This window comes from Entelurus aequoreus, linkage group LG06 (assembly GCF_033978785.1).
Source record: "Entelurus aequoreus isolate RoL-2023_Sb linkage group LG06, RoL_Eaeq_v1.1, whole genome shotgun sequence".
Classification (NCBI taxonomy): domain Eukaryota; kingdom Metazoa; phylum Chordata; class Actinopteri; order Syngnathiformes; family Syngnathidae; genus Entelurus; species Entelurus aequoreus.
In genome coordinates, this window is record NC_084736.1 from 55,677,304 (window position 1) to 55,792,303 (window position 115,000).

A 115,000-nucleotide genomic window follows, 5' to 3' on the forward strand; every position below is an offset into this window, starting at 1 on the left:
GCTTACGCTTGGATTTGGGTACCTCCAGGATCAGCTGATCAGCTGACCTGAGGGACCGGGTGGGGGCATAGAGGTGGAGCAGGGCAAAACCATGTAAGGATTTAAAAACAAGTAAGATAATTTTAAAATGGACTCTAAAAGACACAGGCAGCCAGTGGAGGGAGGCTAAAACAGGAGTAATGTGCTCTCTTTTTCTTGTGTTTGTTAAAAGTCGGGCAGCTGCATTTTGGACCAGCTGCAGACGCCTATACTGGCTCACCTGCACTGGCTTCCTGTGCACTTAAGATGTGACTTTAAGGTTTTACTACTTACGTGTAGCTCCATCCTATCTTGCAGATTGTATTGTACCATATGTCCCGGCAAGAAATCTGCGTTCAAAGAACTCCGGCTTATTGGTGGTTCCCAGAGCCCAAAAAAAGCCTGCGGGCTATAGAGCGTTTTCTATTCGGGCTCCAGTACTATGGAATGCCCTCCTGGTAACAGTTAGCGATGCTACCTCAGTAGAAGCATTTAAGTGCCATCTTAAAACTCATTTGTATACTCTAGCCTTTAAATAGACCCCCTTTTTAGACCAGTTGATCTGCCGTTTCTTTTCTTTTCTCCTCAGCCCCCCTCTCGCTTGTGGAGGGGGAGTTACACAGGTCCAGTGGCCATGGATGAATGAATGAATGATCTTTATTGTCATTGTGCATGTACAGGTACAGGTCCAACGAAATTTAGATTGCTTCCCTGAGGTGCTTTGCATTTTTTTTTAAAAAGAAGAAACCACACAATATACAAAAACAACACAATATACACAATATGCAATATACAATGTGGCCTAAGACCACTCTAGGAGGCAATGTAAAAGAAAACGAGACAGTAAAAATTGTATAAAGTGACTAGAGAGGAGTAATGCTGAATCCCAGTGTGCTAAGGGGGTGGGAGTCAGTATTTCCTACCTCCTATGCTGTGCAGGCTTTTTATTGTGGATTAATTGTGTGAATAAATATGATAAATATTGTCCAGTTGGCATGTAATCGCTGATTGCACAGTCCCGGATCGTGATTGACCGGTGGCTTCCTCATGTTGCACGTGAGGGAATTTTTTTTTTTTGTTTGTTTTTTTTACAATTTAGCTGCGTTTAGTGCAGTTATGGCCCGGGGGTAGAAACTGTTCCTGAGTTTATTTGTGCGGGTTCGCATGGTTCTGAAACGTCTGCCGGAAGGCAGCCGATCGAAGTGGCTGTTGCCGGGGTGGGATGGGTCCTTGAGTATGTTGGCTGCCTTCTTCAGGCAGCGGGAGTTATACAGTTCTTCCAGTCCAGGGAGGGGAGGGGGCACCCGATGATTTTTTGGGCCGAGTTGACGACCCTCTGGAGAGCTTTCCTCTCTGCTGCTGTGCAGCTGCAGAACCATACGCAGATGCAGTATGTGAGGATGCTCTCCACAGAACAGCGGTAGAAGGACACCAGCAGATCCTGTCTCAGGTGGAGATTCCTGAGTACTCTCAAAAAGTAGAGCCTCTGCTGTGCCCTCTTGACGATGGCCTTGGTGTTGGTCCTCCAGGACAGGTCCTCATCCAGGTGAACTCCCAGGAAGCGTAGGGATGAGACTCTTTCCACACAGTCCCTGTCGATGTACAGGGGCTGTATGGTAGTTTTTCTCCTCCTGCTGTCCAAGATCACTTCCTGGGTCTTGAGCTGGTTCAGCTTCAGGTTGTTCACCCTGCTCAACACTGCCAGCTGCTCCACCTCGTCCCGGTATGCCGTCTCGTCGACCCCAGAGATGCAGCCCACCACCGTTGTGTCATCGGCAAACTTTATGATGTGATTGCCGGGGTGGGTGGCTGTGAAGTCGTGGGTGTAGAGTGAGTAGAGCAGGGGTCTTTAATCCAGAGACAGGTGGGGTTGGATATTCCGAGGTCTGCTAGCTTGGTCACCAGTCTGTCAGGTAAGATGGTATTAAATGCAGAGCTGAAGTCTACAAAGAGCAGCCGTACATAGCCCCCCCCTCCATGTGGGACATGGCGGAGTGGAGAGCCGTAGCGATGGCGTCCTCCGTAGACCTGTTGGCTCGGTAGGCAAACTGATGGGGGTCCAATGCGGGCGGTAGGGATGAGAGGATGTGGGTCCGGACCGGTTTCTCGAAACACTTCATTGTGATGGAAGTGAGTGCCACTGGCCGGTAGTCGTTCAGACAGCTGACAGTGTTTTTCTTTTTGGGGACCGGGATGATGGTGGAGGTTTTCAGGCAGGATGGGACGGTGGCCTGGGACAGGGACCAGTTGAAGATGTCGGTGAGGACACCAGCCAGCTGATCAGCGCAGTCTCTCAGCACCCGTCCGGAGACGCCGTCCGGTCCCGCAGCCTTCCTCTGGTTCACGGCTTTCAGTGTGCGTCTGACCTCGTGTTCCGTCACTGAAAGGGTGAGGCTGCTGTGGTCTGCCGAGTGAGGTGTGACTGCTGATTGAGGTGTGGCTGTTGGGTGAGGTGTTGCTACTGAGTGAAGTGTGACTGCTTCCGATGGTGTTACCTCAAAGCGGGCGTAGAAGGAGTTCAGCTCCTCTGCCAGCCGGGGGTCTCCCCTGCCGGCCGGGAGGTTGCTGGGCCTGTAGTTGGTCATGTGCTGGACCCCCTGCCATACCCTCCTGGAGTCGTTGCTTTGGAAGCGGTCCTCAATCTTCGTTTTGTAGTCCTCCTTAGCCTCCCTGATACCACGCTTCAGGCTGGCTCTGGCAGTGCTGTAGAGCTCCCCGTCGCCAGATCTGAACGCGGTGTCCCTCTCCCTCAGCAGCCTCTGCACCTCTCTCGTCATCCATGGCTTTGTGTTGGAATAGACTCGGACGCGCTTATCCACAGTAACAGAGTCTGTGCAGTGTTTTATGTAGCCCAGTACTCCTGATGTGTATTTCTCCAGGTCCTCGTCTTCAAAGACCTCCCACGCAGTGGTGTCAAAGCAGTCTTGCAGCTTTTCAGTGGCACCTTCAGGCCAGGTTTTGATGGACTTTGTTGTGGTGGGAGCACTTATCCGGGTGGGGGTGTATGCTGGGATGAGTAGCAGGGATGTGTGGTCTGACTGGCCCATGTGTGCTAAAGGTTTAGCTCTGTAGCCCAGTTTAATATTTGAGTTAACCTTGTCCAGTGTGTTTTTGCCTCTTGTGGCACATTTTACATGCTGGTGTAGTTTGGGGAGCACTACCTTCAGATTAGCATGGTTAAAGTCTCCTGCGATGATATGAGCAGCCTCCGGATACATGCTTTGTTGCTGGTTGATTGTATCATGCAGCTGACCTAGCGCCGTGCTAGCGTTAGCATCTGGCGCTATGTACACTGCGGTTAGCAACACAGCATTGTATTCCCTCGGCAGGTAAAAGGGTCAACATTTAATAGTCAGATATTCTAGATTAGGGGAACAGTGGCTACTCACAATGCTTGTGTGTGTTACCCATGTGTCCTTTGTGAATATTAATAGTCCTCCTCCACGCGATTTCCCTGTAGCCTCTTTTGTCCTGTCCAGGCGGTATAGAGTGTAGCCTGTTAGCTCGATAGCTAGGTCCGGGATGGATGAATGGAGCCAGGTTTCTGTGACTACTAGCACGCAGCTATTCCTCACGGTGGTGTTTGTTGCTACCTGTAGCCTCAGTTCGTCCATCTTGTTTGCAAGGGATCTTGCATTTGTGAGAAATATACTCGGCCGTGGTGGTCTGTTCGGTCGTTGTCTTAGCCTCTCCAGCAGACCAGCTCTGCAGCCTCGTTTCTGTTTACGTTCTCTACGCCGCCTGCGGCGCTTTGTTCCGGGTATAGTGTACCATGGAGATCCGGGTTGTCTCGCAATTTCTTCCGGGATGTTGTTTACAGGGATAAACTCGGCCGTGACGGCGCTTTCTCCGGGAGATCCGACTTCTATGAGATCCTGCCTGGTGTAGACGTTGTTTGCCCGACATGATGTAAAAAGTAAAATAACAAAGACGTACATAAATAACATAAAAAAGCACCGAACGGGAGAGTGTTGAGCCTCTGCGACTAGTCGCGACGCCATCTTGAAACATCAAAAAAGTGCTGGCTGTCCAGAGTCGGGACCCGGGGTGGACCGCTCGCCTGTGTATCGGTTGGGGACATCTCTGTGCTGCTGACCCGTCTCCGCTCGGGATGGTTTCCTGCTGGCCCCACTATGGATTGGACTCTCACTATTATGTTGGATCCACTATGGACTGGACTTTCGCTGATATGTTGGATCCACTATGGACTGGACTTTCACAATATTATGTCAGACCCACTCGACATCCATTTCTTTCGGTCTCCCCTAGAGGGGGGGGGGGGGGGGGGGGTTACCCACATATGCTGTCCTCTCCAAGGTTTCTCATAGTCATTCACATCCCACTGGGGTGAGTTTTTCCTTGCCCTTATGTGGGCTCTGTACCGAGGATGTTGTTGTGGCTTGTGCAGCCCTTTGAGACACTTGTGATTTAGGGCAATATAAATAAAGATTGATTCATTCATTCATACATTCATACATTCATACATTCATACATACATACATTGTGGTACCTGATTCTCACCAAGACACAGGATTGGGTTTGCAGCAAGCCGAAAAGGGCATTTATTGTACAAGTCTTTTTAGGAAGGGCGGGGTGTGGAAGTAGCAAACTTAAGTTGTCCATTAATAAACATAAATATCTCCCATCTGGGGCTCTCAGTCCTTCACACAGCACACTTCTTTAAAGGTCAAAGGTCATTGCCTATAAAACAATAGAAACACAACATAAGTAAAACATTTCACTAATAATGTCCTTAGTGGTGAAATAGTGGATGTCTCAACTTACCACCTGATGCACCTGCCTTGACACAGAGGACAGCCAGACCTGAATGAGGCAGAGTTAAGAAAGGTTTGTAAATCAGGGCTCCACTGTAATTAAAAAACAACTTGAAAAATGATTTGTCTAAGGCAGTGGTTCTCAAATGGGGGTACACGTACCCCTGGGGGTACTTGAAGGTATGCCAAGGGGTACGTGAGATTTTATTTAAATATTCTAAAAATAGCAACAATTCAAAAATCCTTGATAAATATATTTATTGAATAATACTTCAACAAAATATGAATGTAAGTTCATAAACTGAACATCAAATCAAGTAGGTTATCCCATTCATTACCATAAACCCAGAGTTTCCCCCATGCCATGATGGTTTGACTCTCACTAAAATGTCTGTCAAAAAGAACTGTGAAAAGAAATGCAACAATGCAATATTCAGTGTTGACAGCTAGATTTTTTGTGTACATGTTCCATAAATATTAATGTTAAAGATTTCTTTTTTTCTGAAGAAATGTTTAGAATTAAGTTCATGAATCCAGATGGATCTCTATTACAATCCCCAAAGAGGGCACTTTAAGTTGATGATTACTTCAATGTGTAGAAATCTTTATTTATAATTGAATCACTTGTTTATTTTTCAACAAGTTTTTAGTTATTTGCATTGGCGTTGTTAGGCCTATTTTAGGGGGGCTCAAGCCCCCCTAAAATATTCTTAAGCCCCCCTAAATAATTTGGTGTTAAAAAAATAAATTAAAAAAAATCTTTTTTATTTATTTTAAATTTTTTTACAAATACATGGCGACATATTCATTATAAAGTGGCCCGAATATGAGTTTAAATAAATAATCATATAACCTGTCATTATTCACTCCGTTTCCCCTCACTTCATAGCGTAAGGTAGAGAGCCCCTTTAGTGCATCGTTATCCAATCCATTCCCCTTGTTCATATAGAAAATGCCCACATCACTCAAAATCCAGTCCGCATTTTCTCTGCGACCTTGCTTGCAGTCCTTGGACTTGTTCATATAGAAAATGCCCACATCACTCAAAATCCAGTCCGCATTTTCTCTGCGACCTTGCTTGCGGTCCTTGGACTTGTTCATATAGAAAATGCCCACATCACTCAAAATCCAGTCCGCATTTTCTCTGCGACCTTTCTTGCGGTCCTGCAGGTGTACGAAGCACATTAGCACACAGCACTGCAGAACAAGAACGTGAACGGATGCTGTTGCGGCGATCTGCCTGGAGGTGCGGCTGAAGGTGTGTGTGTGACAGCGGCTGTGCTGCTGCATGCGCGTCACAGCAGAAGCGCTGCATGCGTGTCACAGCAGAAGCGCTGCATGCGCGTCACAGCAGGAGCGCTGCTCCGCGGCGCGCCTCACCAGGTGCGCTCTCCAGCAGGTGAGCGCAATCAGACTGATGAGCAGCGCAGACAGGACAAAGCAAACAAATGCACCCGTTTCATTCAGTGTGCAGGACGGAGCTGAGAGCAGCAGAGACAGAGACGATCACTAAAACCACGAAAGCACTTCACAAACGCATGGGAAAAAGGACTCAAACCAAACGGACTACCGGTGAGCTCACCTCTTTCCACTGGACTGTTTAATCATGATCCGACTGTTGAAGTTTATGCGCTGTGATTGATGGCAGAGCTCAACTTCAGAAGAATGTTTATTTAGATCATTGAACTGTTAAATAAGGTACAATTGGTGCTTATTTTGTTTCTTTTCTTTATCTTATTCACCACAAATATTTGTTTTACTTGTAGAGACAAGAAATGGGCAATTAGGGCGCTTAAAGCCTTGTAAATGTAATTTGAAGTATATTAATATAGAGAGTGGATTTTGCTTTATTAAAAGGCAAAGTAAAACATTTAATTCATGTATAAAAATAGTATTTCTGTTAAAAGTGTTTATGTTAAAAACTACAGTAATATTGGTTTAAAATGCTTGATTTCATATGAATTAATAGAGAAGTGTCAAGTTAAACTTGTTGTAGAAATTCATGTCTAAAGTCTGTATAAAATAATTTAGGCTAAAACTTAAGGTAAAACACGTTGCTTTAAAAGTAGATGGTTCTAACATGTGAACTATATTTCTGTTTATTTAATGCCTAATTTACCTTATTAATCTAAGTTAATTAAGTTAAGTGAAATGCTGGTTAATGTGTATTAATTAATGTTAAAAATGTACTTACCTTTATAAAATACCTGAGTTAATGTACTTACTTTGTTTGTTGCAAAATGCTGTATTTTATTTAAAAGCTTTTATTCTTGTGTGTTTAAAGGTTTTTCACCTTCCAAGATTCCAGTTAATAAACTGAAATACGAGTGAAATCCTGAGCCTCATCGAGTCCTTCCTTTTCAAGTGTGGGAAGCCATGTCGTTATAAATACACCTGACAGTGAAAAACCGTCTGTGACCAGCAAAAGACTCCACTTGCGGCCACCACCGAGAGGGAGGACACTCCACCTGGGGCCTGGAGGACAAAGACTGCTGTCTGTCAGCCAAAGAGAGCAAGATGGCTGATCCAAAGCCAACAGATGAACTGAAAGTGGAGAGGGCCACAGCTAAGAGACAGTTCTCCCGCCTTGCCAACAACATTACGAGAACCTACATAGAGATGTCTAAGGAGGAGTTACAGGAGAACTTCAAGAAGCTGATGCTAGAGAGCTCTCGTGTCTTCGAGGCAAACGAAGAAGTGGAAGCCGCTTACATGGCAGACGCTGAGGAGCTGAGCGACCCCCAGAAAGCCGACATAGCAAAGACGGAGAAAGAATGTGAGCAGAAGACGAAAGAAGTCAAACTCCTAATCCGAGAGACGCTCTGGACCACATATGGAGAAAAGGAACTTTCCCTGGCTCTACAAGTTGCAGAGGCCGAATTCAGGAACGTCTCCTTCCAGCCAGACACAACTCTGGAGGCTTGTGAGTTCATGCTGACCCACCTACAGAAGTTGGTGGACAAGGCAAAGGAAGCGCACCAGAACTGGAACCACTGGGCTCCGCTTGCCGAGAAAAAGGACTTTGATTACCGTTTAAGAGAGCTCGAGGTGGTCCTTCCCAAGCTGGTGTCACAGAAGGCCCCCCTCATCCAAGCAGCAAGTATAAAGAAAGACGCTGGACCCCAGCCCATCTCAGCCCGCAGCTCAGCTCCAGTGGCAGCGATAAAGCTAAAGGCCACAGCCTTACCAAAGTTTGCCGGCAACCAGCGAAACTACTACAGATGGAGGAAGGAATGGGAGGCTCTGCAGAAGCAAGGTGAACCAACCGGATCTTCAGAGGTTAAGAAATTCCAACTACTGGATAGCCTTGATGAAAAGGTGGCCAGGGAACTACGTCTGTCAACGTACAGCTCAGCAGATGAGATCTTCAGAGTCCTGGAAAACCGGTTTGGGAACCAAGCCAGCATTGCTCTTGAGATCATAGAAGAGCTACAAGCAAGACCATCAGCCAGGAGCGGCCATCCAAGGAAAATCGTAGAGCTCATCCAAACTGTGGAAAAGGCCCTTTATGATCTAAACGAACTGGATAATGCAGACGCCTTAAAGAACCCACTGGTGATTAGATCCATCGAGAGCAAACTCCCAGAAACTCTGAAGAAAGACTGGCTCACCTATGCTGCTGACAGAGGAAACACTGTTAACCCCCAGAACCGCTTCGACAAGCTCATCACATTCCTAAAGTCCCAAGAATCTATATATGAGCAACTAGATCAACTGAGCAACGTCTTTGAACCCGCCAAGGAGCAGACTAAGCTCATCAAGTATGCCAGAACAAAGTCAGCCAAGTCCAGCAGTGAAACAGCAGGCTGCATCATTTGTGGTGACCCAAAGCACAGAAGAAGACTCTATTTCTGCAGAAGGTTTAGGATCAACCTAAAGCCATCGGAGAAGAGGGATGCAGCACAACAGCTCGGTGCCTGCAAGAGATGTCTCGAGGTCCACAGCAGCGACCCCTGCAGAAACACCACGTATCTGTGCGGGAACCCAGAGTGCAAAGACCAACACCATTACCTTCTCTGTCCAGTTGCCAGACCCCAGTCCCAAAGAACACCTAAATCCAGTCCAGTGAGAGCTGAGGGGAAAAGATACACCGAAGCTCAAAAAGACTTCCTATCCAGGCTTACCCCTGAGCTGGCGCAGCAGTGTCGAGACACCTTCTGCAACGTCACATCCAGAGCATACAACACCACAGCAGTTGAAAGAGGTCTTCTAGAGGAAAATGGCTTGCATGAGTATCCAGTGATCCTGATGCTCTTTGATGTCACTGCCAACGATGGACAGAGAATTGGGACCCTCATCGACCTGGCATCAGACACGAACTATATAACACATAGAGCTGCCAGCAAGTTGAACCTGAGAGGTGAAGATGTGACACTGGTGGTTTACGGCGTTGGAGGGATGAAGGTGTCTGTTGCAACTAAGCGCTACCTCCTCAAGATTCGGGTCAACACTCCGAGAGGGACCCTCAGGTCACATCAACTAATCTGCTATGGCCTTGATAAGATTGCAGAGTTTCACAGACATGTTCCAGCTATTAAGCTACAGAAAATCTTCCCAGATGTTCCCCTAAGAGACCTTGCTAGACCCAAAGAGGTGCAACTCCTGATCAGCCACAAGGAAGGCCAGCTAGTACCCCAGAAGGTTCGTTCTGTTGGCAACCTTGTGCTCTGGGACGGCCCCCTCGGCAAGACGATCGGAGGCACACACCCGGACCTCTTTGAAGAAGTCACCTTTTTTTTTTAAACTTAAATTTTTATTCTGTCACATGCATACATATATCAACAGGGTCAACATCTTACAATATATACATAGTCAATTTATATTCCATATCAAGCATTTGTGGTGTCATTTTCCTGAGTTTTGTATTCAGTCCATTTTGTCCATTTCTCAAGAAATAGTTCCTCCTGTATTCTGAGTCTATGTGTAAATCTTTCCATTACATATAGTTCTTCCACAATGCACAGCCACTGTTCACAGGTCGGTGAGCTGCTACTACGCCACAGTCTTGTAATTGCCTTTTTGCTGGCTGCTAACAAAACCTTGACTAAATAGAAATCATCGAATTGCATATATTCCTGCGTCAAGTTTCCCAAGTATAGTATCATACTTGTTTTTGGAATGTCATATTGTAGTACTTCTTTTATCACTGACCACACGTCATACCAATATTTTTCAATATTGGGACAGTTCCAGAACACATGTTCGTGGTCAGCGTCCATATTTCCACATAGCCTCCAACATGGTTGTTTCTTTGCTGCGACTCTTCCGCTTATTTTTGGAGTTATAAAGTATCTAGTCATGTTTTTCCAGCAAAACTCCCTCCATACCCTAGAACTCGTGGCCGTGCACTGCGTTTTACAAATATTATACCAGTCCTTTTCAGTGATCTGCTCCCCAAATCCTCTTTCCCATTTCTCTTTAATGTACATGGTTGAAGTCCCCTTGCTTGTCATCAATCCCTGGTAAACAGCTGAGATCACTCTACATTTTTTATTATTATAAGCTTGTACCATTATTCTAATTAGCGGGTTCATTGATGCCCTTTTAATTTTTTTAATATAGTAGTCCCTTATCTGTAAATACCGGAAGAACTCACCTTAATGGCCCACACATCAAAGACACACTTCGCAAGATCCATGAGAACTGCAGCAGTCAAATACAGTGAACTCATCTGTAGAGATCCAATCTCCTGCCAGTCTCCCGACAAGCCCCACACCCAGTCCAATACAGCCACTAGCAGCAGAGACTTTCTGAAGTGGTGGAAGTGGGAAAGTATTGGAGCTGCTTGTGAGCCAAGATGTGGAGGATGTCGCTGTGGGAATTGCCAACCCGGGGGAAAAGAAATGACACTGGCTGAAGAAAGAGAGATGGAGATAGTGAAGAACGGGTTGATGTATGTGAATGGAGACCATCACAGCCCTGATCCCCACTGGCATGCCAAGTATCCCTGGACAGAAGATCCAGCATCTCTACCCAACAACAGGAGAGCGGTTGAAGCCACATTCCTCAGGACAGAGAAGCAGCTGGCAAAGGAACCGGAGTTGAAGACAGCCTACATGTCACAAGTCCATGAAATGCTTCATCGCAAAGCTGCAGTGAAGCTATCCAAAGAGGTTCTGCAGAGTTGGACTGGGCCAGTGTGGTACATAAGTCACCTGATTGCACCAAATCCACATTCAGTCTCCACCCCAGTGAGGCTAGTATGGAACAGCAGCCAGAAGTACAGAGGCCTGAGTTTGAACGACATACTAATCAAAGGTCCTGACGTCCTGAACCCAATCAGAGCTGTCCTACTGAGGTTCCGAGCTGGTGTCTTTGCTGCCCTCGGTGACATCCGCAAGATGTACAACTCTGTCTGGTTGGAAGAGAGAGAGGTCCACCTGCACAGGTTCCTGTGGCGTGACACTGAAAAGGCTGAAATAGAAGACTTCGCCATAACAAGGGTCAACATGGGAGACAAACCTGCTGGTTGCATAGCCCAAGTCGCCATGAGAGAGACCGCCAACTTGCCTTCATTCAAACACTTCAAAGAAGAGAAACGTGTGATAGAGGAAGATGCATATGTGGATGATATCCTGACCTCTCACAACAACCTCCAGCACCTCAAACTCCTCACATCCAACATCGAACAGATCCTTAAAGCTGGAGGATTCATCATGAAGCCCTGGGTCTACTCCGATCAAAGTGGGAGGAAAGGGCCGAGAGGTGAGAAGATGGAGTCAAAGACCATGATCCTGCCAAACCAGCTCACTGAAGAGGATAACAAAGCCCTCGGCCTTGGTTACACCATTGAGGATGACACACTACATGTCATGGTTGCAGTGAACTTCTCCAAGAAGAAGAGGAAAATGCGCCTTGGTCAGGACTTACTGAGAGATGAAGTAAGAAGACAAACCCCAGATCCATTCACCAGAAGAGAACTGTTGAGCCAAGTCTCTGGTCTCTATGATCCACTCGGCCTCGTGGCTCCTGCAAAGCAGAAGGGAGCCATCCTCATCCGAAGAGCTTTTCAAGAAGCAAAAGTCATGTACTGCATAGAAGACACCTGGGATGCCGCCTTGTCCAAAGGACTCAGAGAAGATGCCATAAAGCTCCTAGAAGACTATGCAGAGCTGAGCCAACTCAGATTCACCAGACCCCTGACACCACCAAATCCACGTGCAAAACCAAGTGGCATCACCTTCTCTGATGGCAGTGAGCACGCATATGGCGCTGTGCTGTACCTACGCTGGAGCTGCAGCCATGGTGTTGTTGTGAGGCTAGTTGAATCTAAGGCCAAGCTGACCCCTCTCGACCACAAGGGTGACCCTGTGAAGGCGGAGATGTGTGGAGCAGTCTTTGCCGCCCGGTTGAAGAACTACTTCCAGAGACACTGCCGAATCGATGTTGAGAAGTGGTACCATCTCGTCGACAGTCAAACCGTCCTAGGCGCAATCCAGCGGGAGAGTTATGGTTACCAGACCTTCTTTGCTTCATCGAGTCCTTCCTTTTCAAGTGTGGGAAGCCATGTCGTTATAAATACACCTGACAGATGCAAAATGGACATAAGAAACTTTTTCAAGAAAATAAGTATTCATCACTGCTCGTAGTAAAATGTATTAGCTCCACTTTACACCAGGTCTGTGTTTGACAAAAAGTTACATTTGCGCTCTAAAACAATGCTGCTACTTAGTTAGCCTGAAGTGCATCATGAAGGTCCTGCTAATTTATAAAGTTAAATGTGCACTCTTTTTTACCATTTGCTATCTTTGGGGTTACTTCCTTCTGGAGCATCAGCTGTGTTTCTCACTTTACATATGGAGGAGAACAGGAGCTGAGCTCATTCACGTATGACTATCATCAGTAGATAATAATAATAATCACTCCACAACCCCTATTGACCTGTAGGAGTCAGGGCAGAGGAGCAGAGAAAGTGAGAGGAGAGAGGCCTCTACTGGAAAGGTGAGTAGGAGAATAATGATACATATAAATAAATATTAAAACATTTTTTTTTTAAATGGCTTATCTGCCCCAAGTGGAGGAGTTCAAGTACCTCGGAGTCTTGTTCACGAGTGAGGGAAAAGTGGATCGTGAGATCGACAGGCGGATCGGTGCGGCATCTTCAGTAATGCGGACGCTGTATCGATCCGTTGTGGTGAAGAAGGAGCTGAGCCGGAAGGCAAAGCTCTCAATTTACCGGTCGATCTACGTTCCCATCCTCACCTATGGTCATGAGCTTTGGGTTATGACCGTAAGGACAAGATCACGGGTACAAGCGGCGGAAATGAGTTTCCTCCGCCGGGTGGCGGGCCTCTCCCTTAGAGATAGGGTGAGAAGATCTGCCATCCGGGGGGAGCTCAAAGTAAAGCCGCTGCTCCTCCACATCGAGAGGAGCCAGATGAGGTGGTTCGGGCATCTGGTCAGGATGCCATCCGAACGCCTCCCTAGGGAGGTGTTTAGGGCACGTCCGACCGGTAGGAGGCCACGGGGAAGACCCAGGACACGTTGGGAAGACTATGTCTCCCGGCTGGCCTGGGAACGCCTCGGGATCCCCCGGGAAGAGCTGGAAGAAGTGGCTGGGGAGAGGGAAGTCTGGGCTTCCCTACTTAGGCTGCTGTCCCCGTGACCCGACCTCGGATAAGCGGAAGAAGATGGATGGATGGATGGATAGCTTATCGATAAGCCATTTGTTTTATTTATTTCTGGGTGGATCATGTTGACTATTGGTCCTCCTAATTGTCAATCATTCTGGTGATGTTACGTAAGGACATATATATATATATATATATATATATATATATATATATATATATATATATATATATATAATTTATATCATAGATTGTATTTGTAATCTACTTTACATTTGATTCCAAATCTCAAAGTGCTACAGAATTACAACCATTGCCGTTGTTAGGCCTATTTTGGCGTTGTAATAAATAAATAAATAAAAAATGGCTTATATATAAGCCATTTGTTTTATTTTTTATATATATATATATATATATATATATATATATATATATATATATATATATATATATATATATATATATATATATATATATATATATATATATATATATATATATATATATGTCCTTACGTAACATCACCGGAATGATTGACAATTAGGAGGACCAATAGTCAACATGATCCCCAACATCCTCTAGTATACCTTTAAGTCTTTCATATATAAATATATATATATATATATATATGAAAAACCCAGACACCATAACCATCTTTGTAGTCATTTTTCTCCTGCGTGGACTTCCGTCTTCCTTTACAATGAGTGAAGCTGCACGAAACCTTGTGTCTGCAATTGTAAATAATTTAGTTTTTAAGTTTTGTGTTTCTTGTAGAATCTATATAAAGTAATATACATTAGCCTATTGTTAAAATAATGAAAAAAAACATCATTAAATATATTTGTTTTATTGTATTGTTACATTAATAGCTGTTGTAATATTATAGGATGGCTTGTTAAACATTTCATAGGATTTTCAGAGGGAGGAAAAACCAAGACATTTAATATAAAATGTAAAATGAATAGATACATAAAAAGAAAAAGAAAAAAAATTGTTAAAAGCCATCGTCCCGTGCATTTTTTTTTACCGTCCCAAGCCCTGGAAGTTACATTTTATTGTTTGCATTATTTGTTTCAGCATTGTACTTTGAAGATGGTCCCTCAGCTCTTTGACAGCTTTGGCTCTTTTTCAGATCAGCAGACGGACTCTAAGTCTTTCTTATTTACAGTATATATAAACGTTTCTCATTTCTATTCAGACTTCCATATATATTTCATTTCCTTAACGGCTTGCCATAATATATATATATATATATATATATATATATATATATATATATATATATATATATATATATATATATATATATATATATATATATATATATATATATATATATATATATATATATATATATATATATATATATATATATATATATTATATATAAGCCAAATTATCCCGATCCAGATATTACTTTAATTCAAGATTAAGTAATATTTCCAGGGCTTCAATTTACAACCATTTTAGTCACATATGTGCTCAAAATGTAATCTGTGCAACTTCAAAACATTTGGGAACAAACAATGATTGTATTGTGAGCTAAAGTCGTGGCATAAGCCTCTATGTTGTGAATTAATAACATAGAGGCTAATGCCATGACTTTCATTGTGTTTCGGTGTATCTTGAAGGATCTTGCAAGTAATTGTTTCTTGTTGATGCTGTAAACAAAATGTCACTGTGCAAACCCATGTTTGTTGTTGTACTGAACACAGATTAAAAATAAACCGACTGAAATAATAATAATAACAATGAATAATTTCTAAGTCTTTGTTAGCCGTTTGTGAAGATTTGTGCTCGTGCGCTACGTTCGCTCGCATCCTGTGCATCTCCTGGGGGATAAGCCCCCCCTGTCCTTAAAAGCTAGTGACGCCCCTGGTTATTTGTATATCTTTTTTTCCACATAGTTCAAGAAAGACCACTACAAATGAGCAATATTTTGCACTGTTATACAATTTAATAAATCAGAAACTGATGACATAGTGCTGTATTTTACTTCTTTATCTCTTTTTTTCAACCAAAAATGCTTTGCTCTGATTAGGGGGTACTTGAATTAAAAAAATGTTCACAGGGGGTACATCACTGAAAAAAGGTTGAGAACCACTGGTCTAAGGAATACTTATTAAAGTTAAAACGACTTTTGTCAATGTACGATTAATCACGATAAATCATGAGTTAACTACGGACGAAACGCGATTAATGGCGATTAAATATCTGACTCTCCAGTTTAGAGAGTCATTGCAATGACTCATCCTTCCTACGTACAGAAGACATATGTACGTTCAGCAGTGTTCATCACACTTTGCGTACTTGTGACTCAGCCAAGGAAAACATGTGAAATCCAAAGTGAGAGAAGAAACGAGGTAGAACGTAAATCAGCTGTCTGTGAAGAAGGCATAAGCGCAGTCTGGCAGATTGGATCAACAAATGTCCTTGCTGGGTTCATTAAAAGCAGCTGCTTCAACACGCACAGGAAAACAACCTGTCAACGCCCAATAAACTGGAAAGGGGAAAATGACGGACGTCCAGAAAGAAGAGAGAAAGACAATAGTGCGGCTAGGAAGGAGACCAAATCCTTCATGGTTAAAGGAGAGCACATGAGTTACCACGGTGATGTACAGCATCCATCCATCACTGTAGGAGGAATACATTTGATCTGAGCAGGGCTGCAAGGCAGATGCATATTTGATGAGGGTTGTAAATACTCCAAAGTAACTGTGTGGAAGTAGGAAGTCATCATTTCTACAAGACTGTTTACTTACATCCATCAAGATCATCCTCCCTCAAATATACGCTGCCAAATATACTTTTGCATTGGGGAACATATGTACTGTATTTATTGTGGCCCTACAGTAACCAGCCCTGTGACATAAGAGTACATTTTCTGACCTGCCCAGTATTAAGGTTATTCATCTTTCATGTCATCCATCTATCCATCCATTTTCTACCGCTTGTCCCTTTCGGGGTCACGGGGGGTGCTGGAGCCTATCTCAGCTGCATTCGGGTGGAAGGCGGGGTACACCCTGGACAAGTCGCCACCTCATCAGCTGAGTTGAATTCACATGCATGGAGAGATGTTGGTGACAATTAAAGCAACAAGTTAAAAAAAAATGTGTTACCATAAAATTGAATTGTAATCTAATAAAAGTTTGCAAACAAAAACAAGTTTTGGTTGCACATATTTTTTTGGGTTACAATGTATTTCATTATTATTTTTGTAAATGTTTTTTTTCCAAATGTTTTTTGATCACCTCTCGAGGGCCTTTCCACCGTTCACACTTAAAAAAGAAAAGGGAAGTCACAGAAGTTGTTTAGATGTAAAACAACACAAAATTAAAAGTCACAAAAAATAAATACATAAATAAGCAAGTAAACCGTGGGAAGGCCATATCAGAAGTAACAAAAAACAAACAAACAATAATGTAGGATCAATACAGAAAATAATAAAGATAATAAAAAATGAATACACCTACAAAAAAGATGGCAGTTTTTTTTCTCGATTTTTTTTCTTCTTAAATGTCTAAATTATGATTCAATATATGTCAGTAAAGGTTTCCAAGTTTGTTCCCATTTATTCATACTTGCAGAGTTTATAAATCGTATTCTTTCAAGAGTCATTACATTCACAAGTTCATTTAGCCAGTTCCTGAAGTTGGGTGCAGATGGGCTTTTCCAGTCTTTGAGAATGAGTCTTTTGGCCAAGACCGTCCCAAGCAGCAACACGGCTGTAATATATTTTGGAAGTTTTTGTGTTTCTGAAGACCACCCAAACAAGATTATATCCCTGTCAGGGACAAGTTTTCTCTGATATACCCCCGAGTAAAAAAAGAAAATGCTGGACCAAAATGATTGAATAATTGGACATTCCCAAAACGAATGAGACAGTGATCCTTCAGCAGATTTACATTTATCACAAAGTGGAGATGTATCAGGATAAAATTTGTGTAATAAGACTTTGGAGTAGTAAAAACGATGAATCACTTTAAACTGTATGAACCTAAGTCTGCTGTTAATTGAGCAATTGTGAATTTGAGAGAGTGTCCGTTCCCATTGCTGTTTGGCAGGGGCGGATTAAGAAATTTTGGCCCCCTGGGCCTGACATGGTCTTGGCCCCTCAAACCCCCGCGCGTGTGGGCGCACACACACGCACGCACTATGCAAGAAATACTGTATACTGTGAACAGACATGCACACTGTACTGTACAGAAGAGTGCACATACTGCACACACACTATTAGGTATACCACACAGACACTGACAAGCACAGGTTTCACACAGACACAGGGGGAGGGGATAAATGGCCTAAAAATAAACATTTTTGAAAATGATTACGCCCACTTCAGTGATGGTGCATTGGGTCATTTGAGAGATATTATGTATTGGAAGTTGGTAGCTATCATGAAATAAACCCCCCAACCCACCCAAAAAACTAAATCGGACATGATTTTTGCCCCCTTTTCCTCCCTTCTATCATTAAAAATAAAATAATATCTTAGGAAAACACATTGGCATAACGGCAGCTGTGCAGCAAATTGAGGCTCAAAGTCTGTATCTATTTGTGGTTAAGCTTGAGGAGAAGGAGAAAGGTAAAATGATAACATGCATCGGAGAGCACCACAAAGAAAGGTGTAGGCCAGTTCATGGTACAAGGGCTGCATGCAGGTCAAGATAGCCCATTTCCAAGAATGCTATAGTGGCTGGACAGGCACTGGACATGTCCTGAACTCAGTGTCAGACGTGGCTGCCGAATACTTGGATGAAGTGAAGCAGCTGACAGATCTCATGCTGCCCCATCTGAAGACTGTCCTGGCCAGGCAGAGGATGGATGAGGAGACCTTCCCAATGGACCCTGTCAGTGAACAGGCTAGTAACATTGATGGCACCCCTGTGCACAACATTGGGATGGAGAGACAATGTGGCAAGGTGGACTACAAACTGAAGAAGTTGGGCACACTGAACGCAGTCAATAGGTCAATAATTTTACAGAAGAGCCAGGAGCTTCAGAGGTTTCAAGGCAGCAGCACAAGCAAAAAGGGAGGTTGAACTCAACTGGAGTAAATTCATGAAGGCAAAATTCGAGAGTAGGGCAGATGAGAAACAAGAGATGGCTCAAAGAAAGGAGAGTAAGAGACTAGACATGCTGGACACACTGAAATCTTTTGATGGCCCCTTCACGATAGTGGGGAAGTTGAAAAGTTCCTTGTGGATGAAAGTCTGCACAAGAATGCAAAGCTGCAGAGAATGAAGCTTGAGGTTCAGTTTGCCAGAGAAAGCACCAAGCTTCTGCCTAAAGTCAATCCTATCTTCACAATCCAGGTGACACTTCCCAGAAATGGCAAAAGTGCAATTCTCCAAGTCATAATGGATACTTAGAATTTTATGGTGGTGGTAAGTATTCATGAAAACAGGTAGCCTAACATTAGTGAATGGGTGAATTCTGGAAATAACCTAAAAATCTTACACAGTGCACCTTTAAGCAAGGGGTTTCTTTCGTGCTTTCAATTTTGCAAAATCATCCACCACATCATTGAAGTCCAACTCTCTTGTCAGCTCACTCTCAATTGCCATTAGAGATAACGCATTTAATCTTTTCTGAGTCATTCTTGTGCGCAGCTCATTTTTTACTCTTGACAAAAGAGAGAATGAGCGTTCTCCCTCACAGTTACTGACCGGTAGAGTGAGAAAAATCTGTAGCGCAATGTATGTATTAGGAAACGTAGGCTGTAGTCCAAAATGTATTATTGTTTTGAGCAGTCCTGAAGGGGTCCTCTCCTCATCAGTGTTGTTGAGCTGTATAAAAGATTTGAACTGTATAAGCTCCTGTCCAAGACTTTCATTGAGGTCAGATGGGTATGATTCAGTGAGAATCTTGGCCTTGTGAAGGACTGAAGCATTGGACTCTGTATCCAAAGAGAAAAGGACACTGAACAAATTGTTCAGATGTTTGTAGGCCTCCAGACGGTGATTAAGGCTTGAACTCAGTTGATCAATAGAGGCAATAAATGTCTCTATTTGAAACAGTTGCCTTCCCTCAAGCACAACATCTGGGGATGCTGATTCATCAGCAAACTTTTTACGTTTCCTCGTCCGTTCAGCCCTGTAAGATGGGGTGCCACCCAACATGTTTAAGGCTTTCTGCTCAAAATGATCAAATAGATCTCTTTGGGAGAGAACAAAGGTGCGCAGAGATTCCAGCAATCTAACTGCTGTACCAAGGTCCATGTCTGCTTTTTGAAGTTGCAGACTTGTGGCCTGAAATCTGGACAGAACAGTGTCCCAAAAGCCTGCCATGAAGGCCATCTCAAGTGAATCCAGCTTCCGCACTAGACTGTCAGCTTCAGTTCGTGTGTCTCGTTTCTCTGTGTCATCAGTGGAAATAACCTGTAGTGCTGCTTTTATTTTACTGTAGTTCTGCCACAGTGCTTTGGTAGATTCTGCACGGCAACTCCAACGCGTGTTGGATAAAGCTTTAAGTGTGAGATCTATGTTGGAATTGCCAAATACCCTGTCCCATCGGTGTGTGGATGCAGTTGTGAAGTTGTAAATAGACTGAATCAAGTCAAAATACTTAGAGACTTCATTTCCACATCTGTCAATGCTGTTGACTCCCACCAAATTCAAAGAGTGAGCTGCACATGGAATATAGTGTATTAATGGGTTGCTTTTCTTTAAGTGAGCCTGCAACCCATTATACCTCCCTGACATGTTGCTGGCATTATCATAAGCCTGCCCCCTGCAATTTGACAGCTCTAACCCTAGATTTTCCAACACAGACATGACACAGTTAGCCAAACTTTCACCTGTATGGCTAGTAATGGGCTCAAAACCCACAAAGCGTTCAACAACACTGCCCTCTTTGCTAACAAAACGGAATATGAATGTCAATTGGTCCACATGAGATAAATCTGGGGTTGAATCCACAATGATAGAGTAGTATTTGCTTGCTTGCAGTTCATCTGCTATAGCCTGTTTGGTTTTTGCACCCATCAATTCAATGAATTCCTCACAAATGGTGGAGGACAGATATGAGGTATTACCTCGACCCATCTGCCCAAACTTTCTGATGTGATCCTTTAGAAAGGGATCAAATTCAGCCAGGACCTCCAGAATACCAAGGTAGTTCCCATTGAGAGGAGACCCTAACGATTCATTTTTACCCCTAAATGCAAGGCCCCTTTCTGCAAGGAATTTAATGACTGCAACAACTCTTTGTAACACCTGCCTCCAATAGCTGCTCTCTGCCTGAAACTGTTTGAACAGGTCTGCATCAACTGTGGCACCTTTGGCGCGGTTCAAGACTGCTTGCATGCAGGTTATGTGCTCAGCACTTCGCTCATGTTCACCAAATCTTTCTGAGTGTTTCCAATCACAATAGCCTGTCACAAAAGAATGCGTTTTTGGGGGAAACAGTTTGCATGCAAAGCAGTAAACATTACCAGTAGAGGGAGAGTACATCAGCCACTCTCTTTGTATTCGTTGTCCATTGGGCAAGTGTGAAGTAAAATGTTCATTGTTTAGGCATCGGGTTTTGCCTCCTAGCCCACTGTTCCTCACAGAAGCTGGATAATGGCTGTGACGGTTGTGAAATGATTTTGCACCTCTTTGAATAAGAACTTCCTTCATTGACTCAGTGAGGGTCTCAGCCCATTTAGCGGGATCACTAGGTAGAGTTGTCACTGTAGATGGTGTTGAAGAAAGATTCAGCTCATTTTCTATGCTGTCCAGAGGTGCAGTGACCTCACATTCATCCGAGCAACTGGCTACTGCTGAATTGGTTGAATCATAAGCATCAGAAGCATTTGGTTCAGTGTCTACACTTGTAGTGGTCTCAGGATCTTGGGAGCTACATGCTAGCTCAGGTGCATTGCTAACCTTAGCTGAATTTGCAGTAGCATTTATAGAATTGCTTTCAGCAGATGTCTTTGTACTGAAGAAGCTGGAGATATTTGGAACACTCTCAAGTAAAACTGATTCCTTTTTTTTCTTTTCTTGCTGAATTTTTTTTCTAGCTCCTCCACTTAAACGTTTATGATCCATATTTCCCTTCTTTCTTTGCACATTGGCTCTTTGCCTATCACAACAGATAAACCAACTATGTGTGTGTGTGTGTGTGTGTGTGTGTGTGTGTGTGTGTGTGTGTGTGTGTGTGTGTGTGTGTGTGAGTTTGTTTGTGTGTTTATGATCGGTGCTGCTTCCTTCAAGTGTGTGAGGTGATTTAGAAAACTAGCAACCCAGCATCAACACTCCAAAGCAGAGAATAACAGCTTACTAGCATAGACAATTGAGAGCAGAGAATCAACTGATTCGTCTGATAGACAGCAGGAGAGCAGAGTGGTCAGTGATGATCGAATCAAGAAAATGTCTAAATGGCAAGGGAACAGACTGATTTGTACTGAGGAGAAAGAGAGAGAGAGCCAATTACAGTGAAATATATTCCAAAAGAGCCAAGTGACTAGCTGAAGGCAGGGACAAATGCCTTGGAGTGACCAACAAGAGTGCAAAGTACCAAATGGCAAAATGTGGAAAGACCAACAGGCAGATCTGCTTTTACCTCTTATCTTCACAACCAAAAAGTTGCTAAATGATGTTTTCAGTCGCTAGCCAGGTATGGCCAAAAGACGCGAAATCTAGCGGCAAAGTCGGTCAATCACACTGACAGTGAAACAAATATTTTGAAAAGATAATAATTGTACACCTTTGTGCACTTTAGTCTTCTATCTAAATATTTTCACAAAGGACACCAAGGCAGCTTGCTAGCTATGATGGGAGCAACAATGTCTGATAGACAGCAGGAGAGCAGAGTGGTCAGTGATGATCCAATCAAGAAAATGTCTAAATGGCAAGGGAACAGACTGATTTGTACTGAGGAGAAAGAGAGAGCCAAGTACAGTTAAATATATTCCAGAGCCAAGTGACTAACTGAAGGCAAAGACAACAGCCAGATACCTTAGCAGAGACCAACAAGAATTCAAAGTACCTAATAGCAAGATGGCGAGACCAACACAATAAATTGTATTAGGATTTAATTTATTAACGTTAATCTTAACAGCCAAAAAGTTGCTGAATAATGTTTGTAGTCGCTAGCCAGGTATGCCCAAAACAAGAGTCGCTAAACCTAGCAGCAAAGTTGCTTAATTGCAACACACTCTAGGATTCAGGGGAATTAAGGATAATAAAGATATTAATTGTACAACTTTTTGTACTTTTTTTCTAGTTTTTTGAGTCGCCAGCCATGTATGGCCAAAAGTCGCTAATTGAATGCCAACGTTGCTTAATCGCCAACACACTGGGACTCACTGAAGGACTGACTGAATAAAAAAGATAATTAAGATAATTGTGTACTTTTCTCTTCTGATATTTTCTCTAAGGACCCCAAGCTATCTGCAAGCAGCAATAATGTCTGACAGACAGGAGAGCAGAGTGGTCAGTGATGAATGGCAAGGGAACAGGCTGATTTGTACTGAGGAGAAAGAGAGAGAGAGAGCCAATTACAGTGAAATATATTCCAAAAGAGCCAAGTGACTAGCTGAAGGCAGGGACAAATGCCTTGGAGTGACCAAGAAGAGTGCAAAGTACCAAATGGCAAAATGTGGGAAGACCAACAGGAAGATCTGCTTTTACCACTTATCTTCACAACCAAAAAGTCGCTAAATGATGTTTTTAGTCGCTAGCCAGGTATGGCCAAAAGACGCGAAATCTAGCGGCAAAGTCGGTCAATCACACAGTGAAACAAATAATTTTAAAAAGATAGTAATCGTACAATGTCTTGTACTTTTGTCTTCTTTCTTAATATTTCTCAAAGGACACCAAAATGTCGCTATCTGCAGGCAGCTTGCTAGCTATGATGGCAGCAACAATGTACCTTAGAGTGACTGACCAACAAGAGCTCAAAGTACCTAATGGCAAAATGTGGAGAGACAGACACAATAAATTGCATTAAGATGAAGAGAACTGTTGCTATTATTAATCTTAACATCAACCAGAAAGTCGCTAAATGTCACCAGCCAGGTATGGCCAAAAGTCGCTTAATTGGCCACACACAGTAACAGAGAAACTAACAAAAAAAAGATCATAAAGATAATAGTTGTACAACTGTGTGTACTTTTGTCTTCTTTCTAAATATTTTCCCAAAGGACACCAAAATGTTGCTATCTGCAGGCAGGAGCGTGCCTATGTTCCCCGGGTCCTATGTTCCCCGGTTGTTCCTGGGTCTTTGTATGCGACCGGGGAACTTAGGACCCTTTTTCTAAAAAAGGGTCCTATGTTCCCTGCATTGTATCTGGCGAAATTGCGAAATTGTGCCCTGACCAAAACCATCCCTAAACCTAACCTGTCACAGGGCGTTGTGGAGCACTTTTTTTGGCGAAATTGTGCCCTGACCAAAACTATCCCTAAACCTAACCTGTCACAGGGCGTTGTGGAGCACTTTTTTGGCGAAATTGTGCCCTGACCAAAACCATCCCTAAACCTAACCTGTCACAGGGCGTGCGGCAGCAGATAGAGCAACTCAAACGCGAACTTCCTTCCTTCGACAACTTAAACGCGTCTCTGTCATGCGTGTCTGCGTGCGTCTTACTTAGTCGCGCATTGGAAGCAGCGGGGAACATAGAACCCTTTTCTGGAAAAAGTGTTGTACGTTCCCCGCAGCGGGGAACATAGAACCCTTTTTTTTAAAAAGGGTCCTTAGTTCCCCGGTAGAGGGGAACATAGGACCCGGGTAACATAGGGACGGGGAACATAGGGATGACCCGCTGCAGGCAGCTTGCTAGCTATGATGGCAGCAACGATGTCTGCCAGACAGGAGAGAGTGGTCAGTGACGATCGAATCGAGAAAATGACAAAATGGGTCAAAGACCAAAAAGTTATTAACTGACAGCAGTGACAAATGTCAGACTGTAAACTTTCTCGAAAGAAAAGGACAAAATGGGAAGATGCTGATAATAACAGCAAAATGGAAAATATAAGAATTTCCAAGTAATGCTCAACTCAAGTGTGTGTGTGTGTGCGCGCGTTAAACTTCTTGTTGAATGATTTCAAATTATCTCTGAGTCTGAACTGAGGGAAAGGAAACCAAATTTTGAGCAGTCTCTCACGAGTTCAAAATACCAAATGAGGAGATTCTAAAAGAACAGACCGGTTTATGAAAGACTTGATGGGGGAGGGGCACAGCTAAGAATACTTGAGTGAGATTCTGTGATCCAAATTCGAGATAGAGCTTTTTGATAATGATAATTTGTCAGAGTAAGGTTGTGTAATCAAAATTTGAGAATGAGCTTTGTCAATCAATCAAGAATATTTGCATTAAGTTCTGTGATCAAAATTCAGAAACAACCTTTAATAATTGATAAAGAATATGTGAGTGAGGTTGTGTGATCCATCCAATTTGAGAATTAGCTTTGATAATAATGATTGAGAGCCTCTGGCCCTCTGTGGATCATGGCCGCGGGGCCAATTTTGCCTGGCCCCTTGGGGCCTCTGTGGGTCGTGGCCGCGGGGCCAAGTTGGCCTGGCCCCTTGGGGCCTCTGACCCTCTATGGATCGGGGCCAAGTTGGCCTGACCCCTCGGGGCCTCTGGCCCTCTATGGATCATGGCCGCGGGGCCAAGTTGGCCTGACCCCTTAGGACCTCAGGCCCTCTGTGGGTCGCGGCCGCGGGGCCAAGTTGACCTGGCCCCTTGGGGCCTCTTACCCTCTATGGATCGTGGCCGCGGGGCCAAGTTGACCTGGCCCCTTGGGGCCTCTGGCCTTCTGTGGCTCGCGGCCGCGGGGCCAAGTTGGCCTGGCCCTTTGGGGCCTCTGGCCTTCTGTGGGTCGTGGCCGCGGGGCCGAGTTGGCCTGGCCCCTTGGGGCCTCTGACCGTCTATGGATCGTGGCCGCGGGGCCAAGTTGACCTGGCCCCCTGGGGCCTCTGACCCTCTATGGATCGTGGCCGCGGGGCCAAGTTGGCCTGGCCCCTTGGGGCCTCTGACCGTCTATGGATCATGGCCGCGGGGCCATGTTGGCCTGGCCCCTTGGGGCCTCTGGCCCTCTGTGGGTCGCGGCCGCGGGGCCAAGTTGACCTGGCCCCTTGGGGCCTCTTACCCTCTATGGATCATGGCCGCGGGGCCAAGTTGGCCTGGCCCCTTGGGGCTTAAGATTATTATTTTTGCAAAAGTAGTTTTGCTTGGGTCGCGGCCGCGGGGCCAAGTTGGCCTGGCCCCTTGGGGCCTCTGGCCCCCTGGGCCTGGGCCCGGTAGGCCCGGTCATTAATCCACCTATGCTGTTTGGGTATTGTTATTCTTAGTTCCTGTTCCCAGGCTCTTTTAACACCGTCTGCTGATGTCATGGGCATAATGAAGCAGCTGGCAAATTTGGCGATAAGCTTTTTACTTGTGGGTAATAAATTTTGTAATTCTAAGAGAGGGTGTTTTTCATTTACCAGATGATACTTTGAAATGTTTTCTTTAATAAATGTTTTTGCCTGCAAATAGCAAAACCAACTGAATTGGGACAACTTGAACTTGATTCGCAATTGCTCAAATGATGCAAGACTGTCCTCGACAAACATGTCTTTTATGCATTTAATTCCATTCAAGTACCAGTTAAAAAAAATTCTGTCTGTTATCGATGGAATAAATGCATGATTGTGAGACAATGGTGAATACATAGTTACATTGGAAATATTCAATTGTTTTTTAATTTGAGAAAGAATTTTGATAGAATTTCTTACTACTACACTATGGCTTGTTGATTTAATAGAAGAGACTGGTTTAGTAAAAAGTAAAGATAGCAATGATGTGTAAGGTTTAACTAATGACTGCAGTCCCAATTTCAGCCACAAGGGAGCAGAATTAAGTGATTCATTCTTTGGGAACCCCATCTTCCAATAGGTCAATGTGTTCAGATTTGATGCCCAATAATAATTTTTGAACATTGGGAGACCCAGCCCCCCTTCCCCTGTAGATCTGAATAAGTGCTTTTTAGATATTCTGCGTTTTTTATATCCCCACACAAAATCTAGAACTAAAGATTCAAGTTTTTTGAAAAAATCTGCAGGAATTAGAATTGGTAAATTTTGAAAAAGATAGGTAAATTTTGGCAGGGTAATCATTTTGACAGCATTCACTCTACCCAACATAGAGAGGGGTAGGGTCTTCCAATACTCTATACACACTTTCAATTTCTCAAAAGCTTCAGTAAAGTTCAATTTTAGTAATGATTCATAATTTTTAGATATTTTTAAGCCGAGATAGGATATATAATTTTCTGCAACTTTAACTGGGTTTTGACTGATCTTAACATTATCTCCAAGGAACATAAGCTCGCTTTTGGACCAGTTTATTTTGTAACCAGATATTTTACCAAAAGAGTCTACATATTCTAAAAGAAGTGGTAATGCAATTTCTGGCTCAGTAAGTGTAACAAGTACATCATCTGCATAAAGTGAAATGAGACTCTCTGATGTGCCCACTGAAAATCCCTTAATATTAGAGTTCATTCTTAAACCAATAGCCAGTGGTTCTAGGGCCAAATTGAAAAGTAAGGGCGAAAGGCAATCGCCCTGTCTCACGCCACAATGTAATTCAAAACTATCCGATATTACATTATTAGTTATGACATATGATTTTGGTGCAAAATAAATTATTTTAACCCATTTTATATTCTCCCAACCCAAATAATTTGAGAACATGAAGTAGATAAGCCCACTCAATTGAATCAAAAGTTTTATGAGCATCCAGAGTCAGGACGGCTGCCTTTTTGTTTCCTATGCAGTCCGAGTACAACAGGTTCAATAATCTCCGTACATTGCCAAAAGAAGGTCTGTCCGGGATAAAACCAACCTGATCCGGATGGATAATTTCTGTTATGTGGTTGCTTAACCTTGTTGCGAGTACCTTAGTTAGTATCTTATGGTCTAGATTGAGCAGGGAAATAGGTCTATAATTGGCTGGATCGAGTGGATTTTTTCCCTTTTTTGGTATTATACATATATGAGCTTCACACAAAGAGCTTGGAAGTTTATTGTTTACGAAAGAGTCATTTAACATTCTTAATATTATAGGGGACAGTATTTCACTAAAAGCTTGATAAAACTCTGCACCAAATCCATCTGGACCAGGGCTTTTATTCACGGAGAAAGATTTCAGTGCTTTTAGCAGTTCTTCAGTTGAAATAGTATTGTTTAAAGAATTCTGATGGTTTGGACTCAGTTGAGGTAGATTTAATGGAGTAAAAAAATCATTTAAATCATTAACCGATATAGCTGAACTAGATTTATATAATTCTGAATAAAAGTCTTTAAAGACATTGTTGATATCCTGTAAATCTGTACATGTTTCACCTGTTTTTGAGCATATTTTGTGGATAGCAGCTTTAGCTTGATCTCCTTTGAGCTGTCTAGACAGAAGTGTTTGTGGTTTATCAGATATTTCAAAATGTTTTTGTTTATTTTTCAGTAAGAGTTTAGATACTTCCCTGTGAAGAAGAGAATTGTATTCATTTTTCAGTTTCAGCATCTTATTATAGTCAGACTGCAAAAGAGAATTTATATGAATTTCTTCCATTTCTTTAATTTCTTTTTCCAGTTCTTTATCAATCAATCAATCAATGTTTATTTATATAGCCCTAAATCACAAGTGTCTCAAAGGGCTGTACAAGCCACAACGACATCCTCGGTACAGAGCCCACATACGGGCAAGGAAAAACTCACCCCAGTGGGACGTCGGTGAATGACTATGAGAAACCTTGGAGAGGACCGCATATGTGGGTAACCCCCCCCCTCCCCCCCCCCCCCCCCCCCCTCTAGGGGAGACCGAAAGCAACGGATGTCGAGTGGGTCTGACATAACATTGTGAAAGTCCAGTCCACAGTGGATCCAACACATCTTCTGCGTTTCAGTCAGTTTTTGTTCGAGCGCTTCGATGCGGCGCTCATGTTCGGAACCTTGCTGCTGCATGTCATCCACTCTGTTGGTCAATGCCGCTTGCTTGCTTGTAAGAGCCTCAAGCATTTCCTCAAGCATGTCAAAACGTTTGTTGATAGACTCGAGTATTTTATCCAGCAACTTCTCCAAAGTTGATGACGCCATCTCAGCGCCAGCCTCGAGCTCGTTTATGGCCACAGGTGACTCTGATTGCTTCCCTCTTCGTGTCTTGGGCATAATTATTGTTATGTTGTCTTGATAGAGTATAACTCACCCAGAGTGATAGGCATGCATATAGTTAGCCAAGCGTTGTAAGTTTTAAATAAAATAAAAAAAGCAGAATTTGAGTTAAATCTTAAAGTTTTCACCGGTGTTACCGCAGAGGCAAACTACTGCTTGCGCATCTTAGCCACACCTCCTGCAAATATTTTTGTTTGCAAACATTTTCTTTGTTTGCAAAAATGTTTTGTTTGCAATTTGTGTTGTTTACAAATATTTTATTGTGCAAATATTTTTGTTTGCAATTTTTGTTCTTTACAAACATTTTTATGTTTGCAAATACTTTTGTTTGCAAACATTTTTTGTTTGCAATTTTTCTTGTTCACAAATATATGTTTGAAAATATTTTCTTTGCAAATATTTTTGTTGTTTACAAATATTTTTGTTTGCAAATATTTTTATTTGCAAATATTTCTGTTCGCATATAATATTTTGTTTATAACTCTTTTTTGGTTGTATTTTTTTGTTTGCACATATTTGTTTTTGTTTGCAAATCTTTTTTGTTTGCTAATCCTTTTTTTACGCAACCAATGCGTAGAAAGACACACATTTATCAGCAGCCAAAAAATTACAAAGATTTGCAAACAAAAATAATATTTCCAAACAAAAACAATGAATTTGATTTTTTCTTTTAAATATTTTCATTTTCTTTGCAAATCTTTATTTTTTTTTGTTTACAAATCTTGTTGGTTTGCAAATAATATTTTGGTCGTATTTTTTTTTTGGTGACGACTCAATTTCAGTCTTGTGGGTGGGGCCTTCTCCGAACAATTTGTTAGAAGCCTTTTTGATTGGTTAGTCTAGAATGATGACGTGACCACATGGGCGTGACTGCTGACACATGTGGAAGTAACATTCAAAAGACGAGCTAGGTGATACTGACCAATCAAAAGGCTGCTAACATATTGTTCAGAGGAAGCCCCGCCCACTAGATTGAAGTTTAGTTGTAACAAAAAAAGGGGTTTTTAATCCAAAAAAAAAAAAGATATGCAGCCAAAATGTTAAAAAAAAAAAAAAAGATTGTACCACAAAAAATAATCTGCATCAAAACATATTTTGTCTGAAAGTACATATATTTTTTAAAATTTAAGAACCATTATTTTTGTTTCTTGTGTAGTAGAATTTCTGACCTTTGACCTGTATTTCATGTCTGTCAAGAAAGCACGCTCATTTAATTTCTCTTCTATTCTGTGCTATTGAATGAACCGGGTGTGGGACAAAAGTGAATATTAAGTCGTGCCAACCTGTCTACAGAATGTTTTGATTGTTTAAGTATGATTAAGGAATCCAAGGATGTTGCAAAAACAAACATGTCTCAGACCACAAGAGTGACGCACGAGGAAAAACAATGACGCACGAAGAGACAGATAAAAATGGCAGGAGACCGGGACTCGAGAGAGATTGCTTTTTGTGAGTCCTCCGGAAGACGTTGTGTGTCTGCATGGACAGCTCAATCTGACTTGATAATGGGTAAATAAACTTTTTGTACTAAATTCACTTTTGTTGCTGTTTAAGCTCTGGACAATCCACCACACTTGTTAACAAATAGCAGTTTGCAAATATACTTTTGTTTTTATAATTAATGTTTTGTTTGGTTGTATAAAAAGACACTTCTCTCCAATCGTATATGTACTATGTAGTAAAAAAAATGGCGTCGTTACCACTTCAGTATGTACCATATTGGCGAAGAGATTTATACGCCCCCCTGCCCCCAAACAAACAGGTTGTGCCAACAATATTTCTCAAAAAGCGAGTCAGAGCTTTTCTTCCTGTCACTCACACACACCAGCACCTGGAGAGCTGCAAGTGTCTCAAAGGTTGTCAACAACAGAAGACTTGTGAGAAAATGATGATCAATGAAGCAGTCAATCAACTTTACAGATTTTTAATTGCAATCTACCGGTTCTTATTTCACTAATGTTAAAATAGATCATGCAAATTGAATTGCGTCCTAATTAAAAAATGTTGTCTTATATTCTGTGTCATTGCATTAATGAAGCTCCTCTATCTAGTGGGAAAGTGGCAGAACTTCAACCCCAGAATAGGACTTAGATCAGACACTTTTGGCCCCCTGTTGAGATCATAAATATGCTCATAAACACACACAATGTCGACATAGAAACTGTGACTGCACACTAAAACGTGAGTGGATCAATCAATTAAAAAAAAAAACACAGGTGAAGAACAGGGGCATCAATAGCTTTTAAGGACTAAGCCCCCAGGAGATGCACAGAATGCGAGCGAACGTAGCGCACGAGCACAAAACTTCACTGGGTTTTTCTTATATATATATATATATATATATATATATATATATATATATATATATATATATATATATATATATATATATATATACATACATACATATTAAGTATTTCATACATACATATACATATATATACAAACCCCGTTTCCATATGAGTTGGGAAATTGTGTTAGATGTAAATATAAACGGAATACAATGATTTGCAAATCATTTTCAACCCATATTCAGTTGAATATGCTACAAAGACAACATATTTGATGTCCAAACTGATAAAAAATATTTTTTTTTGCAAATAATCATTAACTTTAGAATTTGATGCCAGCAACACATGACAAAGAAGTTGGGAAAGGTGGCAATAAATACAGGTAAAGTTGAGGAATGCTCATCAAACACTTATTTGGAACATCCCACAGGTGAACAGGCAAATTGGGAACAGGTGGGTGCCATGATTGGGTATAAAAGTAGATTCCATGAAATGCTCAGTCATTCACAAACAAGGATGGGGCAAAGGTCACCACTTTGTCAACAAATGCGTGAGCAAATTGTTGAACAGTTTAAGAAAAACCTTTCTCAACCAGGATTTCACCATCTACATTCCGTAATATCATCAAAGGGTTCAGAGAATCTGGAGAAATCACTGCACATAAGCAGGTAAGCCCGTGACCTTCGATCCCTCAGGCTGTACTGCATCAACAAGCGACATCAGTGTGTAAAGGATATCACCACATGGGCTCAGGAACACTTCAGAAACCCACTGTCAGTAACTATAGTTGGTCGCTACATCTGTAAGTGCAAGTTAAAACTCTCCTATGCAAGGCGAAAACCGTTTATCAACAACACCCAGGAACGCCGTCGGCTTCGCTGGGCCTGAGCTCATCTAAGATGGACTGATACAAAGTGGAAAAGTGTTCTGTGGTCTGACGAGTCCACATTTCAAATTGTTTTTGGAAACTGTGGACGTCGTCTCCTCCGGACCAAAGAAGAAAAGAACCATCCGGATTGTTATAGGCGCAAAGTTGAAAAGCCAGCATCTGTGATGGTATGGGGGTGTATTAGTGGCCAAGACATGGGTAACTTACACATCTGTGAAGGCGCCATTAATGCTGAAAGGTACATACAGGTTTTGGAGCAACATATGTTGCCATCCAAGCAACGTTACCATGGACGCCCCTGCTTATTTCAGCAAGACAATGCCAAGCCACATGTTACATCAACGTGGCTTCATAGTAAAAGAGTGCGGGTACTAGACTGGCCTGTCTGTAGTCCAGACCTGTCTCCCATTGAAAATGTGTGGCGCATTATGAAGCCTAAAATACCACAACGGAGACCCCCGGACTGTTGAACAACTTAAGCTGTACATCAAGCAAGAATGGGAAAGAATTCCACCTGAGAAGCTTAAAAAATGTGTCTCCTCAGTTCCCAAACGTTTACTGAGTGTTGTTAAAAGGAAAGGCCATGTAACAGTGGTGAACATGCCCTTTCCCAACTACTTTGGCACATGTTGCAGCCATGAAATTCTAAGTTAATTATTATTTGCAAAAAAAAAATAAAGTTTATGAGTTTGAACATCAAATATCTTGTCTTTGTAGTGCATTCAATTGAATATGGGTTGAAAAGGATTTGCAAATCATTGTATTCTGTTTATATTTACATCTAACACAATTTCCCAACTCATATGGAAACGGGGTTTGTATATATACGTATATATATGAAAGACTTAAAGGTATACTAGAGGATGTTGTGGATCATGTTGGGTATTGGTCCTCCTAATTGTCAATCATTCTGGTGATGTTATGTAAGGACATATATATATGTTTATATATATATATATATATATATATATATATATATATATATATATATAAATATATATATATATATACATATATAAAAATAGTGCTCGATACCGTGGTAGAGCGTAATATGTATGTGTGGGAAGAAAAAAAATCTCCTGATGATTGAGGAAACCCCTCATGAAACAGGCCTGTAGAGATGAAATAGTCTTGTGATTTTTTTCCCCCACACATACATACATACATACATACATACATACATACATATATATATATATATATATAAATATATATATATATATACATATATAAAAATAGTGCTCGATACCGTGGTAGAGCGTAATATGTATGTGTGGGAAGAAAAAAAATCTCCTGATGATTGAGGAAACCCCTCATGAAACAGGCCTGTAGAGATGAAATAGTCTTGTGATTTTTTTCCCCCACACATACATACATACATACATACATACATACATACATACATACATACATACATACATACATACATACATACATACATACATTATATATATATATATATATATATATATACACACACTACCGTTCAAAAGTTTGGGGTCACCCAAACAATTTTGTGGAATAGCTTTCATTTCTAAGAACAAGAATAGACTGTCGAGTTTCAGATGAAAGTTCTCTTTTTCTGGCCATTTTGAGCGTTTAATTGACCCCACAAATGTGATGAAGTGAAGTGAAGTGAAGTGAAGTGAATTACATTTATATAGCGCTTTTTCTCAAGTGACTCAAAGCGCTTTACATAGTGAAACCCAATATCTAAGTTACATTCAAACCAGTGTGGGTGGCACTGGGAGCAGGTGGGTAAAGTGTCTTGCCCAAGGACACAACGGCAGTGACTAGGATGGCGGAAGCGGGGATCGAACCTGCAACCCTCAAGTTGCTGGCACGGCCGCTCTACCAACCGAGCTATACCGCCCCAGATGGATGCTCCAGAAACTCAATCTGCTCAAAGGAAGGTCAGTTTTGTAGCTTCTGTAACGAGCTAAACTGTTTTCAGATGTGTGAACATGATTGCACAAGGGTTTTCTAATCATCAATTAGCCTTCTGAGCCAATGAGCAAACACATTGTACCATTAGAACACTGGAGTGATAGTTGCTGGAAATGGGCCTCTATACACCTATGTAAATATTGCACCAAAAACCAGACATTTGCAGCTAGAATAGTCATTTACCACAATAGCAATGTATAGAGTATATTTCTTTAATAAAAACTCCATTGAATATTGAATTGATAGATTTAAGACTGTCATGCCATGCCAAATGAAGCGTTAGCGGATATAAAAAAAACATTTTCACTGTGGCAACATTCAGGATGAAGAAACAAGCTGCGAATGCAAGTCCAGCAGTCTTTGGTCCCCGTTCTTTTTGGCGTGCTCCAAAAGAACCTGCAGAAAATAATTTTTTTTTGGCACATTAGGTGGAAAGTGTTTGCATGTTTGAATGTGCAGAGTGAAGATAAAACTTAGCATTGTGCTTTACATGAATTAATTCCTGGTCGTTTTTGCAATGCAGGTGTCTGAGCAGGTACCAGCTGGCCACCTGCACCACAGTCACTGAGACTTCTTGACAGGGGCCATAAACCAGCTTCTCTAATAGTCGCCTTTTTTCTCTGTAAAGGACAGACGGAAGAAGAAAACCCCACACACAGTATAATTGGCAGCACAGCAATGGTAGCATGTAGCATTTGTGTCTATTATCCAATGAAGGGCAGCCCAGAGTAGAAAGAGAGAATAAGAAAAGGGACCGATGGGAATTGTGGGAGTCAATTGTTTCCTCTTAGGATGGCGTTTGATGGTTGGCCGTGTGAGTTCAGTTGTGGTCAAGAAAGACGTGTACATCCTATTAGCCTCTGGATCTCTACACGGTCTCACCAAAGAGGGCTTATTCAGCCGTGAGGGAAAACCTACTTTTTGATCTTGGGATCTTATAAAGAGCAAGATGACAATGCATGTTGTAGAGGAAACTATTGTTGAAAGTGACAGGATTTGGCACTGACGCTCAATGTTCAGGCTCAAGTCCTGCGGATCATTTGAAAGAGGCATCAAAGGATGATGAAAGCCCCCAAAAAGTTGGAAAAATAATAATCTATTAAAGAAAAACTGCACTTTAAAAAAAAAATGTTGCCCGTCATCTTCAAATGTGAGACAAGAACACGTCATTCCCTTTTCTCTGCGTTCTAAATGGTGAAAAACTGTGCGAGGTAATGAGGATACGATCTATTACGAGCATAAAGCCTTTTAAAATAAATTTTTGTGTACATGCTGTAGGTATGTGTGCAATGCAGTAACAGGCATATGCATCACAACATGTAGTAATTACAATATTTTGGTCATTTAAATCATTAGCGTAACATCTTTCCTGGGCACATTGACTTTATAGAACGCAACGATCACTACTAAAGAGAGCACTGTCGGAGTTTGCTGTCACTAATGGCGGAATTCATCAGAGCCATAAAGCGTTATCGTGTGGCACTATTGCTAAATGGTTCAAATAAAAATATAAAACATTGACTTACAATGTCAGCTCCAACTGGGATGCTTGTATCTTTCAGCACTTGTGCTCTCCTTGAGCTACTAAATTCACTTCTCATAAGAAATACTTTTGAGCGACGTTGTTGGACCTTAAGCTGCGTTCCATTTGTTGAGAGCCATATAGTATCAAGTTGGTAGCGTGTGGATTTTCAGAAGATGACCAACGTCCTGGCTTGGTGCCACAACCTTCTACGATACATATGATACATGGTTTATAACCTAGCATTAACTGAAAGGCAATACAGCAGCAGCAGAAGCAGCTAAATCAATTTTTTTTGTCTTTATTTCATGGTGGGTTGCAACCAACGTTATTAGCAGCTCAAAGTAGCTAGTAGCTGGCTACTCGCTTGTGGTCGGTGTGAGCAAGGTGATGCCAGAAAAGTAGTTCCTCTGCATTAGCTCTTACAATAACAATATCGCTATAGTTTGGATAATTAGCAGGTCAAGGCATGTAACAAAACGTTGTTGCCGTTTTTTTAAAGGGCTTTAAAGGTGTAATAGATTAATTACCATTACCTGTATTATTAGCCGCCTCATTCTAGCAGATTTTTTTCTATTTAGAACACAGAGAGAGTAAATGTAAAGGTTTTATGGAGGAAATAGTTTGAACCTGAAATAGATCCTTCATATTTCACTGGAACATTGATTAAATATCCATGATAGAATAATGCTAATCCCCTACCTTTTATTTTTTTGGGTAATGTACTGGAGCAGGGCCTGAAAGAGCACAGCCACAGGGAGAGACGAGCCCAGCTTCAGGGCCTCTGTAGTGGCTTGTCTGACGAGATCTATCTGGTCATTTCCTGGGACTCCTGCCTGTGAAGTTTAGAAAACAACAAAACCACAGAGGCTAGGACGAACGAGGGCGAGTCACGGCGGTGATGGCCGATTGGCTGTAGATGGTTTTAGAAAGAGCTCATGACCAGACTCACCATGCAGGGCCGCAGGGCCACCAGGGCGAGTCGCAGCAGACTGGCTACTTGGCTGCTGTGCAGGCCGAGCTGCGAGGCAAGCTGCAAGCTGCGTTTGAGCGCCATGACTGCCTGGACCAGCAGACCCTGGCTGCAGTACACGGCAGCCAACCACTGGGAGATTGTAAAGAAATGGTGATGAGGACACAGGAGTTTATATTAGGGGTGTCCCGATACGATATTGATAACGGGCATCAGTCTGATGCCATCAACAACAACAAAAAAACGATGTTGCAGTTTTAAAACAACAGTTGTCAGTATAAAAAAGTAATAGTTGCATAATATTTACAGACACAAAATCTCCGAGGTAGAAGCGTATTAGTTAGTGTGCAATAACATGTCGTGAATTATTGTAGGTGTCGCCAAAAAACGAATTACTACACCCCTTCAAATATAAAGAAAACAAAAGTCATAAGGTGAAGTGTTTTTCATATCTGCTATTGTTCAGTTCAGTTCAGTTTCAGTTTATTTGGAACATGCATACGATATACAATGTAATGCATCACTCATTTCCAGTTTTTTCATTACAGCACGTCCGAAAAAGAGGAGGAAGAAGCTGAGCTTATTTAATCCTACCCCTTTTCATTCCATAGCAATTTTATCCCATTTCCTTGTTCTCTGTAAAAGAACAGTAAATAAATAATATACAATAGTAATAACCTGATTCTCGCCAGATCATTGTCGTTCGCTGAGCTCCACACATTGATCTGGGAGTTCTCAATAGGAGATGTATTTCAGAAGGCGGGGCCTTGTAAAAAAAATCATTGAATGTGATTGGATAAACCACTTGTCCGTTATCTTGAATGACGTGCTATTTCAACCACTCACATGGAAATCAACCCGTGATGCTGATGAGAGGGAAACTGGGAAATCCAAACCCGGTCAGAAGAAGAGCCAAAACATCGTTGCCACCAATAAATGCCTTCAAAACCGTTCTCTCTTCATCTTTTAAATAATTAATATTCGATCAATGTCGCAAAACATTTGCTTTAGTAGAATCAATGTCAGCACACGACTCCTCAATGTTGTTTGAATCAAACAGTCCCTTCGGGGCTACGTCACATCTATGAAATCCTCTACGGCGATCCTGATTGGTTCATTATTTTTTGCTATCTGGAAGGGGTTTGCAATGACCTCGAGCCCAGATCCTTGTGTGCAGCTCAACGAACTACAAGGGTCTGGCGAGAGTAAGGTTACCATAGTAAGTAAACAAATATCAAATACATAAATAATCTTTATCTCAAAAGAAAAATAAAGGGTTCAAGATGTTCATCATAATTGTTGTTTTGTGTACTGTGTGAACACTTGTAGTTTGAACAGTCTCTTCAACTGTATCTTATTGGTGCTTTGTTTGATTTCTTTGGTTAATCCGTTCTCTGAGTAATTTATTTAACTTCATCAAGCTTTTTCTAACATTTTACACTACAAAATGGTGAGAGTATGTACAGTGGAACCTTGACTTATAAACCCCTTTATTTGCAAACTTTTCTGTTTACAAACTTTTAGATTGTGCCAAATATGCCTCTTTGTGCAAACCACCCTCCCGCTCTTTTCTCTCCTTGTGTGAGCGTCCCCTTTGCCAATGTTAATGTACTAAAAGTGGATTCTACTTGTCAAAATGTTTATTATTGTAGCAATACGGTTGTTAAAGTTGTGAGGGCACCGAAGGGATTTCTGTGTGTGCGCGCGTGTGTGTTGGCAGAGCAGCGCGTACACAGTTTAGCTTGTCATAGTTGTTTTGGCTTATAATTAGGGGACAGTCTACCCGAATGCAGCTGAGATAGGCTCCAGCACCCCCTGCGACCCCGAAAGGGACAAGCGGTAGAAAATGCATGGATGGATGGTTGATTCATCACCTCCTTGTTATGTTTATTGGATATACAGTACTGTATAGCACTTAATAGTGTGTTCAAAGTATAAACACCTTGATTAAAATATGGACTTTTGTCAAGGCTGAAACCCATTATTCATATTTACATTGTTTCTAATTAAAAAATTTGCTTCCCTATACAAACTTTTGGATTTACAAACCCTGTTTAAAAAACAATTATAGTAAGTTGGCAAATCAACGTTCCACTGTACTATGAATGGTGCTGATATCGTACTGGCCAATACTCAAGGCTCTAATGTCGGTATCATATCAGAAGTGTTTAAATTGTATCGGGACACCCCTAGTTTATAACAGTAATACGTTTGGTTCTAACAACTGAAAAGTACACCATTGCATATTTACAAGATGTATTTCTTGCAGTACCTTTAAACTGTAGTATCTTTTTATCATTAATTAAAGAGAAATAAGCAGCAATGATATTTTGATATTGTCACTGTAGTCCTTAATATAGTCAATTTTACATTTAGTAAGTATCAGTTAAGTCTACAGTCATAATACCCCAACATACCACCAGAAAACACAATACATGTAGAGCAAAAATTAAGTGTGCGAACAAAGACGTGATTCAAAACTGCCTAATGATGACAGTGAGAGATCATCTTACGTGCAGCGCCCCAATATTGGAGGGGTTTAGCATCACAGCATTGCTGAGCTGCTCCAGCATGGACTCTGAGAGGAGAGTACCGCCGCGAGTCTCAAGGAGACGCTGACACTGCACTTGTCTGAGTGACAACATGATTGCGGTACGCTCTGGGGACACGTTCAGCACCTGGAATCGAGCAAAGGACAACCGATAATGACGGACAGAACAAACACCAATGCATAATCCCTGTTTACATTGCATAGATTGGAATGAACCCTGTTTTAAACTGAAACAAATATTACCTGTGAGCAGAGTGCTTCTGCCTGATCTAGCTGTCCGCTTAGCAAGAGGCCACTCACTGCCTGTTGGAGTACCCATTCTTCTAGACTCTGGGCTAAGGGCCGCTCTGTCTCAACGCTACGCACTGAAATACAAAAAAGTGTTAGGAGTGTAAACTGAAATTAGGGATCGGTACTGAATTCAGTACTTTTATAAGCACCGCCCGATCTCTCTCGGTACTACCGGGTCTCGATTCACGTAATATCAAATGGTGCCATATTTTGATACTTTTGTTGCATGTGACGTCACATCCAGGTGCAGACTAAACATTGGCTCAAGGAAACAATAATTTTGGCAGCACTCAGCCAAGCTCCCTCTAAATAATGTTGCCATTTTTAACACCAACAAAGGAAGTATACTTGGAAGAAAACGCTCAAACAAAAAGTAAGGCTCCAATATTCCAAAATGTGCGAGCTTCACCACAGACAGGCTACAATTAGCATTAGCGATTTTACATGACGATTTCAACACCTTCAAATTTGGTAATAAAAACTACAACTAAGATAAATGTTAAAAGCACAATACGAACAGTATAAACAATTTGTAGGGCACAACATAACACATTAATCTTTCTGGAAAAAGCTACTTCCTATTTAGGCATACCATAAACAGCCTATACAGTACTGCCATCTAATATCTTGGCAACTGCATTGTAAATAAGACTCAAATGTAATCAGAAAACAAGATATAACAACTGGACAGCACAGTTACCCTAATCAGATCATTGTAAAATGTTCATTATAAAATAAAATGTTATTATAAAGCAATTAACATGTATTAACACACAAAAATACCGAAATTGGTACCATTGAGTACCAGTATAAATTTCCAGGTACCAAGAAACAGTTCAAATGTGACCAATATGGGACACAACATTGAGTACAGCTGCAGTACTATCATTAACTAAGTTAAAGTTAAAGTTAAAAAAAGTTAAAAAGTTAAAGTTAACTAGCAAATGCATATACAATATGGCTAAAAATAAACACGCATACCTTTCTCAGAAACCACTGACATTAGGGTTTGCTCTAGACCCTGCCTACAAGCAGCTGAGCCACAGAGATAAGAGGAAGTGTTTTCTGTGTGACAGGCAGCCATTAATCCTGCCCATGCAGATGGATCATCTGTAAGCAGAGGAATTTTAAGAGTTGAACAAAATCATTAAATGTAATGTAAAGGCCTCCATTAAAAGAAAGAATGCTTCTGAAAAGTCCCATAAACAGCATGGCACTATGCAACATATTGGCTCCGCTAAGACTGTTGTGTGTATCTATGCAAGTTGCAATGTGTTAGTAAATGTACCAGGACAGAGCAGCACAGCTCGCTGCATGGTCTTCAGGGCATTCCTCTGAGCATCCTCTCCAGAGTGTCTCCCATTGGCCAGCTGGTTCACTCCACTGTACAGCAGCGCCCTCTGTCAGCAAATAGATTTAAAAAAAAAAAACATGTTTCATTGCGAACACATTGAAAACTACTGTACACTGCTCTGAATTTTTTTTTAAATTCTTGTATCGTGGGAACTAATCCCCTCATAGTATAGCTTTGCCACATAATATATGCAATGTGATAAACCACTACAAAAACGAAAGCTGCCTACTATAATTATTTAGGCATTTTTATGTTTTCATTTTTTTTTTACCTTTCCCTGGGTCATACTGGAGAGACAGGCAACATGTCCGGCCATTGCTCCTCCCTGGAAGACAGCGTGCAAAAGCATGACATTACATTTCAGCAAAGTTGGACAATGTATGTACAGTATAGAGATCAACCAATTATTGACAGGGCAACATAAAAGATTTCTCTGCCAAGAATTTCAAACTTTGTGTAAATATCTTGACAAATATGAGATTTATAAAATAACGGAGATTCCAGACTATAAGCAGCTATATTTTTCCTACACTTTGAACCTTGCGGCTTATAAGACTGAGTGGCTAATTTATACATTTTTCTTCGCTGGCGGCCATAATAAAAAAAATATTTAAAAAAAAACAAGCAAAAACACTGAGAGGGTGTTTTATTGTTTGTGCTATGGCGCCATCTTTTGGATGAGTTTGCTTACAGCAGGTGCTGCAGTGTCCTTCCATTTAAAGAAGGGCTTTTTTTTTTCAACCAGAGTGCCGTTAAGTCTTCTAGCCGTCCATTGCGTTTTACTCTTATGGATTCTTCATTCATCACTCCAAGCAACATTTGTAAGTTTGACAGTGTAACTAAAACTGGTTATACGTACTAAACCGTCCCATGTGTGATGTCTGTAGGAGTGTTTTCATGCATTTGTACGTGCTATCGTGATGTAATGACGCTAGAGTTGTTAGCGTTAGCTAGTATGCTAACACGTCCATGAGTGTCTGTGTTAATGTTATTAACTTGTAATGGCATTCTTTTTTGTATTGTTTCAGTTTCACAAATTCCTCAGTAAATTCATTAAAACGCCACCATGGAGTTAGTGAGTCTGTTTAGCTGTTTGAAGAGCTAGCTTCCGCGGCTAGCGGGTCCATTTTACTGCCGTGTTACTTACAGGCACCGAAACAATTAAAGTATGTCAATAAACATTTACAAAATATTTCTGTGTCAATAACTCATTTCACATGGTATATAACTATGGCTTATGTGTGTGGCTAATATATGAAAACATACATTTTTTTCCTTCTAAAATTTAGTGGGTGCGGCTAATATCCTGGTGCGCTCTATAGTCCGGAAAATACGGTAAGTAGAGAAGAGACAGCAGCTCACACATTCTCATACTTTCTGTAACATTCAGGAAGAAATTATGTCGGCCTGCGGGAAAAATGTCTCAAGTATAAGCTATGTGAAGGAGCTCAGAATTATGTTTTTATCTTTAAACATTACAATGATTTAAAATCCATTAACTATTATAAAATTGTATAAAAATTTATAAATGTTGAGTTAGTGTGGCATAGAGAATTCCCATATTTTTACAAATGTTCCCAGGAGATTTCACATGTTTAGAAATTTAAAGGTTTATGCTCCTCTTAGACACACGTAATGAAGGTGTTTGTGAAACATCCTAACGTTTTTTGGTGCTAAATTAAACATTTTATCGAAAAAAATAAAAATTTTAAAGCGTTGTGCAGCTGACGTATACAATTCATATTTAAATAACCTTTTACTGCAAATAAATATTGGCTCCAAATACCGATTATCGGCCCCCTTAACGACTAATAATCGGTATCGGCCCTGAAAAAACAGTTTGGTGGATCTCTAGTACAGTATTAGTAATCTATGTTCATAGGAGTGTGTTGTGTTTGCAAGAAGCTTACATTAGCTTTCCTGGGGTAGTATTGTGGTACCAATCTGGACAGCAATGACCACAGAGATGGGTTACCAGGATAGCTAAAAACAGCAAATAGAAAAAGGGCAGTTATTTATGTGTATTCAGACATAATGCATGTCCCTTGTTCAGCTATCTGTAGATATGATACTTGTTTCCCCACCTGTGTACAGCTCTGGAGGCCTCTCTTTGCACAGCACTGTAGTTGCCCTGCAGGGCCAGTAAGGTACAGGTGAGAAGACATCTCTGCTCTACAACAGTTGCACAGGAAGAACCTTGTTTGAGCAGCTCTGTGCGTGCAGCCGCGGCTAGCGTGACATCATTGTGGGCCAATCCAAGGGCACATAAACACAGCAGGGACTCTGGAACTGGTTCCTTCAACATGGAGCTGCGAAGACAGAGGTTAGATGGTCAATCAGCATGTAGATGAGCAAAATACAGGCGATATATTATCATTATGTAGAACTGGAGTAGGAGACAACTGTATATTCTCTACATGCTTTAAACATTTATATTGGTGCCTTTACTAGCTTTCGACTTGGGAAATGCAAAACCGCACAGCAAGCTGATTGGACCCACCATTTGAATAGCAGGGTCTTGGCAGAGTCCAGATTACCCTGCTGGTGCTGCAGCAGTGATAGAGCTGTCAAGATGTATGCTGTTTCCTTTTCACTGGAAGCCATCGCCAGGGCCCGCTCGTAGGCTACAGAGCACAAGTATAGAACCCTTTGCAGTCACTCTGGCATGTCACATACGTTCTCACAGGGCTTCAGAGCTGTTACTCACCGCTACTGCTCTCTGGGATGTGTCCAGCCTTGCAGTATGCCAAAGCCAACCCTGCCAGATCACTGAGCTCCTCCAGTGGGGTGGAGTTATAGACATGGACGGCTTCCTCACACCGGCCACAAGCGCTGGAAGGACCAATATAAGGTTGTCAGTCATCTTACGACAGTGGGAAATATCTGTAAATACTCTTTACTCACCATAAAGCACGTGCGTAGTTGCTTAGAGCAAAAAATAGCTGCTCTGTGAGGGATGTGGACCGAAGCAACTCAACAGCTCTGAGTAGAGACAATATCAATCAAACACACAAAAACAGAGACAAATAAATGAGCTATTGGCTCAAAGGAAATGTTATGTTTTGATTGTTGGTTTCATAGTTAGGTTTTATATTAAGGGTTATTACACCATAACTATACAGGACTGTCTCAGAAAATTAGAATATTGTGATAAAGTTATTTATTTTCTGTAATGCAATTCATTACACATCAACTGAAATAGTGCAAGACTTTTATTATTTTAATATTGCTGATTATGGCATACAGCTTAAGAAAACTCAAAAATCCAATCTCAAAAAATTGGAATATTTCCTCAGACCAAGTAAAAAAAAAAGATTTATAACAGCAAAACCAAATCAAACATTTGAAAATGTCAATTAATGCACTCAGTACTTGGTTGGGAATCCTTTTGCATGGATTACTGCATCAATGCGGCGTGGCATGGAGGCAATCAGCCTGTGGCATTGCTGAGGTGTTATGGATGCCCAGGATGCTTCAATAGCGGCCTTTAGCTCATTTGCATTATTTGGTCTGGTGTCTTTCAGTTTCTTCTTCACAATACCCCACAAATTCTCTATGGGGTTCAGGTCAGGGGAGTTGGCAGGCCAATCGAGGACAGTAATGCCATGGTCAGTACACCAGTTACTGGTGGTTTTGGCACTGTGGGCAGGTGCCAGATCATGCTGGAAAATTAAATTATCATCTCCATAGAGCTTTTCAACAGATGGAAGCATGTAGTGCAGTATTCAGCTGAGGTCATGCAGCAACCTACTGTTATATATGGGTGCCCATTTTATTAGTATATCTGTATTGTATTGTATTGTACTGTTTATGATGACTGATGTCAAAACTTTTATGCATGTTTTTTTTTTTTAAATTGACTTGTTCTATGTACCATCGACCTACGAGGGACTGCAGATGGAAATTAGCCTCTGGCTACAATGTAGCACATTTACATTCATTTGTATGTACATTAATGTGAATTGTCATATGTAAGAAATAACGATACAGTAATCCCTTGTTTATCGCTGTTAATTGGTGCCAGACACGACCGTAATAAACACATTTCCGCAAAGTAGTAATCATTAATTATACTTTCATAGCTAGAGCATAAAAAAGCTGTTTACAACCTTCTAAATACATTTTTCAACATTATGAGAGCCCTCTAGACATAACATAACACCCTTTAGTCACCTTTACACTATTTTAATCCAATATTGTAATGCAGCTAAGGCTGAGCCAATCAGTGTCTACGATAGGAACAAACGTTATATAAATATGGCAATAATATATATAAATATGGCAATAATATATATTATATATATATATATATATATATATATATATATATATATATACATATATATATATATATATATAGGGATTTAACGGTATCAAAATCTCACGGATCGATATTATCACGGTATAAAGGCCATAGTACGATATTATTGTGGTATTTGTCCAAAAAAAAACCTGAACTTAAAAATGCCATAGTGTTCAAAATGAAGTGGCAGGAATGTTTAGGATAGACACACTTACTGTAATTGAAGACAAACATAATGCTAAAATGTTCTAATCATATTTATTGCAACAAATGTGTATTTTTAAATGCAAAGAATTGTGCAGGAACATCCACAGTTATAAGCAAATATATATATATAAAAAAAACCTTACAGTTGAGTGACAATGTAAATATCCAGTGTTGAACAATAATGTCCACTTTAGTGTCCTTCAACTTTTACTTTCGGACAAGCAGTGTCCTCCACAGTGGACATGTTTATATCATTCTGGAATATCCTGTTTCTAAGAAAAGTTCAACAATTTAACTTTTAATATTGTAAATACCTCACAAACTGATGTTTGGCTTCAAATATCATTTCTGAGTGACAGTTTATGAGATGGTGACTTGTCCAGGGAGTACGCTGCCTTATGCCCGAGCGCCGCTTGGTAGACTCCAGCCCCACCGCGACATCGAGAGAAACAAGCGATGGAAAATGGAGACATAGATTGAGGAGTCATCAGTTTTTTTGGGTGACTTCCGTCCCTGCGCTGCCTATGAAGTGCTCGAGACGAAAATGCCCTGCTTTACATTGCAGAACGCAGACTTTCTTACCTCCGTCAAAGACGTTATGTTTTCACCAGGGTTTCTTTATCCATTTGTTATCAACATAACTCAAACAGTTCCAGACAGATTTTGATGAATTGTCTGAAAACAACAATTCTTCTAAACTACTACGAACACACTTCACTTCCTGCTTACGGCGTTGGATTCGGGGAGATGTAGTTTATTTTTAGACCCAGTCAAGTTTTTGTTTGATACCGTCACGCGTCACTGCATTATTGTGAAGACTTTGAAACCGAAATGCCGCAGTATCTAAAAAACCATTACACCCTAATCTGCGATGTGGTGTGTCCGCAATATTTGAGGCGTGATGTGGTGAGGGACGACTAATCATAATCATTAGACCGGAGTGGAGCCTTGTCTGAGCATTATTTTTTGTTTCTAACAAACTGTTAAGGCTTGCTTGGCTTTAGTGGATGTCACAGTTGTATTTAAAACACTTACCTATTTTCAGTAAAAATTTTGATTTGGACATACCTTTGGTAAGCTTGTACAGCCTGCCTCTTTAGTTGTAAATGTTCTGTCATGAAGCCCAGCATGATGAAGGCATGAGCATCAGACTGGAACCTTTCTGGAAGGGAAACTTCAGGTTCACACAAGACCTTCTCTCCCACTTGACCCACATATGTGTTGAGCAGACTTTGACGGCGCACCTGTGTATTTGCTGAGTGCCACCTGGGCCGCAGAGATGGCATTCATCTGGACAATGTTGTAGCGGTACAGTTCAGAGTCTCTATTGCTCTTGTCCAGCAAGGTGGAACACACACAGTAGGCATAACCTTTCACTCCCTCCGTCTGCAGAGAGTGATGAGTTAGAAATAAAGTAGGGAGACATTTTACTCTTTTTTTACCTCAGGTGGTGTTGCAAAAGGCTATGAATTAAACAGAAACAAATGTGGTGGTCACGTACATGTGTGCGGAGTTCAGTGGTGTGTCTAAAAAGATCCATGGCCTCAAAGCTTCCCACATTCTCTGCTATCAGGGCCTGGCAAGGTGAGAAGAGACCGACATTTTTCATCATTTACACCTGACATGATTCAAAAGAGCAGTAACCTTCGCATCACGCACACACTTTACACTCAACTGCATACAAAGCCAAGCAAACATGTAAATATTTCCGATAAATTACCTGTGTGGAGTTACCCCTCATTATCATAGCAAACAATAAAATACCATTGGCTTGTGATTTGTTTGTGTTGCAAAGTTATTCGTTTGTGCCGTTGCGGTTTTTAAGTTATTCTGAAATTCAGTTACTGACTAGTGACGTTATCCAGCTCCACCACCTTGTCAAACCCTCCCCAAACTTGTCGCAAACATTTGTGCTGCAATTATTTTGGTCTATTATAGTTTTTATGTTATTAACGTGTTAATATTCATACTCACCCCCACTCGTCTACATCTCGGCATAAAGGTATATCTGGTATCGGAGGTATTGATAACGTCAATATCCATCCGCACATCACTATGAATGTAAACAATAAAAAGTTAAATATTTAAACAAAAGCTTGTTGCAGTACAAACCAACACAAACATTATGGGACAAGTTTGTGGAGATTTTGACAAGGTGATGGGGGGCTGGTTATGAATAAAAACTTGTTAATTACATAAAAACTATAACACTCAAGACAAAAAATGTTAGCAGCAATAATGTTGCAAAAACAAATGGGACACGTTTGGGGAAGTTTTGACAAGGTGGGCGGGGTTGGATGACATCACTAATCAGAAAATTATTTTAGAATAACTTAAAAACTGTAGTGGCACAAACTATTCTTTTATGACACAAACGAATGGCAGTGTAACCGTATTTTTCGCACTATTAGGCGCACCTAAAAACCTCCAATTTTGTCAAAAACTGACAATGCGCCTTTTAATCCGGTGTGCCTTATATAGGACCAATCTTGAGCCTCCAACAGGTAAAAGTTTCAATCAATCAATCAATCGCAACTACGGTAAGCAGCCGCCGACTTAATTTTCCCACGTAGAAGAAGAAGCGCGCGGTGCATGCTGGGATATATGACTGCGCGAGGCGTGCCGTTCCATTTCCCCCGTCTTCATTTTCCCCCGTAGAAGAAGAAGCGCGCGGTGCATGCTGGGATATATGACTGCGCGAGGCGTGCCGTTTCATGTTTGTTTATGTAAAGACCCCAAAATGGCTCCTATTAAGAGACACGCTTACGACGCAGAGTTTAAACTTAAGACGATCAGTCACGCAGTAGAACACGGGAATAGAGCAGCAGCGACACTGACTCGATTAATGACGACTTCGACGAGACGGAGCCGGGCATGTTGGATGCCGTATTCGCCCAACTGTTAAATTCGGACACTGAAGAAGAACAATTCGAGGGATTCGTGGATGATGAATAACTTCAGAAAGTGAGCTTTACATGTTTATTTTGTGTGTTGTGTTGTGTGACATTAACGTTTGAGCAACGTTGAGTTATTCATATATAGTTATTGCTCTGCACTATTTCGAGTGTTACTATATTGTGATTGCACTGACGTTTGATTTACCGTAACAGTATCACTGTTTTTTACGTGTTTATTGAATCAGGGAAAAGTTCCTCTCCACTATGTGGTATAAATGTTGCACTACATGTTATACCTTGCTGTTGTTAAAAGATAAACAAAACACCACGTCACTGACTTTACCTCTGGGAAAATAATAAAACAGCTGTTTATTCATTTTGGGAGTGAACAGAGTTGTCAGAACGCTGGTTTGTAATCTGTTAATAAAGTTTGACTGACCTATCTGACTGTTTTGTTGACATTCCCTTTAGCGCAGCTCCATCTAATGGATGCATAACGTAACCCCAGCCTCTACTGTAGCGTCTATTCTATGCGCCTTATAATGCGGTGCGCCTTATATATGAACAAAGTTTTAAATATGCCATTCATTGAAGGTGCGCCTTATAATCCCGTGCGCCTTATAGTGCGGAAAATATGGTATTTAAAAGGGGGGCCGACTTCATACAGGTCTATAAATTGCAAGACTCTTAGAAATGATGAGCTCTCCATAGAAGTCCACTAATACCATGCTAATAGGATAAGACATAGTTTTACTTATCCCACAATGGAGAAATTACAGCATGTGGTTGCAGATTCAAAATATCCACAAAAAACTTTTCAATGTAGCGCAAAAGTCACAAAAGTGACACCCCTTTTTGTGCAGTTCCGAGTGGGATTAAATCAAAAGCTAAAAACACATAAAAACGAGAGGGAAACATTAGATAACACCAATAAATAAATAATGGCGTACAGAGCTGATGCAACCAGCTTCAGGGGCGGCATTTTTACATACAACAACAAAAGTAAATCGGGCAATATTAAACTGTCATAACTATAAACCTAGAAAAATAAATTATCAGCATCACTGCTTTTATGCATGATGCTGCTTTTAAAGTTCCTGCAGAAAAAGTACTTTTTGCCAGCATTAGGATTTTGGAATACGGAAAACAAGAGGTGATCCATTCCAAATGAACCACCTATTTTGTTTTTTAATTGAGTTTGTTCAAATAAGCTTTTTTGTTGCAGAAATTCAGTCAAGTGGAGATGGATGACTGGCACAATAGTGTTACATTGAATGGTATGATAAGTGTCTCAGTACTCACACAATCGTCAGGATTTGCTGATTATTTAAAAAACGGATTACCTGCCCGATCCAGCAGTTGACATAGAGCGGCTCCAACGACTGTGCAACCTTAAAAGCCTCATGTGCAAGCTAACAAGGGGAAAAAAACACAAAATTAACACATCTATCAGTCGGCAATGATAAAAAAACAACAATAATAATAACATTTCGATGCATCATGAAACACACACCTCTATATTGTCCTTCTTCATATACAATGTACCAAGGTTGGTCCAGGCAACAACATTCTATAAAGGAGTAAAACACCCTTAGAAAAACATTTTAATACCTAATATCTAATACTTACCACCATATCCATAATACATACATTTGGTTCAACTTGAATGGACTTGATAAAGCAGTGCTGAGCAAGAGCCAAGTTCTGCAAACCTGATGTTATAGGGAAAAATAAGGGGGTGGGGGAAGCTAAAATGTTTCCTGTATTGTGTTCCCGACACATATATTAGTTTATTTCAATTATGCAAAGCCAAAATGGATGCAAAAACATGTTAAGAAAAATGGTAAATACACAGTTGCAGATGACCCGTAAGAAAGAACAGCATATCGAAGTACATTTTGGGGGCATTTAAAAATGTATCATTTTGATCGATAGATAAACAATACCTTTGCTTGTGTTGATCACTCCCAGAGCATTCCAATAGCTGTGGTTGCCACTGTCCATCATGATGGCCTTCTTTAAACACTGAGAATACAGAAAGTCACTGTAAAGAATACCTGTGGTATGAACGAACAAACACAGAGTGCAAACAGTACTTGTTGTGCTTTCTGGAAAAGTAATGATCTGTCCTCCTCTGCATCACAGGCCAGGCGAGACTGATGATAGAAGTTGAGTCCGAGGTCAGACCAGAGACTGGTGACTTCTGGCTTTAGCTTCAAAGCACGAGTGTAACACCTGCGGACAACAACATGCATAGTGCACGTGTAGGTTATGTATTTAAGATGGCAGATTTAACGGTGAGTCATACCTCTCAGCGACTCGGAGCGTCTGAGCCTGGTTTAGCACGTGAACCTGAGTGTGTGGGTCCAGACCAGCCAGGGTTGCAGGCACCTGAACTTTAGCCCTGTTTGGAGACACTGCGCTGACAGCGGAGCAGGCGTCTCCCAGCAGTTTCCACAAGCAGGAGAGGTCAGAACGCAACACCACCGCCCTGCAAAAGCACAACATAGTACAATAAAAACCTTTGACACCAAAGGCTAGTTTAGTCCTGTCCACAACGGTGCGGTTTGATTTGTTTGTGTTTTTCTTTCTACGTCGATCAATCCCCGCCAGTGTGTTAGGGCTGGAAGATTAAACGATATCAATACATATCACGATACACGCGTAATCGATATCAATAAAAAATGTGTTTGATCATTTTTTTCCTTTTTTGTTTAAGAAAGCGGACGTTGCGAGGCAAGGTTGGTTGCATAAACAAAGGCACTCGCTCTCCGGCAACCACGCAAAGCAATCACTGATCAATGGGAGTGACACGCTAAAAGCCAATCAAGTAACAGTATCAACTATCAAGTTTGGTTGCTTCTTGTTGTCTCGCAGTTGATTCTTTGCATGGAGTGAAAAGAGAAAGTAAAAATGAGCTCTGCAGAAAGCTGAGAAATATTGGATAAAACAGGAAAAATCACCTCGACAGTATGGCAGATTTTGGGGATGTTTTTTCAAACGGACCGTAGTCAGACCAATGTGGTCTATGAATGATGCAAGGCGCTCGTTCCCAACAAAACTGGTAATAACACACCACCTTTGCAGCGCTCACCCTTTAGAGCAGTGGTCCCCAACCACCGGTCCGTGGACCGATTGGTACTGGGCCGCACAAAAAATTAAAAAAATATATATTTTTTTTTTTAAATCAAATCAACATAAAAAACACAATATATACATTATATATCAATATAGATCAATACAGTCTGCAGGGATACAGTCCGTAAGCACACATTATTGTATTTCTTTATGACAAAAAAAAAACATTTAAAAAAATAAAAAAATTAAAAAATACCATACCCCCGCATTTGTTTTACATATTCTTTAAATTTTATGAAGTTATTAAGTGTTTAAAGGGATTTTAGAATTTAGTTTACATTGAGTGTTTTCCATGGTGGTGTTGACATTTCCTCTCCTTTCTGCCTTGACAGCTGAGGGGATTATAATCAGTGAAAGGTTACATTTAAAATGCTTACATGTAATGTATTTATTCCTTGGCCTTTATTTTGGATAGGTCATTAAAAATATCAATAATTATCGATATCGATCGGTAAAAAACACTTATATCATGATATAGTTTTCAGCCATATCGCCCAGCCCAAGTTTAGCGTCACCTTACACAGGTGAACTGTACTATAATATTGTGATTTGTACACACAGCGAAGTGTACTTGCAAAGTAGGACAATATATTCGGACAACAGAAACAGACAAAAATGCCCATGCCAAACTGATGAGAAGTGTGAAGCAAGGATATTAATACAGTGCACATATTTTTGAGGGGGTTGTGAAGCGATGTGAAGTGTACTAAATGAACTGATCAGTATAGTACAGTTTGGTACCTTTCAGTATAGTACAGTTTGGTACCTTTCTATTAAGGTTAACAGGCACAATGCATGGTCCCGAAATGGTGGAACTACAACCCACACTGCAATTCATTGACTACTAGGAATAATAATGTGAAGAAAAAGAACGCAACAGTGTTCCAAATCGTACATGGATTGTTTTTCTATCACTTGAAATGGGAGACTAACACATGGCAGTTAAAATCATCCTAGTTGTGATTATGACTTACTTGAAGAGATTCTGTATAGCTTGCTCAATCAGGACAATGGCTCCGCCGTCTCTGCAGTCCTCCATTAAACTTCTTGCCAGGGAGAGCTGACACTCTCCAAGACCTCAACAACACATTATTTCAATTCCTATTAACCTTCCCTCAGGCAGCGACAAAAGGCACTTGTGCAGAGCTCCGTCAAACACACAATCATACCTTTAAGAGCGGGAACGTAGTTGTGCTGTGCTGTGATCTGCAAATACTCCGCTACGGCCTCTTTGAACTTGCCCAGGGTCTGCTTGATCGCAGCTGCCTGGTAGACGCTGTAGATGGAGGATGGCTGGAGACTGTGGGCCTTCCCAAAGGCCTTTAGAGCTGCCGTGAAACTCTGGCGGTTGAGGTATGCCTCTCCTAAACACTCCCAACACACCCAGTCCTCTGGATCGGCTCTCAAAGCTGCCTGCAGACTACAAACACGATCACATACTTACTTAATTTCTATTTTATCTATGTTTCTGTTTTATCTAATGTTTATCCAGTGTTCTTCATGTTTTTATTTCCATTTTAATTTTCTATTATATATTCTAACTTTCTAATTTTATTTTTTACCTTTTTTTAATTTTTTATTATACTTTGTAGCACTTTGAGATTTCAACAAATGTAAAGTGCGTTACAAATGTAATTCATCATTATTATTATTACTCATACAAAATCTAAATCACCCCCCTTTAGTGTAGCCTTCTTACTCTGCAATAGCCTGTTGATGTTGTCCAATCTTTAGGTAGTAAAGCCCTTGTCTCATCCACGCCCATTTAGCAGAACCTGGAGTGGCCTTCTCCGTCACTGACTGGAGTATCGCCAAGGCAGTGATCTGTAACCACAAAGACAATGTGGATAATTTACATAACAAAAAGTTTAAAAAAGAAAAGTAGGAGCAGCATTAAATTATTACAGTGGAACCTCGTTTTACGAACCACTCTATTTAGGAACTTTTCTGTTTACGACCCTTTACTTTGCGCTATCTGTGCCTCTGTGTGCAAACATGGTTGTTAACGTTTTTGAGAGTACCAAAGGGACTTGTGTCTGTGCGTGTGTGCGTTGCCTTGTTGTTGTGTTGTTTTGATAATAAGGACATTGTTAATCCATTACCGCCTTGTTATGTCTGTTTGATATGCGTTATATTGTCTTCAAAGTGTGCAATCTTTGACTAAATTGGTGACTTTTGTCGAGGCTGGTATCCAAACATTCATGTTTACCTTGTTTATTATGGGGAACTCTACAAATGTTTTGATTTATGAACCATGTTCAAGAACTAATTAAGTATACATAAATAAATCGAGGTTCCACTGTATTACTATTTACCATATCTTCATGTGCCATGCTGAGATCGACTGCGGCCGCTCCAGACTCAGCGTCGTCATTGTCCAAGTCAAAGGCCTTCTTAAAACAGCCACGTGCCCGGCCTGAGTCATTCGCCACCTCCCGATAATAATTTCCAAGATAGCGGAACACAAAACTAAGGTGCGGGTCCAACTTTGCAGCCTGACACATACAAATGAGGCTTAGGAACAAATAGGCTTTTTAAATAAAATATGTTTTTATTTTATTTACCTTGAGTAAATGCGAATGCGCTTTGCTTTTGTCTTTCCGGGTCTCCTCTCCCATGGTCCAGTAAAGTCTTCCCAGCAAAAAAAAGCACTCACCACAGTTGGGGCTTAGTTCTGCTGCCTTGAGGAAACTGGACGACAAGAAAAATCAACGTTGTCAAAGGTACAGAACAACCACAGGGCTGGTTTTTACCTCTGCTCTGCTTGCTGCTGCTTGTCATCAGCTAAGTGGGCCAGTCCCTTCAGCACCAACGCCTGGGCCAGGTTTGGGTTAGAGGCCACCAGATGTGACGACACCTCCAGAAGATTTACAGAAGATAGATTATTTCATGTTTTTATAAATAGTGCATACTATGGTTGTCCCAATACCAATAATTTGGTACCGTTGTGTTTTTCTTGTTGCACTCAAAGAACAATTTAAAATGTTCCATATTACATATAGTCTGACTTGTCCAGGGTGTACCCCGCCTACCGCCCGAATGCAGCTGATATAGGCTCCAGCACACCCTGCGACCCCGAACGGGACAAGCGGTAGAAGATGGATGGGCTGGTCTGTCATAATCAAGGGTTAGGTTAGAATAAAATAAAAAGCTTTATTGACATTATATTAAATGCTTAACGATTTATGGTTGCCACTCCTGGTCTGTGCTTTAAGAAAAATACAATTATTAGTAAGTACTAAAAACAAAACCATGGATAAAGGTACACAGATAAGCCATGTAGCAGGTAAAGATAGATAGATAGTACTTTATTGATTCCTTCAGGAGAGTTCCCTCAGGAAAAATGAAAATTAAAATTAAAAACACACATTTGTTAAAGATAAAACACAAATTGTAGCAATTTGTTACCAAATTCATTAGATGGGTATTAACTCCACTAATATTTGGCATCAATCCAAGCAGCTGTGTGCGCATCTACGAATCTAAATGTTATGTATCTACATTTTATGTATCTAAATGTTATGTATCTACACGTTATGTAGCTACACGTAATGTATCTACACGGTATGTAGCTACACGTTATGTAGCTACATGTTATGTAGCTACATGTTACGTATTTACATGTTACGTATTTACATGTTATGTAGCTACCCGTTACGTACCTACATGTTATGTAGCTACACGTTATGTTTCTAAATGTTATGTATCTACATGATATGTAGCTACATATTATGTAGCTACATGTTATGTAGCTACATGTTATGTATCTACATGTTATGTAACTATCAATCAATCAATCAGCCCTAAATCACAAGTGTCTCAAAGGGCTGCACAAGCCACAACGACATCCTTGGTTCAGAGCCCACATAAGGGCAAGGAAAATCTCACAACCCAGGGTGTCGTCGATGTGAATGACTATGAGAAACCTTGGAGAGGACCGCAGATGTGGGTGACTCCCCCTATGTATTTATGTATCTACATGTTATATAACTACATGTTACAAATCTACATGGTACTGTATGTAGCTACATATTACATATTTACATGTTATGTACAGTAGATACATGTTGCATATGTACATGTTACGTATGTACATGTTACGTATCTACATGTTATGTATCTACATGTGCACAACAGAGGAGCTGATTAACTCAAGAGAGTAGTGTATGTGTGTTTGTGAGAATGTCAACGTGTTGTCTGAGTGACGTCAGTGCATGAGTGGGCGAGCAAAGAGAGAGAGCAGTAGCGCTGCACTGCACAGTAGAAGGATGAACAGGTCTGGTGTGTCCTGCAAAACTAACAATAAAGCAACAAGATTGTCACAAATTGGCAGCCTCGTCATTCTGACCTGAAAGTGGAGCTTAGCAGACCCACTGCCGGGTAAAGTGAAGGGTGTTAACCCGCCGAAAACATCGACTCTGAAGGGAACTTTTGCCCTGTGCTCCTCGACTGTGGTCTGCACCAGAGCAGAACAGCAGGACAGGTGTAACAACTACATTATTACCTGTCACTATTTAAACTCCTTGTGCAAATCTGAATGTTCATTATTTAAATGTTTACCTAAGTTTGAAGCAAAGGTGGTAATACTAATCGCTACATTTGGCGAGGTGTGTTTTAAAGCAACACTTGAAGCGCTTTGCTTCATTGTTTAAAGCGTCACCTTTATCGTTGGTTTTGAAGTCCAAATACCTCCATACTGTACTTCACGCACACTCTTTATTAACCAGTAGAATTGTGGGGCAGTATAGCTCGGTTGGTAGAGTGGCCGTGCCAGCAACTTGAGGGTTCCAGGTTCGATCCCCGCTTCCGCCATCCTAGTCACTGCTGTTGTGTCCTTGGGCAAGACACTTTACCCACCTTGCTCCCAGTGCCACCCACACTGGTTTAAATGTAACTTAGATATTGGGTTTCACTATGTAAAGCGCTTTGAGTCACTAGAGAAAAAGCGCTATATAAATATAATTCACTTCACAAGATGTTATTGCTTGTATGCACTTTGTGTGTGCATTTTGACACACTCAACATCATGCACCTCGGCTATTTCAGATTAAAAAACAGTACTGGTACTTTTCAAAGGCAGTATAGTACCGATTTCAATCAATTGGTAGTGCGGTACTTTATTAGCAGAGGTGGGACCAAGTCATTGTTTTGCAAGTCACAAGTAAGTCTCAAGTCTTTGCCCTCAAGTCTCGAGTCAAGTCCCAAGTCAAGACAGGCAAGTCCCAAGTCAAGTCCAAAGTCAAGACTGGAAAGTCTCAAGTCAAGTCCCAAGTCCTGCATTTTGAGTTTCGAGTCCTTTTAACCACAGACTAATATATTTACACAGATTGTGTATGTTTTTAAAACACTGTATTTATTTATTAAAACAAGTGCATTTAAAATTGCAGGGACTGTATCCCTGCAGACTGTATTGATCTATATTGATATATAATGTAGGAACCAGAATATTAATAACAGAAAGAAACAACCCTTTTGTGTAAATGTGTGTGAATGAGTGTAAATGGGGGAGGGAGGTTTTTTGGGTTGGTGCACTAATTGTAAGTGTATCTTGTGTTTTTTATGTTGATTAAATTTTTTTTTTAAAATAATAATGTACATATACATTCACTGTATAAACATACACATACTATACTTATACATTCACTGTACAAACACACATATACACATACTGTACATATACATTCACTGTACAAACACACATATACACATACTGTACATATACAAGTACATATGCATACATACACTCATGCACATAATCAGGTTTCATCAAACATATATTAATGTTGTTGTCCTAGGGTAAACTAGGTATTACACATGGCACACTGACAAAGCTTAACCTATTGTTACTATAACAATCTACAAGATTAATGTAAGTTGCTTCTCTTTCTTCCCCTCCATTTTTCTGCATTCTTTCGTATCTCAAGTTATCATTACGTATATGTATTGTTGCATTTGAACAACTGTATTGTTGATAATAAAGGTAAAGTATTGGTATTGTTCATTATCAATAGCGCTATTTCTATTGGTATTCGTATTGCTCCATTTTTAGTGTAATAATGCTCATTGTCATTTCTGTATTATTTTTTATTTTCGCTAACTGCTTATTTGCTATTACTTTTACCATCATATTTGTACATGTCGTATTTGCTGATGTTGCTCTGTTGTTGTTGTTGTGTTTGCTGTTGTTGTTTTTGTCTCTCTGTCTAATCCCCCTCTTGTCCCCACAATTCCCCCCTCTGTCTTCCTTTTTTTCTCTTTCTATCCCCTCCTCCTGAGGCCCGGCTGCACCAAATGATATTATAAATACATTTAATAAAGTAAAATACAAATAAGGCAACAAGAGAAGTATCCTACACTTCTCTTTTGTAAAGTAAATCTGAACAGCCGATATGGGTATCTACATCTACTATATGATTTGCCTGAGAAGCTGGACAGGACAAAAAAATAAATAAATAATTTTTTGTATTTTTTTATTTCTTGTGCGGCCCGGTACCAATCGATCCACGGACCGGTAAAGGACCGCGGCCCGGTGGTTGGGGACCACTGTGTTAATGTATTTGGCAGACGCTTTTATCCAAAGTGACATACATGAAAATACACATAAAACAATCACTGTAAACATTATCATTTAAGGGAAGAATGTAATACAAAATATCAATACAAAGTGTCAAGACAGAATAAACTCTCCGCTGCTGCAGCAACAGAGATACAGTCTATAGGTCCCTAAGATATATAGATATCTAATGTATTCATACATTGTTTATGTAGAATATATGCATGTTTATATAACCTAATCATATTGTTTCTTCAACTTAAAAATAGCTGATAATTTTTCCCCCTTCTCTGGGATTATATTCCCAATTTTGATCTCGGACGTCTGGTCACTTATAGCATATAAGAATATTATATTACTGTTAAGCAAACTATGATTAATAAAACACGCCAAAACATGTGTCCTTTATCATAGCTACTACACGTATGACAAAAAAGCGTGTGAAATCAGTGGTATTCAGTGAGGTAAAATGAATTAAATGCGCTGACAGTTCATTACTCCAAGATGGCGGCCCCGCGTCTCGTCAGCGCCAGTAGGCAGTAGCGCTCGATGTAAATGTTCTGTTTTTGCTATGTGCATTATTATGGTACACTCTTTTAGTGTATTTACGGTAATTCCCAGCATGCATTGCTCTATGCGCGGGCTCCGGTGTTTTGGTCTGTTATGTGAACGGCAGTGGCCGGTTTGTTATTGTGTTCCCTCAGTAAAGTATACGTATAAAAAGAAGAAGGTTGTCGTAATTGAGTTATCAATGGTAGCAGAGGATGTCTAACAACGCTAACTACAGAGTGCCTCCTGCGTTTGAAGAAAATAAGTCATATGAGAGCTGGAAAAATTAGGTTGAAATGTGGATACGTGTTACCGATCTGGATAAGGAGAAACAAGCATTAGCTGTTGCTCTCTCACTGAGGGGGAGAGCTAGAGATACAGCTTTGGAAATACCTGCGGATGATTTGAACAAAGATGACGGGATGAAGACCCTTGTAAAGGCATTGGATAATGTATTCTTAAAAGAAGAAAAGGACAGAACTTATGATGCATACACGGACTTTGACAAGATTCGGAGAGAAAACGAAGTTTCCATGGTGGATTACATTGTTCAGTTCGAGCAGAGATACAACAAAATGCGCAAATTTGACATGGTTCTTCCCGACGCTGTTTTGGCATTCAAGTTGTTGGATACAGCCAGTCTCGATGTTAAAGATAAACAGCTTGCGCTTACAGCTTGTTCAACACTTACATTTGCAAGCATGAAGTCAGCTTTAAAAAGGATTTTTGGAGACAATGTGCAGCCGCCCACATGCAGCGGGGGAATTCACATGCACGAAGATGTTGCTTTTTATGTGGATCAAAGGAAAAGAGACGGAAGGAAATTTCGTTCCCAACCCGACCAAAAGAGGGCGCCATTGACTGGCTCAAACCCACTGGATAGGTTTGGCAGAAGATCTAAGTGCGCTATTTGCCAGAGTACATTTCACTGGGCTAAGGACTGCCCAAATAAGGCTGAACATGTAAAAATGACAGAGGAAAATGCAGAGACAGAAACAATTGAAGAGTGAAATGTTACATTGTTTTCTAAAGAGTCAGTTTCTGATGCTGAAATATTCATGGTAGAAGCCTTAGGTTCAGCTGTAATTGACACTGCATGCACCAGAACAGTCTGTGGTGAAAAATGGCTGGAGAATTACATTCATACACTGAAGGAGAGTGACAAGAAAAAAATTGAAAATACACAGAGTAGAAGAGCTTTTAAGTTTGGTGATGGACAAGTTGTTCATTCCATAAAAAAAGTAAAAGTCCCAGCAAAAATAGGACAAGCCAGGTGCCACATAGAGACTGAGGTGGTCTCAGTGAACATTCCTTTACTACTAAGTAAAACGTCACTTAAGAGAGCAAAAGCAGTGCTTGATAAAGCCACAATGTTTCAGAAACCAGTGCCTCTTGAGATTACATCCTCAGGACACTACTGTGTAAACATAGTGGACAGAGATTGCACAGCCACCCGTGAGAATGAACCCCAAACTGATGAAGTTCTGGCCATAAGAGATGGCATGAGTAAAAAAGAAAAACTCAAAGTATTGGTGAAACTTCACAAGCAGTTTGGACATGCCTCAGTTGATAAACTCAAAAAATTACTAATTAGTGCTGGAAGTAATGATGATGAGAGTGTTACTATTCTGAATGACATCGTAAGTAGCTGTGAAACATGTCTCAAGTACAACAAGCCCAAACCAAAGCCATCAGTTGGTCTACCAATGGCTTCAACATACAATGAAACTGTGGCATTAGATCTACACGAGCTAGAACCAAATGTGTGGTACCTCCATATGATTGATCACTTCACCAGGTTCAGTGCTGGTAGCATTGTTACAACAAAAAAATCCAGTGAAATTGTGAGGCAGTTTATTCATTCCTGGGTGAGTGTTCATGGAGCCCCATCTAAGATTTTTTGTGACAATGGAGGTGAATTCAATAACGAGGAAATGAGGGACATGGCTGAGAACTTTAATATTGAAGTGAAAACCACTGCTGCCTACAGTCCATGGAGTAATGGATTAATGGAAAGACATAACCAGACCCTTACAGAGATCCTGTTAAAAGTGAAGAAAAGCAGTGTTTGTGACTGGAAAACAGCCCTAGATTGGGCCTTGATGGCAAAGAATACAATGCACAATGTGCATGGATTTAGTCCATACCAGCTGGTGTTTGGACAAAACCCGAACCTACCTTCTGTGCTGGTTGATAAACCACCTGCCCTGGAGGGCACTACCATGAGTAAATGGGTAGGACAGCACATTTCAGCATTACATGAAGCAAGGACAGCGTTTACTGAGGCAGAGTGCTCTGAGAGAATCAGGAGAGCTCTGCGCACACAGCTTCGCAGCACAGATGAATACTACGAAACTGGAGATAAAGTGTACTACAAAAGAATGGACTGCAATGAATGGAAAGGCCCTGGGGTGGTAATTGGACGAGACGGGGTGGTAATATTTGTTAGACATGGAGGCTCCTATGTCCGGGTGCATCGCTGTAGACTGCGCAAGGCCACAGATCACTACACTGACACGTCTCGTGACAGCCAAGAAAGCCAGACAGAACTTAATGCAACAGAATGTGGCATTGAACATGTTGAAGATCTACCCAATACTGTATCTAGTGATGGAGACAGTGTGCCTAACACAGAGAATGCGGCAGGGAGCTCTAATAATGACAGAGACAGCAATGAGCACGATAATGATCCATCTGACAGACAACCTTCTATCATAAGAATAGATCGTAGTATGAATCTAAAGGCAGGACAATTCATTAAGTATGTGGAAAGAGACACTGGAATTTCACACACAGCAAAAGTGCTAGGTCGAGCGGGAAAGGCAACTGGAAAACACAAGAACTGGTACAATCTGGAGTACACTGAGCCAGTTAACCTCACTGGCACAACAAGGTCAGCTGACCTTTCACAGGTTGACACACTGCAGATTCAGTCATTGGACAGGGTGGAACAGCCATCTGATCACGAGGATGTACTTGTTACAAAGGATGTGTCATTTGAATCAGCTAAACTTACTGAAATCAGTAACTGGGAGAAACACGGTGTGTTTAATGAAGTAAAGAACATGGGACAAAAATGCATTTCCACAAGATGGGTGTGTACACTCAAAGACACACCAGACGGCATAGTTCCAAAAGCAAGGCTAGTGGCGAGAGGATTTGAAGAGCTAAACACAAAAGATCTCCCAAAAGACTCGCCAACATGTGCCTCAGAGTCTCTTAGACTACTCATGTCTGTGATATGTCAAACCGATGGACACCCCACTCTATGGACATTAAGTCAGCATTCCTTCAAGGAAATGAGTTATCCCGAGACATCTATGTTCGTCCACCACCTGAAGCCAAGAGTGAGGGAACTCTATGGAAGCTAAACAAATGTGTTTATGGACTAAATGATGCATCATTGTACTGGTACAATAGGGTTAAAGAAACAATGTTGCAAACTGGAGGAAATATGTCACAAATTGACCCTGCTATATTTTATTGGTTGGATAAAGATTGTAATGTGTCTGGGGTGCTTGCTTGTCATGTTGATGATTTCATCTGGGGTGGTTCACAGATTTTCACAACAACTGTAATCCCTCACCTGCAATCTGCCTTTCAAGTGGGCAGAGAAGAACATGACAGCTTTCGCTATGTAGGCATGGAGTATGTCACTGCAAATGGAGTAACATGTATGCATCAAGACAATTACATACAGAATCTTCAGCCAATTCACATAGACATCTCCAGAGCCATGAGACGGGATGCTCTTTTGACTGAAAGTGAAATTGATGACCTGAGATCAAAAATAGGTCAACTTCTGTGGGTTGCCAGACAAAGTAGACCGGATATTATGTTTGATACATGTGTCCTTGCAGCTAACATAAAACATGCTACTGTGCAGACTTTACATGACACAAACAAGGTGGTGAGAACATTGAAATCAGAACATGTGACACTGAAGTTTCAGAACCTGGGAAAAGACAGTTCTCCAAAGCTAGTAGTGTTCTGCGACGCCTCGCTGGGAAACCTTACAGATGGAGGCACTCAAGGGGGACATCTCATTCTGCTGATGGGTGAGGAAGGAAGATTATCCCCTGTGTATTGGCAGTCAAAAAAGATCAGAAGAGTCGTACGGAGCACTCTTGCTGGAGAAACTCTTGCCCTTGCCGATGCTGTTGACAGTGCCATTTCTTTATCTGACCTTCATGCAGAACTTACCACAGGGAATGTATCACAACATGTCTTACCAATAGTGTGTGTCACTGATAACCACTCCCTTGCAGACGCCATCAAGTCTACTAAGTCAGTGACAGAGAAAAGGCTCCGTCTTGAAATAAGTGGCATCAAAGTAATTCAACAGATTCTCTGGGCACCTAATGGAGAGCAGCTAGCTGACTGTTTGACAAAACGAGGTGCATCCGCACTTCAGCTCCTAAAGGCACTCAGTGTTGGACAGTGGAAACTGGAATAGAGACTATTCTTTTGTGGACAGTTTTTTTTGTATACGTTTTTTTTGTTGATCACCATGTTCTTACATTTTCATACTTATAGACATTAATAATAGACTCTGATTTTTTTGTGTTAAAAAAACTAAAAAGAAAAAGTGGGAGATTGTAAATGTTCTGTTTTTGCATTGTGCATTATTATGGTACACTCTTTTAGTGTATTTACGGTAATTCCCAGCATGCATTGCTCTATGCGCGGGCTCCGGTGTTTTGGTCTGTTATGTGAACGGCAGTGGCCGGTTTGTTATTGTGTTCCCTCAGTAAAGTATACGTATAAAAAGAAGAAGGTTGTCGTAATTGAGTTATCACTCGATGCTGCGTCTACTTATAAGATGTCTATGGTTATAACGTTAGCAGTGAGTTTACAGCCTCACTGATTTAACTACACAGCAAATAAAAGTCACGTTACTTAGCCAATAAACGTTAGCTTACATTCAAAACTTACCGTTCTTTGTGCAACTTCAAATGTCGAACGAAGTTGGAAGTTTTTGCAATTCGTTTTTTGTTGACCATGTCGTAGTTTTAATACCCGAACGAAACTATCTTTGGCGTCCTTTTTCCTCACTGGCGCGTCGTTTGAGAGCTATTCTTCGTTGGTTGTTCTGCAATTTGATTGGATGAATGCCGTGGGATGAAAACAATGTGGATCTAATTTGATTGGCTTTTGTACTGACAGACACACACGCTGAGAGAGCGCACACTCTCTGACAGACACGCACACGTACACTTTGGAAGATATGGAGCGCTCCCGAATAACTTTTTAATCGTTGGGTTTTGGGGAAAGTAGCAAGTCATGTCAAGTCAAAAGGCTCAAGTCCAAGTGAAGTCACAAGTTATTGATGTTAAAGTCCAAGTCGAGTTGCAAGTCTCTTTACATTTTGTCAAGTCGAGTCTAAAGTCATCAAATTCATGACTCGAGTCTGACTCGAGTCCAAGACATGTGACTCGAGTCCACACCTCTGTTTATTAGTAGCGGTATACCGAACAACCCCAGTGCATACATTCATCTGTATACTGATTACCATCACAGTAATGTATACTAACAGACTGTATACTGATTACCATCACAGTAATGTATACTAACAGAGTAAGTACAAACAATAGCAATACCAGCGCTGTAAAAAAGTGCCGAGCTATCTAGAGGTCAAATCTCTAAAATGGTCGCCCCTCTCTCATGCTTTTGTCCACCTAGGTTACTCCGCCTTGAGGGGTATCTAAACAGAAAGTTAACCTAACATATTCTCCTCTACTTTGTCCTCAGGCCGGTACTTCATGACACCATTAAAGTGGAGAAAATAATATATGTGTGTGAGAGTGCATAGTTAACGAAACAGGGTGAGCTCCTCATGTGCGTATCTCTTCTAGCAAACCAAGGCAAATTCTAAGTCATTATTTTCTGAAAATATTCTTCCGACAGTTATTAGCAATATAATTTCAGGGGCGGCATTAAAACATAAACTGACCTTTAATGCTTCATCTATGAGTCCTTTGTTCAGGTATGCACGGCCTTTAAGAGCTACTAATAGCGGGTCTTTGACAGCATCAGGGATCTAAAAGACAGGAAGATACAAACATACCAAGGAAACTATTTAGCATGCTGTAAGTGGAACATTCAGTGTATTGCAATCCATGTAAACACTTCACTTCCTGCAGCATATTTTACCAGGGTAAATGTCTCCAAAGCCTGGTCTGCAGCCTTCTCCCCTCCACACCTGACTAAAGCCTCCAGCCTCAGCTTCAGCAGCCTAATCCTTAGTGTCTTGTCTCTGGTCGCACACGCTGTTAAACCTGTTGTACCACAAGCCCACACATATAAACTGCTTTATTTTCATAATAAATCTGTATACTGTGTATAATACCTTGAGCACACGATTTAGAGCAGTCTGAGTATTTGTGCACTTTAAGCTGAGCCTCTGCCAGACTGTACCAAGCTGGACTTAAGTTCATTTTCTTCAATCCTAATAAAATACAAAAGGAGTCACCAGTCAATATAACAACAATTAAACCAGTATGCACTACCTCCACATAAACTCAATAGACACTTCATTAGGTACACCTGTACAATCTAATATGATTCAATACAAGAGCTGTGTACTGTGAGCTGTGCACTAAGGGTTCTTGACCTTCTTGACAAATTTGTCATTACATTTTTTATTCAATAATTTATCATATTCAATAATTGTATCTAACCTACTTGCAGTTTAACAGAACAAACGTTGTAAAATGATATGAAAGCATGTGTTAATCAAACATTTTTATCAAAGCTTAGGTCAAATACTAAATAAATATAGTGCAAAAAAAAGGACTCATTAAACATGTACATAAAATTATGCAGCGTTAAAATTAATAAATTTGAATTATATATATATATATATATATATATATATATATATATATATATATATATATATATATATATATATATATATATATATATATATATTTCTTAAATAAACTCAATAAAATTAAGTGCAAATGATAATACAGCTTCCCCACTTTAATCTTATTTTTTGCGTTTAAACTTCTCTATGATGTAGTGGATTGTCCGAAGCTTAAACAGGCAACAAAAGTAGTTTAGTACAACAAATTTATTTACCCATTATCAGAAGAGCAGGTTGAATTAAGTTGGCCGTGCAGACAGACCACATGTTACTCCGGAGTAAACAAGACACACACAAGCCAAAATCACTGTCGAGTTCCGGTCTTCTGCCATTTTTTATATGTCTCTTGTGCGTCATTGTTTTTTATCTAGTGCGTCAATGTCTATTTGTTTTCCCTATCTGTTCCATAACAACTCGAATCCTTTAGACAGTCAACACATTCTGTAGACAGGTTGGCACGACTTAATATTCACTTTTGTCCCACTGGCACAGAATAGAAGAGAAATTAAATGAGCGTACATTCTTGACAGACATGCAATATAGGTCAAAGGTCAGAAATTATACTACAATGACTTTAGCTCGAGACTTCTTCTGTTTAAAATTGTCATTAATGCAATAAGTGGTGGAAAAGTGTATTACAACTTAGTACCGCTGTGGCCCATACGGATCACAACTGAGAAACAGATATTTGTTGGCGGCCCAACAATGAACCTATGGTTCAGAAACATATGCTTAAATTGGCTCCTTCAATCCTGCAGGTGCACCTAATGAAATAGTGGCCTGAGAGTGTGTATTCACTTTTATACCAACCTCGCGCAAGGTCCCGAATGGCATCTTTAAACCTGCCCTCCTGGAGTGCTTTTGTGCCAAATCCGAAGTCACACAAACCGTTGTCTGGGGCCAAATCACAAAGCCTTGAAAAACAGCTAGCAGCATCCTCATCCTGCACACCTGCAAAACAGAACATTTGTGTCAGTCATGGTATAAATATATATTTGTATTTGAAAGTATATGTTAATGAAGTGGTGCCTTCGAGACCTTGTTTGAGGTAGTAAGAACAAAGAACTTCAAGAGGATAACTTTGGGCAGGGTAGAGCGGCAACATGGCTTTGCACGCCTCTTTCAGTGTCTCTTCTTCTCCAGGTAGCTGCAGCAAAAGCACACGAAGTGGTTTAAATATCTCAAATTCATCATTGACAAGGTGTCTAATTACTAGGGCTGCAGCAATTTATCGATTACAAAAAAGCTTCAATTTGTATTTTGTTGATTTGTTTAAAGAGTAAAATACGCAGACATTGTTTCCCAAAGACTGCACTAATAGTGCACATAAAAATGGTGCGCCTTATAGTGGGTGTTGCAGGTCACGCAACAGCAAAGTGACGAGAGAGATGGCTCAAAGAGGGGGGCGAAAAAGACAGGCATGTGATTTGAACTTAATGAAAAAGACTGAAAATAAGCCATGGGTGTGGGGGCCGCAGGCCCCTAGCCAGGTCCAGGGCGGTGCCCTGGTGGGGGGGAAAGGGGGGAAACCCCTCCCCCACCACCATCACCATTTAAAGATGTTTTAGTGTTTAAAGAATTGAAAAATGATCAACAGAGTTGACATAAATACATAGCCCATTCATCCAAATGAATCACTGTCTGTTTCAGTCACTACGTCATTAAGTCACTACAGTAATTACAACTTGTGTTCACATCCACAGGAACCACATGGGTTAGCCTACTCTACACAGTATGTACAACCTTATTAGTGTTCACCTCACAGCCACAGATGGGTCATCTAATTATATACATTATTTACACATTACTTTGTCTGTTTCAGTCACTATGTTATTTAGTCACTACAGTATTTACAACTTGTGTTCACATCCACAGTAACCACATGGGTTAGCCTACTCAAGTCAGTATTTACAACCTTACTAGAGTTCACCTCACAACCACAGATGGTTCATCTAGTTATTTACATTATTTACAAATTTCTTAGGCATTTTTGCTTCGATGGCTCTGACATGGGCCTTCCTGGCAAATTTCTGAGCACCTTGCATTTTCTTTTTTGTTTCTGCTTTAGTGGATTCTGCCTTGGATTTTATAGCCAATTTCTGTCTCTTTGACTCCCTCTCCACTTCTAACTGCTCCAAATGTAAAAATCATAAAGAGTACAAACAATGTTTATTCTATTAGCTAACTTCCTTTATCTGAATAGCCTTTTGTGATTTATAGCATGAAGTAACAAATATGTTGTTTATGTTTCAAAATGATTCAACTATTCAATATCAAAATATAAAGAGTAAAAATAATTAACAAAATGTCAGCTACTGTCTTGTTGTAAAACACCAATGAAAAATTAAATGTAGCATTTAGACTATACTGTAGCAAGAGTCATTACATGTCTGCCACAATCATGTGTGTTCTTAAATGTGTATTTCACGTCTTCCATGTCATCAGAGCAGTTTTGAGTTGGGCTTACATGGTAAACAAATAAAATTTATGTTTTATCCAGACGCATACATTTGTCCAAATGTGGCCAAGTAGACGCATTGTGGGTTTCCTGGACGTCGTTTACATCGCTAAAATAAAAATCTAAAGGAAGAGAATCCCTCTGCCATCTTCCACTAGTTTTTTTTAATCTATAAATCTCCCGCTTGAATATTCCCTCTTCTCTTCTCAGACTCTCTCATTGTCATTTGAGATGTCTGTTGTGATTTCCCTTCCTGGTTCGATTGGCCTGTCCGAAATGTTTTTCCCTAATCTTAACCAATCATGACTCATCATAGTAAACCAACCAATCATGAATTTTCTTATACGTAAACCAACCAATCATCATTGATGTTTGCCCTATCGTTTGTACCCTGCCCGTAGAGTTGCTTCGCTACATAGTTTTGATTTTTAAGTTCATAATTTTCTATGGAAAACCGTAGTTTTACCACTGGATTATCAAAAAACGTACTCATTACGGGAAAACCGGAGTTGTTGGCAGGTATGGCAAACAGACGGATCAAGATTTTAACACACATCATAGGTCGGAAAAATCTAAGAAAAACGGAAAATATTTTTTTCTATTTTTACAGAGATAAAAAAAGACGGAAAAATCACATGCCTGAAGAGAGCAAAGGGCCCAAAAAAGACGAGAAAAGCTGTCAAAGGTTTTGCAATAATTTATGTCTAAAAAAAGACAATGTGGTAAAATGTTTGCACTGCTTGCATTTCAAAATAGCATTACATCAATGGTGCAATTTTAACAGAAACGTGCATAACAAATGTTTTATTCAAACACATGTGAGGACATGTTAGCAGCTACAGGTTTTTATTCTAATTCTAATATTAACAAGTTGGTTGTCCAAAAATAAAGACCACTCCTTCAATTAGTACCTTTTAAAATGAGTACATTGTCACTTAATTTATCATATTTTGTTAGATAGTATTTTTAAGTTAATGATCTATTACCCTATTATGTGTATTTAAAGGGGAAACCCAAAAAAATTTTAATATCGTGCAAAAGTTTGTTTATTGCAGCAAATAGATTTACATGGTGAAACTAATATAAACAGCAACCTCGAATTGAAAATCGCAGAAAATGTGGGGTTTTAAAAAATTTGAACAAACAAAGGCTTGACATATTTCACTTTGCATGTAACTGCGTGTAATATCACGCATCAATTTCACATTTGAAGTTAAATTTCTGAAATGAATGAACTTTTGCACAATATTCAAATGTTTTGAGTTTCACCCGTGCATTTTCACTCAATTTATCAAACATTATCAGAAATACTTTTTAGTTTGGTTCTTTATTTATAATCTATTAGAAAGAGTAATACAAATCTGTGTGTATTTTAACTAGTTTCCCTAAAAGACCCATTGAGGCTGTAAAAGTGTGTTTTGTTCGATTAATTAAGCAAGTGAATCGATAGCTGCAGCCCTACTGATAACAAGAGACAAATGCACTGACCTTAGACAGACATTTGATATAGTCGGAGGAGAGTTTCCTGTGTTCTTCTCCCGGTCTGGGATGGACGAGGAGCATGGCCTTCTCAAAAGCTGTGATTAACTGGTACACAACAACGCAAACCAAATAAATAAACATTAAGACAATGTCATTTCTAACCCATTATAGTGCATTGAATACTTGGAAATTCAAGCATTTGATGCGAGGAAAACATGCTTTGATGAGTACACAGAGGTAATTGAATACTGTTGTAAGTCTTACATGCTTTTGAATTTCGGTGTCGTGCTCGTTGTCGATCAGGCAGTCTGACAGTAGGCAGGTCAGCTGTTGCCATAGCTGCAATAACTCTTTCTCGTCTGCGCCATCTTCCTCTTTGAGTTGGATGAGCCGCAGCCATACGTTTGCCAACTACCCACATAAAAACAAGCACGATCAATCCTGTCGACAATATGTGTACTGTTAATAAAAGAGGGCATACCTTGCAATACTCTTTGTCGGACTGGTGTATTTCTTTCAACTTTCCAATCATCTCATAGCACTTGTTTTTGTCCGAGCTGGGAACAGGGGATTTTCAACACACAGTGATGCTATGTTCAAATATATGGCGAGGCCACGTGGTGCGGTTTACCTTGCATAGAGCTCAACAAGCTTCTCATAGACGTTAGGTAGCTCGATTTTGAAGTCCCACTGATCTGTCTTTTCGTACAAATTTGCCAAGCCCTACAAGACAAAAGTGTTAAAGACAGCATAGGCGTAGGAACCGAGGGAGACAGACCCATTTGTCCCACACAAACATTATATGGCCAAAGAGAAAAATATTTAATTTGGAAATCTTTAACTCAATTCACTGTTGCACTGAATCACACAGTGTTGTTGGAGAAAGGCAACGCTTGTTTATTAGACTTCATCTTCACCGGCCATACTGATTTGTGTTTTAAATTAACAATAAAAAGTAAACCATTTTGTTTTTCCGCATTACAGTGATACCTCAACTTAAAGAGTGTTTTGAGGCAAGAGCTGTTTACCATCTGATTGTTACGCTTAAAATTTTCTAGCAAAAATTTGAGTTAAAGGCATCCCCACTATTAGATGGCATAACAAATGTCACAGTGAACCTCGTAAAATTCGCACAAAACATCTGGCCTTACTGGCGAGCGTTAGCTTATTCCTAAAGATGGACATAACTTTGTTTTACAACAAAGGGAAGGAAAAAAGTAAGTGTTAAGGACAGTGCTGGGAAGAAGAAACAGAGAATATTCTTTGGCTTGAAGAATGGAATCATCAAAAACAAGCTTGGCAAAGCAATTTGGGTGGAGCAATGTGTTAATAACACCAGCCAAGAATGTTGAAACAATATCTGAATGGTGGACATTTATCCATAAAAATATGGAGAAGCAGCTGATGGTGTGTTTGACGGAAAAGCAGTTGAAGGAAGACACTGTAGAATTAGGTTGCACGATTTTGAGAGACAACCTAATTAGTTTTTTTTTCTAAAATTGCGATTGTGATTTATTTATTTTATACATATAAATGCATAAAACTGCGAAAATAGCAAGTGAAGGAAGACGTGTTACGTTTAGACTGTCAATCAACATATTCTTGTCTCAAGGTGCCACACTTTAGAACAATATGCAAAAATGTACTTTAAATAATATTGGGCTTTATGCAGACAGACTCAAGACCTTTTGTCTACATTATGCTCTTAAACTGAAGAAATAACCGATAAAAACAATACAGTGTTTATAATGTATGGTAATCATAATACATAATAATAATGCAAGAAAATATTTAAAGGAATATGTAAACTTGTATTTCTTGTTACTGGAGAATTGTTTGCCATTGTATTTGTATTTAGAAGGCAATTAACTGTTATTGTAAATAAATAAACAAAAAAATGAAATACACTCTAATTTTTGTAAGCAAAAATGTAGCTTAAATAAATATTGAACATCCTAAAGTACATTTTAATCCCAGTTGTAAAAACTATGTCGGTTTGAACTTTTTTTTGTTGCTATCACGGCATTCTCACTTGTTCATCCATGTTGATGGGCTCATATTTCCGCGACCCCGAAAGGGACAATCAGGAGAAAATGGATGGATGGATGGATGGATGCGGAACTTCTCAATATCGGATCGTGAGGAGCAAGGCTCTCTGTCGGTGCTTCCTGTGTGTGTGTGTGTGTGTGTGTAAGCCAGCGGTCTTGCGCTCCATCCACCGAGACAAAGATTGTGAATTACTGAATAGAGGGCTCACTGTGTTCAGTTAATTCTACTATTACAGTACATAAACGCACTCAGGTGCAGAAAGCGACAGAGAGTGAGACTTCTTTCTACCTGTTTGAAGCGGAAGAATGACAAAACAAACGGACACACCAATGTATCGATGCCTGCTAAAGTATGTAGACTTAATTTTCACTTATTGTTCAGTTAATTGACTTACTATCGGCCCAGACCTACTCACCATTAGGGCTGGGCGATATATTGATATACTCAATATATCGCGGGTTTGTCTCTGTGCGATATAGAAAATGACTATATCGTGATATTCGGGTATACGTTCTCACACAGTTGCTTTTAGCTGCAGGCATTACACTGCATGCGTTTCCCACTCTTTCTAGTCTCTCTTTCTCACAGAGACATGAAAAACAAGCGCACCTTCTTACATACGACAAGAATGTTTTAATGTAGACACATAGAATCATCATACTGGTGTGATTATATGCATCAAGTGTTCATTCAAGGGTTATGGCAAAATATTGTGATATATATTGTGTATCGTGACATGGCCCAAAAATATCGAGATATTAATAAAAGGCCATATCGCCCAGCCCTACTCACCATTAAAAGTGATGTGTGTTATTAGCGTACTGGCTGCCTCCACTGCAGCGCACACACACTTGCGGTTTCCTTAAACTCAGTGCCGGTGACGGTGGAGAAAAAAACCTTGCGGTCATTTATCGCACTAATAAAACCTCAATGTCGATTAATGCTCTGTGGACTTGGAAAAGGCATTCGACCGTGTCCCTCGGGAAGTCCTGTGGAGAGTGCTCAGAGAGTATGGGGTATCGAACTGTCTGGTTGTGGCGGTCCGCTCCCTGTACGATCAGTGTCAGAGCTTGGTCCGCATTGCCGGCAGTAAGTCGGACACGTTTCCAGTGAGGGTTGGACTCCGCTAAGGCTGCCCTTTGTCACCGATTCTGTTTATAACTTTTATGGACAGAATTTCTAGGCGCAGTCAAGGCGTTGAGGGGATCCGGTTTGGTGGCTGCAAGATTAGATCTCTGCTTTTTGCAGATGATGTGGTCCTGATGGCTTCATCTGGCCAGGATCTTCAGCTCTCACTGGATCGGTTCGCAGCCGAGTGTGAGGCGACTGGGATGAAAATCAGCACCTCCAAGTGCGAGTCCATGGTTCTCGCCCGGAACAGGGTGGAATGCCATCCCCGGGTTGGGGAGGAGACCCTGCCCCAAGTGGAGGAGTTCAAGTACCTAGGAGTCTTGTTCACAAGTGGGGGAAGAGTGGATCGTGAGATCGACAGGCGGATCGGTGCGGCGTCTTCAGTAATGCGGACGCTGTATCGATCCGTTGTGGTGAAGAAGGAGCTGAGCCGGAAGGCAAAGCTCTCAATTTACCGGTCGATCTACGTTCCCATCCACACCTATGGTCATAAGCTTTGGGTTATGACCGAAAGGACAAGATCACGGGTACAAGCGGCCAAAAGGAGTTTCCTCCGCCGGGTGGCGGGGCTCTCCCTTAGAGATAGGGTGAGAAGCTCTGCCATCCGGGGGGAGCTCAAAGTAAAGCCGCTGCTCCTCCACATAGAGAGGAGCCATATGAGGTGGTTCGGGCATCTGGTCAGGATGCCACCCGAACGCCTCCCTAGGGAGGTGTTTAGGGCACGTCCAACCGGTAGGAGGCCACGGGGAAGACCCAGGACACATTGGGAAGACTATGTCTCCCGGCTGGCCTGGGAACGCCTCGGGATCCCCCGGGAGGAGCTGGACGAAGTGGCTGGGGAGAGGAAAGTCTGGGCTTCCCTGCTTAGGCTGCTGCCCCCACGACCCGACCTCGGATAAGCGGAATAAGATGGATGGATGGATGGATGGATGGATGGATGGATGGATGGATGGGTGGATGGATGTCGATTAATCGTGCAGCTCTACTAAATGTTGCACAATACTAATAAATTACTTGATAAACTAGTGTTGTTTTTAGTATTATTTTCATATGAAAGTTCTTATCTAAAAGTATGTTTTTCTTTTTTAAATATTACATGTTAAAATTGTGCTGTTTTTGATTGATTTCAATTAATTTCAATGGGAGACGTTGATTTGAGTTGAAAGCTCCATCGGAGAACCAATTAAGTTTGTAAGTTGAGGTACTCCTGTGTTTCTTCATGTCAGAAAGGTGTTCATATGACATAGCATGTTGTGCTGTTGTTAATTTATGACAAGTTTCTGCTCAAATTATTAACAGATGTGTCCGGTTTCCAATACAGTATATGAGTCCTACCCAAACTCATTCCTAGAGAACAAGTGTTTGTAGATGGACAATATTCCTCACATGTTACCTGCCATGCCAGTAGCTGCTCAGGCTCTAGTTCCACAGCCTTTCTGTAGGCTGTCTGCGCCTGTTCTGGTTGTTCCAGCTCGCCGGCAGCCACACCGATGAACACCCAAGCATTGTAGTTGCTCTTCTCCAGCTTCAACACAGCCTGCCAACACAGCAAAAGCAGACATGCAAACATCCCAAACATGCATTGAAATTCATCACCATCATAAAACATTATTGTGTGAAAGCTATATATAGTATTCTACACCAAAAAAGCATCTATTATTATTCCGCCTAAAAACCTTGGCGCGCTCCATAGCCCAGTTTTCATACGATCGGAACTTTTCCAGTATCAAAACGTTCAGCTCGACCGGGAATCTTCAGCTCCCCCCAAAAAATTAAAAAAAATATCCCAGATTACCCAGAAATTCACGGTTTTCTGGGTCATATTGCCCTTTGAAAACTAATGGACCATTTTTCAAACTTGCACAATTCCCGAAACGTTCCACCATCCACACACTCCACTCACCCCGGACATTCAAGCCAGCATGTTTCCCAGTTCTGAAAATTCCCTGATTACCCAGAATTACCTGGGATGTTCCCCTATTGATAATGAATGGGCAATGTATAAACCTCTCAATAGCTCACATTTCTCAACCGATTCGAACCGTACCACCATCCACACAAGCCACTCACCTTGGACAATAAAACTACAATTTTCTAAGTTAAAAAAAATCTCAGGAATTCCCAGAATTCTCGGTTTTCCAAAGCCCTATTTTCACCTCTTCCTAGAATGTTTTCACAGTCTGCATTTTTCAACCGTTTTTGACCAATCCACCTTCAAAACATTCCTCTTAGTTGAGACAACAAAAGTTATCTTTTTTTGTCGTACAAATTCCCAGTTGTACCGAAATTCTGAGATACCATTTCAAATTCAAACGGTTACTACATCAACATTTTTAAACCATCCATCCATCCATCCATTTTCTACCGCTTGTCATGTTCGGGGTCACGAGGGGTGCTGGAGCCTATCTCAGCTACATTCAGGCAGAAGGCGGGGTACACCCTAGACCAGGGGTCGGCAACCCAAAATGTTGAAAGAGCCATATTGGACCAAAAAAAAAAAAAAAAATCTGTCTGGAGCCGCAAAAAATTAAAAGCCATATTACATACAGATAGTGTGTCATGAGATATAAATTGAATTAAGATGACTTAAAGGAAACTAAATGACCTCAAATATAGCTACAAATGAGGCATAATGCTGCAATATGTACATATAGCTAGCCTAAATAGCATGTTAGCATCGATTAGCTTGCAGTCACGCAGTGACCAAATATGTCTGATTAGCACTCCACACAAGTCAATAACATCAACAAAACTCACCTCTGTGCATTCATGCCCAACGTTAAAAGTTTGGTGGACAAAATGAGACAGAAAAATAGTGGCATAAAACACGTCCTAGAAAGTCGGAGAAAGTTATACTTGTAAACAAACTACGGTGAGTTCAAGGACCGCCAAAATTAGTAGGACAAAACTGCGCTCGCCAAATACTCAAATCAGTGAAGCTGAAGCATGTTTAATATAAACAGTGTGCTTTATAACAATTAGGGGGGTTTGCGTCATGTTTGTCCTCCTACGGACACCATATTAAAACAAAAACGGTTTTTTTTCCCTCATCTTTTTCCATTTTTCATACATTTTTAAAAAAGCTCCAGAGAGCCACTAGGGCGGCGCTAAAGAGCCACATGCGGCTCTAGAGCCGCGGGTTGCCGACCCCTGCCCTAGACAAGTCACCAGCTGATTACAGGGCCAACACAGACAACATTCACACTCACATTCACACACTAGGGCCAATTTCAGTGTTGCCAATCAACCTACTACCCCCAGGTGCATGTCTTTGGAGGTGGGAGGAAGCCGGAGTACCCGGAGGGAACCCACGCATTCACGGGCAGAACATGCAAACTCCACACAGAAAGATCCCGAGCCCAGGATCGAACCCAGGACCTTCGTATTGTGAGGCAAAAATTCCAACACCAACCCATTCATATCACCTATTTCCAAAAATTCCAGGTTTTCCCGAAATTCCCAAATTAATCGACATATTGTTGTACATGGCCCAAAATTCTCAAAATTGTGCGCCTTTTTTTTTCCCCGATTCTGACCTTTCAAACATCCACAAACACTACTCTTCTGCTATATCGCGGGAAAACATGATTTCCCTTTCCCAAAATTCACGGTTTTCCGGTAATTTTGACAATTAATGGGAAATATACAATGGACTGAGTATCCCTCATTTCACCGTTCCAACTTCCACACACTCCACTCACCCTGGACTTTCAAGCCAGCATGTTTCCCTGTTCTGAAAATTCCCTGATTACCCGGAATTACCAGGAATTTTCCCCCATTAATAATGAATGGGCAATATATAAACCTCTCCATATCCCACATTTCTCAACCGATTCGAACCGTTCCAACATCCACACACTCCACTCACCTTGGACAATCAAACTACAATTTTCATCCTAGAAATTTATCACAGTCCACATTTTTCAACCGTTTTTTACCAATTCACCTTCAAAATATTCCTCTTAGTTGGAACAATAAAAGTTATCTTTTTTTGTTGTACAAATTCCCGGTTTTACTGAAATTCTGAAATACCATTTCAAATTCAAACGGTTACTACATCAACATTTTCAAAACCGTTTCGAAAAATTCCAACATCAATCCATTCAAATCACGTATTTCCAAAAATTCCCGGTTTTCTCGAAATTTCCAGGAAATTCCCATTCAAATTAATCGACATATTCATAGTTCCACAATGCCCAAAATTCTCAAAATTGTGCACCATTTATTTTTTCTCGATTACGATTTTTCAAACATCCACATACACTATTCTGATATATCGCGGGAAAACATGATTTCCCTTTGCCCAAATTCACGGTTTTCCGGTAATTTTGACAATAAATGGGAAATATACAATGGACTGAATATCCCACATTTTACATCTGATTTGAACCGTTCCAACATCCACACACTCTACTCGCCCTGGACATTCAAGCCATCATGTTTCCCGGTTCTGAAAAAAAATTCCCTGATTACCTGGAATTTCCCACATTGATAATGGGGGAAATTCAAAATTCGACCGGAATTGCAAATTGTAGTTATACTTCTTTTCCTCACCTTGCAATGTTTTAGTGCCTCTTTGAACTCTTTGTTTTTGATGGCGTCTCTGGCACTTTTCAGGGCGGCTTTGACTTCTTTACTCGACATCGTGTTACTTGAAAAACAGTAGGACACACTTAATAATTCATAATCATAACAGTGAGTAGGTAAAATATTTATATTTGGAGTAACTACGCCTACTACGGGTACTAACGTTATTGACACATTTAGTTCACTGTAAGGTTGATCCAATACTACAGAGTCAGCTTGGGACGCGGGGATAAGAAGCTACAATGTATAGCGGAAGTAACTATTAGCTCGTTTGTGTCACTGCTAAAAATTGACAGATGGCGTCAAACACACAGAAAAGAGTCAGTTAATAAAGTTATCTAAATGTGTATTATAATGTCTTGTGCAGCTGACACAAAGTATAGATAACAAGTTTAAACACCCACTGTTTACGTCGACAACTTGCACTGCTGCGATGTTGCCTGACCCGGAAGTGTAAGGCTTGTCAGTCGAAACCGTTTCAAAATAAAGTTAGCGACATATTGTACAGCCTTCACCAGTCCATTCAGGATTTTGGATATATAGAGAGTCATTGTTACAATAAATACATATGAATCATAAACAAATAGTAAATAATTCACCTTCGCGTGAAACCGACGCGATCCGTCTACGCATGCGCGAAATATACGATCTCCTCTTGGACTTGCAATATTTTACGACGGAGCTTCTGCGACGTCACGTGCTGTGATATTTTATGTTTTATTAATGTTTTGTATAAAATTAATATCTTACATAGTAATAAAAGAGAACAATAATATCAAAATGAACAAGGGGTATATTTAAAAAATCAGTGAGTATTATCGCCACAATTTCAACCACTTTCAGTCTTCTGTCATTGCAATGAAAGACGCACGGGAGCGCCACTCACTTAAATGTAAACATTTTTTAAACGAGGCTTAATTTATATGCGGTCAAACAAAAGTAGATTGAACATTTTCAGTATTGTGAATTTATGTATTAGATGTCCATAATAATAATTTTAAAAAATATACATATATATCTTTGCCATCTTTCTGGTCATTAGGTGAGGGCCGACATCCGGGCAACTGAGCTACATTCTTCGAGCCATAGCAACCAGACTGGCGTTGAAAACAAACCGTTGCCATTACTCTTTAACCTGTCGACCTACGCTGGTTAAACCCGTCATTCTGCCTCCAAAATGCCGAAAAACTGTTGTTTTTGGTTGTGCTAACCACAACTGGAAACAGGGAAAACAAAGGTTGTATTTTGTTCTGCCAAAGCGTGATAAAAGCCCACAGAGACGAGTTTTCTAAATAAACACTGTATTATTATATAACATTTGTTTTGTTTTGAGTGTAATCTTTAATACGACATTGACACGGAAATAAGGATTACAAAAAAGAAAACCACGGTAACAGCGATGGCAGGCACGATCATAACTACGGTAAAATAAATTGATTTAAGTGCTTCGCGCATGTGTGAACCGATCAAGTCTTCTGGTGCCGATCGGGTATTGAAAGTACCCTCACACATTTCTGTGTCTTGCTTGTATTTTAATTAGTATATTTTTTCATATCTATTTTTTATTTTCATTGTGCGATTTGTTGAGTTATAATATAATTTTTACTGTAAAAAAGGTCTTTGTTTTGTGGCTTATATAAAGTTTATTGATGATGTCACATTAATAGGATTTCTTTAAACATTTTTTAATTACTGATACATTAAGTAGTTGTGCGTAATTTAATAAAGGAATGCGAATTTTATAGCAATATTGCACATTTTAATAATTAATGAATAATTAAAACATTGTAAAATACCAATGAAAATGTGCAGAGAATAGAATACATTACCGTTCAAAACATATTTAATTCAAATGTATTTATATTTTCCGCAATATGTCAAGCAACATACTGTATCGCCTAAAACGTATGGGTTTTAGTTTGTTATTTGATTTTTGTGTTTTTTTATTTTATTTTTATTTTTATGCTGCTGTTTGTTGATTTCTTTGATAATTTTTACTGTACTATGGACCATGCTTTGTGGCTGAAATACAGTTTTATGATGATGTCACATTAATTTAACTTTTTAAAAAATACTTTAATTTCTGATAAATTAAGTAGTTGGTCTTAATTAAATTAGGAGAATATACATTTTATAGCAATATTGCACATTTTACTAATTAATAATTAATGAATGTAACTGATAATGCCCAGTTGGTGTTCAAGTGGGTGGTGTGAGTCAAAAAGTAGGTATTGATCGGTGTGTGTGGGTTTTCAGCCCGTTTACTCCAATGTGGAAGTTACCGTCCAAAAAAGGCAACTGACTGTCTCGATCTGATCAATCTAAGTCTAAGACTAGATGTGACCAATCTAAGTCTAAGACTAGATGTGACCAAATCTAAGTCTAAGATTAGATGTGACCATATCTAATCTAAGACTAGCTGTGACCAATCTAAATCTAAGACTAGCTGTGACCAATCTAAGTCTAAGACTAGCTGTGACCAATCTAAGTCTAAGACTGGATGTGACCAATTTAAGTCTAAGACTGGATGTGACCAATCTGAGTCTAAGACTAGATGTGACCACTATAAATCTATGACCGGATTTGTCCAATCTAAGTCTAAGACTAAATGTGACCAATCTAAGACTAGATCTAACCAATCTAAGTCTAACACTAGATCTGACCAATGCAAGTCTAATACTAAATGTGACCATTCTAAGTCTAAGACTAGACGTGACCAATCTAAGTCTAAGAGTAGATGTGACCAATCGAAATCTAAGACTAGATGTGACCAATCTAAGTCTAAGACTAGATGTGACCAATCTAAGTCTAAGACTAGACGTGACCAACCTAAGTCTATGACTAGATGTGACCAATCTAAGTCTAAGACTATATGTGACCAATCTAAGTCTATGACTAGATGTGACCAATCTAAGTCTAAGACTAGACGTGACCAACCTAAGTCTAAGACTAGACGTGACCAATCTAAGTCTATGACTAGATGTGACCAATCTAAGTCTATGAGCATGAACTGATGAAGTCTACTTGGATGAGAGGCCAAACATCTTCTAAGACAAACCAAACAATGCTAACATTGAAGGAAAAACCTAAAAGCTAATTCTAATCTTAAATATCGTAAAGTACATTATTTCTATTGCACTTCAAGTTAAATTTACCATGGTTACACAGGTTAGAATAAAACATTTGGCTTTTTAAAGCTTTGCTACTTTGACTCATGGTACCGTTGAAATACCCAGATGGCAGTGGGAGTACAAAGATGATTGCCGTAACTAAACCGTATCAACTCGGCATCCATGCCCACATATGCGGCCCCTTCCAAGGTTTTGTCATTGACGATAAAGTTCGCAACTTTTGGTCGCTGATAAAAAAAGCCTTGCCTGTACCGGAAGTAGTGTGACGTCGTAGGTTGAAGGGCTCCTCACATTCCCCATTGTTTACACCAGCAGTGAGAGCGATTCGGACCGAGAAAGCGACGATTACCCCATTAATTTGAGCGAGGATGAAAGATTTGTGGATGAGGAACGTGAGAGTGAAGGACTAGAGTGCAGTGCAGGACGTATCTTTTTTCGCTCTGACCGTAACTTAGGTACAAGGGCTCATTGGATTCCACACTTTCTCCTTTTTCTATGGTGGATCATGGATTTGTATTTCAAACCACCTCGGATACTATATCCTCTTGAAAATGAGAGTCGAGAACGCGAAATGGACATTCACAGTGACTTTTATCTCCACGACAATACATCGGCGAAGCACTTTAGCTTTGGAGCTAACGTGATAGCATCGTGCTTAAATGCAGATAGAAACAAAAGAAATAAGCCCCTGACTGAAAGGATAGACAGAAGATCAACAATACTACCAAACTCTGGACCTGTAACCACACGGTTAATGCTGTACCGCCTGGCGAAGCCTAGCAATGCTGTTGCTAACGACGCCATTGAAGCTAACTTAGCTACGGGACCTCGACAGAGCTATGCTAAAAACATTAGCTCTCCACCTACGCCAGCCCTCATCTGCTCATCAACACCCAAGCTCACCTGCGTTCCAGCGATCGACGGCGCGACGAAGGACTTCACCCGATAATCAATGCGGTCGGCGGCTAGCGTCGGATAGCGCGTCTGCTATCCAAGTCAAAGTCCTCCTGGTTGTGTTGCTGCAGCCAGCCGCTAATACACAGATCCCACCTACAGCTTTCTTCTCTGCAGTCTCCATTGTTCATTAAACAAATTGAAAAAGATTCACCAACACAGATGTCCAGAGTACTGTGGAATTTTGTGATGAAAACAGAACTGTTTGTATTGGGATACAATGGTGTACCTATATTTCCGCTTCAACCATTGACGTCACGCGCAAACGTCATCATACCTAGACGTTTTCAGCCGGAAGTTTCCCGGGAAATTTAAAATTGCACTTTATAAGTTAAAGGCCTACTGAAATGAAATTTTTTTATTTAAACGGGGATAGCAGATCTATTCTATGTGTCATACTTGATCATTTCGCGATATTGCCATATTTTTGCTGAAAGGATTTAGAATAGAAAAACGACGATAAAGATAGCAACTTTTGGTATCTGACAAAAAAAAGCCTTGCCCCTACCGGAAGTAGCGTGACGTGGACAATTGAACATATCCGCAAAGCTCCCTATTGTTTGCAATGATGGCCGCCAGATCTGAGAGCGATTCTGACCGAGATAGCGACGATTTCTCCATTAATTTGAGCGAGGATGAAAGATTTGTGGATGAGGAAAGTGCAAGTGAAGGACTAGTGGGGAGTGGAAGCGATTCAGATAGGGAAGAAGCTGTGGGAGGGATAGAGCCATATCGCTTTGAACCCGACGCTGATGAAGACGGTCAGGAGGACGCTGCTGCTATTGATGCTGGAGGAGCACACGACATAGATCGCCTTGAGAATACAGAATGGTAATATGTTATTTATTTATAGACTAGTTTTAGTTTGTGGCCTAGTCTTGCACTGTTACTGTTAGTGTTACAACTTACACCCCAGGCCTATCTATACACTAAGTATCTATCATTGACACAATGTGTTACTGTTAGTGTTACAACTTACACCCCAGGCCTATCTATACACTAAGTATCTATCATTGACACAATGTGTTACTGTTAGTGTTACAACTTACACCCCAGGCCTATCTATACACTAAGTATCTATCATTGACACAATGTCAAACCTAATTAATTACCCATTATTTCTATGGGCCACAGCTCCATATACCGGCAATACTAAAAATATGCATGCAGATTAATAAGATCCACAACAAGACAATGATAATATTAATTATTCCACATGTTTGCAGATTGCAGGTGTCAATAATATGAATTGATTTACAAATATTATGAACATTTCTATTTCCAGGTGTACATGTCAAAACTGTGTGAACATGGAGACAGTGGCTGAGTGTGTCTGCTGTAGTGAAATAGAGGCAGTGACCAGAACGATGGAGGAGGAGGGGGTGAAGACGTGCATCATAGACCACCATGGCTTTCCATCTGTGTGTCTGGATGAATGGGTGCTGCAGACAGCGTATAACGCCTACAAACAGCAATATGGCATGCTGCAGCAACAGCAAAATGAGTGAGGCACTAATAAGTTTAAATAATTCTTTATTCTATCAACCTTTGGAAGATAAGTCAGAATGAGCACTTTCTTATCTTATTCTTATTCTGTGAAATGTACTGTGCTACAATGCACATGACATTATATATCATAGAAGTATTACATAGATGGACCGTAGATGTCAACAATATTTACAATTTACTGCAACAGTAAATGACAAATGAATAGAATGCATGACAATGTCTTTTGAATCTCAGAGAACAGTGAGTCACTGTGTATCCATGTCCGGATAATAACAGCTGCCATCATTTGCTACTTGCAGGCGGAGACGACACACAGCCTATCGACAGTTTGTCCGCTTCTGCTGGGGATATCTGGGAAAGGACATAAGGGTGGTACTACCAGCTTGTGTAGTACATAAGATTAGGACAACATTCCCATCGATGGACTACACGGGGTTCCAAGACGTGCAGTGACTGCAACAGAATCTACATGGCCACTGTACTTAATCAATAAAATCAATCAATCAATCAATCAGTCAATCAATCAATGTTTATTTATATAGCACTAAATCACAAATGTCTCAAAGGGCTGTACAAGCCACAACGACATCCTCGGTACAGAGCCCACACACGGGCAAGGAAAACTCACCCCAGTAGGACGTCGATGTGAATGACTATGAGAAACCTTGGAGAGGACCGCATATGTGGGTAACCCCCCCCCTCTAGGGGAGACCGAAAGCAATGGATGTCGAGTGGGTCTAACATATTAGTGAGGGTCCAGTGGAGCCAGCAGGAGGCCACCCCGAGCGGAGACGGGTCAGCAGCGCAGATGTCCCCAACCGATGCACAGGCGAGCGGTATACCCCGGGTCCCAACTCTGGACAGCCAGCACTTTATCCATGGTCACCGGAATAACCCCTCCACGTGGGGGGGGGGGGCAGAGGAGAAAAGAAAAGAAACGGCAGATCAACTGGTCTAAAAAGGGGGTCTATTTAAAGGCTAGAGTATACAAATGAGTTTTAAGATGGGACTTAAATGCTTCTACTGAGGTAGCATCTCTAACTGTTACCGGGAGGGCATTTCACACTTACCGAAGCGACTCCTGTGCTTGGCGATGGCTTCCTCCTTGTCTGGCTTCTCCAGTTCATCGCAGAGGAAGGGAGGCACATCCACAGTGACGCTGAGTGGTGTTCTCTCGTCAGGGGTCTGTCTGCAGCCAGCAACAACCTCCCTGATCAAGTCATCTACGTAGCCTGCAAAATACAATTGTACATGTTCCTGCTCACAACATAATATACTCATGGAGAGTGAAACTTGACAGTATTATTATCATGATACAAAGTGTCAAGTGTTTACATGTTTTGTGTCCTCTACACTTACGGTATGTTGGCTCTGTCGCGATTTTCTTGACCACATGGCCCCCTGCTTTATACTTCGGGTAGCGTACTGCATAGCGCTCAGCACCCGCTTGTGTAGTGGCTATAGGGCGGCTCGAATTTTCGTTCCAGTGCAGCCCAGCAAGCAGGTTCCTAGGTGTGGTAACAGAATAATGTAATAATTAGTACTAAAGTATGGCACACACTAGTGACACTTAGATTAGTGTGGAAACATACCTGCACAGCATTCCGATGTATGAGAAGACATACATTTTCGGTGCGAACTGTATAAGATAAAAGACACTTTATTCAGTCATGCGTCCATACAATGTGTGTGTAAATTTATAAATTGTTTGTAAATTTGAATACAAATGTTTGTGTATTAAACTGTTAATAGTCAGCTATTAAAGCTTGATCTCCTGCAGTAATGAAGCTGTTTTGTTTTCAATGTTAACACCACGCCAGAATTGTTTGCAATCTTTCTCACCAAGATGCCAGCCACTATGTTGGACCTCCAACATTCTCTTGCTTACACTGACTGTATCAAGGCTTCATTTAGTATGCTCTAGTATTTTGCTCCCTGGCCACCAAAGTCCTAGTGGCAGGTGGTAACCACCGACACCACCTACAGGCGATCAGTCTAATTCTCACCTGTATGATAAGGCTATGGAACGCCTCCACCTTGGAAGTCTGGTGTTCACCCGACAGCATGGCGATATCTTTTAGCAGGGACTTGTTGTTGACCACCTCCTCCAGTTTCACTGCTGAGCGTGAACCTAAACATAAATTTAAAATAGAACAACGTTTCTACAAAAATGTTCCAGTCAACTTAAACTGGTTATTTACTTACAAGTTTATCTGAATTTTTTGACTTTCAAAAGATGTGCAGGAAAATACTGCTAGTCCCTCACTGCTTTCGGGCAACTTATTTGCCTACTCACTTTGTTTGAGCCATTTCTTTTGCCGTTGCAGTTGTCCATGAGTACAAATTGGGAAGAGGTCGCCATGGTCCTTGTGGATGTTCTGAATGTGTCGCTCCACAGACTTCCACTTGGCAACCAGAAGTTCCCCCTCTCCAGGCGGTGTAGACACTGCTGCCCAGTAGAGGTGGTTGATTATACTTTGCACCCAGGGCTTCAGGTCTTCACAGTCCTTATGCTTGGCGATGGCCTTCAGTTTCTTTCCGATGGCTACAAACAGAAAAAAACAGAAATTTGTGGATTAAATACAATATCGCATTCATCTGATCACTGATATGTACACACTACTTCACAACTTGTCATGCATACAAATAATCCAACTAACATTTTGCAACATGCCAGATGTCATAGCAGTGCCGTGTATTGGGCATGTTTTCACGAATCCATTTAGCGATCTGTCTGTGTCGGTCTGTCACCAGCACCCCGACATCCAGGTCCCAGCTGATCAGCAGTTCCACCATCCTCTTCAGTCCTTCCATCTCCATATGGTAGCTGCCAAGACATTCGTTGCTCTGAAATATATATAACAGAAAAGGAATGAGCAAAGAAAAAAATGAAAAAGGGGCTTAGTATACATTGAAATGGTTAATGTTATTAGACAAATTTACTAGGATAATTCTGGAAAATCCCTTATCTGCTTATTGTGTTACTAGTGTTTTAGTGAGATTATATGGTCGTACCTGTACAACCTGAAGGTCGAGAACCACATTGGCCACAAGCTCCATTGTGGTGTAGGTACCGAACTTGGCGCTGTGTCCCGGACTGTCTGCTCGCCCATCACCACCAAGGACGAGGGGTCGGCCTTCCACCTGCAGCATGGTGAGGTGCGTCCGTTGCTGTTCCTCCCACACCTTTTTGATGGCTGGCTGCAGGATGAGCTCCTGGTGGTTGAAAAATGTCCTCTTCACATACGTGACCACTCCGATGCTGTTCAGCACTTGCAACACCTTGCCAGAAGATGCCCCAGCGAAGAGGATGCCAGCAGACAGCAGGATGTTGCCCGCGGCATAAGGGCCAATGTTTGGCTGGCTGCTCCAACTACTCCTCTGGTCACATGATGCACATTGAAGAGTCATGGTCAGCTGTGTACCGTTCGAATCCCAAGAAGGGCTTATGTCCTGGCTGCCACAGACTGGACAGTGACACCACTTGACGAGACTCTGGAGGCACGACTCAAAGATGATGTACTTCGGTTCCTTGTGGCAGCCCTCTTCACGCATCTGGTGAGTACATGGGCGATCTGGCGACCCGTCAGATTGACACGGATCCGATGTCGTTGACTCACTCGGCACATAGCTGTCATCGGAAGAACCACCAACAAAAGGCGCAGTGGGACTTGATGCTGGTCCTTCATCAAACCATGCAGGAGGTGGTCGTAGCTTGGCTTGCATTCCAGACACACCTGGAGCTGCTATGTTAGTCTGCATCTCGGGGCTGTCAGATGGAGCTGCTACACTTGACAATGGGACTTCACTAACCCTGGCCGGCCGAGCTCTAACCCTCTCGAGGATCTCTGGGGTCACCTGGTGTCCTAGCAATAAAATCAAGCACAAGTTGTTTTATATAATCTGTTAAAATTAAACTAGAATCACATAATAATTATTGTCTTTGAATCACCTAATTTATCTGTCTACTCTACTCTGCACAGGCAGCGTGCAATGTGTACTGTGATGTGCAGAATCATGTTCGTCACCGAAATAGACATACCCTTTGATCTATGATGTATTTTCCCTGTTTGGGTGCTCTTGCTACTGGTCATTGCTGTTGGTGCTGTCCCAATCGGTACCCAGTCCGTCTGGCATCCTTGTTCTCTTGTATTTCCCTGGAAATGGAGAAACAGCTACATGTAATATGGATACCTCATTTACATTAATTATGAATACTTTTGGATTGGGCTTGAACTGTAATCCATTTGAACATTGATTAGGAAAACAAATCGAACCTGATCTTGATCGCCCTCCTCATCAGGCAAATCTAGTGCCATTGCCATTGGTTCATCCACCGCATCCGCCACTGATGCCGTAGTCGTACTGTCCATGATCTGATCTATTGTCTGTAAATGTACAAATGTACAATACTTTATATTATTGTCTATTGTAATCTATTGACAGTATTGACACTATTGACAGTAATGTCAGTAAATGTACGATACTTTATACTGCAGAAGAACTTGACTAGAACTTGAAGCAATAATTATATGTAGACTATTTTATTGTTAATTTATTTCATTGTTCATGGAGTAGTCCAGTGGTTCTCAAATGGGGGTACGCATACCCTTGGGGATACTTGAAGGTATGCCAAGGGGTACGAGAGATTTTTTTTAAATATTATAAAAATAGCAACAATTCAAAAATCCTTTATAAATATATTTATTGAATAATACTTCAACAAAATAAATGTTTAGAATTAAGTTCATGAATCCAGATGGATCTCTATTACAATCCCCAAAGAGGGCACTTTAAGTTGATGATTACTTCTATGTGTACAAAATATTATTTATAATTGAATCACTTGTTTATTTTTCAACAAGTTTTTAGTTATTTTTATATCTTTTTTTCCAAATAGTTCAAGAAAGACCACTACAAATTAGCAATATCTTGCACTGTTATACAATTTAATAAATCAGAAACTGATGACATAGTGCTGTATTTTTTTTCTTTTTTTCAACCAAAAATGCTTTGCTCTGATTAGGGGGTACTTGAATTAAAAAAATGTTCACAGGGGAAAATCACTGAAAAAAGGTTGAGAACCACTGGAGTAGTCTATGACTGTGTGTGTTAGTTTTGGTTGATTGATTGAGACTTTTATTAGTAGGTTGCACAGTGAAGTACATATTCCGTACAATTGACCACTAAATGGTAACACCCCAATAAGTTTTTCAACTTGTTTAAGTCGGGGTCCACTTAAATTGATTCATGATACAGATATATACTATCATATATATACTATCATCATAATACAGTCATCACACAAGATAATCACATTGAATTATTTACATTATTTACAATCCGGGGTGTGGAGGTGGGGGGGTTTCAACAATTGAGAACAAAGAAATGGATATTGGAACAGTGTAGTCTGACTATGAAAACTGGATATCAAGATTCTTACCCTCTTCCTTTCCCTTTTGGCAAATGCAGACCTCATGTGCCCAGTCTGTCCGCTTGTGGAGGGGGTCGGGTGCTCCGGACTTGTCCGTGGTCTATCGAAAATAGTTGGCTTCGCACCTTTCTTCAGCACGAGTCGACGAGTGCTGATTCCCATTTCTGCCATTCGCAAGGGACCCTCTTCGAAACATGATCTTTCGAAATGTTCGCTGCATAATACACTGTACTTCGTATGTGTCGTCCAATCCAACCGTGTTCGCTTGACTTCTTTGTTCCATAGTAAAGCTTGGCCGCCATCTTTTGGGAAAAGAAACAATGAAACACCGGTTGTGTTTTGGTTTGTGTTGCTACATCCAGCAGCAACACACCGCTTCCCTACAACTCTCTTTTTTGCAGTCTCCATTGTTAATTGAACAAATTTCCAAAAGATTCACCAACACAGATGTCCTGAATACTGTGGAAATTAGCGATTAAAACAGAGCTGTTTAAATTGGGAGGGACCTATTCCAAGATGACGCGTTCAACTGCCTTCGTCACGCGCATACGTCATCATACCGCGACGTTTCAGCCGGATATTTCCCGGGAAATTTTAAATGTCACTTTATAAGTTAACCCGGCCGTATTGGCATGTGTTGCAATGTTAAGATTTCATCATTGATATATAAACTATCAGACTGCGTGGTCGGTAGTAGTGGGTTTCAGTAGGCCTTTAAGTTGGCATGTGTTGCAATGTTAAGATTTCATCATTGATATATAAACTATCAGACTGCGTGGTCGGTAGTAGTGGGTTTCAGTAGGCCTTTAAAGAATGCCTCTGATTAGTGCTTGAGAAACAGGTGAGCGTCCCGAACACCAATCAGAGGCAGGTGAAAATAATAAGTAACCACGGCAACCAAAACAAACGCAATGGTACACAAAACAGGAACTGAGGGAGTCCAAAACTAACAGAAAATAACAAAACATGATCCAGACCACGGATCATGACAGGGCCTCCCCCTTTAGGACAGATTCCAGATGTCCAAAAAAACAAGCAGGGTAAGAGTCACGGGAGGGCAGAGGGAGGACTTGGCGGTGGGTCGCCAGACCAAGTGTCCCCGCAACCAGCGAGGGAGAGTCAGGTGGCGGCGACGTGTTGAACGCCGCTGCACTTGGCGAGGCGGGCGACCACGGAAAGGCCACGAATGTGGCCGACGAGGAGGTGGGCGTGAGTGACGCCAGAATCTCAGCAGCCTATGAGTTTTGCGACCAATCCGTGGGCGTCCATGAATTGGCCCTCCAGAGGGCCACATGCAGGCGTCTGATGGCTGCTTGCGCAGCCGGCCAGCCGGAGGTCGCGGAAGCCATGACGCTGGCGACGAGGAGGGTGGCACCTCAGGAGCTTGAGCGGCCGGCGAAGGAGCAGCCGTGGAGCAGGAACCGGAACTGGAGCTTGCATCGGCGCTGGTACAGGAAATGGAACAGGAGCTCGAGTTCGCCTCGGCGCAGGTACAGGAACTTAAACTGGAACTCGAGTTTGCCTTGGAGCTGCGGTGACAGGAGCTCGCCTTGGAGCGGCGGCAACAAGAGCTCGGCGAGAAGCAGCGACTGGTGCTCGCCGAGGAGCAGCGACTGGTGCTCGCCGAGGAGCAGCGACTGGTGCTTGCCGAGGAGCAGCGAATGATGCTTGCCGAGGAGCAGCAGTTTCAGGTGCTAGCCTTGGAGCAGCAGTTTCAGGTGCTAGCCTTGGAGCAGCAGTTTCAGGTGCTAGCCTTGGAGCAGGTTCAGATGCTAGCCTTGGAGCAGCAGGTTCAGATGCTAGCCTTGGAACAGCAGGTTCAGATGCTAGCCTTGGAGCGGCAGGTTCAGATGGCGGAGAGGATGGCGTCTTCAGGACCACCTGGGCTGAGGTTAGACTTGACCTTGGCGGAGGTGGCCGAGCTGGGGGTTGCGGCTTGGCATGCCGATGGACTGGTGGTGGTGGACGGGCTTGAGTCTTGGGGGGCGGAGCTTGAAAATTAGAAGGTGACTGGGACTGACTAGACGTAAATTAAAAATAAAAATGTCCTGATAATATTTTATTCTGGAATCAAGGTCTATAGGGGGCGGCTGACAGAGGGAGACAGAAGGCAGAAAAAGAAAATCCTGGTCCTTGTCTTCCCTAGATGACGCCGGCGGAGTGATGTCATCGGAGCTTGAGTGCATTCGTTCGACCGACCATGCAGTGAAATGTTTGGCAAAGTGATGAATTGGATTACCAAACAAAGGAAAAGTCAAAGCAGGTTGTGGCGTGCTGCATTCCGGAGGAGGAGATTGCTGATTGGCGCGTCTCTGCGGCGAGCCGAATCCTTTCTGACGTCCGCTGCAAGGGAACTGAATGCTGGCTTCTTTGTTACGGTTGGGTTGCAGCTTGCTGGGAGGTTCGTTCCCCCGGGATGCAAACGGACCACTTCGGACAGGACTTGCAGGCAGGAGCATGATTTATTCTTGAGAAATCAAGGAGTTACAAAAAACAGAAAACAAGCCGACGGAAAAATGTGCCGATCGCACTGGAAGCTAAGGCTACCACTTAGCATAGACTGAAGACAAGTAATACTCACGTAACAGGCGCATGAAGCAAACAAAGAAGCCAGGCCGACTGACTGGCAAAGGCCTCTTAATGCCTCTGATTAGTGCTCGAGAAACAGGTGAGCATCCCGAACACCAATCAGAGGCAGGTGAAAATAATAAGTAACCATGGCAACAAAACATGATCCGGACCACGGATCATGACACATACAGCAATGTTAATATTTGGTTACATGTCCCTTGGCAAGTTTCACTGCAATAAGGTGCTTTTGGTAGCCATCCACAAGCTTCTGGCAAGCTTCTGCTTGAATTTTTGACCACTCCTCTTGACAAAATTGGGGCAATTCAGCTAAATTTGTTGGTTTTCTGACATGGACTTGTTTCTTCAGCATTGTCCACACGTTTAAGTCAGGACTTTGGGAAGGCCATTCCAAAACCTTAATTCTAGCCTGAATTAGCCATTCTTTTACCACTTTTGACGTGTGTTTGGGGTCATTGCCCTGTTGGATCACCCAACTGCGTCCAAGACCCAACCTCTGGGCTGATGATTTGAGGTTGTCCTGAAGAATTTGGAGGTAATCCTCCTTTTTCATTGTCCCATCTACTCTCTGTAAAGCACTAGTTTCATTGGCAGCAAAACAGGCCCAGAGCATAATACTACCACCTCCACGCTTGACAGTAGGAATGGTGTTCTTGGGATTAAAGGCCTCACCTTTTCTCTTTAAAACATATTGCTGGGTATTGTGGCCAAACAGCAACATTTTTGTTTCATCTGACATCACATGGACAAAGATAAGACCTTCTGGAGGAAAGTTCTGTGGTAAGATGAAACAAAAATTGAGCTGTTTGGCCACGTGTGGACAATGCTGAAGAAACAAGTCCATGTCAGAAAACCAACACATTTAGCTGAACTGCACCAATTTGGTCAAGAGGAGTGGTCCAAAATTCAACTAGAAGCTTGCCAGAAGCTTGTAGATGGCTACCAAAAGCACCTTATTGCAGTGAAACTTGCCAAGGGACATGTAAACAAACATTAACATTGCTGTATGTATAATTTTGACCCAGCAGATTTGGTCACATTTTCAGTAGACCCATAATAAATTCATAAAAGAACCAAACTTCATGAATGTTTTTTGTTACCAACAAGTATGTGCTCCAATCACTCTATCACAAAAAAATAAGAGTTGTAGAAATGATTGGAAACTCAAGACAGCCATGACATTATGTTCTTTACAAGTGTATGTAAACTTTTGACCACGACTGTATATACTTACATCTAAGGCTGCAGCTAACGATTCTTTTTCTATCGATTAATCTATAGATAATTTTTTCGATTAATCGGTTAATCTATAGATTTTTTTTTCCGATTAATCTATAGATTATTTTTCCTTTTACCGATTTTTTTTTAATTCAAAATGAAGATGAAAAAATAAATGTAGGCCAGTTTTTTCAAAAGGCATGGCTTTTATTTACAAAAAAAAAGAAGTATGGCCACTCAGTCAACATTGACAACAACATGACTAAATATTCTGTAACAATGTAAACATTTAACATTTTTAACATTTAACAAAATTAAAAGTAGCTTATTTGCTTTTTAATGTGCAAATATAAAAGTCAACATCCAGTGCAAATCTTAATATTCTGCAATAGTATAAGCATTTCAAAAGTAAAAGTATTGCTTATTTTGCTTTAAAATGTGCAAAAATAAAGATAAACATCTAATACAAAAAAGTGCAAAACGAAATATTCTGTAACAACAGTGTAAACATTTCAACAAAAGTGAAAGTATTGCTTATTTGCTAAAATGTGCAAAAATAAAGATAAACATCCAATACAAAAACGTGCCAATCTAAATATTCTGGAGCACTGTAAACATTAAGTATTGCTTTTAAAATGTGCAAAATAAACATCCAGTCCAACACAGTACACAATAACCAATTCTACTCATTCCAGTGAGTGACTAACAGTCGTAATGAAGAAAGGTTAGCATGTCTACATGCTCTGGTTCTTTTCATGTTTACAATATTCCCAGCAGCTGAAAATAGCAAACAGAAGGGGTCGATGTGGCTGGAACTAAAAGGTAATTAGCCTTCACCTCAAGCCAGGACTGCGAGTGAGCTGAGCTCCAGTTTATATTCCTAGAAGGTCAACGGGCTCATAGTGATGTTACTAGTAGTTGACTGGGAGGTGTTTATTATCATTTGGGGAGAGTCCGCTGCCTGTTGCTCACCTGCTAAACACGTATCTGCTCCACGCTGAAGCGCTGACTACATGCGCTCTGAATACGCACTGCTGATTGGCTGATAATGCTTTGTGTGTACCAATCAGATGGTTGTGTGGGTGGGACAATGCTGCGTGCTGAGACAGAGGCAGAAGGAGCAAAGCAGCTTGTTAAGACTTTAGCTTTAGCTTAGAAACTCGTTCGGTACACCCCCGTACCGAACCGAAAGCCCCGTACCGAAACGGTTCAATACAAAACACGTACCGTTACACCCCTAGCAGATACAAATGACACATTCATGTTTTTGTGTAATGATGACAACGTATGCTCACGCGGACGATTGACTAGTTGATGGTTGATGGTTTTCTTTTCAAATGTTCGTTCATAGCCGTTGTGCTGCTATGATAGGCCATTTCCGCTCGACACAGTGTGCATACAACAACATTATTAGGCCGTTTATCGAAATACTCCCACACTTTTGACGACTTTTGGCGTGATTTTTCCCCCTCGCTCGCACCGCTCGCATCGTCTGCTTTGATCGTCTGCTTTGCGCTTCGCCATGACGGTAGTGTGACGTAAATATGCGACGCGTCGACGCACAAAAACGGCGTCGACGTATTTACGTAACCGATGACGTCGACGCGTCGTTTCAGCCTTACTTACATCATGTATATAAAACCCTAATGGAGGTGTTTGGACGTTTTTTAGGGGCTCTATAGGCAGAATTGAACAGCTCCCATAAGCTCCATTGTAAGCAGACTTTTGATCAAATTTAATATTTAGAATGCTTTTGTCATGTCTTTTATAATTATTGTGAACAATAGGCAACATTCCCCCCAAAAAGTGCAGTTCCCTTTTAAGGGCTATATAGATAAACTTTGATTGATAACCTTTGATTTTGGTAGGCTGACTAGTTTAATGGTATGATGATGCCACATTCATGGTAAGACACTCATGTACCAGCAGCATGTAAATGTACTAAGTTACATGTACTGGTGGTATGGTATTGTATATCAAATAAAGTGGTAACTTATATTAGACAGGTCTACGCTTGGCAGTGCAGTAAATGCTTATTATATGTAGTATCGTTATAGCTGGTGTTTCATACTAGACCTGATCTTCAGGGGTTTTTAAAATCCCCTGAAGAGCAGAGAAACCTGCAAAACAGGCTTGTAGGGATGAAATAGCCTCTGTGTTTTTTCCTGACCTAACGTATATTCCGCCCTACCCCGCTTTTGAGCACTGTATAATGGATAAACCACAGAAACCTCGACTATATATATGTATGTGTATATATATATATATATATATATATATATATATATATATATATATATATATATATATATATATATATATATATATATATATATATATATATATATATATATATATATATATATATATATATATACATACAATTTTTCGCCGGACCTGATGGAATTGAAGTGAAGTGAATCATATTTATATAGCGCTTTTCTTTAGTGACTCAAAGCGCTTTACACCTGCAAAAATTGTTGAGCTTTCATGCATGTTAAAGACCTAAAGTGATAGGATAATTATGGACAAAGCAATTTCAATAGGGCCTAATAAATAATAATACATTTTAAATTTTTTAACACCATTCTCAGGAACACAATACACAAAACACTTTAACCCACAAAACAAAAATGAATAAAACAATATGTACTGATTTTTTTTTAATCAAAATGAAGAAGTCACAATTAAAGGCTACAATGAGCACATTGAAGCGTGATACTGCATGATACTGATAAAGCATGATCCTCAGGAGCACACGTGGCCCGCCCCCAGGGAGAGCCGCCCCACTATTTGAGAAGGACTGCCTTCAGTGAACCCTTTTTTAGAAAGAAGAATGGTTTGGGCCACATAGATGGGTTGTCGGCATGGTAACCCTGGCTTTTGATAAGTCACAGTTACGTACAGTATTTGCTCACTTTTTGTACTCCAGCAGATATTTTCATTGAGGTGTGAGGCGTGTGTGTGTGTGTGTGTGTGTGTGTGTGTGTGTGTGTGTGTGTGTGTGTGTGTGTGTGTGTGTGTGTGTGTGTGTGTGTGTGTGTGTGTGTGTGTGTGTGTGTGTGTGTGTGTGTGTGTGCGTGTGTGAACACTTCATATTCCTGAGGCCTCGATGTTTCCTTTGACTTACATTTACAATCTTCACACTTGTATGTGATCATGATGGACCTTATTAAAGTTATTGTTATGTAAAGAACTCATGACAATACATAGAACTACTGACATATTTCTAGTACTTATTGGCATTGCTTTCTTTCCTAAATGGTAGAAGTTAGGAGTATAAAAAAACAACAACAAAACCAAATAGTTGTTTGTCAATCGTTTAAACAATTAATATTATAGCACACTACAGTACAGCACACCAGGAAATAAATGCATACTTAATGACAACATTAAAATACAATAGCGTAGTAGACCTAAGTATTCATTAAGTACCACCATAATGACAACATTAAAATACAGTAGCGTAGTAGACCTAAGTATTCATTAAGTCCCACCACAATGACAACATTAAAATACAGTAGCGTAGTAGACCTCTAAGTATTAGTTAAGTCCCACCATAATGAAAACATTAAAATACAGTAGTGTAGTAGACCTAAGTATTAGTTAAGTACCACCATAATCACAACGTTAAATACAGTAGTGTAGTACACCTAAGCATTCATTAAGTACCACCATAATGACAACATTAAAACACAGTAGTGTAGTAGACCTAAGTATTCATTAAGTACCACCATAATGACAACATTAAAATACAGTAGTGTAGTAGACCTAAGTATTTATTAAGTACCACCCTAAAATACAGTATACAATAAGTCTAAGTATTCATTAAAAACAAGGCAGAGGTTTTGTTTAACAATATTTTGGGCCACTGTAACATTATATACAGTTTGAACAGTAACACTGTGTTTTTACTTTTACTCTTTTACATAGTGTTTCATTCCCATCGCTACATGTAGAGTATTGACATCATCATAGTATTACATGTTTTAGTATTGTCACTCTCTCACACACTCACCAACTATGCTTGCATTGGAAGTAGCATTGAAAAATATTTAGGAAATAAATCATAAGTTACCCAGTTACTCAGTGCTTGAGTAGTTTGTTTTTTTACCAAATAGTTACTCTTACTTAAATATTTGGATGACTACTTGAAGGGTCTGTTTGCAACATTTACACAGGGCGCCAACTTTCCAATATATTTTACGTACTATATCCTGTTCTCTCACGGCTTCTCCTACGAAATGACATTATTACGTTCATACGTAACACATGTAAGCGCATTAGATTCAGGTGTTGTTAGCTAATAATAGCAATTTGGATAGCTAGCGTTAGCTGTCATTGAATGTATATTTTATCATAACAACAACATGACTACAAATTGTCCGTTGCTTCTCCTGGACTGCTTTTGTACGTGTACCGCCGTAAACACCAATCATTTGGGCCAGTAAACATCTTTGATACACACACTTTGTAATTGTGAAAAATATAGACAATTGTCAAACAAATGTGTTCTGTTGAACCACTAATGGTAACATAAGCTAGCAGGTGGTATTCTTGTTGTATTTTTTGTAGGAATGTCCGATAATATCGGGCTGCCGATATTATCGGCCGATAAATGCTTTAAAATGTAATATCGGAAATTATCGGTATCGGTTTCTAAAAGTAAAATGTATGACGTTTTATAACGCCGCTGTGTACACGTACGTAGGGAGAGGTACAGAGTGCCAATAAACCTTAAAGGCCTACTGAAACCCACTACTACCGACCACGCAGTCTGATAGTTTATATATCAATGATGAAATCTTAACATTGCAACACATGCCAATACGGCCGGGTTAACTTATAAAGTGCAATTTTAAATTTCCCGCTAAACTTCCGGTTGAAAACTCCTTTGGATGATGACGTATGCGCGTGACGTAGCCAGTGAAACAGAAGTATGGCTCCCCCATTGAAGCTAATACAAAATAGCTCTGTTTTCATCTCATTATTCCACAGTATTCTGGACATCTGTGTTGGTGAATCTGTTGCAATTTGTTTATTGCATTATGGAGAAAGAAGCTGAGCAAGCAAAGAAGAAAGTTGTCGGTGCGAAGCTGAGTATTTTGCGAGGGAAGTCAGCAACACAACACAGCCGGCGTTTCATTGTTTAAATTCCCGAAAGATGCAGTCAAGATCGAAGAACTCGGACAACAGAGACTCTTACCAGGAGGACTTTGACTTCGATACACAGACGCCTGTAGAGAACTGGGACAACACAGACTCTTACTAGGATTACTTTGATTTGGATACACAGACGCAGACGCGGTACCGTGAGTACGCAGCTGCGCTTCCAAACATTTGATCGCTTGCCCGTACGTGCGTGTCACGTACGTAACTTTGGTTAAATATATAAGCTTTATGAACCTTGGGTTAGGTGAACGGTCCTTTGGGCTGAGTGATTGTGTGGGTTGTGCAGGTGTTTGAATTGTATTGGCGGGTTATATGGACGGGAGCTAGTAGCTAGGAGCTAGGAGCTAGCATAACAAACACCTAGGTGTTTTTATGCGGGATTCATTTGTGGCATATTAAATATAAGCCTGGTTGTGTTGTGGCTAATAGAGTATATATATGTCTTGTGTTTATTTACTGTTGTAGTCATTCCCAGCTGAATATCAGGTCCCACCCGTATCTCACAGCATCTTCCCTATCTGAATCGCTTCCACTCCCCACTAGTCCTTCACTTGCACTTTCCTCATCCACAAATCTTTCATCTTCGCTCAAATTAATGGGGAAATTGTCACTTTCTCGGTCCGAATCGCTCTCACTTCTGGCCCCCATCACTGTAAACAATAGGGAACTTTGCGGAAATGTTCAACTGACTACGTCACGCTACTTCCGGTAGGGGCAAGGCTTTTTTTGTCAGATACCAAAAGTTGCGATCTTTATCGTCCTTGTTCTCACTAAATCCTTTCAGCGAAAATATGGCAATATCGCGAAATGATCAAGTATGACACATAGAATAGATCTGCTATCCCCGTTTAAATTTAAAAAATTAATTTCAGTAGGCCTTTAAAGACATTTCCTTTGCGTGCGTGCCGTCTGAGTCACATAATATCTACCGGCTGTTCTCATCACGAATTAATGCAAGGCATACTGTAGTGGATTGTCCGAAGCTTAAACAGGCAACAAAAGTAGTTTAGTACAACAAATGTATTTACCCATTATCAGAAGTGCAGGTTGAATTAAGTTGGCCGTGCAGACAGACCACATGTTACTCCGGAGTAAACAAGACACACACAAGCCAAAATCACTGTCGAGTTCCGGTCTTCTGCCATTTTTTATATGTCTCTTGTGCGTCATTGTTTGTTATCTAATGCGTCAATGTCTTTTGGTTATCCCTATCTGTTCCATAACAACTCGAATCCTTTAAACAGTCAACACATTCTGTAGACAGGTTGGCACGACTTAATATTCACTTTTGTCCCACTGGCACAGAATAGAAGAGAAATTAAATGAGCGTACATTCTTATTAGACATGCATTATAGGTCAAAGGTCAGAAATTCTACTACAATACTTGGTCAACAGCCATACAGGTCACACTGAGGGTAGCCGTATAAACAAGTTTAACACTGTTACAAATATGCGCCACACTGTGAACCCACACCAAACAAGAATGACAAACACATTCCGGGAGAACATCCGCACCGTAACACAACAGAACAAATACTCAGAATCCCCTGCAGTACTAACTCTTCCGGGACGCTACAATATAAACCCCGCCCACCTCAACCTCCTCATAGTCTCTCTCAGGGAGAGCATTTCCCAAATTCCAAGCTGCTGTTTGGATAGATGGATAGATAGTACTTTATTGATTCCTTCAGGAGAGTTCCCTCAGGAAAATTACAATTCCAGCAGCAGTGTAAAGAATTGAGATCGAATTTAAAAAGTAAAAAGTAAATAATGGGGGTATAAATGGAAACAGAATAGAAACATATTACAATAACAATAAAAATAAAAAGCAACAATGAGAATAAAATATAACCGTAAAGTAAGAATATAACAAAAGAAACTAGAAAGTAGTGACCATGTTATGAAAAATTATTGCACTGTTATTGTTTTGAGGCATGTTTAAAAAATAATGCACTTTTTGACTTCAATAATAAATATGGCAGTGCCATGTTGGCATTTTTTTCCATAACTTGAGTTGATTTATTTTGGAAAACCTTGTTACATTGTTTAATGCATCCAGCGGGGCATCACAACAAAATTAGGCATAATAACGTGTAGGGGTGTGGGAAAAAATCTATTCGAATTCGAATCGTGATTCTCACGTGTGCGATTCAGAATCGATTCTCATTTTAAAAAAATCTATTTTTTGTATTTTTTATTTTTTTATTATAATTATTATTTTTTTTAATTGATCAATCCAACAAAACAATACACAGCAATACCATAACAATGCAATCCAATTCCAAAACCAAACCCGACCCAGCAACACTCAGAACTGCATTAAACAGAGCAATTGAGAGGAGACACAAACACAACACAGAACAAACCAAAAGTAGTGAAACAAAAATGAATATTATCAACAACAGTATCAATATTAGTTATAATTTCAACATAGCAGTGATTAAAAATCCTTCATTGACATTATCATTAGACATTTCTAAAAAAAAAAAAAAAAAAGAACAATAGTGACACAGTGGCTTACACTTGCATCGCATCTCATAAGCTTGACAAAACACTGTGTCCAATATTTTCACAAAGATAAAATAAGTCATATTTTTGGTTCATTTAATAGTTAAAACAAATTTACATTATTGCAATCAGTTGATAAAACATTGTCCTTTACAATTATAAAAGCTTTTTACAAAAATCTACTACTCTGCTTGCATGTCAGCAGACTGGGGTAGATCCGGCTGAAATCCTATGTATTGAATGAAAAGAGAATAGTTTTGAATCGGGAAAAAATTGTTTTTGAATCGAGAATCGTGTTGAATTGAAAAAAAAATCGATTTTGAATCGAATCGTGACCTCAAGAATCGATTTTGAATCGAATCGTGGGACACCCAAAGATTCACAGCCCTAATAATGTGTTCATTCCACGACTGTATATATCGGTATCGGTTGATATCGGTATTGGTAATTAAGAGTTGGACAATATCGGAATATCGGATATCGGTAAAAAAGCCATTATCGGACATCTCAAATTTTTTGCTTTGAAAAATGTAACTGTGAGGAAGTTGCAAACAGCACCTTCATTGTAAATGGTAAATGGGTTATACTTGTATAGCGCTTTTCTACCTTCAAGGTACTCAAAACGCTTTGACACTATTTCCACATTCACCCATTCACACACACACATTCACACACTGATGGTGGGAGCTGCCATGCAAGGCCCTAACCACAACCTATCAGGAGCAAGGGTGAAGTGTGTTGCTCAAGGACACAACGGACGTGACTAGGTTCGTAGAAGGTGGGGATCAAACCAGGAACCCTCAGGTTGCTAGCACGGCCACTCTCCCAACTGAGCCACGCCGTCCCTTTAAGTAACATTTTTGGTTTCTCTACTCACCTCTGATTGAGACTCAGAAATGTTATAATAAAACAAGATAATAAGCTAATTTTTTTTATGTTGCAACTATTTTTTTAAATTTTATTATCAAAAACATTTAATATAATTACCACACACAAAAGTACCGAAAATTAGTACCATTGAGTACCGGCATTGATTTTCAGGAACCGGGAATCAGTACCGTATCGGTTCAAATGTAAACGGTACCCATCTCTAGGTGGAAAGACATTAAATGACATCAAATATTCACTATTTAGTTTGTTACATGCTGTAAAAGTAGTCAGTGACATGTCGTTTGTGTAGTTATTAATGCTAATGCAACTCTGAATCTGATGCGTTTATGTTGTCAGCGTGAGATAATCACTGACATTTATGATTTATATATTGTTATTTACTGATAAACACGGACAGTTATGATTCATATATTGTTATTTACAGATTAAATGGACCATAAGGTATCGCCTGACCGTGAATTCATCATGGACGGCGTGGCGAAGTTGATAGAGTGGCTGTGCCAGCAATCGGAGGGTTGCTGGTTACTGGGGTTCAATCCCCACCTTCTACCATTCTAGTCACGTCCGTTGTGTCCTTGGGCAAGACACTTCACCCTTGCCCCTGATGGCTGCTGGTTAGCGCCTTGCATGGCAGCTCCCGCCATGAGTGTGTGAATGTGTGTGTGAATGGGTGAATGTGGAAATACTGTCAAAGCGCTTTGAGTACCTTGAAGGTAGAAAAGCGCTATACAAGTATAACCCATTTATCATTTATTTACTGAGAGGACGACTTTCCAACTGTTGGAAACGCTAGACAAAAGCCTAAAGATTTATGTTTAATGAGGTACACTTTGTATTTAAATCATATTGTGTTGTATATTATTGCTTTGTATTTCATTTACTTACACTATAGTAAAATAACTAATATTATCTGTTTATTTACACGGTATCTGTGTAGAAATATACTGTACCATGACCTTGTGTGTCAGCGTGTCTGTGATCTCTTCTCCTTTTGTTTTTCTCAGGTTTGGGGATCTGCCAGGGCAGGGTCCCTGCCAATGAGGCGGGTAGTTCCTCAGGGTGGGGTTGGGTTCATGGGGGCCCGGTTGCTTGTGGGGCCGGGCGGTCCTTCCGTCTGGTTGCAGGAAGTCTCCGGGCCTTTCCGGGTCTCCCGTCTTTCTGCCCGCTTGGGGCGTGGTCTCTCGCTGGCTTGGGGGCTGGCTGTCCTCTGCTTCTTCCGTGACTTGTCCTCTGCTGACCGCGTCTGTCTAAGGCCTGCTGCTGGCCCTGCTGGCCGGCACGGTGGGCAAGGTTCTGGGGGTCCTGTCGCTGGCTGGCCTGACTGTGTTAGGCCGGCGGTCCCTTGTTCCCTGGGCACCACAGCTGCTGTTTTGGGTTGGGCTCTCGTACTTTGGCTCCCGCACACACTGGGAGACAAATATTTTGTACATACAAACACACATACATACGCACGTACACGCAATTATTCATACATATATACATACATACGTACATTCATTCATACATACATACACGCACACATTGGTACTTACCCACATACATAGGTACATACGCTCCCACATACGTACATACACAAATACAGTACCTACATACACACGCACGGTACATACATCCACCATGTACAAACATACATATACACATACTGTACATCCACACACACGTTCACTGTACAAACATACCTATACACATACTGTAAACATACATTCACTGTACAAACATACATATACACATACTGTACACATACATACATGTACTCATGCATATAATCACGTTTCATCAAACATATATTAACGTTGTTGCCCTATGGGAAACTGGGTAACACATGGCACACCCATAAAACTTAACCTATTGTTTGTCACGACGCAGAGTCGAACCCGCGTTTCCTCTGCAACTGGAGCTGCCGGCGCCTCCGCTGACAGCGCGCTCAGACACGGCCCTGCTCGTGCTGAGCGCAGCACGCCCACGCAGCAACAATAATCAACACACCTGGACTTGATGAAGGGGGGCGGCATAAAGACCAGCGGACGTGAGGAACCTTTGCCAGAACGTCGCTAACCTTCCCGTAAGCATCACGTCTGGCATTCCCTTCTCCCGTGATTTCCTCGCCTTTGCTTTGCTCCATCTCCGTGTCTCCCTGGTTCATGTCCTTTTGTGTTTTCACAGTGACTCCCCTGTCCTCCGTGATCGTGCCTTGTTACTCGACACCCATCCGGATTCCTGACTGCCCTCCTCGATCCACGACCTCCCTGCTCGGACCCAGACCTCGCTGCCTTGCTCCTGCCCACGACCTCTTGCCTGTCCACGAACTGCCTCTTCGCCTTTCCCCCTTGGAATTTCGACGAAAGATACAACCAACACTCACAGATAACAGCCCTTGGTAACATTTACATTATTAATTTTACACATAATCGACACTCACTCACTTTGAGTAGCATACACACGCCACGTATTCATCAAAGGTTTAAAATAAACCTTGTAAACCGCAGTTCTGCCCTGGTTGTCGCCTCCTTCCCTTCTCTGAACATAACAGTACATTTTGGCCAACAACATGCCAGAACCAGGAGACAACGGCAAGCTCCAGCCCCGGACATCCAGATCTTCCGACCTGGCTATCCTTAGCTCCGTCGTTAGCGAACATCAGGTTCGGTTTATTGCCCTTGAGGACAATCTAGAGAGAGCCTTTACCAGACTATATTCCAGGCTGGACAACATGTGCCCTGGGGCCAGTTCAGGACCTGTGGTACCTCCGCTTGCTTCTCCAGTCCGGGGACCCAAACACAGCATTTTGGAACAAGAGCCCAGGATTGCCAGCCCTAGACCCTTTGAGGGGGACTTTGAACTATGTAGAGGGTTTTTGGTACAATGTGACCTCATTTTTCGTCAGCAGCCCTCCCGCTATTCCTCCGAAGGCGCCAAGATTGCATTTATTTTTTCCTTGCTTTCCGGCCCGGCTCTCAAGTGGGCTACTGTTGCAGTCGACAGGACCATGGGGCTCAACTCCGACTATTCTGCGTTCCGTGCAGAATTTCGGGCTGTTTTTGATCACCCCAAGGATGGGGGGGAACGCAGCCGGACGTCTGCACTCCATCTCGCAGGGTTCACGCTCCGTGGCAGCCTACACCCTAGAGTTCCGTACCTTGCCGGCAGACAGCGGTTGGGATGACCGGGCGCTCTAAAGCGCATTCTGTCGTGGCCTTTCTGAGGAAATTAAGGACGGTTTACTGAGAGACAGACCCACTTCCTGCAAAGACCTCATCGAACTGGCCCTCCAATTTGACATACGACTTTGTGAACGAGCAGCAGAGCGAGGCCAGAGAGTTGCCTCTAGGAACCAGACTGCCGTTCCACAACTACTACAATGGCAACCCCGGAGCCCATGCAGTTGGGAAGGACACAGTTGCCCATTGAGGAAAGGGAGAGGAGGTACAGGCAACGCCTCTGCCTCTACTGCGGTCTTGCCGGACACGTCCGATATAATTGTCCGGCGAGACCAAAAGATCAGGCTCACCAGCAGAGGAGATCCTGGTGAGCCATACTTTATTTCCCCGTAAAGAATAAAACCCTGACATACTGCTACCCACTACTTTGGCCTGGGACAAGAGGAGCATTCAAGTGAAGGCATTTGTGGAGTCTGGAGCTGACGAGAGTCTGTTGGACTTCGTGTTCGCCCGGCAGATGGGCATTCCCCTGATATCCCTGGATAAGACACTGCCTGCACAGGCCCTAGATGGACGACCATTGGGCCCCATCAAGTACCGCACGGAGCCCCTTTCTGTTATAATGTGAACATTCATGAAAGCATTATTAAGTTGCACTCATTAGAACAACGGCAATATAGCCAAGTGCCCACTTGGTGTCGCTGTAGGATAAGGAATGGATGATTTTCGCATGTGCTGTTTACTATGTGATGTCCCTAGGACTTCTGGGTGGTGTACGTGATCCTCCGATAGACAGCAATGTTACGTCGGCTCCGTGTCTGTATTAATAGTAACTCTGCAGTACTTTAATAAAGTGTATTTCGGCTAAGAACCTTTTCCAGTGGTCCTTGAAAAAGAGCACAAGTTACCACATATTTTTGGCGACGAGGTGAACTGGTTTTTGTTTTTTTTCGTGTGTCTCCGGTTTTGTTGTTTTGTAAGCTAAGCTAAGTGTGCTAGGTAAGCTAGGCGGCCGTGCGTGACCGACGGCGCCGAGGAAAAACACAGAGGAGAGACGCAGTTCGCAGCAGTGAAGCAGAACGGAGGACGGCAGTGTGTGTCGGCGGCTGCAGAGGAGCAGCTTGAAGAGGAAATAAAAAAGGCACCCGGAGCTACAGAAGAGCTGCGTGGAGAGGGAGCCTCAAGCTAGGATGGCTACATATGGGACTGTCGGTGAATTTGTGGAGGGACACGAGGACTGGACGGAGTATGAAGAAAGGTTGGGACACTTTTTCTCTGCTAATGGGATTACAGAAGAGGATAAAAAGCGCTCTATTCTCCTGAGTGCGTGTGGAGCAAAGACTTATAAGTTGATAAGGAACTTGGCCACACCGCGGAAACCGGGAGAGATCCCATATGATGATCTTGTCACGCTCGTGGGAAACCACCACAATCCAAAACCTTCTGTGATAGTCCAAAGATTCAAGTTTCACAGCTACTTCAGGAGGCAAGGTCAGTCTGTGGCTAACTTTGTAGCCGAGTTACGGCAGCTGTCAGAACATTGTGATTTCGGGGCAGTGTTAGATGATATGCTACGTGACAGATTAGTGTGCGGCATTAATAATGACGCCACACAACGCCGCCTGCTGGGGGAAACTCCACCACTGACGTTCAAGAAAGCTCTGGAAATCTCCCAAGGCATGGAGATGGCTGCTAATAATGCCAAGGATATCCAGAAAGGACATGGAGGAGCACAAACAGCAGCAGTGCACCATGTCAGGAGAGAGACTGGTAAGCATGAAAGAAAAGTGGAGTGTTTTCGTTGTGGAGGGGGACACTATGCAAATGACTGTAAATTTAAAGACGTTGTTTGTCATGCTTGTAACAAAAAGGGACATTTAGCCAAAAAGTGCAGAAGCTCAAAGGGGAAGGGCAAGCCGGGGCTGGGAAAAATGCAGCAGGCTCAGGCAGCCACACATCACCTAGATGAAGAAGATAAAGAGGCTGTGTGTTCTTTTAACATGTTTGGTGTGGAAACGGATGAAGAACCACCTGAGCCTTACTATGCAACAGTCACTGTAGGAGGGCAGGACATTAAGTTTGAGATTGATTCAGGAGCTACAGCCTCCGTTATCAGTGAAGACACTTACAGGAGGACGTGGGGGTTTAACCAGCCTCCCATCCGCCCATCAAAGCTCAAACTTAGGACCTATACAGGGCAGCCCATTCCTCATTTGGGAGTGGTTTATGTGGACATTTTAGCAGAGGGTCAAAAAGCTAAAGGCAGGCTGGTGATCGCTAAAGGCAGAGGGCCCAGTCTTTTGGGCCGCGATGTGCTTAGAAAAATCCGACTCAACTGGCATGAAATAAAATATGCAAGCACAACAGAGGTCACTCTGCAGCGATACAGTGATGTGTTCAAGGATGAGCTGGGAACACTTAAGGGCATGACAGTAAAGCTCCATGTTGACCCTGAAGCCACACCTAGGTTTTTCAAGCCCAGAGCAGTGCCCTATGCCATGAAAGGCAAAGTTGAAGAGGAACTGGAACGATTACAGAAGCTGGGCATCATCAAGCCCGTCCAGTTTTCAAGGTGGGCAGCACCCATTGTTCCAGTGTTAAAGGAGGACAAAACTGCACGGATATGCGGGGACTACAAAGTCACAGTGAATCAGGTCTCTAAGCTGGAGGAGTATCCATTGCCACGCATAGACGACCTGTTTGCGACCCTGGCAGGGGGTAAGCTGTTCACAAAGCTGGACATGAGCCAGGCCTACCAACAGCTACTGCTCGACGAGGATTCAAAAGAGTACGTCACGATCAACACACACAAAGGTTTATTCAAATACAATCGCCTGGTGTTTGGAGTGGCATCCAGTCCTGCCATTTTCCAAAGAACAATGGACACTCTGCTGCAGGGGATTCCGCATGTAGCAGTGTACTTAGATGATATTTTGGTCACAGGGGCCACGGAGGTGGAGCATCTGGCTAACTTGGAAGAGGTGCTGAAGAGACTCTCAGAAGCAGGGCTGCGATTAAAGCGCAGCAAATGTGTGTTTCTAGCACCAAGTGTGACCTATCTGGGACATAGGATCACAGCACAGGGACTCTGCCCAGTGGAAGACAAAGTGAGAGCTATTAAGGAAGCTCCAAACCCCAAATGCATCACTGAACTCAGATCGTTCTTAGGCATGGTGAACTATTATGGCAAGTTTCTGCCCGACCTCTCAAAAGTTTTGGCCCCACTGTACAAGTTGCTTCACAATGACACAAAATGGCAGTGGTGTGAGGAGCAGGAGGCAGCTTTCAAGGAAGTGAAAGAGCTCCTCCATTCAGCAACGCTCCTGGTTCACTATGACCCGGATAAACAGATAACACTTTCATGCGACGCCTCGCCCTATGGAGTCGGGGCAGTTCTTTCGCATGTAATGGAGGACGGATCAGAGAAGCCGGTTGGCTTTGCTTCACGTACCCTGACAAAAGCGGAGCAGGGATACTCACAGCTAGACAAAGAAGGTCTGGCCATCGTGTTCGCTGTCAAGCGCTTTCATCAGTATCTCTATGGTCGCGCATTCAAGATCTACACAGACCATAAGCCACTGATGAGCCTGTTCAGTGAGACCAAATGTATCCCACCGCTGGCCTCAGCCAGGATACAACGTTGGGCGCTCACACTGTCAGCCTACCAGTACGCCATAGAGTACAGAGCAGGTAAGGATAACGCAAATGCCGATGCACTGAGTCGGCTGCCTTTACCTGACACGCCTGCTGTTACTTATGTGCCTCCAGAGACTGTTTTCTCACTGGAAAAGCTGGAAGAGACACCTGTGAAAGCATCCCGGATCAAACAGTGGACAGAGAGGGACCCAGTCATGTCCCAAGTAAAAACTTTCCTTTTACAAGGCTGGCCCAGTGTGATAGAAGGAGAGGAGTTGAGGCCTTATACTAAACGTAAAACTGAACTGAGTCTGCAAGATGGCTGCATCTTTTGGGGTGCGAGGGTCATTGTACCTCCCCCAGGCCGTTCACAGATTGTGGAGGAAATACATGAGACTCATCCAGGTGCATCGCGGATGAAAAGCCTCGCAAGATCCTATGTCTGGTGGCCAGGACTGGATAAGGATCTGGAGGACAAAGTGAAAGGATGCACGCAGTGTCAGATTAATCAGAACATGCCTCCACCTGCTCCTTTGCACCCATGGGAGTGGCCAGACCGTCCCTGGTCTAGGCTACATATGGACTTTGCGGGCCCTTTTAAGGGGCAGATGTTTCTCCTATTGGTGGATGCGCATTCTAAATGGATTGAGGCCCACATCATGAGCAACATCACAGCCCCCACAACCATCGACAAACTCAGGCAAGTGTTTGCAGTACACGGCTTGCCTGACACACTAGTCACTGATAATGGTCCGACTTTCACCAGCGAGTTGTTCAGTGAGTTCATGCAACAGAACGGCATTCATCACATAAGAACAGCTCCTTTCCACCCAGCCTCAAATGGACTGGCGGAGCGGGCTGTTCAGACAGTGAAGGAGGGCCTGAAGCGAATGACAGGTGACTCACTCAGCACTCAGCTTTCACGATTCCTGTTTAAATACCGCCTCACGCCACAGACTACAACGGGGCGCACGCCAGCAGAGATGCTGATGGGGCGTCGGCCCAAGTCAAGACTGGACCTGCTGCGTCCGGACATGAAGGCAAAAGTGCAGGGAAAGCAGGAAAAACAGAAAGAAAGACATGATCAACATGCACGTGAGAGACAGTTGAAACCAGATGACTGTGTCTATGTGAGAAACTTCAGCAGCAACAACAACCAGCAGTGGCTACCTGGGATTATTCTCAAGAGGAGTGGGCCAGTTTCCTACGTTGTTAAGCTGACTGATGGACGTATCTTCCGCAGACATCAGGACCATGTGCGCCTGCGGCAGGATACAGGCTCAGAGACAGACAGTTCCACTGAGTTTCCAGGGGCTGGACCAACAGCAGTAGGGGTGGGTTCGCCAGAGTCTGAGACAAGGACAGAGGCTTCTGTTTCCTCTGGAGAGGATGGACACTCTCACACTGACATCCAGACCTCTCCCAGTCTCCCTACACCAGAGCCACCGAAGTCACCCACACCAGCGGTGTCTGCTGGGTCACCAGAGGTAGTGCGAAGGTCGCATCGCACTCGCAAACCTCCAGACAGACTGAATGTGTGACTGAAAGTTTAAATCTGCCATGTTTTCATGTTTTCAGGTTTATATTGCTAAACAGTTGCTGAGACAGTACTTTAAGTTTATGTGTACGCCAGCTAATGATAACCACCGTTTTGGGTTTTCTCAAAGTCCATTTATATTTTTGGGAATGTTGGAATCTAAAGGGGGAGAAGTGTTATAATGTGAACATTCATGAAAGCATTATTAAGTTGCACTCATTAGAACAACGGCAATATAGCCAAGTGCCCACTTGGTGTCGCTGTAGGATAAGGAATGGATGATTTTCGCATGTGCTGTTTACTATGTGATGTCCCTAGGACTTCTGGGTGGTGTACGTGATCCTCCGATAGACAGCAATGTTACGTCGGCTCCGTGTCTGTATTAATAGTAACTCTGCAGTACTTTAATAAAGTGTATTTCGGCTAAGAACCTTTTCCAGTGGTCCTTGAAAAAGAGCACAAGTTACCACACTTTCCATGACCATTTCTGGTAATCACAGAGAGACCATTAGTTTATGGGTGCTGGAAGCTCCGGTAGCCCCACTTGTACTTGGAAGATCTTGGCTTCGTCACCACAACCCCCATATCTCTTGGTCTTCCGGCAGAATTCTGGCTTGGAGCACACCCTGCATGGCCAACTGTCTTGGTTCAGTCTCTCCTCCGGTCCACCACTCCACTACCACGACTCCCCAGGCCGATCTATCCCTGGTTCCAGCTTGCTACCATGACTTAGCCGAGGTCTTCAGCAAAGTACGTGCCCTGGGACTACCCCCTCATAGACCCTATGACTGTGCCATTGAGTTACTCCCTAACGCTACTTTGCCTTCTTGTCGCCTATACAATGTGTCTCTTCCAGAGAAAGAAGCTATGAGGAACTACATCACATCATTACACCATCCAAGTCTCCACTGGTGGCGGGATTCTTTTTCATGGCCAAGAAGGACGGATCCCTTCGTCCCTGCATTGACTACCGTCACCTTAACAACATCACCATTAAGAATAAGTACCCTCTTCCACTACTCAACTCGTCTTTTGAGCCTTTGGCACCTGCAACCATATTCACCAAACTGGATCTCTGTAACGCCTATCACCTGGTACGGATCAGAGAGGGAGACGAGTGGAAGACGGCCTTCAACACTCATATGGGGCATTACGAGTACCGGGTGATGCCTTTTGGACTCACCAACGCACCTGCTGTTTTCCAAACTCTTGTCAACGACATCCTCCGGGACATGCTGGATCAATTTGTGGTAGTATACCTGGATGATATTCTAATTTTCTCCCGTAACATCTCTGATCACCAGAAACATGTCCGACTTGTCCTGCAACGTCTATTGGAAAACTGTCAATTTGTGAAAGCAGAAAAGTGCTGCTTCCACTCTTCTTCGGTGGAGTTCCTGGGATTCGTGGTCGAAAGGGGTCACATAAGGCCAGACACGAAGAAGGTGGAGGCCGTGGTAAAGTGGCCGCAACCTACTACTAGGACGTAACTTCGGAGGTTCCTCGGCTTCGCCGGCTTCTACCGTCGATTCATTCAAGACTTCAGTAGAGTTGCAGCACCACTCCATTCGCTTACATCAACTAACGTACCTTTTGTCTGGACTCTTTTGGCGAGGAAGGCCTTTGAGGAGTTAAAGGAGCGTTTTGTTTCTGCACCCATACTAGTCCATCACGACTTAGACACTGCTTTTTTGGTGGAGGTTGACGCCTCAGACTCAGGGATTGGGGCTATTCTCTCTCAAAGGTCCAAGAATGACAATTTGGTTCACCCTGTTGCCTTCCTCTCCAGGCGCCTGACCCCGGTCGAACAGAACTACGATGCTGGGAACAGAGAATTATTGGCGGTCCATGAGGCCCTGGGGGAATGGAGACACTGGTTGGAAGGAGCTAGACACCAGTTTCAGATTCTGACGGACCACAGCAACCTTCTGCACATCCGAGCTGCCAAGAGAATCAACAACCGCCAGACAAGGTGGCAGCAGTTTTTCTCTCGCTTTAATTATGTGCTCTCTTTCAGACCAGGGTCCAAGAACACTGAGGCTGACGCACTGTCCCAGTTATTCCTGAAAGAACCCACCGGTCCGGCAGTGGCGGAACCCATCCTTCCTTCCACTCACATCGTAGGGATGGTAACTTGGAAAGTGGAGGACTTGGTTAAGTCTGCACTGCGTTCCAATCCAGGACCGGGAGGTGGACCTCCCAACAAACTGTTCGTCCATCGGGAGCTACGACCCAGGGTCCTGGATTGGGGACACTCCAGACTGTTCTCATGCCATCCTGGTTTTCAACGATCACTATCACTGCTACGAAGACGTTTTTGGTGGCCATCCATGGCCAAGGACACTCGTGAGTTCATCGCTGCTTGTTCAACTTGTACCCGTAGCAAGATGTCACACAGGCCTCCTGCTGGTCTTCTTCACCCTCTCTCCATTCCTGCCCGTCCTTGGTCGCACATCGCCCTGGATTTTGTCACGGGATTTCCAGCCTCCAAAGGTAACACCACTATCCTTACAATTGTTGACCGTTTCTCCAAGGCAGCCCATTTTATTCCGCTGCGAAAGTTACCTTCTGCCTCAGAGACTTCTGACCTCCTCTCACTTCACGTTGTCAAGCAACATGGTATTCCGGTGAATATCGTTTCTGACCGAGGACCTCAGTTTATGTCGCAAATATGTAGAGCCTTCTACAAGGGAATCGGAGCCTCGGTCAGCCTCACATCGGGATACCATTCCCAGAGCAACGGGCAGGCTGAGAGGGCGAATCAAAGCTTGGAGGCCATGCTCCGATGTGTCGCCAGTCACCAACCCACGTCCTGGAGCAAGTTTCTGCCATGGGTGGAGTTTTCCTATAACTCCTTGAAGAGCTCCATTTGAGTGCTCTTTGGGTTATCAACCCCCTTTGTTTCCCCAACAAGAACTGGAGATCGCTGTACCCTCAACTAGAGCTCATATTAGACGTGTCAGAGGGTGTGGAGAGCCGCTCGTGCAGCTTTGGAAAGAGCATCCGAGAAAATGTGTCGCAATCTAACCGTCATCGCATTCCAGCCCCGTCCTATAAACCAGGACAACAAGTGATGCTTCTCACTAAGGACCTCAGTCTCCAGGTACCATCAAGGAAATTGGCTCCACGTTATGTTCGTCCGTTCTCCATGATTTCTATCATAAACCCTGTATCTGTTAAATTGGCTCTCCCACCCTCGGTCAAGCGGCATCCAGTTGTCCATGTTTCCCAAAATTAAACCGGTAGGGGAGAGCGCTCTGTCCCCTCCTGTCCCTGCCCCCCCACCCTCTAGGTTCTTGCCTAATGGAGATCAGGTTTGGATGGTCAAGGAAATCCTCAGGGTCCGTCGACAAGGTAGGGGGCTCGTTTATTCGTTTATCTGGTCGACTGGGAGGGATATGGACCTGAAGACAGATCTTGGGTGCCAGCCTCCTACCTTGCCGATCCCTCACTTCTAGAGGATTTCTACCGTGCCAATCCTGATGCTCCCCGGCGCTCGTCGGGGGCCTCGCATAAGGGAGAGGGGGGGTACTGTCACGACGCGGAGTCGAACCCGCATTTCCTCAGCAACTGGAGCTGTTGGCGCCTCTGCTGACAGCGCGCTCAGACACGCCCCTGCTTGTGCTGAGCGCAGCACGCCCACGCAGCAACAAGCCTGCAGACATTCAATAATCAACACACCTGGACTTGAAGAAGGGGGGCGGCATAAAGACCAGCGGACCCGAGGAACCTTTGCCAGAACGTCGGTAACCTTCCCGTAAGCATCACGTCTGGCATTCCCTTCCCCCGTGATTTCCTCGCCTTTGCTTTGCTCTATCTCTCCGTGTCTCCCTGGTTCATGTCCTTTTGTGTTTTCACAGTGACTCCCCTGTCCTCCGTGATCGTGCCTTGTTACTCGACACCCATCCGGATTCCTGACTGCCCTCCTCGATCCACGACCTCCCTGCTCGGACCCAGACCACGCTGCCTTGCTCCTGCCCACGACCTCTTGCCTGTCCACGAACTGCCTCTTCGCCTTACCCCTTGGAATTCGACGAAAGATACAACCAACACTCACAGACAACAACCCTTGGTAACATTTACATTATTAATTTTATACATAGTCAACACTCACTCACTTTGAGTAGCATACACACGCCACATATTCATCAAAGGTTTAAAATAAACCTTGTAAACCGCAGTTCTGCCCTGGTTGTCACCTCCTTCCCTTCTCTGAACATTGCTACTATAACAATCTACAAGGTTAATACAGTTCGCTTCTCTTTCTTCCCCTCCATTTATCTGCTTTCTTCTGTATTTCAAGTTGTCATTACATATATGTATTTTTGCATTTGAAACAATTGTATTGTTGATAATAGAAATAATTATTGTTATTATTCATTATCAATAGTACTATTTCTATTGGTATTTGTATTACTCCATTTGTAGTGTAATAATGATCATTGTCATTTCTGTTATTAATATTTACTTCACTAACTGCTTCTTTGATATCACTTTTACTATCATATTTGTACATATCTTATTTGCTGATGCTGTTCTGTTGTTGTTGTTGTTGTTGTTGTTGTCTCTCTGTCTTATCCCTCTCTTGTCCCCGCAATTTACCCCTCTGTCTTCCTTTTTCTCTCTTTCTATCCCCTCCTGCTCCGGTCCGGCGCCGCCAAATAATAATAAAAATCCATTTAATAAATAAATGTAATTCAAAAAATAAATAAGGCAACAAGAGAAGTATCCCACACTTCTATTTTCTAAAGAAAATCTATACAGCAGATATGATCATCTACGTTTGTACATCAACAATATGTTTTGTCTGAGTGGCTGGACAGGACAAATATACTGTACTACTCTTACTACGCCTGATGTGTGTAACCTACCTGAACTGCGAAATGGGATGAAAACACAAACCACACAGTAACTTTGAGTTCATGGAACTGAACTTTTTGTGGAAAAAGGCCTACTGTATTAACAAAAAAATGTAATTGTTTTCCTTTTCTCCTTTTTTTCACGGCTTTTTATCGTCTACTTGGTTAATTGTCATTTTTTCACAATATTCAGCAAAAGTATATAAAAACTAAAGGGCTGCCGAAAGAGTAGTAAAGAGCCCTTTATTGTCATCAAACATGAGCATCACACATTTCCAGGTGGCTACTCTGTTAGGTGCAGTGAAAATACAAGAAAAAACAATAAATAAGATGTTATGTGACTAATCCATGGAGTTAAAAACGTTTGGGTGAGAGGATAAATGTAAGTTTTTGGAAATCATCAGTAGGAAAAGAGTGAAAAAAACCCCCACTTGGATCAGGTCCAAAATACCAGAGCCCAGAGAATGAATGATGGCTATTGTTCATACCTGCAGAAAAGGAGAAGGGCTTGTATTCAGATTTCATTTTCCTTCCTAAATCTGTCTGTACTGCAGGACATCAAGTGACTTTTTTGTAGGAGACACAAAAACCTGATTTAGTTTATCTACTTTTATGTCAATAGAACAAGAATTGTGAGAATTCATTCTGAAACATCACAGGTGAAAAGCTGTTCTGAAATGTCACACAATGGAAACAGTTCTTGTTGATGTGCTTTAATAAATAACAGTGATATATATCGTAAACATAGGGCCTTTAGGGGTCAGTGTTTCTTAACCAATAAATGGGCCGCAAGCATCCCCTGGAAGGCCGCTAAAAAGCTGTGGTCCGTATGGGCCGCGGCGGTACTCAGTTGTAATACACTTTTCCAACACTCGTGGCAGTAATGACAATATCAAACAAACAGAAGAAGTCTGGAACTAAAGTCATAGAGAAGTCTCTTAAGCGCACAAATTAGGACTAATGTGGTGAAACTGCATTAAAAAATGTTTTGTTTATTTAAGAAACATATAATAATATTTATTAATTTAGTTAGAGTTTGTTTATTTTAGCACTGCTTAATTGTATGTACATGTTTCAACTATTTTTGTGAGTCCCTTCGTTTGCAGTATATTTGATTAGTATTTACTTTTGTAATCAGTCTGACCTCCTAAGCCTTGATAATATTCTTTTTGATGAACACATGTTTTCATATCTTTTGACACGTATGTTAAATATAATTATTAAATACAAGTAAAATCAAAAGTAATATTACTAATTCAGTTTTAATATTTGAGTGGGTTAAAATGGTTAAAAACCTCTGGTCTAATTTGCATAAATTGCAGTGAACGTGCGTGCAATAAATACATTTTAAAAAAAAGTTAGTTATTATGAGTTATTAGTATAGGCATTTCAGTTACTTTTTGCCTTTTTGCTCCTTTCTTTGCATTTCTTCCCATTAAAAAAACTCCACACTTTGTGACCAGTGTGGATAATATCTAGCACACAGGTGTCAAACTCAAGGCCCGGTGGCCCAACATAACTTAATGTTGCCCGCGAAGACCTGGAAATAATATGCCCCAATGAAGTAATTTATCTTTTCTTATTACATGTATTTGATCTTTCCGTTTTGTTAGGAAAAATACATGAACTGCATGAAATTGCATATATTTGTATTCAATATTATCTAATATTGTAACAAATATTATATTATCATTAAAAAAAAATTCTTAGAATAAATAAAAAAATACTCAAATATTTTCTTAAATAATGTATGAATATATAATGATAATGTTGTCCATGTTAGTGATATAATGTTAGTTACATTTGGATGAATTTTGATTAGAAAGTAGTAATAATGAACATGTTTCCTAATAATGT

General features: G+C 41.5%; 4 protein-coding genes across 7 annotated transcripts; 2 read left to right on the forward strand and 2 right to left on the reverse strand.

Annotated features, from left to right (window-relative positions):
- Nucleotides 1-33,835: 33,835 nt before the first annotated feature.
- skic3 (SKI3 subunit of superkiller complex) lies at nucleotides 33,836-77,193 on the reverse strand. Of its 4 annotated transcripts, none has more exons than XM_062050977.1 (41): nucleotides 77,146-77,193; nucleotides 76,514-76,610; nucleotides 73,353-73,496; nucleotides 69,411-69,502; nucleotides 69,261-69,336; nucleotides 69,044-69,190; nucleotides 68,786-68,884; nucleotides 65,878-65,986; nucleotides 65,650-65,790; nucleotides 64,318-64,416; nucleotides 64,122-64,246; nucleotides 63,922-64,008; nucleotides 53,620-53,723; nucleotides 53,431-53,557; nucleotides 53,182-53,361; nucleotides 52,566-52,690; nucleotides 52,036-52,286; nucleotides 51,841-51,943; nucleotides 50,037-50,219; nucleotides 49,825-49,963; nucleotides 49,675-49,753; nucleotides 49,379-49,440; nucleotides 49,242-49,298; nucleotides 49,072-49,140; nucleotides 46,333-46,407; nucleotides 46,076-46,217; nucleotides 45,900-45,993; nucleotides 43,226-43,303; nucleotides 43,029-43,153; nucleotides 42,822-42,945; nucleotides 42,406-42,630; nucleotides 42,232-42,304; nucleotides 40,593-40,646; nucleotides 40,256-40,367; nucleotides 39,949-40,077; nucleotides 38,920-39,041; nucleotides 38,639-38,803; nucleotides 36,105-36,257; nucleotides 35,855-35,988; nucleotides 34,121-34,250; nucleotides 33,836-34,026 (listed from the first exon to the last, which is right to left on the reverse strand). In XM_062050977.1, exons 2-41 carry the CDS (start codon nucleotides 76,601-76,603, stop codon nucleotides 33,949-33,951), a joined length of 4,701 nt encoding a protein of 1,566 aa, XP_061906961.1. In that variant the 5' UTR covers nucleotides 76,604-76,610; nucleotides 77,146-77,193; the 3' UTR covers nucleotides 33,836-33,948. The 4 variants fall into 4 exon arrangements, with proteins under 4 accessions (XP_061906961.1, XP_061906960.1, XP_061906962.1 ...); XM_062050976.1 differs by lacking the exon at nucleotides 77,146-77,193 and adding an exon at nucleotides 76,951-77,010; XM_062050978.1 differs by lacking the exon at nucleotides 77,146-77,193 and adding an exon at nucleotides 76,710-76,943.
- A 3,786-nt stretch (nucleotides 77,194-80,979) lies between these two features.
- LOC133652353 (uncharacterized) lies at nucleotides 80,980-83,624 on the forward strand. The gene is made up of 3 exons (XM_062051008.1): nucleotides 80,980-81,462; nucleotides 81,917-82,135; nucleotides 82,440-83,624. Exons 1-3 carry the CDS (start codon nucleotides 81,197-81,199, stop codon nucleotides 82,591-82,593), a joined length of 639 nt encoding a protein of 212 aa, XP_061906992.1. The 5' UTR covers nucleotides 80,980-81,196; the 3' UTR covers nucleotides 82,594-83,624.
- LOC133652349 (uncharacterized) lies at nucleotides 82,651-87,892 on the reverse strand. The gene is made up of 10 exons (XM_062050993.1): nucleotides 87,584-87,892; nucleotides 86,418-86,528; nucleotides 86,183-86,297; nucleotides 85,156-86,006; nucleotides 84,801-84,987; nucleotides 84,437-84,685; nucleotides 84,147-84,271; nucleotides 83,733-83,779; nucleotides 83,500-83,648; nucleotides 82,651-83,372 (listed from the first exon to the last, which is right to left on the reverse strand). The coding sequence occupies exons 1-10, from the start codon at nucleotides 87,743-87,745 to the stop codon at nucleotides 83,185-83,187; spliced, it is 2,184 nt and encodes a 727-aa protein (XP_061906977.1). The 5' UTR covers nucleotides 87,746-87,892; the 3' UTR covers nucleotides 82,651-83,184.
- A 16,249-nt stretch (nucleotides 87,893-104,141) lies between these two features.
- Nucleotides 104,142-112,045, forward strand: LOC133652745 (uncharacterized). The gene is made up of 11 exons (XM_062051796.1): nucleotides 104,142-108,245; nucleotides 108,890-109,084; nucleotides 109,141-109,770; nucleotides 110,074-110,256; nucleotides 110,302-110,413; nucleotides 110,466-110,604; nucleotides 110,668-110,777; nucleotides 110,897-111,118; nucleotides 111,199-111,387; nucleotides 111,500-111,638; nucleotides 111,852-112,045. Exons 1-11 carry the CDS (start codon nucleotides 104,302-104,304, stop codon nucleotides 112,043-112,045), a joined length of 6,057 nt encoding a protein of 2,018 aa, XP_061907780.1. The 5' UTR covers nucleotides 104,142-104,301.
- Nucleotides 112,046-115,000: the final 2,955 nt, after the last annotated feature.

Coding starts and splice junctions, on each gene's coding strand:
- LOC133652745 (XM_062051796.1), top strand. CDS start 104,302: ATGGCTACATATGGGACTGTCGGTGAATTTGTGGAGGGACACGAGGAC. Junction 109,771..110,073: donor CCGCAACCTACTACTAGGAC/GTAACTTCGGAG, acceptor CTTCCTCTCCAG/GCGCCTGACCCCGGTCGAAC. Junction 110,257..110,301: donor ATCAACAACCGCCAGACAAG/GTGGCAGCAGTT, acceptor GCTCTCTTTCAG/ACCAGGGTCCAAGAACACTG.
- skic3 (XM_062050977.1), bottom strand. CDS start 76,603: ATGTCGAGTAAAGAAGTCAAAGCCGCCCTGAAAAGTGCCAGAGACGCC. Junction 43,154..43,225: donor AACTACGCACGTGCTTTATG/GTGAGTAAAGAG, acceptor TGGTCCTTCCAG/CGCTTGTGGCCGGTGTGAGG. Junction 34,027..34,120: donor ACGACCAGGAATTAATTCAT/GTAAAGCACAAT, acceptor TATTTTCTGCAG/GTTCTTTTGGAGCACGCCAA.
- LOC133652349 (XM_062050993.1), bottom strand. CDS start 87,745: ATGGCAGAAATGGGAATCAGCACTCGTCGACTCGTGCTGAAGAAAGGT. Junction 86,529..87,583: donor CCAAAAGGGAAAGGAAGAGG/GTAAGAATCTTG, acceptor GTACATTTACAG/ACAATAGATCAGATCATGGA. Junction 86,298..86,417: donor AGGAGGGCGATCAAGATCAG/GTTCGATTTGTT, acceptor CTCCATTTCCAG/GGAAATACAAGAGAACAAGG.
- LOC133652353 (XM_062051008.1), top strand. CDS start 81,197: ATGATGGCCGCCAGATCTGAGAGCGATTCTGACCGAGATAGCGACGAT. Junction 81,463..81,916: donor CGCCTTGAGAATACAGAATG/GTAATATGTTAT, acceptor TTCTATTTCCAG/GTGTACATGTCAAAACTGTG. Junction 82,136..82,439: donor CTGCAGCAACAGCAAAATGA/GTGAGGCACTAA, acceptor TGCTACTTGCAG/GCGGAGACGACACACAGCCT.